At 35.6% G+C, this 144179-nt stretch overlaps 4 protein-coding genes and 1 long non-coding RNA gene across 5 annotated transcripts; 4 read left to right on the top strand and 1 right to left on the bottom strand.

Moving 5' to 3' along the window:
• Window positions 1-2436: 2436 nt before the first annotated feature.
• Window positions 2437-7379, top strand: LOC146735093 (uncharacterized). Its single transcript, XR_014931328.1, has 2 exons — window positions 2437-2492; window positions 7213-7379. It is a non-coding gene; the product is annotated as an uncharacterized LOC146735093 (long non-coding RNA).
• Window positions 7380-26521: 19142 nt separating this feature from the next.
• LOC102805473 (chymotrypsinogen B-like) lies at window positions 26522-27699 on the top strand. The gene is made up of 4 exons (XM_078010974.2): window positions 26522-26580; window positions 26696-26823; window positions 26998-27033; window positions 27298-27699. Exons 1-4 carry the CDS (start codon window positions 26544-26546, stop codon window positions 27505-27507), a joined length of 411 nt encoding a protein of 136 aa, XP_077867100.2. The 5' UTR covers window positions 26522-26543; the 3' UTR covers window positions 27508-27699.
• A 7178-nt stretch (window positions 27700-34877) lies between these two features.
• On the top strand, window positions 34878-44470 carry LOC100374383 (chymotrypsinogen A-like). The gene is made up of 8 exons (XM_002736801.3): window positions 34878-34928; window positions 37714-37800; window positions 38813-38884; window positions 41031-41064; window positions 41227-41392; window positions 42725-42984; window positions 43501-43634; window positions 44249-44470. The coding sequence occupies exons 1-8, from the start codon at window positions 34878-34880 to the stop codon at window positions 44468-44470; spliced, it is 1026 nt and encodes a 341-aa protein (XP_002736847.1).
• A 2462-nt stretch (window positions 44471-46932) lies between these two features.
• LOC100374536 (alkaline phosphatase-like) lies at window positions 46933-55921 on the bottom strand. Its single transcript, XM_002736802.3, has 9 exons — window positions 55838-55921; window positions 53610-53833; window positions 53180-53354; window positions 52515-52690; window positions 50847-51051; window positions 50299-50439; window positions 49824-50015; window positions 48745-48882; window positions 46933-47555 (listed from the first exon to the last, which is right to left on the bottom strand). Exons 1-9 carry the CDS (start codon window positions 55908-55910, stop codon window positions 47071-47073), a joined length of 1809 nt encoding a protein of 602 aa, XP_002736848.1. The 5' UTR covers window positions 55911-55921; the 3' UTR covers window positions 46933-47070.
• A 4831-nt stretch (window positions 55922-60752) lies between these two features.
• Window positions 60753-136232, top strand: LOC102805807 (serine/threonine-protein kinase ULK3-like). Its single transcript, XM_078010980.2, has 15 exons — window positions 60753-60885; window positions 61625-61765; window positions 62513-62633; window positions 63570-63674; window positions 65155-65292; window positions 74130-74212; window positions 74574-74729; window positions 77140-77245; window positions 79648-79688; window positions 80905-81166; window positions 81514-81581; window positions 87419-87494; window positions 93551-93639; window positions 95223-95286; window positions 134017-136232. The coding sequence occupies exons 1-15, from the start codon at window positions 60784-60786 to the stop codon at window positions 134031-134033; spliced, it is 1569 nt and encodes a 522-aa protein (XP_077867106.2). The 5' UTR covers window positions 60753-60783; the 3' UTR covers window positions 134034-136232.
• Window positions 136233-144179: the final 7947 nt, after the last annotated feature.

The raw sequence follows: 144179 nt of genomic DNA, 5'->3' as shown, positions 1-144179 counted from the left end.
GATCAGTGTTAATAAGGGATGTTGACAAATTATTATTATTATTTAGTAAGTGTGTGAAGTAATTTAACCAATCTTTTGGTTGGATATCGCTATTAGAATTAATAGTGTTATCATTGTTTAATTCCCTAAGAATATTCCAGAATTTAAATGAATTTGGTTAGAATGTTCTAACTCATTAAGCTGAGATAATTTACTTTGTTTTTTTTTTATACTTGATAAGATTTTTATTATATTTACATGTTTTAAAGTATTGGCCACGTATATAAGGATCTAAAGGACATTTCTCTAAACTTTTTGAAAGGCTGTGAAGTTCCTTTAGTGTAGACCGACAATCTTGGTTAAACAATTTTTTGCGTTTTTTTTAATTTTGGTGCTATTTTTCTGATGCTTTCATCAGCTATTTTTAATATAACTAAAATATTAGTGTTTATATTCGACTGTTTTTTCTCGCGTCGGTTTTTCTACTTCACTAGTCGGGATATGACGGTACGGTTTTAATTGACCATAAACTTATCTCTGTGTTCATGTTTTAACATGTGTATCGATTTTTCTACTAATTAATATTAGAACAAGTAGTAAGCATCATCGTAACATTATTTTCGTACCTTCTAGCCTGGCGATTGCGACAACATTGGTTATTTGGTCCCTACAAGAGTTACCTTATATTAGTCGTGTTTAATCAATATAGTAACTATAACACAACGATTGGCTTTATAAAAACAAATAATGTAGCAATTTACCAGGAAATGTACAACTTTCGAATGGCATTTGGAATTGCGAAGATTCGAGTAAAAGTAGGATGAAAATGGTTATTTTTAGTTTGTTGCTGGAAATTTATAACAATGAATAAACTTGAATAAGCTTAACGTTTGAAATATCACGGGTTGCATTGACTGTGTAATATATGCATGGGATATGCAATGTAATGTGATGTTTCGTAGATTCTCTATTTGAAGACGTCTGATACACCATTTACAATTAGTATTTATATCTCAATTCACATCCCGCATTGAGGGGCCGCATTTTGCATACAACTTATTTTTAGTTTCGTCTAACCCAGTATACTATCATGATTTATATTTCAGTCAGTTTGACAGTGGTTGCCATGACATATACTGATAAAGGTTAATGACAAGACCAGATGGCGAGCTGGTCGAAATCAACCAAAAACATCTTATGACTCTGCAGTTTTTAAGATACAAGACAGTAGCTGTAATTCTAAACCAATGTTGTGTGCGATTTTAAACTAAGGTAGTATCTTGGTGGAATGTTAGTGCGAGATTATTACCCCATCAATATTAGTTAGCGTTGACAATGTATAGAAATGTTTTCTCTAGACAGCTTGACGAGTAATTAATTGATTATGATGTGTAAAACTTTCATGTGATTGGTTGTTTGTTGGAAGGCAAGGCCTTGGAGTCTCTTATACTGATTGTAATTGGTTAAGGGGTGACAAGAAATAAAGATGGATTTAATGCTGTCTCGGGTGAAAACCAGGGACTTGGCAGAGAATCGTTTTGGGAACATGAACGAAGCTTGTGTGTGTCTTTTGTCAGCCTAGCGTGGAAACGACCGAATCCCGGTTACCTAAGTGAAAGGTTTTTAACCATCAGAAATACCTATCACACGTGGTGGATAACCCTTGGGCATTGTGTTCAACACAAAAATCATCCTGGGAACACTGTATGATTACAAGACAAAAGACATACATGATGGAAGGAATTCGTGAAGTTTTAACGGAACATCTTGGACAAATGACACAAGCCATTGCTGGAGACCAAAGAATGACACAACAAGCGGTAGAAGGAATTCAAGAAGTGGTGGAAGATCTTCAAAATCGTCCAACGCCTGTCAACATGGGAATCGGGCCAGCTCCGTTTAAAGGTAAACAATCAGAGAACGCAACATCCTGGTTACAGAGATTTAATGCGTACGCAGACTTTAACCAACTGCCGAATGATAGAAAAGCGGCAGGATTCAGAATGTTGATGACTGGCCCAGCCGAGATGTGGGTAAATGAATTGCCAGCCCAAGTAAGAGATGATTATGAAGCTTTAACGGCGGCCTTTATTGCATATTTTGAAAACGCCGATTTAGACTGGATACTAGAACAAGAACTGTCTGAGCGAAAGCAAGGGGCCGACGAATCCGTAGAAGATTACGCGGCAAATATCAAGTCGCGTTGTGCCCGACTTCGTAAAACACCCGAAGAACAATTACGTTATTTTCGCGCCGGGCTACGGAATGACATCAAGAGTCAGGTGATTGTCCATCAACCTCAAACCATTGATGAAGCGAGACGAAGAGCCAGACTGAGTGATATAGCTTGTCAGATGCAGGAAGGCGAGAAAAAAAAGAATGGCGCAGATCTATCAGCGATTGAATTCAGCATGGAAAGGTTAGCACAGAAAACTGAACAATTACATGTATTACAACAACATCGACCGCAGTACGTATACAGCCCGCAGCAGTTCCAGGGACCAGAGAGTCAGGTTGGTTCAAACCTAACTTACCAAGGTAGACAATTCAATACAATTCCGATATGTGGCATTTGTAATAAGAAGGGTCATTCAGCAGCCGGCTGTTACAGCCGTGGAAATTATTTCAGTGGAAATTGTTATAATTGTGGCAAAAGGGGTCATAGGGCAAGGGAGTGTCGAAGGGAAGCACAAAAAGGAAATTCGAAAGATATAATTTGTTATAGTTGTGGGGCGAAAGGCCATATTGCTAAAAATTGTGATAACGAAAAACAAGGGGGTAATTTAAACCCAAAAAGTCTATTTTAGTAAGGGCGGAGAATAGACTGACTAGCCATAAGAAAAGAATGGTAGACAGCCCTCTTTTGTGTTCAGCATCAACCGATATCTATAGAAATAATGTAATTAAAGTAAAATTAGATAATGATTATGTATGGGCATTGGTAGACATGGGAGCTGAGATTTCAGTTATTTCAAGAAGTTTCATACGAAACTTTCCAAACTTGAGAAATCGTAAAATATATCCCCCCCTTCGAAGTTCAGCACGTACTGTGAACGGTCAAATAGTTCCGCTCAGGGGTCGAATCTATGTCAGGGCAGAAATAGCGGGTCAAAAAGTGACTATTCCTTTCCACATTGTCGACTATACAAAAAGTAATGTGATAATTGGAGCAGACTTTCTAGCGGAACATCCCGAAAGTTTCATTTGAGACCGAAGTCGCCAATATGGACACAAAATAGTATTACAATTCCTCCCAAGACACAGCAAATTATGACTTGTAAAACTCGATATCATTATCCAAACGGAGTAATTGCAGAAAATAAGTGCGTGAATAATTTATCTAAGTACGGGTTATTGACTGCAAAAGGCATTTTTGAAATACATAAGAATAAAGTGCCAATTAGAGTAATGAATCCGTTAGACACAGAAATTCAAATTCCTCGAGGCATTAAAGTTGGAATGATACAATGTTTGACCCTGGATACTGGCATAATTAACGTCGGCTCAGAGGGGGAGCACTTAAGTTTGAATGAGTTCAAGTACGATGATCACCCTAGTGAAACAGTAAACCCTTTCAATATTGACATGGCGAGGGCAGATTTAAACTCTGAACAAAAAGAAAGGTTAAGGAAATTCCTAAATATGAATGGAGATATATTTGCCGAAATTGCAGGACACATGGGTCACACAAAATTAATCCAACATAGAATAAGATTAGTAGGCGACCCCGACCCAATTAGTTGTCGGCCATACAGGGTCACTCCTCAAAAAAGATCAGAGATTGAAAACCAAATTAATGATATGTTATCTGAAGATATAATTTCACCTTCTGTTTCGGAATGGAGTTTTCCGGTTGTCTTGGTTACGAAACCTGGGGGTGCTTATCGATTCTGTGTCGACTATAGGAAGTTGAATGCAATCACAAAATTAGAACCATATCCCTTACCCTTAATAGTGGATTGTTTTGACTCCTTGGGAATAGCCAAACCCAAATATTTTTCGACGCTTGACCTAAAAAGTGGATATTTCCAATTAGACCTACACCCAGATAGTCGTGAACTCACTACATTTACGACCCATGCTGGGAATTATCAATTTAACCGATGTCCGATGGGGGTCGCTGGGAGTGGACATTCATTTCAACGGCTCATGAATATTGTGCTTAGGGGATTGAATTGGAAAAGTTGTTTAGTTTATCTAGATGATATAATCGTATTTTCCGATACTTTTGAGAAACATTTGGGGGACCTGAATCAAATATTCCAAAGGTTAAGAAAGGCTAACTTAAAACTGAAGTTATCAAAATGTAATTTTGCGTGTAGAGAGGTTAATTATTTAGGTCACGTGATAAGTAAGGACGGTATCAGAGCAGATCCAGAAAAATGTGCAGCCATAAGGGATTTCCCCGTTCCACGTGATGTAAGAAGTTTGAGAGGATTCTTAGGTATTTGTAATTATTATAAAAAGTTAGTGTTCCAATATGCGAAAATAGCCAGGCCTTTGAATACAATGACTAGCAAAAATATTGCGTTTGAATGGACGGAAGAATGTCAACAGGCATTCGAACAGCTGAAAGAAGCGCTAACAAATCCGCCTATATTGGCATACCCCGATTTTGAGAAGCCATTTATATTAAGTTGCGACGCCTCTGGCCAAGCCATCGGTTTTATTTTATCGCAAATACAAGACGGACGTGAGAGAGTTATTGCGTATGGCGGGCGGGCGTTGACCCCGGCAGAGCGTAATTATCCTATAACACAATTAGAGGCTTTGGCCGTAGTGGTAGGAATTAAATACTTCGACCCGTATTTAAGGCACGCAAAGTTCAAGGTAATAACAGATCACTCAAGTTTAAAGTATATATTTGGGTTAGTAAGACCTAAGGGCCGAATCGGAAGGTGGGTCATTGCCCTACAACAGTATGATTTTGAAGTTCACCAAAACGCGGATGCATTGTCTAGACGTACCTATGAGGGGCCCCAAACGATCACAGAATTAGAGGACGATGATTTGATTGGAATAGTATCCTTAGTGACTGATAAAGTCCAACCGGAAATTAATAATGAAGGAACAGTAGACGTATATTGTGAAGAAAATGTAGTCGGTGGAACGCCTGCAGAAACAGGCTGGTGTAATGTTAGCGAAATGCAACGAGCCGACCCAGAGATAAGCCAAATAATAGATTATTTAATAAACGGGACCCTACCGCCTGAACCGCGCAAGGCGCGAATATTAGCATATACTAGAGACGAATATGTTATGGAGAATGGAAAATTATATCACCTCTGGTTCCCCAAGGGTAAATTTAGTAAAGAACAGGATTGCGTAAAACAGTTAGTCATTCCGCATAAATTAAGAAATCGCGTTTTAGAACAATTTCACAATGAAGTAACGGCAGGTCATTTTGGGTTTGCAAGAACTTATGCTTCAATCAGGCAGCGTTATTATTGGCCAAAAATGGCTTCTGAAATCCATAGTTGGGTGTCTACGTGTGTAGATTGCGCCACTAGGAAATCTCCTAAACTACGCTCCAAGGCCCCCTTGATACCGTTAAAAATAGAAGCCCCTTGGCATAGGGTCGGAGTTGATTTTATTGGGCCCATGCATAAAACTCGGGCGGGAAATCGGTATATTATTGTGTTTACTGATTATTTTACGAAATGGGCCGAGGCGTTCGCGACGGAAAACATGAATGCTCGAACAACAGCTAGGATTCTATTTGATGAAATTATATGCAGGTACGGAGCACCAAGATGTCTCTTGTCAGACAGGGGTCAAAATTTCTTGTCGGAAGTAATCAAAGCGACCTGCCAAATGTTTGGAATCAGAAAAGCAAACACGACGCCGTATAATCCACAATGTAACGCGAATACGGAACGTTTTAATCAAACATTAATTCAAATATTAAGTATGTTTTGCGACTCTAGACAGGAAGATTGGGATGTATTTATACCGGCCGCGTTATTTGCGTATAGAGTAACTAAACAGGAAACGATTCAAGAAACACCGTTTTACTTAACATATGGGAGACGGGCGACGTTGCCAATAGACACAGTGTTATTAGAACCAGAACAAGAGAATAAAGTACCCCGAGATTATGCGGAATTACTGAAGGAAAAATTAAAGGTTGCCCATGAGACTGCTTTAAAATGCATTGAGGCTAATCAAGAAAAAATGAAATATTATTTTGACAGGAGAGCGAAAGAAAGTACGTTCCAAGTTGGGGATATTGTTTATTTGTACACGCCTAAAGCAACATCGGGATTGAGTAAAAAACTAGAACATCGGTGGCACGGCCCATATCGCACGTTCGAAAAAGTATCTCCCGTGAACTTTCGATTGCAACGCGTATGCGATGGGAAAATATTTAAAAATATAGTTCATGTAAACAGACTGAAACGCGGAGCTTTACGCGAAGAACAAAATGAAGGAGATATATTTGAGGAAGCCCCTGAGTTTGAAATCGTGAATGCTGATGAGAGGGGTACGGAAATGCAAAGTGAACCCCCGTCCACTCAAACGGAAATTCCTGGAGAAAATGTTCCTAATTTAGATGATATACCCGAAGGAGAAAATGATTCGGTAGGGCCCAGAGACACAGAGATGAATAGTAAGAATAGCGGATATTTTGGTATCGAAAAGATTATTAAGGGTAGGCTAAGGAACGGTAGAAAAGAGTATCTTATTAAATGGGTGGGGTACCCAAAAGATCAAAATTCTTGGGAATGTTATGAGAATTTAAACGAACAGGCGAGATTATTTTTAGAAGACCATCCGATACCCCTTATGGGATCGACAAGAGCGAATAAAAGAAGGCGGGAAAAGTTGATTAATGGTTTAGAAGTATATTAAAAAGAGATTAGTGTGTGACAAGACGAGTGTTATTTAGACCCTGGGACGCACATCATCCATTACTAACGATAATACTTAACGAATTCATTCATACGAGATCATTTCTCAAGGAGCGTGGAAAGAATCCATGATAAAGCCTAAGTTTAAATTACATGGAAGTGTTATGTCCGCACTATAGCTACGTACGGGTTTGGTGTTGGGGGTCACACTTTCATGAAGACGCCGGGCGGTGACGCCATGGACAATTTGATGAGAACATAGGAAACGCTTTAGGTGGGTACTTAATTCTACCATTCGACCACGCAAATTGAGAATTGGCCACGAATTTTTCATTTATCATGTGTCATACCCCTTTCTTTTCATTTCATTACTAATTTATAGTGCGTCTCCCGAGAAATTGATGTCAAGATGAGAATAGCGTTGATATTTATTAGTGTATTACTGGTCGTACGATGGAAACCGTCTGTGCAGATGAGAGATTATGTTCTGCGCCCCAATTATGGAGTATTGTTTGAACGGGTAGCAAACATCGATAACAGCCTAACGTACTGGCATCATACGTTCGCAATACCTTATTTAGATATTCCTATGATGAGTGTGAATGAGTCATTATGTTCGAACGAAACAGTTCACCTCATTCCGAAGTTTTGTGAGGAATACGGGGAAACTTTGAAGTTAGTCGAACAACAGAATAAGTTCTATATGTATCATATTTCGAGAGATGAACGAGCAATTCGTGTGTTATTTCCAAAGATAGAGAAAAAGAATTTGGGGAATGAACGGCAGAAAAGGGGATTATTAGACTTTGTAGGGAAGGTATCGAAATCTTTATTTGGAACGGCCACGTCGAATGACGTAAATATTTTGAGACGGCATGTAGCGGCATTGGAAAGTTCCACCGAGGTTATGATAGATCAAATTGTTGCGTACGAAGATGATTTAAACTCATATGTTTTCACAACGAATAAAAGAATAGGGAATGCTCTGAATGGGATTAAGGAAAATCATGAGGCCATTTATTCGATCGTATCTGATTTATCGCAATGGAGAAAGCGCTTGAACAGAATGGAACTAAATCAAGAGGCGTTAGAAAAAGAATTAAATTATGAACGGCGATCCACACATTTAATGTTTCGATATGCTATTCAACGCCTACAAGCGTTACAGTTACTTGAAAGGGAGACACAACGTAGGGTGGGTTCGATTGACGTGTTATTACAAGAAAGGTTACCTTTGCAGTTGGTAGGACCGAGAGTGTTAGGGGATGCTTTAAGGGCAGTGCGAAAGAAGCTACGAAAGAAATATCCTAATTTTGATATAGCATACACGAATTTGAATTATTATTACCATAATGCGAGAGTGACATTTCGGCGTACAGACAATAATGTGTACATAAAGGTTGGAATCCCCATTACTATAAAAAACAACATATTCGAAGTGTATAAAGTGATAGTCATGCCTATGCCCCTCCCTTATAATTTAGGTGATAAACCTCAGCATTTCGACAATAATACAGCAAAGAACGGGCGCACGAAGGTAACGTCAGTTGCAGAGTATTTTGGGGTTAATGAAGATGAAACTTACTACATTGAAATGAGTGCAGACCAAATTTCGTCTTGTACTGGTCTGACAGTAAAAGATTGTCCCTCTGTGATTACCATGATAAATATGCGTAAGTCGTCGTGTACGAAGGCCTTGTTCTATGATAATAAAGAGGAAATTCATAACACATGTAAAATAGATTTAATACTCAACCCAGTATACGACCCTAAGATTCTCGAAATCGGACAGGGGAATATTTTGGTAAATAGCAATGATACTAAATGGTTAATAGCATGCGGGGATAAAAGCCCTGAGCCTATTGAAGGTTGTACAATGTGTATAATTAAATTGCCCTGTGGATGCGCTATAAATTCCGACAATCTCTATATATCGCCATTGTTAACCAGTTGCACAGAAGACGAGGCCCCCACGTTTCTGCATCCGGTAAATTTGCCATTTTTAATACCCTTTTATGACCCAGAAGATTTGACAGAAATTACGGGGAAATCGATGTATGAAAACCCGTGGCGAGTACAACTCCCTAACATCACCATTAACAGAGGGAATTTCGAGGAAATTGTACGTTCTGATGCACGTTTGGTGGTAGATTTAAACAGAACGGCAGATTTATTAAGGAAAAATAAACCAATTTATTATTCTAAAGTAGACAAATTATTTAGCAACATTACGGATGAAACCCCTGCCTTACCGTTTTTGGAAGTCAAAACTATTACTATAATTGAAACCATTCTAGCTATTATAAGCACAGGGTCACTGATTTTGTCAGTATATACAGTTTGTAAGGTGAGAACTTTGAGCATATTGATTGCAACCCTTCCCAGGGCCCGGGCTAAAACGTTATATTTGCCAGTAGACGAGTTAATTACGGACCACCCCTTGCGAGATTTGAAGAGTTCCATGATCCAACTTCGAAATGAAACGTTAATTCTGATTTTAATGTGTTCAGGATTCTTATTAATATTGGCGGTTATTCGATTGTGCAAGTGTTATCGTAATCGCTCTATAATGTATCGTGCACCTAAATTGCCCCGTACTAAGTTAATTTTAGAGATATCCAATGACAAGCTGTATGTCTTGGTAAATGTTATGACCCTGTACGTGTCTCCGAGCCATTTGGCCTTTGCAAAGCGACCCGTGATCGAGAATTTAACAGTTGAACGTGGTATAATTTCGTCCGTGTTGAATATCGAATGGGGTGATTTAAAATACAAATTTCATGGTTTAGAACGTGTAATTCCTTTGCCCAAAGCCGTTAAGATACCAAAGTGGAAAGATAGTAAGTGCGTGGCTGTGGAAGGGGTAGGGAATCATTATAGATTATTGGTAGGTCTATCTGAAGTATATACCGAGATTCCCAGTGATATTACTAGTATGCAGTAGATAGGGAACCCAATACTGAATAATTGGGATAGCAAGTGAAGTGCTGGCACCTCTCCTTGATAGAGTAGGATATTCGAAAATATAACCAATGTATTTAACCTCATAATCTTTTTATTTAAATATATATAACTATTGTATTTTAGAATCATAACAGTAGTGTTTAAATTTATAGCTTTTTATTTGAAATTATAATTACCATATGTAATCATTGTATTTACTCATTTGAAACTATGTATTTTGTTATATTAGAGTGTATTTTACTTGCTTAACGATTGTTGATGTATTTGACGTGTGAAATATAAATGTGATGACATCCTTAGTATTGGAACGGTATGTTCGGAGAACATGCAGAATGTAAAACAGGGGGTTGTATCATGATTTATATTTCAGTCAGTTTGACAGTGGTTGCCATGACATATACTGATAAAGGTTAATGACAAGACCAGATGGCGAGCTGGTCGAAATCAACCAAAAACATCTTATGACTCTGCAGTTTTTAAGATACAAGACAGTAGCTGTAATTCTAAACCAATGTTGTGTGCGATTTTAAACTAAGGTAGTATCTTGGTGGAATGTTAGTGCGAGATTATTACCCCATCAATATTAGTTAGCGTTGACAATGTATAGAAATGTTTTCTCTAGACAGCTTGACGAGTAATTAATTGATTATGATGTGTAAAACTTTCATGTGATTGGTTGTTTGTTGGAAGGCAAGGCCTTGGAGTCTCTTATACTGATTGTAATTGGTTAAGGGGTGACAAGAAATAAAGATGGATTTAATGCTGTCTCGGGTGAAAACCAGGGACTTGGCAGAGAATCGTTTTGGGAACATGAACGAAGCTTGTGTGTGTCTTTTGTCAGCCTAGCGTGGAAACGACCGAATCCCGGTTACCTAAGTGAAAGGTTTTTAACCATCAGAAATACCTATCACAATACACACAGTGCATCTGTAAAGCTGTATCATGATTTATAAACAAGGATAATTAATTCAATTGTCTCAACGCAACAGTGAGAAGTGCATGTATATACACGTGTACCTAATATTGTTACACTCATGTGTGTGAATATTCATTCTCATCAACTGAAATGGATAGACATTTCATTTGTCATATTTGATTGTCTAGTTACAGGGATATTGTAGAAAATTGGAAATTTGGCGATCATTTTGTTTATGCAAATTAGACCATTAAAAAATCAAAATATCGCTTGGGAACCGGGTTTTCAGCATGTCAAAAGTATGGTAAAATCACTACCATAGAAATTATGCTAAAAAGTTCACCCCTTGATGCCGCTACTATCAATATATCGTGCAAATGGCACAAGCCTACCTTCGGATCGACTGTCACACAACACATTAATTATTAAAGGCAAACAACATAATGCTCCCAGATGACTCTTTGGCTTCAATAGTCAAGTGTCGTATATAAAATATCTTCAGTTCATCACAGGATTGTGGTAACAACGTAACAGGCAAATCATATCAAATTAAATGTCTGGAATCTCTTGATTGTATATTACTAGAAATGTAATCTATGGAATTCAGTGTTTAATAATTCTCAACTAAGAAATCTTTTGAAACATTTGACATCACTACATATATACCAGGGAGTTCATATACATTTCTCTTTCTGATTTTCTTATTTAAATGTAGTGTACTTGTCAATTGTTTTTGTTTTGTTCTCGTGGACCGTTCGCCAATCGTTGTCAGTCATTTGTTTTGTATTCTTGGACTAGTGTGCTTTAATTATTAAAATATTGCTGGTAATACACGTGTGGATAACTATATTATCTGAACAGGTATCACGACTCGTTTCATTGAAGAAATATGTAACAAGATGTATTGTAAATAGACTATGACTTGGTCGCTTTAACATGTATTAGTAGCTTCTAGTGCACTTGTGCATGTTGTTGTTTAGCCCTGCGTACAGTGCTGTGAGTACGGGGACGCGTTCGGTTGATAGATGTCCCCACCACAGCCCACAGGCGCTCGGAACGTTTCTTGGCTAATAAAATATGACCTAAAGTGGGATCGGCATAGTCAGTCGCCGGTACATTCCCCTACTACTCATATAATAACTAGTATACTAGTTATTACTAGTATACGAGTAGTAGGGGAATTTACCGGCGACTGACTATAACTATGCCGATCCCACTTTAGGTTTTATTATCCAGGAAACGTTCCGAGCGCCTGTGCCACAGCCCTGCGTACCTCCATAGACAAAGTCTGGGAGCGCACCGTAAAAATAAGTAGTTTCCCGGTTGAAATCGGCTGAAATGACGATAGTTATATGTAACAACCATTACAAAGTTATCTGAAACTGAAATGTCTTTAAAAAACGACTAGTAAAGACGGACACGCGGAGGTACCGGAGAAATTATTCACCAAACGCCGCCATTTTTAATTTCATTCACGCGACAGAATGCGATAGTTTTTAGGGCAAAGTGGCCGATTTCAATCACAATTGGACTCCGAACTGGGAGTTCTGGATATATCTGGTAATCGGTCATCATTTTTGGTAGCTGGGCATGTTATTTCATTAAAGAAGTTACATTTTTCAAAGTCCCGGACTTTGTCTATGGAAGTTTGCAGGGCTGTGGTGGGGAACCGAACGCGTCCCCGTACACACAGCACAGTACGCAGGGCTAGTTGTTGTTAGTCGTCGAGTCAGCATGGTTTGAAAGTATACAGTAAACCTCAGACTAGTAAGTTATGAAGACTCTGACATGACATTTTTATTTAAATACAGAGAAAACAATGAAAAATGACAAATAGAAAATGTATGTTTGTTATACATTCTGGCCTATTTAATACATATTAAAATTAATACAATTTACTTCAATCATTCAAACCAAGGCTATTCACAAACTATTTGAACATTGAGAAATATTGGAAGATTTAAATGCGGGCCATTTAAATTAAGAGAAAAGTCTTTTACCGGTGTACAACCTTGGTACACCTAAAATTCCCTGATTTTAACATGCGTCTCCATCATGATCGTACAATACTATACTATATACTGGAAGAAAATCAAAGCGGAAATTCGAAGTAGGAAATTTGATAGAACACTTCTTATCTATGTGTCTGTTGTAGCATAGCATGTTCACCCGGTGTTCGTAACGGGGTTGTGATATGGTGTGAATAAACACAATCCATACTATACTGAAACTGTATTGTGTAAATGCCACCCGTTCTTATGTTAGTTCATTTCACACTACTAACATCAAAATGAACACACAGACAATAGACCATTTTCCGTACACTGCGAGAATCACGCGTTATGCGTGAAATCGAACGTAAAAACAGGACAAACAAAGGTCATAGCGTCGTAGTCGCGTCAAACATCGCGTGGGATTCGACAAACGCGAAAGTATTTCGGGGACATTTCCATGCTTAATAATGTGCTGTCCACATTTGATGATAGGCAATTTCGATTAAGTAAGGGTATTCGGAAGCAATATTCCTCTGTCGAAGATCGGTCGGTCAATGTAAGCTGCGAAATAAAGAAATTCTAGTTCAAAATCAAATCGTTCGATTTTTGCGGCAGACGTTCGACGCGCGTCTTTCATGCATCTCGCGAGATCTCGCAATTGTTCGGAAAATCACCTATTTAATTCGATCAGCATATGCTAAAAAACAGTTAAATATCATATACTTTTTTAATGAAATGTGATTTTGCATATATAAAAATATTATCGCACGAGGGTAGCCTAAGCATATTTATTCAGTATATATACACTCAAACCCTTAAAACTAACTAATTTTGAACCTAATTTCAAAGAAACGATAATTTATTCTCAGATAAGATGTACATATCATTGAGCACCAATAACTACCATTATTAACACACCTTTATGATAAAGTTGTGAGGTGAACTAGATTATATTTTTGAAAATTATGTTTTATGTTCGGAAATCCATGTATTGCAATTAGACATTAAACAATGTACAAAATGAAGTAAAAATAAATAATATAGCCATTCACACACACAATCCCCCAAAATGCAGATATGTAGTTTTTATGGTAACAAAGTTCAAGAAACAGTACCTGGATCTTTGATTGAATAGGATGCAGAACGAATATTCAGATGACCAGTTAAGTCTTGTTGACCTATATCAGCCATTAGTACAGAATGTGTAACAAGAATCAGTGATTGTAAATATAAACAACTACACCGATAGCAGGCATTGGTATATTACACACAAAATAATTCGGAGCACATTTGTGGCGGAATTCTGGTTCACAAAAAATCATGTACTGGCTGTAGCACATTACTCTAAGTAAGTATCAACATTTATTCGTTCATATTGTCTAATTTTCAGTCTTAGTGTGAGCATACGCCATGAACTGGTCATGTTGACCAAAAAAAAACACAGTTAGGATTGAAGTTGGAAAACGCAGTGTATACCACCAACTCTTATATATCCACGAGGGGCGTTCAATAAGTAATGGCCCTGACCCATTTCCCATAGCAGGAGATTAATGAAACTTGGCACAGTTATTAGTCTTTCTCTACATAGGAACCACCCAGAGTTATGCATTTCTCCCATCGTTTGATGCATCTCTGGACACCGTTTTTGTAGAACACCCCAGGTTGGTACTCCGACCACGTCGTAACTTCAGAAATAAAGGCTGTATCATATGGGAAACGCTTTCTTTCAAAAACAATTTCATGGCTGAGATGAAAGTCAGATGATGCAAGGTCAGGAGAGTAAGGGGAGGATTTCATAGCCACACGCCCGTGCTTCTGATCTGGCGACATGCAAGTTGTGGACCGGAGCGTTGTCCTGCAGGAGGAGGATACCTTTGCTGATCTTGCCCCGCTTCTTGATTTTAATGGCTTCTCTTAATTTCATCAAAAGTGAAGCGTAATAGGCTCCTGTAATTGTGGTACCATTTGCCAGGAAATCTGTCATCACTACTCCGTCCTGGTCCAAGAAGACTGTGAGCATGACCTTGCCAGCGAAGGGCTGAACCCTTGCCTTCTTTGGAGGTGGTGAGTTGAAGTGCTTCCAATGCATTGACTGGGCTCTGGTCTCTGGAACATAGTGATGGACCCAAGTTTCATCCTGTGTAATCAGTATTTTGAAAAAATGACTCATCTTCTTGGCACATCTCCAAATTTATCCTCGAGCCCTCGACGTGTTCTTACTTCTGGAAAGGTGTGAGCAACCTGGGAATCCATCTGGCAAACACGTTATGCATATGCAAATGGTCATGAATGGGGCTATTTGACGAACAGTAATGTGTCAATCTTCCAAAATGGCTGCCTCAGTTGACGGACAGATGCCTCATCGATGGCTGAAAGGGACGACTAGATCTGGGAGCTGTTTCCATGCCATGTTTGAATTCACAATGCCAGCGTTTTACAAGGTATGATGGGGCATTATGACCATAATTTTTTTCATTTCATCAAAAGTCTCCTTTGGGGTGCGTCCTTTTAAATACAAAAAACGGATCACTGCGCGACACTCAACTGGCTTCATTTCATACCTGACTCAGTTCAAACACTTGTAAATCAGAAACCACAATTAGTTCAGAGCTGTTTTTGCAAATAACCCATGGAGATCATTACACATGCAAAATTTCATTTAGATCAGACAACTAGAAGTGGGTCAGGCCCCTGTACAATTGACGTAGGCCAACAGAAAATAAAGATTGGAGAGGTGTGTCAAATCACAAGCTGGAGAACACAAGCAAGTTGTAGGTCTTCGAGACAGGCAATGGAACGGCTTTTTAACTCTTCTGTGATTTTTTTGGCTAGGCCAATTTCGTTCATACTTGGTAGGAAGATTATACCACCACTCTAGTTGGGTGGTAAAATCTTGAAAAAAATACTGGCCCACTGTTGCCATGGCATCGGCCAAAAAACTGACTTTTTAATACTTTCGCGCCAACTGTATCACCTCCTACCAATCTTGTAATAGTAGTGTTCAAATGATCACGCTTTTTATTTTGGCTAAGCTTCCGACCGGCGTCGACATTGTTACACTGTATCAACACAATTGCCAACGCAATATTGAACTTTGAATGAACTGTAAATGCTACGTTCAGTCAAAGAAACTAGAAAATACAATCAGACGTATTCAACCTTATTCCGACTCTTATTTTCTAGACTAAATTTCGTTACAGAAAATAAGATTTTGATTTTCGTTGAAATTACGCCAAAAACCAAAAAAAACTAACTTTTCCGGCTTTAGCCATATCAAATATGTCAACATTTACATAATTTTATCTTTTGCTTCCATAAAAGCACGTTTATTTTGTTATGCATTTTTAACTAAAGATTTACTGTCACAATCTTTTAATCTAATACAAATATATCATAAGATTTGAAAGAGATGAAAAACGGTAATTAGATGTCATTCATAAGTGCTAAATTATTATATAAACTCGAATACAATGATGGCATATCATATATATATATATATATATATATATATATATATATATATATATATATATATATATATATATATATATATATATATATATCATATCATATATGATTGGCTCATCAGAACAGAGAACATGTCAATCATTGGTTGTATTCTGTAACGACTATGATTGGCAGTTTACCAATAAATTATATACATAGCTTGTATTTATAATTTATTGATAAGCATGAATGTGTTCTTTGTCAGGCATGTGACAATCTTTTGGAAATATATAACATAGTAATACGTTTTGTTTGTATTCCTGTCAATCTTGGAATGCCGCTGTCAGTCACATAATGATATTATTTACACTATTCATTCGATATATAATAATAATTAAAATGCTTGTACTATTATTAACAGTCCTCAGTCTGTCCAATGTGTAATAAATGACCCAGATTCAGTGACAACCACCTGGGTTTCCACATCAGAATGTGATCTTGCTAGCAGCTGTGTCAGTAGGCAACTGAGTAGATCATAAACATTTTTCTTATTCAAATAACAGCACATCTGGTACATTCCAACTGACCTTCCAGAGCCCTGTCAATCACCTTTAAGACAGTTATTGCACATCAATGCATCCCTTTCTTCCTATGATTCCATGCACACTTCAATTTGCAGGGTTTGAGGTAATATGACAAAAACATAGAATAAAGGATGCTGACAACAGTCTAGACCACTCTAGTTGTATAACATAACACATCTCTCTCAACCACAACATTTAATTTTAGGTCAACTGCTTAGAAGTATACAGCAGGAAATTATGGCCAGCAACAAGATGGCTTATCGTTTTTTACTTAAGGAATTCACCAGCTAAGATGCTGTCGCTGATTCGATACTCGCACCGAAAACCATGTTTTCGTGTATAAATCTGTAAATAACATGCATTATGTTCCTTTTTTGTACATTCATAAATTGTTTCTAGTTTTAGGTGTAAGCTTCATCATTATTCATGGATACCTACAAAAGTATATCATAACGTGTTTTGTGGTCGAGTACATGTTTATGCATTGATATTAATACATCCAATGTTCAGATTGAATTTTGATAACAAAACATAATTGATTTAATTATTCCTTTTTGACAATGTGCGTATACCTGTCTATCATTAGGTATTGGCTATAAAGTCACTTTTGATCATTGAATCAACATACCCCACTGCTGATAATTGGTTCTTACGCTGTATCTCTTATGACTGTGACGGTAAGACATTTTTTTTATTTGAAGTGAGAGTACGCCAGGCGCGTTGCAGCAATAACAATTCGTACATGCTGTACCATAAACGTTATACTGAGGAAAAAAATTGACTGCTACAAAAAATAATCGCCAGAAGATCCACCTTTTCAGGCCTGGCAACATATGGAAGCTGGTAACATGATGAACATTGTATTGTCACATTTTGTATTGCTCCTTCCTATACTACCTTTATCGGATGGAAAACTGATATATGTGATAACCATATTGTCTATATAAAAAGTGTAGTAAGAACATTTAAGTCTTTGAGTACGTAAGTAGATATTACGAGTAACGCTTAAATGTTATAATGTGAACAATGTACGGGAGCTAGGGACATATACGCCGTATCCCGCCCCAAAATACTGTTAGATTCTCAGGATTACACATAATTTGTCTTCATTGAATTTCTTTCTAATAATTATCTTGTCTTTCGTATAGATTGGCATTATGTCATTGAATTTTGTTTTCATTTGGATTTTCGTCTCGGGAACTTTTGCTAACTCTCTGGGGGTAAGTCATACATTCATTTGTTAATTGAGGAGATCATTTTATTTATTGATCTAGGATAAACTACAACCATATATTGATTTTTACCTAATGACAATGGGACTATGTGTTGAATGTAATTTGTGAGAAATAATAGTACTCGATATTTTTAGTGGTGGATTCGAACTCTCACCTTTATCATACCGGACTATTTACTGAATGTCGTGGGTTTAAATTCATTGAGCATGACGTCAGAACTCGTGTGCTACTTTCTCCTGGGAATATTAGTAAATTGTAAGGAAGATACAAACGTTATATATTCAGATTAACATATCAAAAACAATTAACAGTAATGCATGCGTCCGACAGCCATAGCGTGTCATCGTTTACAAACAAGCGTCTACCCATGAGCCTTTGAGTGTTTAGCGTGTGTTGTTATCGTCGCTTGGGACTCAATTCCCGCGCGTGCGCAGGTGACGACCTTTAAGTGAATAATATAGTGGATACAATTTGTTGACACCTGTGTTTCTTGTTCTAATCCCGGAGTGTGTTTTAAATATGTGTTCTTCGTATGCCGACATCAGCAATCAAACTCCATACCAAAGTATCCTGTGTAGTCTATTTATTTCGAGTCATTTGCTAGTATTCCCGTTTACCTTCGAATCGGGTCGAAGGGTTAAAACAAGTTATGTTCTCGTTTTGTTTAAATTATGTGACACGGTGTTCTATTGTAACTGAACTATGACTTCGTCGCATGAATATTTATTAGTAGCTAATGTACATGTGCATGTTGCTGTTAGTCGTCGAGTTGAAAGTGTACAGACAAATAAACACAGTGAATGATATAAAGACTCGGACATGGCGTTCTTATTTAATCAGTGTACAGACAAAGCACTGAAACATGTAAAATAGAAATTGTATGTTGTGCAACCTGACCTGTGTTGAAGATACATTTCCCTCTGATATGGCCTATTTATAGTGAACTGTGATCTGAGTATATAAATTCATATTCTTCAATTCACCATGGTTCTTCACAATCCTGTCGTCTCATTATATCTGCAGAAATCCGAGAAATCTTCGCAGGTTTAAATGCAAAGAATTTCAATTAAAAGAGGTACCGTGACTGATTCATGAAACTGAAATCTAGCGCCCACATTTTTCAATTTTTGGTATTCTGTACTTGCAGCCCAGTAGGTTTTGGTACAGAATAAACACATACATAAATAACTACATTAAAGCAAGTGCACACTGGCAGAATACAAGAAACAAGACAAAAATTAATAGACTGTTGATTACATTAATACTGATATTATTTTACTAATTATTGTGTAGGAAGCAATTTAGTAAATTAACGTTTGGTTGAACTTTGACCTCTCTACTACATTGACATGTTACATATTCACGTTATGATTTGGTATAATGTAATTAAATGATTTATTTATTTATTTTCCATAGAATCGTGAAATACGAGAAATGGGCAAGTATATTGTTTTTAAATGCACGTTTTCTTATTTTATATTGAATAAACATTACACGTATGTAACACATTTAAACTCTTGGGTTATGGAAAACTGTTACATTGGTCATTTGGAATTTTTAAGCAATGATGTAGACCACTCGCAGATCAAATGTACATCGAAAATGCGATTTCATCATTTTCAAGCGTGTTTTGCTTTGCTAGTATAATAGGGTTAGTAACACAAATATGCATTACTTATGGTAAAAATACAAGAAACAATATATAGGTCTTCTTTGATTGAATAGGATCCGCAAAGCATATTAAATTGAGGAAGTCATTACCCACATATACCGCAATGCATAACGACATTATAGTTATTAAAACTATGTACGGAATATGTGACAACACACAGTGCCTTTATATATAAACAACTACACAGATGTCAAAAATATCAATATTTTGGCTTTTGTATTGTCTATAGAACCGTTATTGGAGAATATAACAAGTAATGTAAAAGGCGGAGTTGTTGAGTCGTGTTTGCACCCGTGGATGGCAATAGTAAATTACACGCAAGGTGATACGGAGCACATTTGTGGCGGAATTCTTGTTCACAAAAAATATGTACTGACTGCAGCACAATGTGCTATGTAAGTACATTACTGTCACTATGAATTTATTCATTTTTATTTCTTTGCATTCAGCCTTCCTTAGTGTGAGCATACGGTGAGCACCATGTTATTGTGATGATTTATGTGTCTAAGATCGGTCACTGATATGACTTGATAGCTGGTTTATATCATTCAACACATTCCTATAACCTGTCACCATTTAAGTTTATACAAGGTCCTGGACGGAACTTGAGTCAGCGAATGGAACCAATTACGATATAAACGTCGCTAACCCGACTACTAAATCTGACAGTTTGGTATGTGTAGTCTTTTAATATAGGGAGCATTAATCAACATGTTATGGCGTGTTAAGTACTTCGTGTGATTGGCTACATATGAGTAGAATGTTTGGAGGCTACGCCTTAAAGGGGAGCAGAGGTGTGGCTTTTGACACTCTGTACATGAAATTTGAGATCTATGAATGAATTATGTCGATAAAAACAACTTGTACGTGCTGCGAAATGCCCTAAATATCGGGTATAAAACGGGCTGTGAAGCAGACGACAAACGCCCGCTTTGCCTGGCGTCATTTCGCCTCTAGAGGACCAGTCAAATGACGTCATCAGTGAACACTGATAATTGAACCCATTCATGCTAGTACGTCAATCCCATAGAAATGCTACTATGAAATACCTTGTTAACTGACTACTTAAAAGTTGTAACGTGGCGAGGTTTTGTGGCGAGGTTTTGTGTTATGAATGCCATAACGATTCATGTTAAGTTTCTCGAAATCCCAAATAAAAAATCACGTTGTTGGTTGCGAGAAATCGGCAGAAGAACTAACCTGAAAATGAAGACACGTACAGCGCTCTAGCTATAGTAAACAGTGAGTAAATAAATATTGTTTGAGTTAAAAACTAAATTAGAAATACGCTAATATCACTTGAACTACAGTAATCATTTCGCCCAACTTCCCAATTTTAATCGACCGCTTATCGCTTAATTTCCGACCGCACTGTATTTTCCGACATGAAAACGACCGCATTATTATCGTAATTTTTCTCTCACCGACTCATTGAAAACACCGACCGGTCGCCTAAACACTGGTCACTGGCACAGGAGTGATCGAAATAGTGGTTTTGAGTGATACAGTTTGGAATACAACGGGTACTAACTATTATTAAATTCAAATCTATACCACATTGCATCGTTTGCGGACGAAACTTCACCTGTGTCCAATATTAAATAACTGACTTTGCGTAATTATTATGAAAGCGATATATTACAATGTTGAAATTTTTAGAGCCGGTACAACATTGTAAACAAATTTGATTAGAAAAGCAGCGCACTAAGTAAACGACCTCAAAATATACAAGTTTGCGTACAGCACCGTCAGAACTAATAACAATTTTACAAGATCGACGCGCGGAGCATGAAAGAAAAAGATTGCTAAGGTAACGCGCCTGTTCAGTGCGTGACTTGGGGTCAAACTTTGGTCAACACACACTAGATTTCAGCATCGCTGCGCAGTAAGTTATGCAATGAAGTACTTAAAGTTCAAGTGCGTCCATTAATGATGTCGTTGATCACTCAGTCTTTTGCAAAATATTATAACTACTAGTTTCCAAGCTTTTGATGCAGCCAATTTTATTTAACTTTGTGGCAATATAATCATTGTCTTGACAATAAGTGTGAATTGCTGTGCGAGCCTTTCGTTCCCGACCGCGGTCAGACGGCGTCATGAAATCTATGCATAAAAGGCGGGTGACCTGCGGCTGTTTGATTTCCTACTCTCTCCTAAGCTAGCGATTGGCGGAATGGTTATTAATATATTACCCGATGTACTTGTAAATCGGACAGTCATACCGCAATTGTGTTGAAACATTTTGGGGCAGTAAGTAACGTCATAATATTGTTTCAAATAAAATATTCCATCCCAATCAAATCTAGGTCAAAGGGTCAAATTGCGTGCATATAATTATAGATACTAGTAGTTAAAAACTAAATATATTTGAATTTTTGACGGCTATTCAACGTTTGTGCAAACCAGAATAAAAAAAGTAGTGTATACAATAGTGATATGACTGAGATATCATGGCATTTGTTTACAATATTGTACCGGCTCTAGTATTGGACACAGATGAAATTGTTCGCGAACGATACAGAGTGGTATAGATTTGAAGAGCCGTTCAGAATTTATAATAGTTAACACTCGTTGTATATCCCCAAACATTTTGACTACTCCTGTGCCGGTGACCAGTGTTTGGGCGAGCGGTCGGTGTTTTCAATGAGCGAGCGAGAGAAAACAAAAAACGGTAAAAATGTGGTCGTTTTCCGGCAAGGAAATACAGTGAGGTCGGAAATTAAGCGATCGTTTAAAAAGTGGGAAGTTGGGCAAAATGAGTACTGTGGTTCAAGTGATATTAGCATATTTCTCATTTAGTTTTAACTCGTACAATATTTATTCACTCACTGTTTACTATAGCCAGAACGCTGTAGTGTCTACACGTTCAGGTTAGTTCTTCTGCAGATTTCAACCAACAACGTGAATTTTTATTTGGGGTTTCGAGAAACATAACATGAATCGTTATGGCATTCATAACACAACACCTCGCCATGTTTCAACTTTTAAGTAGTCAGTTAACAAGGTATTTCTTTTCTATGGGATTGACGTACTAGCATGAATGGGTTCAATTATCACTGTTCAATGATGACATCATTTGACTGGCCCTCTAGAGGCGAAATGACGCCAGGCAAAGCGGGCGTTTGTCGTCTGCTTCACAGCCCGTTTTATACCCGATATTTAGGGCACTTCGCAGCACATATAAGTTGTTTTTATCAACAGAATTCATTCATAGATCTCAAATTTCATGTACAGAGTGTCAAAAGCCATACCTCTGCTCCCCTTTAAGCTTTTAAACTCCCCTGTAATTGGTTAAGGTTCGATAAGTGAATAAAGCTGGTCTTGGTCTGTCTTGGCGAGCTCACCACGAGGCAGGATTCAGTCTTGAGAAGAGTCTTGAGTGAGTCTTGGGGGACTTTTCCCCGAGGCATTCTGTCTGGAGAGTTCTCGACGGGCGACTAAGTCGAGAAGTTGACACGTATTCCAGATCTGTGTGTGTCTTTGTTCAGTCGAAAAGGTGGCGAACGTAAGATCCCTGGTACCTGGCGTGAGGTTTAATAACACGATAATTAACCCATCATATTATGTTGAACGAGGGAACATTACAAATTATACTACAAATCTGCCTACTTAGAAATATTAATAAATCATTTGTATGTGCTGTGCTTTTGTGCAAGATATCGTGGTATTATCAGGGGGGAATCTCTTTCTCTCGGGTTCTCCACACTTGTCAGGGGGGGAACCCGTCTCGCCTCTCTATCTCGTCCCCTTGAGGTACGGGATCGGGAAAGTCACTTATACTTTACAGTCAAATAAGACACACACAACGAAATACGTTTCAGCTCTCGTCTTAGTCGGTCAATCGAGCACTCTATAAGACACAGCGCCCTGGGGAAAAGTGTCCCCAAGACTCTCACAAGACTGAACCAAGACTCGCCCAAGACTGGACTGCGTCAAGGCTCGCCCCAAGACTCTCTTAGACTCTCGACTGCAGGACTGCCTCAAGGCTCGCCCCTGGACTGGACTGGACTCTCGACTGCCCAGGACTGCCCTCTCTCTCTACCGCGTCTATCGTGGAGTATTCGCCAAGACCAACTCAAACTCTCTTTATTCATTTTCAAAACTCTAACCAAATACAAAGCAGTAAAAAGACTCTAGGGCGTAACTTTCAATCATAAAGCCAATCACACTAAGTACTGAATACGTCATATCTTTTGATTAATCGTTCACTACATTAATAACTACGGATGTCAGAATAGCGACGGTATCTTGTAATTAGTTCCAAACCACTGAGCCAAGTTCCGTCCAAAACTTCAATTAAGCCTGAACGATGACAAACATAACACAGCAATTCAGCTAATAATCAACTAATTAAGTCGGTCAACAGATACGCAAAAACAAATTCATGACACATCCCTTCACCCAAACTGAGATATGCCTCTCGGCATTGCACGTTCACAAATCAAAGATACCGTCAGCCACTCATCGTCATACGGATTAAATACAATAATAATAAAAGGAATAAATCAAAAGAGTAAAACACACTAATTAAGTACAATGATTATAAAGTCTAAATACAATGGTTATAAAGTCTCAAATATCAATGGTTATAAATCAAAAACAAGGGAAAGGCTACCAATCGACTCACTTTTCTCAAACAGGTCGCCGAGGGAAACCCTTCGCTGCACTGTCTCCGTTACTAAGGTTACAAACTCTATATCAAAAGGTCAAAAAAACTAAGGCGTGGCGGTGTAACCATGCGATCAGCCAATCGCTGCAGTCGACAGCATGATCACGTGATTACCAGGGATGCGTCTCTCGGTTAAAGCATTGCAAAGCGGTAACTAATAAACAATGAATACAAAGCTATCAATCAAACTCCTGTCATATACGCTTATAAACTTCAACTGAACTTACAAGTCGTTAATCTAAACAAAAGTCATACGGCGTGGAAACAGAATGCAAAGACAAATGTCGCTTTCATAACACATTACTCCTCTGGCAAAAAGACGGGAAAAGACTAAAACGATAGAAACTACTATGTTACATATAAACCTGTCAATCATGAACAAAAGCTTGCGTTATCAAACAATACGTATATAAGCGCACCAAACTCTCATCCCAAAAAGACATTAAAAAAACGTTACAAAGGTGCTATCAACTCAAAAAAGCGTCAGAAGTATTCCGGAAAACAACACGTAAACAAAAACAACTCTTAAAACGTCGGTATCTCTGTACTCGACAAATCTCAAAACTCTTAAAAAAAACACGTGGGGGCATCACTCTCCCCATCATAATACGTACTCATAAACTCATTAAAACTCCATAAAACATCACACAACTCAAAACACTGTGTTGCAAATACTTGTCCACTGAAACGCGCTTAAATCATTATAAAGAACCTCGAACGTCACTAAATATCATTTCAAAACAAAGATCTGGGCGCTTACATACATACAATTCGACATCACAAAAAAACGGTAAGAAAAAAGATAGAAAAAGCAAACAATACATTACATTACTAAGCAATAGGGTTAGGGTTCTGAAAAAGAGAGTTCAACATCTTGAGTTACACAGTGTCAGTTTCAGTGTCCAACGAGCGGTTCTCTAAGCACTACAAAGATAGCTAAAGTTAAAGTCTATAAGCGTCTCTTCTCTTGTCGCGTTATTCTGGGTTGTTCTTTCATCTTCTTCTTGTCTTTAATGTCGCTCAATTCTTAATTATACAGTCCTATCCGGTACTCATCCTTCATAAGGGGTTCAGAGGTCTTCATCTCTTCAGCGTCGTTCATCGGTGCCATACTGTTAACGGTGTTAGTCGTCGAGCGCGGTTTCGTCTCTGCCATCGAGCCAGTTAGTTCGGTTCGCAAGAAAGACACACCTTCGCCATTTCACTTCTCTTCACAGGATGTCAATGTGTGTTAAACACCTGCCCGGATTCTCCACCACGTATCAGGGGGGAATCTCTTTCTCTCGGGTTCTCCACACTTGTCAGGGGGGGAACTCGTCTCGTCTCTCTATCTCGTCCCCTTGAGGTACGGGATCGGGAAAGTCACTTATACTTTACAGTCAAATAAGACACACACAACGAAATACGTTTCAGCTCTCGTCTTAGTCGGTCAATCGAGCACTCTATAAGACACAGCGCCCTGGGGAAAAGTGTCCCCAAGACTCTCACAAGACTGAACCAAGACTCGCCCAAGACTGGACTGCATCAAGGCTCGCCCCAAGACTCTCTTAGACTCTCGACTGCAGGACTGCCTCAAGGCTCGCCCCTGGACTGGACTCTCGACTGCCCAGGACTGCCCTCTCTCTCTACCGCGTCTATCGTGGAGTATTCGCCAAGACCAACTCAAACTCTCTTTATTCATTTTCAAAACTCTAACCAATTACAAAGCAGTAAAAAGACTCTAGGGCGTAACTTTCAATCATAAAGCCAATCACACTAAGTACTGAATACGTCATATCTTTTGATTAATCGTTCACTACATTAATAACTACGGATGTCAGAATAGCGACGGTATCTTGTAATTAGTTCCAAACCACTGAGCCAAGTTCCGTCCAAAACTTCAATTAAGCCTGAACGATGACAGACATAACACAGCAATTCAGCTAATAATCAACTAATTAAGTCGGTCAACAGATACGCAAAAACAAATTCATGACAGTATACTATGCTAACAAAATATTATATTTTAGGGCAGAACCAGCGGTCTACGAAGTGTACCTTGGTAAACATGATCGTTTCGATAATTCTGACGGAGTGTTGTATGCCGTGAGTACAATAACTGTTCGCTTCCTTGATGTCTCCGACTCATTGTTTAGTGATTATGCCGTACTGAAGTTAGCAAACGCAGCAGATACCAACAACCCTCGTATATTACCTATAGACTTAGGCAAGAGGACGATATGGAATGGAGAGATGTGTCAAATCATAGGCTGGGGAACACAAGCAGGTGGTAAGTTTTTGTCACGCTCAATGTTGTCCAGTAAAATTCATTATGAATTGAGTTTTCAATTAACAGTTTATTTTGTTACATATATTCTTACCCATATATTTCACTCTGATGTTAGATAACCTGCAATATCCCCAGATAGCAAATGTGGCCATTTTAAACAACACTCAGTGTGCTCAGGACCTGGAAGATGATATTACTGACAACATGATCTGTGCAGTCAACCAAATACCGGCAGTATGCCCAGTGAGTTTTACAATTAAAACTTTAGTAATCACTTATTTCTAAATATTCTTACCAAGGAGCCAGATTTACAAGATTTAGATACTGAAAATATCATCTAGTGTACCTGGCAATTTGAATGTTACTATGTTAAAATGCGATGTTCAATACTTCAAAACGTTTTGATTTATTTTCCAGGGTGATGCAGTCAACCAAATACCGGCAGTATGCACTGTAAGCTTTACAATTAAAACTTTAGTTATAAATTATTTCGAAATATTCTTACCAAGGAACCAGATTTACAAGATTTAGATACTGAAAATAACATATGGTGTACCTAGCAATTTGACTATTACTATGTTACTATTATTATTATTATTATTATTAATTATTATTATTATTTTGTTGTTGTTGTTGTTGTTGTTGTTGTTGTTGTTGTTGTTGTTGTTGTTAAAATAACTTGTTCAATACTTAAAAACGTTCTGATTTATTTTCCAGGGTGATATAGGAGGACCCTTGATTTGCCAGACTGATGGTAAGTGGGAAGTCCATGGTATTACTAGCTTGGCTGACTCTGCCTGTGCACAAGACGTTCCAGATGTTTACACTCGCATAAGCGCCAATTTTGATGCCCTTAATAGAATGATTCCTGGTAGTGAAAATGGCAACCATGGATTTGGGAATGGTAATGGAAATGGAAATAGTTAGGTCCTAGACATAATTTCTTGTGAATTGTCTATTGCTACAATTGAACCTATAATAGATAATTAAACTGCGTATATAACTTTATTGATACATATGCTTATTTATAAAGGTAGAAGTGACTATCTGATATCGAAAATCGATTGTCATATAAAGATTTCAACAATTTGAAAGTACAATGCACAGATGTTAAACCACTATTTTAGTGTTTCATTTGAGTAAATTCTTCTAATTTGTCATCACCTTAGGCATACTTTCCCTTCTTATTTGTTTTTCTATTCCACATTTAAAGTCGGGTTGGTTGGACCCATATCGCTCATAGTGTTCTTAATACTAGCAATTAATTTAACTGCTTCTTCTTCAGTCAGTTCTTCTCCAATAATAACCTCTGCCATCTCCGTAAAAGTCAAGCTCAGCAAAATCCACTGTCATAGTTTTACCATTTAACAGAATAACCTGGTAATTTTGGTAAATCCAGACTTACCATCACCATGAAGACACCTTGTTAAAGGGCGGCGGTCGTCGCGCAGCGCGTGTTCGAATTTTATGAAAATAAACAATGTACTATACATTGCGTTGTGTACGTCACTATGAGTCCCATATTGAGCAGGATGCGGCGCGACGACCACCGCCCGTTCATATATGATAGTATTTTGAAATGAGCATAGTGTGAGTAGCACTAATCTATAATAGTACTAGACCTATGGGTAAAATGGCTCTAGATCAAGCGATAAATGTACACAGTGCGAGTGACATTGTTATTGCATTGTCAACGACGTCGAGAAATGACGGGCGAGTATATCAAATAGTCTCGTAATTATTGTCTAAAAATACAAATTTACGTACAATTGTTGTATCATTTATTCATTGGTGATGTGGGAAAATTTAGAGTGTACCTAATTTTCATTGTCATTCACCTCCACGTTTTTCTTAATGGAATGAAAATAGATATTCGAAAATTAGATCAGCTAGATAATGCTGTAACTGACGAATGGCTTTGAATTAAATATAAAATTTGTATAGCTCAAATCCCTGGTCCCCGTAAAATGGATTGTGTGTGTACAGCATGATGCTCAGTACCGCCATGAACTAGACGCAGAAAATGAACCGTTGTCTGGTTGCCATGACGTTGATTTTTGAGGGCACAGATAACCAATGGTAGGTGTGGATTCACGAAACTCCACTGTTACACTACACCAAACATGATGGGCAGAGCATTTGACACAGCAATATATATACAACATCACTCTCGCGTGAACATTTCACCGGGTGAATTATTTGAGGAAGAACGTTGTGACAACGTTGTAATTCACAGCGTTCCGCAGAACCATGGTATTCATAGTTTTAATGGGGAAAACTAGTCAGAACATGGCGTGCAGTCCGCAAATAGCGATACGTGTCACCGGTAAACTGCACTGCAATCGTAATCATTACAAATATAAGAACCCGGGCATCATTTTAAAAATTCAAGCTGTATTTTCGGGCCACTCGTGTGGTGGTGTTGCCCAGTAGGTACATGGTCTAACCTATGAGCGCCGTGAAAAAATGGGGTCCAGTGTTGACCCAGCCTGATATTTCATATAACAAAAACTAGCCAAACAAAAACCTATTTTAATACACTCAACAGATGAACATGTCAATGTGGGAGATGGTGATTTGTTCGAGTTACGAACATCGAGTTACCAAAATGGTGGCCAGTGTTACAGAAACCACGCCCGCTTTTGCGAAACCAGGCCAAAATTGTTAATCGAACTCTTAATAACAGTTAAGCGTCCATATTTAGTAACTCGAACTTTAATTAACAGACGGGAGCCTTTTCTAAGCTGTCTTGATTTACATAGTTACAACTAATTTGCAACTTTTCACTTATTTGTATTGTTGAAAGGTGTGCTTAACTGATGTTGCCGAATCATTGTCTGTACAATCACGTCTCGGTTGTCAATCAATACATGTACCGCACATTATAGATGTATTTATCGTACTTGCATGTTTGTAATACTGCATTTTATAATACCTCAATGTTTTTAGCAACGTAATGTGATTAACACACCATGTCGCATGCCGGAAATAATGTTTACCTGTATAACCCTGTATTCATAGTGTTACTGGACTATTTAAACTTCAACTTGATTGATACAATTTATCAACAATTTCTAAATTAGGATTTGATGATTCGACTTTGTCCTCAAAGGTAAGCCATTTATTTGCACACACAAAAGTCGTGTTGTGGGCTTTATAAACATATCTCAGGACAACTTTAATGTACAGTAATTGTAAGCATTTCTGAGACTAAGGTATTTGTTGCACCGTCGTTCAAATATACTCACAATCATGGATATATAATATAAGTGGGCTTGGCTTGGTCATTGAGATGTGCCAGTGAATTACAACGGGTTGCAGTAAATCTGCCATTAAGCCACTCACTTTTAGAAAAGGCGGTGTCGAAGACTTTTTTGACTGATTGACATTCTATTGTATATTATCATAAAAAAACTGAGTCTTGAAAGGCTCAGCTTCAGCTGGTCGCCTACAGGTTCAATAACTGTCTCTATATGTTTATCATTGTATATAAATGTGACATTTACTATATGTGGTATGGGGCGCCATCATTGATACGACATGAAACTAAATAAATTGACAAGTTGTGAAACACGTTTTTCAGATTCCTACAAATCAGGAAAAAATACCACTTTTTCACAGCCAAACGATCCGTTGGGGTAATATTAACCCAACCAGTCAAATTCGTCGTTTTTGTGTGCATACGAACACCTGATTACACGAAAAACATAATAAAACACTTTCTTGGGGTACTTGAAATCAAAAATTTGCATTCCAACTCAGCAGCCAATCAGCGACGGCATTACAGTTAGATGACAAGTGAATGAAGACGATGGAATGTCTAAATATTTGTGCAAACAATGTTTTAGTAAACTGACAAAACTGTCGAAACTGATAACATATCAACTTGTCCGATCCTGCCTTCGTTGCAAAATAGAAATAGCAATCGTACCAATCCAATACCAAAATCATATGTCTAACGGGGGAAAGTACAAAACCATGGACAAAAAACACGGTCCCCAGAGGGAATGTGGTTGCAACAAACACATAATTTCCCCCAGATACAGCAAAAAGCGCCTTTTTTGAAGGTCAGTAAGCTTGTTCAGAGAGAAAGAGCTAGCAACACGCTCATTTCCATATTCCAGTTTAATTTTATCATGTACTATGTCGTTTATATCGTGAGTTCTGATTGGGTGATGCAATTGAGCCGAAGTGAATATTATAATCGTTTGAGGGGGTGTGATATATCGAGGTGAAATCTGTCAAGGGTTAATGTTGATGCTCCGGCCGAATAAATGGAACTTGGCTGGCGAAGATGCCAGATCATGGCATTTGAAGGATGTAGTAAACCAGAGTTGTTATTGTCATGCTACTGCGCGCATGCGTAATAAAGAACGAAGGTTGATCACATGGTCGCCATCTTGCATTCAGGTGTCTCACTGCCGTGGTTGGAGTGTAATACATTACAAAGGACTCCCAGACATTTTGTGCATGGGTATAGTTATGATAATTGGTGTTTTTGTCAGTGAGCTCGTGGGAGTCATAGCTTTTCAGGTTGTGGAAATGTCTTTGATTTGGGGGTTCAACTTCAGCTTAAGGTTGCAGAAATTGTGGGTGGCACCTCAGTATTTTCCAGTGATGTGACAAAGGTTTCGAACCAGGTCTCCATATGGACACATGGCAGACGGTGGCTGACCATACTGAAGTATTGAAAAAATATTGTCTGCAGTAGGTCCTTACAGGAGGCTTTGTGTAACCATCACAACGTACTACACTATAGAAGTAGCTACATGCCTTGTGCTGCTGTGTTTTTAGAGTGGGTCAAGCTTGGGCCCTGCAATCTTGGTTGCTTTATTTCAGTCCTAAAGGTCCCATATGCAATACATCAACGCTTGAGTTTTTCTAATTTAAGACGTATTTATTATCTGAATTGACACAAGTATGAAAAGCCTTAACTATTTGGGTAAAGTGAACATATTGCTTGAATGAACGACAAAGTTATTAAACAATCCTGAATACAATGTAACATATCCAGTTACTTGACTCTAAAATAACAAATGACAAAGTTGGCATCCATAAGTGCCATCAGACACACACTGTGTCAACCCCCACACCAACACTATGTAGGGAAATCTTCTGTAAAAGTGAAAAGTTACGTAAGGGCTGCCCATGCTGGCCAAACCATGACATATGGGAAAACAATTACTGCCCATGCCAATAGTTTGACTAAAATTGTGTACTGATGCAACTCTTATACAGAAACTATGATCTTTATAATATCGGGGGCTTAAGCCACAAAAATTTAGACCATCATAGAATTTTATTCACGTTTCATGGGCTGTTGATTTGGCATACTGAACAGGGAGCCAGGTTTTTGTACACTAATGGCAACAACATTGGAGACAGCAATCTGATTAAAATCTGATGTAGTGTACGGGCTTTAATTATTTTGGCTATAAACTTATTTTAATTTTATTTTTTATTACTTTTGTTATTAATGCCTTTTTATATAATTATTTTACTTTGATTTTGATTTTCTTTAATTCCGCCCTACATACATCTGATTTGACGCCTATGTAAGTCCCGTTCAAATCTCGCGCAAGTAACAGCCAATCACAGACCCCTTTTATACAGGCTGTCGGTTGCTTACTTTTCAGTGTAGCGATACTCTACGGGCAATCTTTCTGTACATTATATTTTGCCCACTTGAATAAACCATTAATAGAAAATTGCTAGTATATTTTTATTTACAAAAGAAATTCCACAGTATTTTACAATTGTTGTCATTACATTGAATATTTTGTTCACTTCCAACAAATGTGTACACTTCCAGATACATCTTCGCCAGCCAAAGTTCGTTTATTCAGTCATCGCTTCAATTTTACATCAAACAAAATTGCTAGTATATTTTTATTTACAAAAGAAATTCCACAGTATTTTACAATTGTTGTCATTACATTGAATATTTTGTTCACTTCCAACAAATGTGTACACTTCCAGATACATCTTTGCCAGCCAAAGTTCGTTTATTCAGTCATCGCTTCAATTTTACATCAAACACTGAGCATAATTATCTAGAATGGGAGCACAAAACTAGGTAAATCGTAATGATTAGAACACTGTAAACAGCTATATTAAACAATGCAAACTGATTTTAAATTGTATAACGGTCACTTGCCCACGGTATCGACGCAGAATATTGGAGCAAAAAAATATTTTCTGATCAATTGCGATGTGTTCCAAATAAAAAATATTATAATCCAGTCCAAATCAGGTCAATTACTTTAATAAAGAGTTATTGTATAATGTACAAAATGTTGATACAATTTGATGAATATTTATCGTCAACAGAACATCACCCGTCTTCAGGGCAAGCGACTGGAAAAAGACACCGGTGTTCGGTTGAACCGGTGGAAACGAAGTCGCCACTCCCAGAATAACTACGCAAAATAACGATCTAAACCCGAAACATTTGAGCCACAATATAAACATAGAAAAATGACTTTCGTTGCATTTGACAATGATAAACTTACCGAAAAGCCGTGTTTTTCTCGGTCGCTAACGTCGGTATAATCCGCCATTTTATTTGAGTGTGTTTGCCACCTGACTCTGCTCATGTGCGCTATAGAAGGAAGTCTGTGATTCGCTGACTAAAATCGTCGATAGTGGGTCTCGTTGAAATTTCGTTACATAGGCATCGGATCTAATGTATGTAGGGCGGAATTTAAAAAAATCACAAAATCAAAATCAAAGTAAAATAATAAAATAAAAAGGCATTAATAACAAAAGTAATAAAACATAAAATTAAAATAAGTTTATAGCCAAAATAATTAAAGCCCGTACACTACATCAGATTTTAATCAAATTGTGGAGACAGTAGCAATCGGGCAGTATGCGATCCGTTGTCATGATTGAATTTGATGAAGATTACTTTAAAAAAACTAGCTACATAATACCCCTGGTGCTAAATGACAATATATCGTGTAATTGCAAGATATGTGATACATTATCTTTGGTAGTACAATTTACTTCAGGATGCGGATACATGCATAGAACATGGACAGGAAGATGGTTATAGCCTGTAATGATCATTGGATCCGCAAGGACATTGGTAAACACTATAGTAGGCGTTTATTTACACATAGCAGTATTGTTTTGACAACTAAAAAATCTGTTGAATTTCCAGACTTCTGTAGCTTATGTAAATAACTAATTGCCGACTCAGTGGTGTTGATTATATTTGCTGAGAATCCGTGCATGTGCATGTCTGTTTAAAACATTTCTATAAAGGACTCGCTGGCTGGTAATGTTTAAATTATTGTGTAAGGCTTGAGGTAGAAACTTTGTAAGCCTGGCGCGCTCATTTGTAGGAATACCGTGTTGATTAGGTCAATGATAATGTCAGTAATACCGCCATATACCTCTAAACTGCTGTCATGTATCCTTTGACATTAGTTAGCCACTGATCATTGTGCCATCTGTTGAAATTTCTTGACCTGAAGTCGAGAAACATAATCTGCTAATAAACAAACCTATACCATCCTTCTAACAAGACCCATAATGTCTAAAATTGCCTGGTTTGACTGTCTTCTCGACTAATGGGACTTCCAATTCAATGCAAAAAAGATCATAATTTTGTTTTCGGTAATAAAATATGTAGAACTGCTTCTGCATGCTTTGACTGTCTATTCATTCATTTCAAAGCAGTGCTAAAAGCTTCAACAATTCTGCAAACATTTATCATAATAAGTTATTGCCACTTAACCCCCAGCAAATTATAATCAACTGGTGCCACTAGCAACCCTGGCCAAGTAGCAACCCTGATCAAACTGTATGATTCCCTGAACCGCATCATTCACCCGTGCATACTGGACTGTTTTAGCTCAGATTGAATGTCGTCATTAATTGACAAATGATAAATCAGTCTGAATTCACCGAGTACATCCAAAGATGACACAATGACAGTTATTATTTTTTTTTCAGAAATCTGAAACTTTCTGTCTACAACCCCCTGTTGCACAACAGTTGATCTAAAAATAGGTGAATCATACGTTATAGTATCTTCAAGAAATCCAATGGAAAAACACAGCTAAAGTAATTAATTAGATACTTAGCAAAGAATGGGATCATATCCAGATAACCTTAGTTGTAACTGTTCAATATTTATTTGGGTGGGAATAGACATATTGGGAAAATTCGGGTTGATTGACCTATACCAAAAGCCGCATTTTGCAAAACTGGGTGTAATCCAGAGCACCAGTAACATTTGTGAAGGTAGTTGCACACGGGACGTGGTTTTCCTGCTTGTTCATGGTAACATGAGGAGGAAGCATTGTAAACTGGACTGGAAACTGTTTGGGAAAGACATTGTGAGGACATTGTTTTGCTCTCAAATACAACTTATTAATATGCAACTGACCCCAAGTTAAAGCTACCAGTTGATGCAATTTGCGAATATTTGTGTCATAATACTTCTAATTACTTCTAATCCCATTTTGCAGTCGCTATTTCCCTGTTAGTATCCATGTATTTCATAAGACCGGGTGAAATTGAGTCAATGGGTATCTGTTTTTCAGTAGGAATCAGGCAGAAAAATGGCCTGTCATTCTGGGACTGTCATAACTGACAATGTATACTATTCCTACTGAAAAACAGATACCCATTGACTCAATTTCACAAAAAAACTACCCAAATAAACACCCTAATGTTACACTTGTAAAATGACTGTCCATCCTCCTGCCAGATCATGTACACCATAGTATGGAAAAGAACCTGTTATTGTATTAACTGTACCCAGAACCGCATTATCAACCACTGTTCTAGTTGATGAGTGATTGTACACGTTTTTGGTGTTGGTGTTGCAGTGTCCAGTGTCCAAAACGTTATCGTACAGTAGCTTGACCTTTGAAAATGACGCAGACTGTAGACTATTGAATAAGAGCAGCCGTTTCTGCAAATGTTTGTGATGTGCTTGATTAATTTACTGATACACTAGGAGAAGGCTATGCTGATGTATCCTGTGCTAGTGATGATGGCACACCGACATGAGTTATAACTAGTTAGTGAAATATAATTTTAAAGAAAGCAGAAACTCCCTGGATCACCTGATTGAATGTAAATGTTATTTTAAAGAATAAACAAATTAAAGCAGGAACTTCCCTTGTCACATAATGATGGGTCCACTGTCTGCAACATTATTATATAATTAAAAGTAGAAACTCATTACTCTCGTAAATGAGTTAGGATCACTCAATGGGATCAACACTATGCACATGGTAACTGGCGTTGATGGCCCTGAAACATAATAATGTTCTTGCAATACGTTATTTGCAATTGAAACCATAACTCGCTAATTAATTCAATAAAAAATGTGTCTCTTTCTCTACTTGTTGTTTTTAAATGTATGAATCAAACAGAGAAATACAAAGTATGGTCTGAATGTGACAAGCTTTTTGAAAACATGTTCAGGGCCAAAGATATCTATTGATTTTATTATTCAAAGAAATAGGTAACAATATTCTGAGACAACAATTATTAGTAATACCACGAACATTGCCAGACCCTGATTTATAAATTGGAACATTGTATTACCTAGCTCATTGCAAGGTAAATTGTTCACCAGTTATTATGATATTCATAAGTTTTTCAATAGTTGTAAGAGAACTTGTTTTCATCATTTTGTAAGAATCACCAAATGATTTAGCTGTTTTTATATATTATAATCTTATAATTTATATAATCTTATAATTTATATAATCTTATAATTTATATAATCTTATAATCTTATATATTATAATCAGAAGGAACTTCTGAGTCAAGTATATTGCTAAAATGTTTTAAATTTTGTTCTACTAATGACCTCGGATTCAATTTTTATTATAATTTTATTTCATTATAATTTTTAATGACCGATTTGAAAGATAATGATTTAAAATATTTACATAAAGAATAAATCCTAATACATATGATGGCACATAAGTACAGAAATGTATATAAATACATATAATTGACTCATCCGAACAAAGAATATGTCAATCGTGAGCTATATGTTTAACAAAGATAAATATATATATATGCATTGTCAAATGATGTGACAATCTTTTTAAAATATATGACATTTTAATATTTCCGGTGTTTTGTTTGTATTCCTGTAAATCTAGCAATACTGCTGTCATTCACATTATGAGATTATTTACAATATTCATTTGATATATAATAAATACAAATATATAATTAAAATACAAAATAAATAATGTATTTTTCATATGTATATACATAACCTAAGGAAAAAAACAAGGATTGTAAACAGTTGATGAGAATTATACAATAGAAAATGAGATTGGATTGCAATTACTATCGATGATTAATAAGTTCTGTAGAGTGTTAACAAAACCAAGCTGACTTTTTAGACAATTTGTGTTTTTTTAGATGATATGTGATTACAGGGATGTGGCTAAAACAATTGTCACACAATATACTGGTGTACTGTAAAACATGTTGAAATGTAATTTTAGCAAATCTGACTAAATGTATCAATTAAAATTTCAATTTAGGTAAATTTACAATAATCTCATTGTGAGAATATACTTTATTTTAAAAATTATCCACATTTTGAATTACCTAAATTAGCTAAAACGATGTACCTTACAGTAATTGCTCTGGAATTATTTCTAAATGTAGCTTATTTTACAATGATTGTCATTTACAACGATTGTAATGAGATGCACTTGTTCATGTTCATGTTCAGACTTGAGAAACTGTAACATACAAACAGATTGTATTTACATTCATATGTGATTGTATTTTATTTTATGAATCTGTCTATCATTCACCAACAGTCATCATAAGCAGCATGCTGTCAATAACGTATTGACAAATTACTATTCATAAAATATGCATTGGCGTAATCCTCACAGCAAAAATGTAGCAGTATATTTCCCAATCTAATTATGAACGTGAACAAGACTATATAATAGGGAATTTTGACGTCATATTCCACTAATAGCAGTGATCAATTGTTGTGAATAACATCTTGATCTTTATCATGGACTACATGTTTATACATCGTCATTAATAATCCAATGTTCAAACATACAAATACTTGATTTAATGATTCATGTTTCATAATAGAAATAAACCTGTCAATCATTATAGGTATTGGCTATAAAGTCACTTTCGTTTACGATCATTGAATCAACATATCCCACTGGTTCTTATGCTGTATCTCCAGTGACTGTGACGGTAAGACACTGAATATTATTCTATTTAACTACCATTATTGACCTGAAGTGGGAATAAGCCAGGCGCTTTGTAGCAAAAAAGATTCTGAACTCTCAAATTATGGCCTGTTGCAGAGTGTGTCTTTAGAAACGGTAAGGCGAATCCGAATAATTTGGTTTGAGAGAGACAAAAATGGTCAATTATCATCAGATGTTTCTCTCTATTTATGGTCACATTTTCTATTGCTCCATATTATACTACATTCAGTGGATAGAATAAGCAGGATATTTCGTCAAGGCTCTGAACAAATGACAGTTCCCACGCCCGTTTAATAAAGTTGATATTGTAGGGTCGATCATTGCATATTGTCTACATTAAAAACGTGTAGTAAGAACATTTAAGTTACGTCAGTCACATTTTATGTTACCTAATAAATTGTGCTTCCACTATCATGTGCCTGCAGTTATAAGGCCAGACTTTTATTATCCCTTGTTTCGCGAACCCGCCGAATGAAGAGGAGCCAAAAATGAAATAAAAATAAACTTTTATTTCAGCGTAATTTCTCGCGCCCGTCGACTTGTAAGTGCAAAAAATTATTTTTATCTTCATTTTTTTCCCCCGCCGCATAACAACCCAAGTTGCATTATCGTGGGAGTATCATGATTAAAGTACCGAAGTTTCGCGCAGATGAGCAACAAGGTTATACATGGAATAACATTTTATTTCATTTCTTCTCTTCGATCAATGATCTCACTTACAATTCTTTGAGAATCACACAAATCTAATGGAAAAAAAAGAAATAACTTTATTTTTTCGCCCTCCTCAAAAAAATTGCCTTATAAAAACTCGAGAAACAAGGAATAAAAAAAGCCTGGCCTAAATGAATTATAAATTCCGACATGTTTACAGTTCATTTATTTGTTATGATCTATATACGCCATATCTCAACGCGAAATACTGTTAGTTTTCGAGGATTACACATAATTTGTGTTCAATCAATTTCTTTCTAATAATTATCTTGTCTTTCCCATAGATTGACATTATGTCGTTGAGTTTGGTTTGCATTTGGATTTTCGTCTTGGGAATTTCTGCCAGCCCTCCAAGGGTAAGGCCTACATTGCTTTGTTAATTGGTGTTATCATACACATTATTAATCCAGGATAAGCTATAACCATATTGTTACTACGTACTAATGCACAACCGACGCAGATGTTGATGTTGCTGTTGCTGTTTTTATATTGCAAAATATTAGCTGAATTGCTCTTTTTCAGGAAAATTCAATTTCAAATATTTTTATCCAACTTTAAAAACACGTGCGGTAGCTATCGTAAATATGTACTGGGCCTAGATATTCATCCACGGTATTTTGAGACTGCTGCACGCCCATTATTTTTTGGGAACAGCGCATGCTCGGATCCCTGTTTCAAAATGGCCGCGGTGTGAATTTTGCTCTGGTGTTTCGATTTTCACAGGATTTCCCCTGTTTTATTCCGAATAAAGGTAATATAAGTCGATCGATAGTTTCTACCGATATCGTGCTTGAGTTGCTATGGCTTTCACACGAACGTGCCACACTTAGTATCTGTCATCTTTGCCAGCCAAGAAATGTTTGTTTCGGGTCATCCCTCCAAACTAACCCTTGGTAGATTGAACCACTAACAGTGAGTGTGTATTTAATAGGCGACCTTAACGACAAAGAGAGGAGATGCAACAAAAATAAACAGCCAATCAGCTATCTTGTATCAAAATACAGTAGAGCGGTTTTTTTTTTATCAGGCGACCCAAGCAGAACATATCACGCAGTTTTTCATGATATAAATCCTCACCGATCACCAAAACCATGCAATTGAGGCATTACTAGCTGGAAAAAATTAGTTTGTTGCAACGAGGACAGAGAGTCGCAAATCCGGAACTCTTCAGTGATTAGTCTTTCAAAGTTGACAGTTTCATTACTTTGTTAAAACTTAAATGCTTTATATAAAGAATATCCTAAACATCAAAACAGAGTTTCTTGCGTATTATCCATTCTGGCACGTTCGTCTATTTCAGATGGCTAAAGTTCCCTCAAAACCTTGAAAGCAAATCGGAAAGTAACAGTGGCCGGGGCAGCAGCAGTACAGCCAACGACAATTTTGTATGCGCAGTATCGTTGCGAAGTAGTTTCAGTGACGTCATCCATGTGATACACCGTGTAATATCCGCTTGGCGGGCAATATAATATGTAATATACATTTTTATTTAATGTCATGTGTCATGAAATTATCATTAACCTCTGGCACCATCAATATCATGGACATGACCGTCATCCCCTGGGCAGGCAACAAACCGTGATATTGCCCTCACAAACATTATTATTTAACTGTTTCGTCCCTGATATAACACGTGCTGAATTCAGCAGTTGTATATGTTAGTGGTAGTAATATCCTCAGATATGTCGTTATGGCACGGGAACGGGGCTATGCGATTGGCTTAATATGAAAAATGTTTGATGAAATGGAGGACAAGCAGAATCATTTTGAATGCATTGCAATCATTAGTGCAATAATTGTAGGGAATTCAACTCCATGTTGTAATGCGTTAGCTACTTATGCATTGACTGCTTTAATGAAATAAATACTATGTGAGCAACATAAATCCCCCATCAACAAATCGTCGTCAAATTTCCAGCACTCTTGACACTGACCATTCAGAAGCCATGACCATATCTTCTATAATTATTCATGCTTAACAATATTCTGACACTTTCAGACAAGCTGCTTAATAATTTGCAGCAAGGATAAACTGCTGGTTTGTCGTGCTTGTCATTTATTATGTACCTACGTAAATCTCAGACATTTGTTATACATACATACTTAATAAAAACCAAATATGCACATGCATTGTGCACATATTCAATTCCTATGCAATTGTGCACACAATGAAGTGATTTGGATAAACTTATCATTAATTAGTTACATATCTAAATTATTTAAGATGTATTATAGATACACATTTTATTTCAATTACGTGTTGTGTGCACATATTTGTAGTAGATTTGAATAAACTAATAGCTGGTCTTGTGACCTCTTTAAATTATATGCATATACCTAGAAATATATTGCAAATATATCTCTTTACTATTACTTTGAATTGAACTACTGTGTTATGAATTTAGGAATTATTTTATGAAATAAGAATTATGATTTTTCAGATTATTATTCTCGATGGATGCTGTTCACCGCATTAATTTGTTTAATTTTTTTTCTTTACAGATTGCGTATGTAAGAGACTTATTACGAGAATTTGGTAAGTAAATTCACTTATTTGTGTACATGAGCGATGTTTGATTACATACAGCAAAATTGTGCCTTCCCAAACACTAACTAATAGCATTAAGTTTATCCACAAAAGATTTGCTCATGAATGGAGCATTATTTCTATATTCTTTTTCAATTTTTTTTTTTACAGAACCGATATCGAATGGAACAACCAACATAGTAGGCGGAACTATTGTGGAGCCACATTCGAACCCTTGGCAGGTATTGTTATACTTTAAAGAAGGTAACGCATGGTATATTTGTGGCGGTATTCTCGTCGACCCGTTATTTGTACTGACTGCAGCACATTGTGGAGGGTATGTATAGGTTGTCTTTAATTATATAAGAACTTGAATGATCCAAGCATGTTGTACTTCACTACTCGATTTGGGTTCTCACTCTCCTGAAATAAATAATGATAGAAATGTATGTAGATTACAAACGAGCTCGCTTTGGTGTCGTATTTACAGACAATGTCAGAAAATGCATTGCAACGATGCACCAACATTGTATCAACTTTGCAAAACTAAAGTTTGGAACATTTGTAACAATCTTGTGTATGGTTGATAGCAACAGGTGCATTATGTATATAGTCTAGTGCCATTTCCACAATATGTTGATGGTAGGGGCATTTAGGGTAAAAATTGAGAACCATACTTTTTCGCATAATTTGGCATGCTGAATGCAATATTTTAATTTGGTCTAATTTCCTAGTAAATGTTGATGTTTATGAGAAACAGTTTGTTAATTCTTTGCATAGTTCATTTCGTAGTAATTTGATTCATGAAAGTTATTTTGGAAGTGTTTGGAGTACACTTAACCATCTAATGTGATATGCATAGATTTGACGACTATGAACGTAAACAAGTTCTGTTAGCATCGTTCACTGGTTCTATTATCTTCTGTAAATTATCCATTGGTAAAACTCCTAAGTCACTAATGTTTGGTCATAATATTTATTTGCTTGTTGACATACTGTTTGAAAGTAATGACGATTCAGATGAAGACAAGTCTGATTTAGTACTGAGGCAGAAATCAAGTTTGTGGAGTGCATATGCCTGAGCTTGCGAAAACTTAGAAGGTAGTACTCACGTAAAAAGATGCATTGTCTGCCGAAAATATGAACGATATGAAATGATTTGCCGGAAGAAGTATCTGTAACCAAATTTTGGAACCACGTTAACTAGATCGTGATGGCCAGAACAACTAATATACCACAAATAAATAAAAGTCAGATAAAATTGTGGCATTTATACCTGTTATTTCGTTAAGAATCTTTAGTGTATTCGCAATGGGATACATGGAAAAAAGTATTGAGTTTATTTTGAAGCGATCACAGTCTATGATAACAAGTTGCATCGTGGAAGTTAGAATGCAGCAGCATGTATTCGGAAGCAATATTCCTCTGTCGAAGATCGGCCGGTCAATGTAAGCTGCGAAATAAAGAAATTCTAGTTCAAAATCAAATCGTTCGATTTTTGCGGCAGACGTTCGACGCGCGTCTTTCATGCATCTCGCGAGATCTCGCAATTGTACGGAAAATCACCAATTACACCCGCTCTGTAACTTATACATACATTGCCGCAAATATCATTGCTTATACATATTGCTTATTAAATTATGTAAGTGAACGATATCCTACATTGCAGGGCAAAGCCAAGAAACTATGAAGTTTGGCTTGGTGAGCATGATCGTTCCAGTAGCGACGATGGAATCCTGTACTCGGTGGAGTCGGTAACAGTCAGTGAAAACTATAACAAGAACTCGCTTGATAGTGATTATGCTCTGCTCAAATTAAAAACTGCGGCAGACATCACCAATACCAAAATAGCCACAATACCCTTAGGCACAAGAAAAATACTGAGTGGAGAACAATGTGTAATTACAGGATGGGGGACAACATCATCCGGTACGTGTTATTCATTCACGTCGTGTTATTCCTTTAAAATAGAAGTGTCGCCATCTCACACATGCATCGCATATACAATGACATTGTTTTTTTCCAATGACAATTCGTCATCACTTTTCAGTATGTGTGACAGTCATGTCAGTGAACAGATATACTAGTAGTAAACATATTAAGAGGATGACTTGGGGTAGATTCAACAAAGCACAGACAATATACAATTCTACAACTCTACAGAGATGATTTCAGACACATTTGTAAATAACAATATGTAATTTGTTTGGTTATATGAACATTGATGGGTAAGGTGTAAATATGTCATTTTAGCTACAATCATAATAGTATGGTGAATATAACGAGTCCTAAGTAAGATGTTAAGAAAATTTAAACGATTTTTGCATAATATATTGCCGTGACAATTGATATAAAATGGTACATATGCTGTTAATTTTGTTGTGGAGTTGAGTTAAGTCAATTCACAATGACAATAATTGTTTAAATGTGTTTTTTTTTTCCCAGGAAGTACTTCTCGATATCTTCAAGGCACAGCTGTATCTGCATTAAATAATACAGAATGTAGTGCTAAATGGAGTGGTGTGACAGTGACAGATAATATGCTTTGTGCTGGTAATGGGCCACAAGGTGTATGCCCGGTACGTCATGACACTAAACAAATTATCCCCTCTGGCATCACGAAGTCAAATATCACGTGATTCGACAAATATGTCAGGACATAGTTGGCGCACTCACATCAACATTCGATTTGATAAACGCCAATACAACAGCCGGTACTACGCCAATCCCATCTCTTGGTTGGTTGGAACTGGACTGAATTTATATCTTTAAAACTAGTATCTTATTGTAATATACAACATACGGTTTGAATATGACGTTATGCACAATATTATCTAACTATCTTTTTTGCACTTTCATGTTAATTGGAAGTCTGGTTGGTCTGCCTATTGTTTTAACGGCACGTGGCACTATCATGAGAAAGAACAGAACCAATTCGTAATTAATAATACATAGATCTCTTCACTCTCTCTCTCCACGCTTACATGTCAGGTAGTTCCACGCGGTATCTCGTCAGTTGTCGTGGGAGCACTCAAATTCTAATTTAAGATATCCCATTTCCTGACACCGTAATAGATGAAGAAACAGACGTAGGAGATTCAGTGTTGCTATAGTTGTATTATACTATTTGCTTCCGTGTGCAAATTGGGTTTGTTAGATCGATATTAATATATATGCTGGTCTATTTTCTCAGGGCGATAGCGGTGGACCTTTGATTTGCCAGACGGATGGAGCATGGGAAGTCCATGGTATTACAAGCTGGGGACATAGAGATTGTGGAACATCTGGATTTCCAGATGTGTATACTCGCATAAGCATCAACTACGCTGACATCAGTGGCATAATCTCGGGTACCGGCACTGTCAGTGGTGATGGTACTGGTAATGTTGGCAGGGGCCGTGGCAACAAGCCCTAATGTCATTAGAAGTAAAAAAAAACATGTTCTGAATCAACAAGATTTAAATAAAAATAAAAACAGAAATATTTAAAATATAAATATTGTTGATGAGTAATAAATAAGTCGCTTGCCGTTGCATATTTAATTGCATTTACATGTACGTGTATTGGCGTCATACCCATTAAACTCAAGTTGTTGTTCTGAGTTTTTATTTTACAATATTATTGTGTGCACAAACGTTGACATTTCTCCTTGTCAGCTGTGACAATTTTATTGAAATCATTTTTTTTGATAAGGTCTATTGTTCAATTACTACCATGATGACAGATATCAGTAGTACAATATGAAACCTTCCTTTATTTTATTTTATTTTTTCGTAAAATTTTCTTTGAAACTAAAAATTTGCATTCCAGCTCAGCAGCCAATCAGCGACGGCCTAACGCTTAGATGACAATTTCGGTTTCAAATACCCCGGCTTAGTGTTCTATGTTCTTCGCGTAATTAGGTGTTCGTATGCAAGGGATTTTTCCACGCAAAAACGACGAATTAGGCCGAATTTTGTTATCGGTTGGCTTAATATAACCCCAACGGACCGTATTTTTGTGAAAGATTGGTATTTTTGACCTGATTTGTAGGAATCTGAAAAACGCGTTTCACAACTTGTCTCTTATTTAGTTTTCGCTGCATTCAAGATGGCGGCCCCCATATAGTAAATATCGTATTTATTTTATTATCACGTGTGCGCCAGCTGACTGTGATATAGGCATAGTTAGGGACGACGTCAAAAGATCGATGTCAGATAAAAAACTTATTTCCTTTAGTTTGGGGGTGGGGGGTTTTGACCTCAAAAAGTTTTCATCCTACAAAAACGATTTTATTTTTTTAATGAAGTCAAAAAATCTTGGAGTATTTGTAGTTCGTTTTTTTTCTATCCAATCATGGACAGAAATAACCGAAAAGGAAAAAAACACATCTAAGACGAGAAAATGGTTTTGTTCGAGTGTAAATCTGTGCGTCAAATGAGGTGCATTTGTAAAATCTGTTTACACCCACCCGACAACCAACTGTTCCGCAATACTACTGTCCGATTATCAATTTGTATTTAATAGTGAATGTAGTATGAAGCCATGACCAATATTTATCAATTAAGTTTCAGTGGGGGGTAGGGGGGTTTGGAAAAAAAACTAAAGGAATTAAGTTTTTTATCCGACATCGATCTTTTGACGTCATCCCTTACTATACGGTATACATAGATTGATGTTATATTGGAAACGTGTGTTATAGTGGGTCCCACACTACAATTAGAAACCCCATCGTACAGTAATATATGTAAATGCAATTTGCAAATCAACTTTTAAGCCTTTTCACGTTGTTTCTCGCGTACTACTATCAAACTGATGTCAATGAATCTTACATAGATGTATATTGTACATTCGTGTATATTAATGACCTAATTTACACATTATTTATCTAATTTTCGCTTTTTCTCAAGTATCATTCAACCGATTACAATGAAACTTGGTACATAGATGCTTTGGGATAATGCGCAAACCTTATTAGTTTTTAGTTTAAATTCGTGTATATTAATAACCTAATTTTCACATTATTTATCTGATTTTAAGTATTTTCGGTTTTTCGCAAGTACCATTCAACCGATTTCAATGAAACTTGGTACATAAATCCTTAGCCATAAGCCATATTATTGTTCTGTTTATAACCAGTATCTGACAATGTGATCTGATATGATATCAGATGATTATATATGGTCATGTGACCTCATTAATAAGCATAATTGTAATATCTTACTGTTGCAGATTTGGACATGCAACCGGTGCAATAATTTTGTTGTCTGACAAGATATATAATCAAAATATCAAGTCATCATATATGGTCATTATTCAAATTAAATATGTATAATATAATCACCCTAATTATTGCTTGCAGTTATATTTTTAAATGCTGTATTTGCTCTATTAGAAAGAACAAAGACAAGTCTATGGTCAAAATAAGACATATTTCAATAATTTTGCATGCAATAAACGCAATTGTTGCTTTATGTGTATTTACGATTGGCTTCTAATATAGTAAATACTGTAACAGTATCCCTTACTTCATGCATCCAATCCTCGGGGGCGGAGCTACGTCACGGACGTTCTACGTTGCTAAGACGCGCACCACTGTACCACGTATTTCTATGGGCTTTGTGCGCGCTGCTGTGGAACGCCGGTGGAGCCGGTGAAAACTCAAGAAAACAACACAAACTCAACTTTGAAGTAATCCCGAACAACCAAATTCATATATGTTACACACGTAGGGCTAATCTTGTTACACTGTTCAGGGGACTCTCAACAACCATCGCAAAGTACCGTTTTCTGCGAGTTTTTGGTCTTTGTTTTCACCGCGAGGGTTGCCAGGCGGTAGAAAATGCCCGGATGTCCGCCCCCGAGGATACCATCAGCACACAGGGGCTCTTTCAGAGCTTTCTTTGAGTTTTATGGTTTACTACAATAAACTCATGAAATGTTTAACTTGATGGTACATCATATTGCAAACCTACATATTAAATATTTCATTTCTCAGAATGAACATGTTCGTATCTACTTTCTCACACGAGAAAATCATACGAACAAATAATAGAAACTCGTTGTTAGGGTGACAATAATTATCGGAAATGATGCTAAGAGTAAAACTGACGATGAGGGCGTCATAATACAATGGATTTCAACTTTGGGTGGTAAATAAGTGACAGGTTTGTATGAGTGTCCATCGTCATCTTGTTCATCTAAATAGTCAACCACGGTAGAGTTCACATTCCTGGGCGACTGTGTAGATACAGGTTTGTATTTGCGATGATTTTCTGTGACACCAGTGGAAATTGTTGTTGTTTTCTCCACCGTAGTTGGCGCAGTTGTTTTGGCATTGCAACGATCCGCATATTCTCCAATGCATGCCGCGTATTTTATGGCATGGGCGATATAGTTTTGTTCCTGTGTGCCGTGAAAAAGATGAGCAAATGCACCTGTCGCATACACAGCAACGTCCTCTCCAGCATGGCTTTCGTCTTGCAATGGAACAGCTGCCTGCGGGCGGTAATCTTTCGCACCTACAAGTGAAATAAACGTATATTACTCGACATGATGAATGTGTGTGGAGTGCGCCCTCAGTCGTAACCATGGGCGGAATTGCGCAAATACTAGTACATGTATCTATTATTGGCAGTTCACATCCGTCGCGTAAATGGAAATCTAACTCAATATGGCTATTTTGAGAAAGATTTAATCACGGTGACAGTGGATTTAGCCTCGTCGAAATTGGCTTCAATTTTTTATCGATTTACTTATTTCTTGTATTTGTTCAATAAAAGAAAGCTCGTGGTTTAGAACCACGTTTCTACAACTAGCGTACCCCAAGTATTGAAAAAGTAGAATTGCAATTTCATGCCACAGGATATTTTTTATTATATCATGGAAATTCGACAATTGTTTATTTCCATATTTGAGACGTGGGGTTTACGTTGATTCTTCACTCATACCGCTAGCACACTGATTATAACTAATAGACAATAAATGAACAATGTACGAATCTGAAAGGCAAAGCCAGTGAGTCAAGTAGCCAACATTACAATACAAATTAAAGCGGGGGAGTCGTCACCTGCGCATGCGTCAGATGGCCATAGCGTGTCATTGTTTACAAACAAACGTCTATCCATGAGCCTTTGCGTTTTTTGGGTGTGTTGTTATCGTCGCTTGAGACTCAATTCTTGCGCGTGCGCAGGTGACGACCATCCCGCTTTAAAATGAATGATTTGTCTTCTACAATGTAGTTTGTAAAATCAATCAACAGCGCCATCACCGAAAGTCATAACAATTAAGCCGGGTGAACTACGCTGCTATTAAAAGGGTATATCCATCCGACTACTCACTACTCGTTCTAATGTATCAGTCCGCCCTTTCCCACTAAAATTCTATTCAAAAATCTAAGGCTTACTTAAATAGGCACTCCCAGTTAAGCCTAATCTCACAACAAATTTACTTTCTGGATTAAAATTACAGCGGATAACAAAAGATAGATTAACAAAATAAACAATAGTGTTCCATGATTATTTGATGCAATCCCTGGACTTGAAAGGTTCCCCTTTAAACTGATATCACAATACATAAACACTTTGAAACAATCATTTCATCCTTACAAAGGTAGTGAGAAAGAGGATTATATTATCATCGTGTGAAACCGGAAACAGTTTGTGTTCGTGACAGGAGTCCGTACTACATAGAGAAATGGTCGGCGATTACCTGTATCAATATGTTCAATATCGGGTCTTCGTCCGTGATTTAAATAACTTTGGCGAACTTCTTCACCGCCTGGACCGTTTGCATATAAAAAAGTTGTATACTGTAGACCATCTTTTGCCCTCTCCTTATCGTTTTTGCCTGATAGATAAATAAAAGCAAAATAAAAAAAATAAAAATACTGTCAGCCATATCGGACTTCACAAACAGATGAACGTTGCTTTCCCACACTGTATTCCAATACACAACACCTTCCAATGGTTATTGTGATTACCATAGTGAATTTAGTTGATATGGCAACAAATGGTAAAATATTAGAGCACTTACATAAACAGGGTCGTGGTGACTAATCACTAAATCGTTCTCAAATCTCATTTTGCATACGTGCGTTTTGATATTTTATTATTTCAGGAGGGTGTTCTGAAATCGATTTCAGGGTAAGATTTGTCATGAAATGTACACAACTCCAAACCCTTATACTGCTAGCAGGGGTTAGTCAGGGGTCAGGGGTCAGGGGTCGGTAAGAAGTTTACTGCAGTTCATAAAATATGCATTCTCGCCGCCAGAGTTTATTTTCGCTTCGAGACTCAACGTATAGGCTTGCCGTAAAAGAGGTTGAGACCGTGGCGTACGACGATGAAAATATGGGAAGGAAGCTTTAAGGTAGCGAGACTATTATTTGCATACTTGTTTTCATCTTCTAATTGTGACTAAATGACTACAAATAGACCCGGGAAAGTATATATTTTTAGAATCGCCAGACTTCAAGCTTTTCACAAGTGTATTTTGCATGCCAGTATCTGCATTCTACGACGCGTTACTCAATCAAAGGTGAAAAATTACTTTTTCTGTAAAAAAAATAATTACGCATTTACGCTGGCGATAAGAAGTATTTTTTTCACTTTTCCTAGTTGTTCAATAGTCTGGTAAATTGAATGTGTCTGGTCAGTAACGATATACACAATGTACATACTCTGAAAACATTTCACATACAAACCTAATTTAACTGAGGAAATCATACAGTGAAGATACTGTTGAAAATAGCGTAGTTCTACATGGAAACTATCAGTCGAAAGTGTTACCTAATATTGGATTTCCTCTGGTAGGATAGCCGCCTATACTATTGGTATGACTATGGTCGGCAGTGACTACTATTAACGTGTCTTCGTTGTTCGTCATCTCCTTAGCTTTGGCCACTGCTTCATCTAGCGCAAGGGTATCTGTCAAGGCTAAGTACGCTCTTGCCTTGTGGTGGGCATGATCGATTCTACCAGCTGTAACAGTTTATAAAGATCAAACAGTATCACGATAAAATGTCGATAACATTATTTGTATACGTTTACATTTTTCTTAAGTAATTGTTGTATTTCAAGGAAATTGCGCACGTGTCAATCAAATGCAATTCAGTCATTTAAAAGATGAAAGATATGATGTAATTAAATATACCATTTAATATGATGGATATTATTGTGTCGTGTAATCATGTCGTATTTCTCATCGTTCGTGGCGCTGTCATTAAATTTAATCGAAGAAGAGCGCCATCAAACAATGTCCCACCTTCTACGAATAAGACGAATCCATTTTCATTCTTCCGTAATACTTGGATAGATGTTTGCACCATTTCAGCTAGACTAGGATCTCCAGCTCCTACTGTATCTCTTTCAGCGTGGTACAGCATATGGCTTGGTTCAAATAAGCCTGATGATCGTAAACGCCAAGTTAGTAAAAAAAAAAGACGTTTCTGTTTTTTGCCATGTATTCATTGTTAGTGGTTAATAAAGCGCTGTAGTCGTCGCGCTGCGCATGTTCGACATTTGTGTTGATAAACATTGATTTTTCCACAATACAATGCGCTCTTCAAATGGAAATCACAAGTATGAGGTTTGACTTGGGCGCGACTTGCACTGATTACCACCGGTAACTCCTTCGATACCTTCCAATCACATGAATTACCTAATTCAAGCTTGGATACGTGTCAGTTCGTACTCGTTGATCTGCGCAACGGTATATCTCGCACATGCGTAGCGCGACGACTACCGCGCTTTAAACGTAGAAAAAGCTAACGTTTGTGGATAAAGAGTTATATTTAAATTTATGAAAATTACCTAATAAATAATCTGTTTTGTTAACGTCCACGTCAAGCAGCTGTTCTCTGTTCACTACATACATGTTATCAGTTCCGTCTGGCAGCGAGTGAAACCATTCGTTGATGAGATCACGCCCATCCTCACGACTACCTCTCCTGTAACTGTATTCGGGATCTCCGTGAGCCGTTGGCATGAGTTCTTGCCTTCCACCGCCCATTACCACCTGATATGTTTGTGTAAATATGGACTTATTATTGTTCACTATATATACTAGTATTTTAAAAGCGTTTCAATAAGGGAACACCATAGTGTATCAAACATGTCTGAAACATGAAGTGTGGGTCATAACCGATAATTTCTATGTCTAATTGACCATAGTTATTAAAGCGGGAGGGTTGTAACCTGCGCACGCGCGGGAATTGAGTCCCAAGCGACGATAACAACACACGCTAAAAACGCAAGGGCCCATAGGTAGACCTTGTTTGTAAACAATGACACGCTATGGCCATCTGACGCATGCGCAGGTGACGACTCCCCGGCTTTAATACTGCAGTTGGTGTTGATCATGGTCACGTATATGTGACGGATGCAAGGAGGGCACGTGCACAAGCAAGGTATAATGTTCCATGGAAGTGCTTCTACTGGAAGTTCGTGAAGAGAGGAAATCGCGCCAGCCGATGCGTTACATTGCGCATGCCCACTTCTAATATTTAAATATATCGTTTCACTTCTTGTATTGTATAAGGTCAGCAAAACTTGCTCGCTGTGTTGAAAGTGTAAATAGTTGTCTGTCTCATGTGCCGTGTCTAAATTCGCGTTGTTTCTTGAATTTATAAAATATGGTTGTATAAGGTGGTTATCGCTATTTTCTATTACCTAATAATGTATGCATAGCGAGGATGTGATTGTTCCTAACAATACTGTGTAATTAAATGTACATCCAAGTAAAAATGTATACTTAGTATATATATTGATTATATAGGTGCGTGCAATATGAATGCACATGTACGCCACAATATTCACTATATGTCTAGTAGTGAATTATAGACCATTATTAATAATAACAAAATAGTATTTAAAATCGCACACAACTATAACGACAATCATGCCATAATAATAATTATTATTATCTGTCAACGTGACGCCATAAGTTACACGGTGTCGTAATTTTGCGGTGTTGTACTGAGTATTTGCATACTACTATATTAGGGAATGCGAATTCCAAATAGGGAACAATTACGTGCGTAAGCGTCCTCTAAAAACAAACACGACAGCCCCCAGGGTTTGATCGGACCCCACACAAAAAAGGTCTGTTCGAAACACATTTGGATTTCGGCATTCCCATGGTGTATAATAATACGTTTATCACGATGATACCTCAAAGTGTGCACTCAGACAGTACGCGGTCGCATCGGCCTGCGCTGCGCGTCGGCCGACACAGAGTCATTAAAATAACACAAAGTTTCTTGTATTACATGTCATGTGTTTTACCAATCTCTATAACAGTTTATGTTATCAAAGACTCACCAATTAAAGCGCGGTGGTCGTCGCGCAGCGCGTGATCGAATTTCATGTAAACAAACAATGTATTTTACACGTTTTGTGTACGTCGCTGAGTCGCATATCAACGACAACCGCCCTTTAACATACACCTCAATACAGACCATCATCTCAGAAATCACGAACCTGAAATTTGCGGGCCTTTTGTACGAGTTGAGAGGCGATATCGGTACAACCCGCGGCTCTTTCATTTCCAGGTACCTGTGCATCTCTTTCCCATGACCGTTCTGGCACATGCGCGTAGGCTGCGGCTGGTGTCGCATGGGTTATGCGGGCGCTGGTTACAATCCCGGCGGATCTTCCTGTAATACAGTTTGATTATTGTTTTAAGTAAATCAAATTAACAATTAAATCAGAAGTTTGGCCAGTTTCTGTGTTTTATTTTCATCTCATAACCCTTTGCAAAATAAAATATGGTGGAAACACATTTCTACCCTAAAGCGCTGTGTGTGTCAATGGATACTAAAAAAGTAAATTAAAGAGCGGTGGTCGTCGCGCTGCGCATGTGCGACATTTGTGTTGATAAACATTGATTTTCCCACAATCAAATGCGCTCTTGTAATGAAACCTTGACACGACTTGCACTTATTACCACCGGTGACTCATTCGATACTTTCCAATCAACTAAAAAGTACATAATTAAAGCTTTATATGAGACCCATATATCTCGCGCATGCGTGGCGCGACGACTACCGCCCTTTAATCTTGGTTTGTTGCGGCCACTGACATCCGGTTGTAATTACCGCAAGAGGGCGCAGCTCTCAACTAGAACACTGTATAATATGTTATACCTTCATCGGCGGCAATTTCCACAAATGATTTGACTTTAGCGTGCTTTATTGATTGACAATTCCCCTTTTGCACCCTGTCATCCACGCCGATCGTTCCGGCTTTACTTTTCACGCCACACATATATGCTGTGGCCGTTCCTGCCGAATCAGCTACTTGCTGGTCAGTGTTGTACGTCTGAAATAAGGTTAATTTAAAAAAATAAAATCACATTTCCTGGTCTTTGTAATAGAGTTTGTTCTGTGAAATTCCAATAAAAAAGTCAACTACAAATGAAATAGCGACAGTTGCGGATACTGCTGTTTATATATGACGAACACCGGGAACGAACTTGAACACAATCAACCGCATTCATTTTCAGTTTTGAACCTTGGCCTTGTTCAATAACAGTAGCCCAACATATCTTTCTATCGTCACTAAAGGCAGTCTTACCTTGGCCAGTGCCACGTGGGGAAACTTATCAAACGACAGTTGTGTTTCTTCGCCGGGATGACCTTCATTCTGACCTTTCAGGATTCTAGCACTTGTTATAGTAGATATGCCCATGCCATCCCCCAAAAAGAATATAACGTTTTTGGCAATGTTTGTGTTGAGATTTTGCAATTCTATAGAATTTAGGATAGCGTCTCTTGCCTGTTTATTCCATTCCTCTGCAGCTGCAATGTCACCAAGAAACGTGAATGAATCAACATTATTATTACAGTAATTTAGTCACGGTTTTAAAAATAAATAATGCGAATGAAAACAATAAGTCTTGTCACCAGATTTTAGCCCATGGGGCCATCAGGCTCAATTCACCAGTTGTGATTGTTTTTATTTTTTTATTCATATCGTATAATATAACTCAGATGAGGTGTTATACTGTTTTATACTATACCCAGATTTAGTTCCAGTCATAAAAGTAATCAAGAATAAAGTGTTGGCGAAGTTAACAACAACAACGACGACGACGACGACAAATATGGACATGTTTTATCTCATATGTCTATCTCCAAATCTACGATATGAGGATTATAATAATTATGTAATTGCGTTTAAATCACTAGTCCGTGAAAATAGAAAAATAGAGTTGGAAATAGCCCTGTATAAAGGAAAGGAACAATATCACTATCGTAAATGGGAGCTCTTAAATAATTGGTTGGCTTAATACAAGTAAATTAATCTTGTTTTTGTTTTTGTCTCACCACCGTATACCAGACAGCGTTTGTCATATACATTTACTTCCAGGGGGGATTTTGTCATCTGCTCTGTATCTTTTTCTTTATTGCGGAATAAAAAAAATTGTTATTAAAAAAAAAAACAAAAAAAACATCAGGATGTCCGTCATCAATCGAAACAAAGATATTGACAATATGGTACAATCACAGACAACAGATGGCACAACAAATATGCCAACTAATATAGCACATCACATTGGCGCATGCGCATTTTCACAAAATAACACAATTTCAATCGTTAGAATTCGTTAGGGTTATGCTGAAAAAAATATCTGCCCAGTCAATGTAGTCCTTGGGCGATGGAAATGTCAGATTTTGTAAATATATATATATTTAACAGACAAATTTAAAAAATAGGCCGTGTAACATCGAATTTGTACATCTTCAAACTATCAAACTTCATTCAAATCTCTGATTCATAATTTTATGAGCATGTTTTACAAGTGAATTGTCGGCAACAGTTGTTCTGAACGTACTGTGAAGTACGCTGAGAGAACAGTTTACTGAAGATATACACTGATTTTGAGACATCCATGCTAAATCCCTGCCCTCCACTCTCCCCATTCCTTCTCCTCGCGACCACATTTCTCGTGGCCAGTCACCGAGTCCTATAGTTTGTGGTGGCTATGACGTTCTCCATCCGTGACTCCTACGTATACAGTGTAATTCGATAGATTTCAACACTCCCAAGAACAAACCAAGGTCACCGTGGATTATTCACAACTTACCGTGTGAAATAAGAAAACCACTGACTCCGAAAACTTCCCGCAGATGAGTCGGTTTTTGTAAGAAAAAATCAAAATCAAGACAGCGATGAAAATTAACAAGCAGAAACTCGCTTCATGACAAATATCCTGTTATACACTATATAGAATTGTTTCATTCTATCTCTACCGTTTAGTATACCACGAGGTATCCTTTCGTGTGGGTTTGCACGTTTCACATTATATCATCATTGGAGATATACACGTAATAAGTTCTCAAGCAGGTCCTCGACGTGTACTCCACGATTTTCAATTTCATTTCACGAATTATTATGTGTTGAACTTCTGAATACTCAGTCGATGGTTTTAATCAAACTCGAGATTTCGATTACAAGAGGTATACAATTATAATCCCGAGTCTAGATGTACGAGACCCACGACGCTCGGTAAAGTACTAATTGGTTCGTGTGCATGTTCCGAATCTCATTCAGTCAAAAAGTTCAGGCGTCAGGCACAGATGTGACATTCTGTGTTCACGGTATAGGCATATGAATTGCACGTAATATGAACAGTCGTCGTCGCAATGTCGTCTCTTCACATTTAATTATATTGTCACACCCTTGACGGCGGTACAAAGTACGTTCATATCAATAAAGTTTACCGGTAATAGGCATATCTCATACTAACAATAATAAACAAATGCTGGTTGTTATAAGTACACACATTTTCCAATACTCACGTTGTTGCGCGGAAAACTTCATCCAGAAAAAGAGCAGGAACAGAGATGAGCAGGTGAATAACTTCAGTGCCATCGTAATGCTGTGTGCTGTAAACGTACGTATAAGTATATGAATGAGTCAATGGCGTCGAATTCAGTGAACTAATACTTTGCGTCTGATGACGTAGCCAGGTTTAGTTGACAGCTTCCGTATTTTCAGAACACTGACAGCTATTGGACGGATGCAGAAATAGGGGTGGCAATTGAGTTGGTGTTGAGAAATTCTTTGCGTGTTTCAAAATAAGAAAAATCATCATTAATATAAATCTAATTAAAGGTAGAGCTGACCTAATTCAGTTTGGCGCTATATACATCTCAGTGACCCGTCACCGAGGGAGGTTAAATTTAAATCCATGATAAATTGAAACCAGGTATTGAAAACAGTGGTTACTCATTAAATTAAACCTGTTGTTCCAGTATAGTAAGGCCTTTACTATACCCCCAACTTTGAAATACAATTAGGAGTTCCGAAATATGAAACTTCGCATCACCGGGATTGGCATAGCATACTCCTCCCATCAGCTACGCTCATCGTCGAAGTGAAGAAATTCTGGCCTAATCTGAATAAACCATGCTTATATCAGTATATCCTGGCTTACATGGTACGTTTCATTCACCTTGTGCGTATTACGACTCGGTTATAATTTGACGAAAGACGATATAGAGAAACAACAAACGGCGTCTATACCTACATCATATTGTTGCAAAGTGAATGGATGTGCATGATAAATCTACTACTACTACTATTATTATTATTATTATTATTATTATTATTATTATTATTATTATTATTATTATTATTATTATTATTATTATTATTAATTTTAAATTGAACCACCAATAAGATTACAAACCAGCCGACAATAACTACAGCGATGTCAACAATCTGCAGTGTTAACGACAACTCCTGTGTTCCCACGGGCGTTTATGTGCAAAACTTTCGCTGAATTGGTTCCCATCCCGATCACTGATTCAATGTTTAGCGGAATATGACGAATGTCAATCAGGTTCACGGTTCCAACACAAAGGGGCATATTTACCTAATTCAATTGGAATGTCATTGTAATTCAATGAATGATAACATTTTCAGTTTACACAAGATTATTGGGACAAAGGTCCTCTGAGTTTATTATTCTGCGTGAACATGTTACATTTTTTGAATTGTGTCGTATAGCCACCTCACCTCAACCATGCCCCAACGTAGTGTTAGAACTAGTAGTTATCTGGTACATGCTCACGAGGCCTCTCAAAAAAAGAGGATGATCTGCCGCCCGAGCTTGAACCATCGACTCTGTTCTGAGGGAAAAGTTGGTCTGAAAAATTACAAGACAAAATTTGGTCCAAAAGGCCTACTTTTTTAGTTTTTTTTTTAAAAAAAAACTAGCCCAGATTTAGGAATCTCCCGAAAAAGTTGACTCATATTTATGGAATTTTCAGAGAAAAGTAACCCATCTGGGCGGAACATTACGTATACCTATGTGAGTTCACCCGTGCTATGTGCATAAAGACACAATTAGACAACACCACAAACACACATATAAAATAAAATAATCACTGTACAAAGAAAATAACATTGGAACGGGATATCGGATAATATTCTTCAAATCATCTACAGAACATTCAGTTACCCAATTACACTTAATAGTCGTCTAACCTCGAGAATCACTGTGGATGTCGAACATGCAACCGTAATTTGAAAAATGAAACAGGGTGACACCGAAGGGATAATACATCATTGTACACAAAAAAATCACTATATGAAGTTTAACAATATTTTGACAACGATTAATTAATTGATGAGAAATATTAGTGAAAAAATGAATAAATTAAAGGTAATATTAACATAACGCAACAATAACTTAATTTGTAGATGTATTTTGTATTTCTTTTTTCAGTTATTTTGTTGTACTGTGATGTGACTTGTATAATTTAATTTATTCATATATCCATTATAATTCCTCCTAATCACAAGTAATTACCCCCGAGTAGTTTTATTCAATATTACATCAAATGAGACGTCATTGGGGTGTTAGTCTAGAAGAGTTTTCACCATGTAACTGTGCGTGTACAATATATAGTATTCGAATGTTTACCATAGTTTTTTTTTTTTTTTTTCGTTTATGTCGTCCATTTTAAATTCGCTCAAATAAAACTTCCAGACACAACCGCAGTGATAAGAGATAATATACGACGCTCTAAATCACAAAACAGTGTCAGTGTTAAATAAATATATGAAATAGCAGTAGGCAAAACTTGACTGTGAAAGATGTTGCCTCATGGCGAAATACACAGCTGAATTAGCGAATATATCTTTCATTGGTTGCTATGTTACAATATCAATACACTTCACCCTGACTTCAACGATGTTTTCAATTACATCTCAGTTTGGAAGGTCAGCCACTCGACAAACAACGTACGTGTGAAAGTCTACGTGTGATATTGTAATGGAACGCCGTGGGACCTCTGTGACCGAGGTTACCGGCACTTCTCAGCTGCCAAGAATCGAAATGTAGTGAAATGATCACTGAATAAGATTGTATAACTTGATACTAATACAGATTAGATCTAGTTGCCAAACTGGATTTATAATTTAAATTACATTCAGATGGGGTCGAAAGGTTCGATAATTGTTCTCAGAAACTGGTTTTGTTGGAAATTACTTTAAAAGGCGATGGTCGTCGCGCCGCGTCCTGTTCGATATGGGGCTCATAGCGACGTACACAACGCTTGTAAAATACATTGTTGATTTACATTAAATTCGAACACGCGCTGCGCGACGACCACCGCCCTTAAACTTATTTGATGCAGTCGATAACAATACGCCATATGACAACTTTTTCATGCTCAGTGGGAAATGTGCAGTTGCATTTGTTGCATTCTGGAGGAATGATTAAACAAGTAACATAGCTCCATTAGGAAGATATTTTGAGCCAACCACAAGCTAAAATCAATCATACAAAATGTGTTCAAATGAATAAAACAACATACATTATAGCGTTAATGTTGCGCATCGAGTGATAAAGCAGTCCCGAGCGGTGACGCACTTGGACATCAATAGAAGATAAGAATAGGTAACAAGTTGATGAGAGCTAGGTGCGTCTCAATCTGATTGAATAAGATCCTAGTTATGTTTTGTTTTTCATTTTTTGTTTGTATATTTATTTTATTTTATTTTAATCTAGTATTTATTTTTCGAAGTTTTGGTAATTGCGAAAGCCAACAAGGATCTGACGTATATAGGGCGGAATTTAAAATCAAATCTCAAAATCTAAGTAAAATAATAAAATAAAAAGGTATTAATGACAAAAGTAATAAAAATAAAATAAAAATACGTTTATAGCCAAAACAATTAAAGCCCGTACGCAACATCAGATTTTAATCAGATTGGGTGCGTCTTCGCGCCACTATGCTATACTATGTATTCAAATGAGAATATCATAGTCAATGAACCTCACAAGTTGAAAGTTTGGATTCGGCTCGATGAAATTGGTGAACATAAATTCATTCAATTGAAATTAAAAATAATACATACTGAATGTTACAGTATATAAATTTTGTACAATGACAGTAAATATTGCAAGCCACAAAATAAGTTCTGCGCTTATATCTCTTATGTTTTGAAATGCCCTAAAGTATACTAGATCCCAGTGACAGGGACGATATTATATTGGTCCAGCCGTGTCAATTCTGTTATTTTATGATAAATTATTTCTGGACAATCGGTGTACAAAATGAAGCGAAAAAAACATATGTTGTTAGTTAGAGGGCATTTTACAAATGTTTTATTATGATAAGCATATATCTCAATGTCTCAAAATTTTTGGTATGTGGCACATTATGAAAAAGGTATATATAATATCATATAATGTATTTGCTCATATATTAAATTGTTGTTGTTTTTATCGGGATTTCAATGACGGAATGTGTTTTTATTGGTGTGTATGGAAACCGCTGTCAATTTATCAGTTTATACAACAGATTTTCAATAATTAAAAAATTCACATACACCCTGTCGCTAAAACGATTCAATGTGACAAAATATGCTACGAAATAATGTCACTGCTAAAATGCGCAAAAATATAAGCAGATGTCAAAAATGCATGAACAGCATTCCATTTAAAGCGCGGTGGTCGTCGCACAGCGCGTGTTCGAATTTCATGTAATTAAACAATGTATTTTACACGCGTTGTATACGTCGCTATGAGTTCCATATCGAGCAGGACGCGGCGCGACGACCACTTCCCTTTAGGCTGAATTTGTAAAATATCTGGTCCTGGCGCGAAATTTCTCGTCCGGTATAATTAAAAACAAAAAAGTAATTATAATATCGAACGATAGAATTGCCTCGGCTGATATGACTAAGAACATGCTTCGATGCCATACTCATTGAAAGGGTCCATACAATGACATTAGTATTGCCTGGGACTATAGAGGTCTTTCACGTGACGTCATCAACCCAGAAGTCGGCCATTTTGGAGGTCCTACAATTGCGTCGTCTGCGTCGTCTGCGATCATAACGACAGTGTTTCGAGTTTATTAACTACAGAAAATAACACACACACAAAAGACAAAACACACGTTTCTCTTAAACAAAACAACTGATGTTCAATATCACTGTTGAATATACTGAGTAAAAACCAACAAAACCGTCAGAGTCGCTAATTAAAAATAAAATCGCAAAATGTACCTGCATCAACCAAAACTTAAGATAAAAATAGAAAAAATGATATACACCACATATTTAATAAAAACTGTGTGTCTTACTTTATATTATTTTTTTTAGTATTTATTTTATTTTAACTAGTCTGAAACTATGAATGAAGATTAGGTTTATTCGTAAACGAAAGCAATCGTAATCTGTGCCAATGATGGCGTTTGACGCGGAAGTAAAGATCGAGAGAACCAAAATGGCAGCGTCAAGCTGTCTTCTGCCGAAGCTTGATGGATTCGTATTTACTGAGAAACTGGGCAGTGGAACGTATGCGACAGTGTACAAAGCTTACAGAAAGGTAACGGTGCGATATCATTAGTATCAACACAGAATATTTTGTTTTTAGATGACCAGGTCAGTTGTTGTTTATTTGTAAATGATTTGTAAACACATGAAACGGCGTCAGAATCACGTGTAGGCGTGCCACAATTAAATAATACAGAACTACGGTTTCCAGACTACGGGGCTAATATGCAGAGTTTGCCGGATGTCAGTGTTACGTAATGTCTGCTGAGAGTCCTACTGAACTCACAGGAACTGCATTCAGCACAGTCCCCTATCCCTACAAGAGGAACTGTGCATTCAGTAATGATAAAAAGACAAAACAGTTGCTGAATATTTAACATACAATTAAAGACTGCCATATTTCTACCTTCACAGAAAAATGACTTGATGCAATTGCTAGAAACAAGAAAATCATACTAGAGTAGTATTTAACTAGTCACAGCTCTCCAGAAATTCAACAATCGTGTATTTCTGCAAGAATGTCACCCTGAAACTTGGAGTAATAATATTATTGCTCCAATCCACAAAAAAAGATGATGCCTTTAATCCACTGAACTATAGCATTTGAAAAATTTGCGTCATAATTTTAAATTGAAAAAATAAATCATGATTTGATGAAGCTCACACAAATAACATTTTGTGATAATGGCAACAGGATCCAGTATTAGGAACCCAGTGACAGTGAAATTTTCATGACAAAAACGTGTTATCCTCAAATTGCTGGGAAATGGTATGTTTTTGTGTTTTTGAAGGGAAACCAGCGTGAAGTAGTGGCGATCAAGTGTGTCCTCAAGAATTCTTTGAACAAAGCTACAACTGAAAATTTACTTACAGAAATTGAGATATTGAAGAAAATTAAACATGACTATATTGTCAGACTCAAGGACTTCCAGGTAATTATGTTGATGTGTGTAATATCAGAAAATGGTAATTTTAGCATTTTTAAATTTTGTATACATTATTTCTTGGACACAATGTCTGAAACCTTGTGAAAATACATATGCTGTATTCACTGAATAAGAATCACAGAAGGAGGTTTGCAATTATGAATTAATGTCATTATGATACTGAAAATAAAAACAAACAAAATTGGCGTCACAAGACAATTTTTCAGGAAACAAGAGTCCCATATACATGAAAAAATGGTAAAACTTTACATTTTTGCACTGGTTTCAATTATTATCTCAAAAGTTTGCTTGGTGACATAAGATGAAACAGACATATAAATTCGTAAAATTTCTTGGAAGGGATTAAAATTGGTTACATAACAGTTGAATTAAGGGCAATAAAGCAAATACAAAATGAACTATTTTCAAGAGATAGACGCTAAACTAAAATGACTAATATGCCAAAACACCAAGACAAGAATCACAGAGTAAAATTCAATCACACGAGACGACAAGATATCTACTGAAAAAAACATATACAGCTATATTAATAGGGGAAAAAAAATCCAATAAACAAAATAAATGCCAATAAACTAGAAAATGACAAGAGAATTCAAATTGTAAATTATTGTTGTCTTAATATTTTTATAGAAACTAGCTAGTGTTCTTATTTTTCATTTTAATTATAAATTTTGATTGATTGTTTAGATTAGTTATAAAGTATTAGTGAAATGTTGTCTTATTTTTCATCAGTGGGACAGTGAATGCATCTATCTTATTATGGAGTATTGTAGTGGAGGAGATCTTTCCAATTTCATCCGATGTAAGAGAGCTCTGCCCGAGAAAATAGTGAAAAGGTTTTTACAGCAGTTAGGTAAGACACACAAATAGTTTTTTGTGAAATTTTTTTATAGAATGAAGCAGAAAGTTGTTTCACCTTTCACAAAATAAAGATGCATTATTTTTCTTGTATTTTTTTCTATAATTTTGTTCAGTGTCTATAGGCAATGATAAATTTTGTCTGAAATATAAGTAAACACTTCTAAATGCTCAAAATGCTGAATTTGTCAGGAAAACTTACTGCTTTCATATACTGTAGAATAATTTATTTTAGCTGGAATTAATTTTCGCTGAAAAGACTATTTAGTTGTTTTGTATGGAATTTATTTTCACTCATTTTTGACTAGTTGAATGTGCTCAAAAATCTTTGAAATCCAACAAAAGGTTTATGCTGTATTGTTGAAAATTCGGTAATAAAAATATATGGTCACTTCATTTTCCACAGAACAATTTTGAAAATTAATTAAAAGATGTGTTTTTTGAATAGTTTACAATTTGTTACTATGGCAGAAACATACCATTGTATTTAAAAATTTTGTTTGATGGTGACCAATGCTTAAAAATGATATGAGTGCTACATTTGACTGTCACGAAAAATGGGAGAATTAAGCATATTTATATATGTTATCCATCGAATAATTTGTTTACATGAAATCTTATGGAAAATGTTCCAAAATGGCCGCTTTTTAGATTATTTTGCATATGTTGTCTTGGAAACACATCCTTCTTTCTCTGTAAAAGTTTTAAATATGAATGACATGCATGTATGTGAATCATCACATAAATTTTTTTTTTTTTTTTTTTTTTTTTGATAAATATTTTTTATTACCCATAAAAAAAAAATTACAGGACTTTAATAAATACAGTAAATACATAAATAAATTTTCATGTTTCACTGGTAGCGACTATCATAATAAAGAAAACTTTTTTGATGGTTATCATATATTGCACTGTCTGTTTTTAATTGCAGCATGTGCACTCAAATTTCTACATACTAAGAAGATATCGCATATGGATCTTAAGCCACAGAATGTACTCCTGTCCAGCACCCATGATCCTGTCTTAAAACTTGCAGGTATAATATAATAAACTTTGGACTTTAATAGAAATGATCGGAATTGTGATGAAGCTGGTGTTCCTCATACACGACCAAATTTAATAATTTAATACCATGCAATGTTGAGCTGTTATTTTCTGATACTTACTGCAAAATTTCCGATTGGTATTGTGCAACTAACAATGAAATGCTAGTATTGTGATTTTTACCAAAATCATGTTTATTTCAGACAAACACATTTATAAAGAATTTAAACAAATGTCTGTGTTCAAATTTGTAGACTTTAAAGACTTTAGGAAAATTAAACCACATATGTATCACCCGCAGGTTTAATTGTGCTTTTCTGTTTAACCATTTTCTACAGAAACACCCCAATGATTTCCATGGTTGAGAACAGGACTTGTTATCATCCCTTTATAAAGATCAATCACAGTGTGGACTGTATTTTCATCCATATTTCACCAAGTTTATTAAATTCTCAAATCCTTGATTCTAAATGAATCAGAGCTAAAAAATTTCTTCTGATCTAACATGTGTCTTGTGTTTACTTTTGCAATAATGTTTTAAGCTTATAAACAACTGGGATAGATAAGAAAATGTCCACGAAGTCACGCGAAAACGTTTTAACAGTAAGTGACGTGAAAGGTCAGACTGAAGTTCCATATTTTCCTTACGTTAGTGATTCTCACCGGCCTACAGACATTTATAAATAAAACAGAAAGTATAAAATTCAGTTGCAGGTCAAACTAAATAGCAGTGCAAATAAGTTGAAGTAGGTAAAAATAAGCATTCTCTCGACGCGATGTTGCTACACACAAGTACAAAATCAAAACTATTTCGAGACTGTTATATTAAGTTTGCCGTGATTTAGTTGACTGGTAAACTTCTTGTCCTGATGTATCATATTTTCAAAGGCTTTCTAATACATGATCGGCAAAATTCAATAACATAAGACTAGCTTTGTTGTAAAAATGGCGACGTGAACTATGCTAGAAAGATTGAGTCACTAACGAAAAATATTTCTTAAAATATGGTCAATTTTGGCTTAGAAATAAATTATTCGGCAACTCAAAGTGAAACTCTCTCATTTCCGGTTGATCTGAACTGAATACAGAGAATGACTAAAATGCACACAAGGCTGACGATTCCCGATGTGTGTACTCACCATTCGGCAAAATTCGGCAAAGCATGGGCCACCAGCGTAGCCGAGACACATTTTTCGCAGGGGATTAGGCCAATTGACACCTCTAAACAATAGCGTTGCCAGTCTGTTTATTAGTTGTCTGAGATATAATGTAGTGTGTACTAGTGTCCCCCAGTCTTATTTTCACAAAATTGTCAGATTCAAGGTATTTTTTTTTTAAATCAACGTTATAACTGAATCCTCTAACTTATGCACTGAGGTGAAATAAGGCAGAATTGTATATTATGTGGCCTGCTTTTATATATCTAAGTAACTTATTTTTGTGATATCTGTTTCTAATTTTATTATTTACAGATTTTGGTTTTGCTATGCATATGAGGAATAGCATGCACAGTATTCGAGGATCTCCACTCTATATGGCACCCGAAATGATTTGTGAACAAGCTTACGATGCATCAGTCGATCTATGGTCTGTGGGAGTTATTTTATATGGTATGTTTAGAGTCACCTTTCTTTGTCAAAAATTGTTACTCTTGATATGTGGGTGAAGATTTATAAAAAAAAAGTTTCTGTTTTCATGAGGTTTTCCACTTCATGTTGCATGCCTACCACATGTAATCACAAGCTTGTCCCCCTCAACGGCTTCAACGTCATTCAACATGAAAATGATGAACGACTTCTATTTATGTACATCAAACATATCTGAACAGATTTTCCATTGGTTTCCTACTGCATATTTTGAAATAAGCAGGTAGTAAATAGGAATATTTTGTGGCAGGTGAAAAATTAATGCTGGTGAAAAAGTGAAGCATGCCTACTGTTCATTGCATATCCATTTTTCATTGCATAACCACTGTTCATTGCATAGCCACTGTTCACTGCACAGCCACTGTTCATTGGATAGCCACTGTTCATTGCACAGCCACTGTTTATTGCATAACCATTGTTCATTGCATAGCCACTGTTCAATGCATAACCACTGTTCATGCACAGCCACTGTTTATTGCATAGCCATTGTTTATTGCACAGCCACTGTTCATTGCATAGCCACTGTTTATTGCATAGCCACTGTTCATTGCACAGCCACTGTTCACTGTTCACTGCACAGCCACTGTTCACTGCACAGCCACTGTTCACTGCACAGCCACTGTTCATTGCATAGCCACTGTTCACTGCACAGCCACTGTTCATTGGATAGCCACTGTTCATTGCATAGCCACTGTTCATTGCACAGCCACTGTTCATTGCATAGCCACTGTTTATTGCATAGCCACTGTTTATTGCATAGCCACTGTTCATTGCATAGCCACTGTTTATTGCATAGCCACTGTTCATTGCACAGCCACTGTTCACTGCACAGCCACTGTTCATTGCATAGCCACTGTTCATTGCATAGCCACTGTTTATTGCACAGCCACTGTTCATTGCATAGCCACTGTTCATTGCATAGCCACTGTTCATTGCATAGCCACTGTTTATTGCATAGCCACTGTTCATTGCATAGCCACTGTTCATTGCATAGCCACTGTTCATTGCATAGCCACTGTTCATTGCATAGCCACTGTTAATTGCATAGCCACTGTTTATTGCATAGCCACTGTTTATTGCATAGCCACTGTTTATTGCATAGCCACTGTTCACTGCACAGCCACTGTTCATTGCATAACTACTGTTCATTGCATAACTACTGTTCATTGCACAGCCACTAGTAGTAGTAGTCCAGAGTTTTAAATCCGGTTTGGTCCCCGAAGACCAGGGTGGCCGGATTCACCTTAAACTAGTGGCAATCGCTCTTACCCCCTCCCTCCACTTTGCACTATTTAAAGCATCCCTCATCCTCATCCCAACCTTCCCACTCTCCTCCTCCACTTGCATCTTCCACGTCTTCTTTGGCCTTCCCCTTTTCCTTGGACCACTCACCTCTAAATCAAGGGCCCTTCTTAATACATGCCCATCCTCCCTCCTCAGCACATGCCCATACCAACGTGCCCCATTTGCCTTCGCCAACCGATCTACCGCTTCATTCAAACCCAACATCTGCATCAAGTCCTCAGTTAACTTTCTGTCCATCAACTTCACCCCACACATCACTCTCACCATCGCTCTCTCTGTCCTCCTTAAAATACCCAACTCATTTTCACTCAAACACCATGTCTCGCTCCCATACAGCAATGCTGATCTCACACAACTCTTATAAACTATTCCTTTCATCTCCAAGGGAAATCTCTTCCCATATAGTAGCTCTCCACATTCCCTAAACGTCACCCAAGCAAACCTTGCTCTAGCTGTCACAGCCGCCTCACACCCACCACCCACACTTACCTTGTCCCCCAGGTATGTAAACTCCTTCACTGACTCAACCTCATCACACAACTTTTCTTCCTGTTCCACCACCCTTCCAACTCCATTCTTACATCTTCCACATGCAAAATCCCTTGCCAATCTTTGGGTCACCCTCTTTATCTTTGCACATCTCCCATGTATCCACTTCCCACATTTCACACACCGCACTGAATTTGCCTTTACCCTCTTTCCACACATGCCACATGGGTCAACCTTACTCACCAAGGCTTTCTCCTCCGTCCCACTCACCATCACTTTTGTCTTTTCCAGATTTACCTTCAAACCCTTACTCTCAAATGCTTTTTTCCATTTCACAAACTCTCCCTCAATCCCTCCATTGTGTCATCCATCAAGACCAAGTCATCAGCATACAACATCTCTCTCATCAGCCCTTCTCTTGCGCTCTCTGTAACTACATCAATGACAACTACAAATATCAATGGTGATAGTACAGAGCCTTGATGCACACCCACCTTCACCTCAAACTCCTCTGACAACTCCGATCCTACTCTAACTCTTGTCTTTGCTCCTTCATACAAACTCATCACTGCTCTTACCATTGCCTCTGGTATACCTCTCTTCCGCATTGCCCACTCCATCACCTTCCTCGGGACTCTATCAAAGGCCTTCTCCAAATCTACAAAACACATATACAGTTTCTTCCCTTTTGCACGATATTCCTCTTGCATCCTCCTCAGAATAAACACTGCTTCAATTGTTCCTTTCCCTGGCATAAAACCAAACTGCATCTCATCCACTTCCACTAATTTCCAGATTCTATTCACTATCACCCTCTCCACAATTTTCATTGCATGCTCTAATAGTTTCATACCCCTATACGCACCACAACTCTTTGCATCCCCTTTTCCTTTAAAAATTGGTACTACCACACTCACCTCCCACTCCTCAGGCATTCCTCTTCCATCTAACACTCTCTGGCATAACTCCATTATCACACCAATCCCTATGTCTCCACTTGCAAAAATCATCTCCGCACTCACTTCCGAGGGTCCAGCAGCCTTTCCAGTTTTCATGTCTCTGATTGCCTTCACTACTTCTTCTCAACTCACTTTTTCAACTGGCCCTTCCACCAGATCAGCCTCCACATCCTGATCCCACTCATTCTCCTCATTCATGATTTTTTCCATATGTTCTTTCCAGACTTTACTTCTATCTCTCTCGCTGAAATTCAACTTGCCATCGCTTCCTCTCATACATCTTCCCCCTGTAACATCTCTTCCATCCCCTTTCATTGCCTTCACTATCTTATACACCTTGTTTGGATTCTCCTTAAGCTCACTCAGCACCTTCTCATTTTCCTCCCTCATGGCCTTTGCCACCACTTTCTTTGCTTGTTTCTTCAATCTCTTATACCTAACCTTATTCTCTTCAGTACCACTTTTTCTCATTTTCTTGTACGCATCTTTCTTTCTTGCTATTGCTTCCTTCACCTCTTCATTCCACCAACCTGTGTCTCCTCTGCCACTGTTTATTGCATAGCCACTGTTCATTGCATAGCCACTGTTTATTGCATAGCCACTGTTCATTGCACAGCCACTATTCATTGCATAGCCACTGTTTATTGCATAGCCACTGTTCATTGCACAGCCACTATTCATTGCATAGCCACTGTTTATTGCATAGCCACTGTTTATTGCATAGCCACTGTTCATTGCACAGCCACTGTTCACTTCATAACCACTGTTCATTGCATAGCTACTATTCATTGCATAGCCACTGTTTATTGCATAGCCACTGTTCATTGCACAGCCACTATTCATTGCATAGCCACTGTTTATTGCATAGCCACTGTTTATTGCATAGCCACTGTTCATTGCACAGCCACTGTTCACTTCATAACCACTGTTCATTGCACAGCCACTGTTCATTGCATAGCCACTGTTCATTGCATAGCCACTGTTCATTGCATAGCTACTGTTCATTGCATACCCACTGTTTATTGCATACCCACTGTTTATTGCATACCCACTGTTTATTGCATAGCCACTGTTTATTGCATACCCACTGTTTATTGCATACCCACTGTTCATTGCACAGCCACTATTCATTGCATAGCCACTGTTTATTGCATAGCCACTGTTTATTGCATAGCCACTGTTCATTGCATAGCCACTGTTCATTGCACAGCCACTATTCATTGCATAGCCACTGTTTATTGCATAGCCACTGTTCATTGCATACCCACTGTTTATTGCATACCCACTGTTTATTGCATAGCCACTGTTCACTGCATCGCCACTATTCATTGCGTAGCCACTGTTCATTGCATAGCTACTGTTCATTGCATACCCACTGTTCATTGCGCATACCCACTGTTCATTGCATACCCACTGTTCATTGCATAGCCACTGTTTATTGCATAGCCACTGTTTATTGCATAGCCACTGTTCATTGCATAGCCACTGTTCATTGCATAGCCACTGTTCATTGGATAGCCACTGTTCATTGCATAGCCACCATTTATTGCGTAGCCACTGTTTATTGCGTAGCCACTGTTTATTGCATAGCCACTGTTTATTGCATAGCCACTGTTCATTGGATAGCCACTGTTCATTGGATAGCCACCGTTTATTGCGTAGCCACTGTGCATTGCATAGCCACCATTTATTGCGTAGCCACTGTTCATTGCGTAGCCACTGTTCATTGCATAGCCATTGTTCATTGCACAGCCACTGTTTATTGCACAGCCACTGTTCATTGCATAGCCACCATTTATTGCGTAGCCACTGTTCATTGCGTAGCCACTGTTCATTGCGTAGCCACTGTGCATTGCATAGCCACCATTTATTGCATAGCCACTGTTCACTGTACAGCCACTGTTCACTGCACAGCCACTGTTCATTGCATAGCCACTGTTCATTGCATAGCCACTGTTCATTGCATACCCACTGTTCATTGCACAGCCACTGTTCATTGCATAGCCACCATTCACTGCATAGCCATTGTTCATTGCATACCCACTGTTCATTGCATACCCACTGTTTATTGCATACCCATTGTTCATTGCATACCCACTGTTTATTGCATACCCACTGTTCATTGCACAGCCACTGTTCATTGCATACCCACTGTTTATTGCATACCCACTGTTCATTGCATAGCCACTGTTCATTGCACAGCCACTGTTCATTGCATACCCACTGTTCATTGCATACCCACTGTTCATTGCATACCCACTGTTCATTGCATACCCACTGTTCATTGCATACCCACTGTTCATTGCATACCCACTGTTCATTGCATACCCACTGTTCATTGGACCACCAGATTTTTATTCAGACAATCATTATTACTTTTGTATAGCAATTCAATCATCTGCCAGGAAATAACCATATTCTTATACTTATGGAATAAAATTTATCTGTTAAGCATATGCATTAATGCATGAATCTTCACTACCTAGATGAATTACGTCACTAGGAATTGCATTTTGTGTCCTATTGTTCGTATTTTCCTCTGACTCTTCTTTTCTCATTTTCCAATTTTTCTTTCACGAGCTTGTTTGAGCGAGAACTGCTGACCAAAATATTGTCAAATTTTCTTTGTTGACAAAGGGTTAAAGCACGGTGATCGTCGCACAGTGCATGTTCAATTTCATGTAAATAAACAATGTATTTTACACACGTTGTATACGTCGCTATGAGTCCCATATCGAACTGGATGCGGCGTGACGACTGCCGCCCTTTAATGTGGACTGGTGCACCTGACTTTCCAAATTTGGATTGGTCACATGGTTTGGCAGACATATTGGTTCAAAGCAATCCCTGAAATGTCCTCTATATTACATACATTCATTCTCAGTAATCTGTAATTTGTGTTGTAACATCATTGGCATGTGTGCTACCAATATCACAAATAAAAATACACATCACATCATCTTACTTTTTGTACTCAGAAAAATGGCATAAAACATTCTGAAACCATTCATCCAATTGATCTGAAATTAAGTATGCATTATCTAAAAAATATGTATTATTTAATTTGATTGAATTGTATCAATTGGTCACAAGGTTCAACCGCTATCATGGAAATACTCTGTTTCCCATATTTCAGGGCTCTCAGAGATTTGAAATTGTTGTTAGGTAATACAAATATCATGAATAAAAGTTACATCATGTCATGTGACTTTTTGTCATATAATGATTTTTTTTAAAGTGGCATGATTTATTAACTTTTGACTTTTTAGCTCTGCTGTCGACTTTGTCAAGCAGAGCTTATCATATGAGTGATTGTCTGTCGTCTTCCATCTCAGATTTGTTCATTTTGTGATGATGTCTTCAATTCTCTAATTTTGATGAATATTTTTGTCATTTTTTGGTAAAAAGTGATATTTTAAATTCTTGTTAAAAACCGCAAGTCTGATCGCTTTAATACAATACATATAGATACCTCAGGTAGACCTCTCTCAGATTTGTTCATATTGTAATGATATTTTCAATTATCTAATTTGGATTAATAATTTTGTCATTTTTTGGAAAAAAGTGATATTTTCAAATTCTTGTTGAAAACAGCAAGTCTGATTGCTTTGATATTAGACACATTTTGTTCATTTTCTAATGAATATCTTCAGTTCTTTATTTGAAATGTGCATTGCTAACAGCGGAGCTATCTCAGCCGACAGACTGCTTGTTTGAATTTGTCATAGAAAAATATATCTCTTCTGTCAAAAAAAAATTATTCAAATCAGTCACATGGTTTGATACATTCATATGCAAATGACTAATCTGTGAAATAAACAGGGGCGGAGACAAACCACTCAAATGTTTGGAAACACTCATTGTGTGTCAGATAGCTACTGATAACACATCCTAACATTGCTTTGTCTTGAGTTTATCTTTGAAACTTATAGGCACACAGATTAAACCTGTGTTGTTGATTTTGGAAAACACTACTGAGGCTGCCTTGCTTCCCTTCAGAAAATCTACATTTTAACCAACTTACATGACATTCTATGTTACGTTGACTTTATCAGATGAAAGTTTATAGTGCATTTCATCAATTAATAAATAAATGTGAAAATCGTAATTTTCAACACAAATAATAGTCTCGCTATCTTAAAAATCAATTTTCCTGGAAACTACTTGCTCAATTAATCTGAAATTTAGTTGTATCATCTAGGTTTTACAAAATGTCAACTTCCCAGAATTCACCATAATTGATCACATATTTTGGCAAACATCTTGAATTTAGGAAACCAAAGAGTACTATATGTACTAAAGTATTGAATTTGTGTTGCTATTTGGCGATTGTACTATCTACACGTTTTGATTCAGTATGGCTCATTGACACCACCGTGAGTGTTAGAATTAGGACAATCAAAGTTTGACTCTTCGTTCACATCCAAATTTTTTAAGAAAATGCTTTGTCTCAGAATAATAGTCTGTTAAAGGTACCAAGTATGAAAGAATTAGGGGACAAAAAAACAAACATCAATGATTTAGTTTGTTTTACAAGGTTCGTCATTATTGTGGTAATTAAACAACGTAAATAACGACTGTCCAGTTTGTCAGAACTTGTTCCTCTATACTTATGCTTTTGAATCATATGGTATATGCTAAATTACGGTTCTGAATTAGACAACACACAGATGTTTTATTCAAAAACGTCATAAAACCCTTCTTGCTGTCTTAATTCACTGTTGCATTTGCCAGATTGAATTGGAATATACTTTTAAATTATCTTTTCCACATATAAGAAAGTATATCAAATTTGATTTCTTTTTCTTTATCACAAAACGCCACTTTTTACACCACATCAGAGTTATGAAATCAAACATCATATTCAAATCAGTCACATGGTCTGTCCACAATATTGGATTAATAAAACATGGTTTTAAAATGCTTAAAAATCAATTTTCCTGGAAACTACTTGCTCAATTAATCTGAAATTTAGGTTGTTACTTATGAAATCAAACATCATATGCAAATTGGTCTCATTGTCTGATATAATAGCCATATCATTGTAATTTAAGAAAACAGAAGTATTGACTTCACTAACCTGTATTCTTCTTTTTTTATCTTCAAGACAAATAACTAAATAATTAAAAAAATTATAATTAATTAAGAGTGTAAATAATAAATATTGCAAATGATATAAATGTTGAGTTCTGGAGATGATCAAGACGATACGTGTTTGATTGATGAGTTGATAGTAAAATTCAATGCATATACAGACTGTGTCTTGACTATCTCTACGATGTACAGTAAATGCGACTGTTACCATGGCAATTTTCTTTCATTGAAAGTATTTTTAGAGTGTTAATTTGACTAGGCACCATTTTCATGTGTATTTGGTCTTTATATACAGTACGTGATAGGAATTATAAATCTGTTTATGTGTAGTTACCATGGTAATGGCATGTGGCACGTTTTACAAGATGTAATGTTGTCTAGCGCGGTGAATCAGATCAGATTCAGACATCTTTCACGGGCATTTTATTCAACCCCAAATGCACTTATACATTGGCTCCTGAACATAGCTTTTGCAAAATTATTATAAAAATAAAAAAATGTATCTGTCGATATTTAAGTTTCTATTTACATTACAAAATCAGGGGTTTTTCTAGAAGAAATGAACAAGAGGGAGCACACACAGGCGCGGGAGTGACACCATATCGGAGTGTTTCTGCACCGTTTTAACGGTGTATCTATTGCCATTGAAATATTTTTTGAGTAATTTTAGTGTATTTGGTGTCCAGACACATTGTCAGCTGGTGTTGCTGGGAAGTTCTCACGGGGAAAAATATATTTGAGAAAGATTTCATGTTGTACGGCAGCACAGAAGTGCCCGTCTCAAGAAATATGTTTATGACTTGAAAGTTCAATCGGCAATTCGGTGAGAGGACACAGTTGATATTATCAGGGCGCTACGCACCGTGTTCCCCGGTTTAGAAAAAAACCTGTATTATGTTACGTTACATTATATTAATGTTTTTTGTAAACTATATAATTGTCTCCTACTTCTAGAGTGTTTGTTTGGTGAAGCACCATTTGCTTCAAGAACATTTGCAGAACTTGCAGAAAAAATCAGGGATCCGAGTCCAATTTGTGTAAGTGTACCAATTTTTGTTCAATGGTGTTTATTTGTCATCATTTGCAAATTTTTGAAACAGATTTTTTTTCTCAGATCTTGTCAAACTTAATTAATATAACAATAACACATTTTTTTTTATAAAATTGGTTTTCATGGCTTTCATTTTATCTGTAAATAAAAAAAATAAATACCCATAATCATGCAATACCATTGATTGAGCCGAATTAAAAGGGCTATTTTTGTCCAAATCTTCTGAAGGAAAGTGCAGACTAGAACTAGACTATTTTGTGAATTTGTGATGAAAAGAGGTAAAAAGAGCGACCTTTATTCATTATTATTTTGACAAGTGTTATTTTCATAATTAATCTCTTCTACAGTTGCCAGCAGGTTTCAATGTATCTGACCAGTGTCGCGATCTTTTACTACGACTTCTGCAAAGAGACCCAAAACAAAGGATATCATTTGAAGACTTCTTCAATCACCCTTTTATAGACTTAGAACACATGCCGTCCGCAAAAAGCCTGGAGAAAGGGGTAAGTGGGTTACCATGTGACTGTCTGACCCCCTAACCCCCTAAAAGATTGTATTACATGTAGGCTATCATGTGACTTCCCCAAGAGGTCATACGTTCTGGTCTTACAAGTGTGAAATGTGTGTTTAAATATTGCATGGCTAAATTTTTTCTCATGTCACTTTATTTTAATTTTTAATTTTAATTTAAAAATTTAAAAGGTTTCAAATTCTAACTACTTTTTAAAATGATTCACAATACTAAATCTATTTTCTAGATATTATGCAGCAAGTATGGCAAGCAGTTTCATATTTCATATTAAGCTGAAAATTATTATAATGTAGTTTGTGTTGGGGTGAAGCAGAAGTCATTGACTTTTGAATTGTGTATTGGCTCTGATTTCCAAGATTTGATGTTGTAACTTGTGCGGAAATCCTGCGATTCATAGATAAAAACAATTCATCATCGAACGTGACAGGATTTCTTGTCACATTGAATATGACCATCAGTTGTCAATCTATCTCAAAGAGGATCTTAAAAAAATAATACCACCGTATAATGTTGTTTTTTTCATCAGAATTTGTAAAACACTGATGAGTAAACTTCAACTGTCTTGTTCAGAATAATTAATTGATTTTCTAGATCTTAACGAGACTTGAATTTACTAATCATCACATTGATGAATATTTCAGTTACTTTTAGATGTAAAGGAGATTGTTTTTTCTCAGTTTGCATTGAATTAATTTTTATACTGATAGGTCACGCTATTCATTTTAGTGCAAAACATTTGATAACATCAGCTGATAATTTGTGATATTCAGGAAAAAGTTAGGAACAAATTGCAAAAAAACAAACACAGGAAATGTTATATTGTAGATAAGTTATTGGCATTGAGCAGAAGTCTCCTACCAGTTTTTTTCACAACAAAGCAGGAAACTGTATATTCTATTCATATGTATTTGGTGCTTCCTTACATTCAACTGTAGTCCCTTCTACAAAAACTTGACAAGTTCATCCAAATGTGATCCACCACGTATACATTTAAGAAAAACAGCGCCCTCTATGTGCATGTTGAGCCTGAATGAGTGTATTTGTATAAAGTTTATTAATACAGAACAAATGTAAAATCTCTCTAATTTGCGTCCTTTACTCTCAAAAATTATGTAATAGTCTATACAACAACTTATGAGTACTAAAATTACTGATAATAAAGAAAGATAAATTGTTTAATATTAATTTATTGTGTATATTTAGCATGAAGATAAAGGAGAAGGATATATATAATTAAAACTTGAAATTGCTGGTGTTTTTCTAATGTTCATGTTAATCTTATATCTCAAACATGGATCAAAATATATTACTAAAAAAGTTCTATGATAAATAATGATTTTTATTTTTAGTGCCAATAAAAATTCTATTCCTTTCAGAAGCTCTCAGATAATTAGAATGATTCGTATTGTTGACTAAAGTGAACTATTATTAGTTCCTGTTCAGACGCAGTCCGAAAACAGGGCCTTATTAATTGACCTATGTGCATTTGTGTGTCCGTGTATATGTGTGTCTGTGTGTCTGTGCGTCTGGACCTATATCTTAGACATGCCTGGACAGACTAAGTTTGTACTGAAAAATCATTGAAATCAAGCAATTCTGGAATTCCAGAATTTGATCTCAGTTGTTTATTAATGGATTTCGTTCAAATTTGGTACATACATTAGACATGATTGGTCCTTGATGCACGTCATTTTGTTTTTCAGATCGGATTCAAAATGGGTGACTGGTGGCAATTTTGTTTTAATGAATGCAGTTCTAGAACTATATATATATATATATATAGAACTATATGTATATTTCTGATATGCTTTGACTGATTATTTTATATATATTTATATACCGGTATTCAAAATGGCCGACCAGTGGCCATATTATTTAAATTAATGCTGTTCCAGAGCAATATCTCTCATTATGGACAAGTATTCAGATACAAGATGACTGAATATCAATCATTTTAATGTTAACAAAATCATCATAATCAAGCATCAGCTCTAACATGTTTATGTTAATACTATATTACTATAAACAAAACTATATATCGTAAGTTTTATAGCTAATGGGAACTGTGCCATGCATGGCTTGTTATTAGTAAACTGATATGGTCATTTATTTTCTGCTCAAACTGTGACTCATTTTAACATCTAGCTCAGCTTAAATATCAATAATTGGTAATGACGAAATGAATGGAAAATAATCTGCTTATGAAAATCTATTTGTTAGGATTTGATTTGAATTTGCTTTTATCCCTCTTGTATGTTGCATTATCAGTCTTAAGGACATCAAACATTCCAATACCTAATATAAAAATACCAAATATACCATTAATTCTTTGGACACTTTGTAACAAAATGTAATTTATTGTAAGCTTTCTTATTTTTCAGAAATCCCTTGTATCACAAGCTGTTATAAAGGACAGAGAAAATGATGCAAGAAGTGCAATTAAATATTACTGTAAAGCACTGGAATACTTAGTACCAGCATTGCAATGTAAGTTACACACTTCTGTAAAGCACTGGAATACTTAGTACCAGCATTACAATGTAAGTTACATACTTCTGTAAAGCACTGGAATACTTAGTACCAGCATTACAATGTAAGTTACATATTATTGTAAAACATTGGAATACTTAGTACCAGCATTGCAATGTAAGTTACATATTATTGTAAAACATTGGAATACTTAGTACCAGCATTACAATGTATGTTACATATTATTGTAAAACATTGGAATACTTAGTACCAGCATTGCAATGTAAGTTATATATTATTGTAAAACATTGGAATACTTATCGGTAGTACCAATATTACAATGTAAGTTACATATTATTGTAAAACATTGGAATACTTAGTACCAGCATTACAATATAAGTTACATATTACTGTAAAACATTGGAATACTTAGTACCAGTATTACAATGTAAGTTACATAATACTGTAAAACATTGGAATACTTAGTACCAGCATTGCAATGTAAGTTACATATTATTGTAAAACATTGGAATACTTAGTACCAGCATTACAATGTATGTTACATATTGCTGTAAAGCACTGGAGTACTTAGTACCAGCATTGCAATGTAAGTTACATATTACTGTAAAACATTGGAATACTTGGTACCAGCATTGCAATGTAAGTTATATATTACTGTAAAGCACTGAAATACCAGCATTACAATATAAGTTACATGCTTCTATAAAATTGGAATACTTAGTACCAGCATTACAATGTAAGTTACATATTGCTGTAAAGCACTGGAGTACTTAGTACCGGCATTACAATGTAAGTTACATATTTCTGTAAAACATTGGAATATTTAGTACCAGCATTACAATGTAAGTTACATTCTTCTATAAAGCACTGGAGTACTTAGTACCAGCATTACAATGTAAGTTACATACTTCTGTAAAGCACTGGAGTACTTAGTACCAGCATTACAATGTAAGTTACATATTTCTGTAAAACATTGGAATACTTAGTACCAGCATTACAATGTAAGTTACATATTACTGTAAAACATTGGAATACTTAGTACCAGCATTACAATGTAATTTACATATTACTGTAAAACATTGGAATATTTAGTACCAGCATTACAATGTAAGTTATATATTACTGTAAAACATTGGAATACTTAGTACCAGCATTACAATGTAAGTTACATATTGCTGTAAAGTACTGGAGTACTTAGTACCAGCATTACAATGTTAGTTACATATTACTGTAAAACATTGGAATACTTAGTACCAGCATTACAATGTAAGTTACACATTTCTGTAGAACATTGAAATATTTAGTCCCAGCATTACAATGTAAGTTACATATTGCTGTAAAGCACTGGAGTACTTAGTATCTGTAATACAATGTAACTTACATGTACATATTACAGTTTAGGCACTGGATTACTTAGTACCTGTATTACAATATAATTTACATAAAACTGTTAAACACTGAAATACTCTGTACCTGTATTACAATGTAACTTACACATTTCCATTAAGCACTGAAATACTTAGTACCTGTATTACAATGTAACTCACATATACCATTAAGCACAGAATACTTAGTACCTGTATTACAATGTAACTCACATATTATACCATTAAGCACAGAATACTTAGTACCTGTATTACAATGTAACTCACATATTATACCGTTAAGCACAGAATACTTAGTACCTGTATTGCAATGTAACTCACATATTATGCCGTTAAGCACAGAATACTTAGTACCTGTATTACAATGTAACTTACATATTACACCGTTGAGCACAAAATACTTAGTACCTGTATTACAATGTAACTCACATATTACACCGTTAAGCACAGAATACTTAATACCTGTATTACAATGTAACTTACATATTACACCGTTAAGCACTGGAATACATAGTTACAATCTAAGGTACATATTACTTCAGGTCTCTAAAATACTTTATTCTAAGTGAAAAGTGGTTAAGAATAACAAATTAGGAAATCTCACTGTATCCATACTGGCTATTTAACAAAGCTTAAAGCGGGGGAGTCGTCACCTGCGCATGCATCAGATGGCCATAGCCTGTCATTTACAAACATGCGTCTACCCATGAGTCTTTGCGTTTTTAGCGTGTGTTGTTGTCATAGCTTGGGACTCAATTCCCATGCGTGCTCAAGTGACAACCCTCCCGCTTTAAGAAGTGAGCACTTCTTTTCTTTGCTTGTTTAAGCAATGAGGGCGCTATATTTAATGGCTGATATTTTGATTTCAACTTAAATAAAAAAAATTATGTGTCTTTCCATCATTATGCCCTATAATTGGATATCTACATTAGGCATACTGTTTAACTACATATACATTGTTGTATATTGACCAATAGCATTTAAGTATTTGGTTTATTTATTTTATTCTTTTAGTTGTGCAAGACAGAGAGAGCAGAGAAGCTCTCAGGGGAAAGGTAAGTTTGCCAGCCAAAATTGAAAACGCTTTAAGGGTTGAACATTAGAAATTCTGGATGGTAGAAATGTTGTCCAAATATTTTAAGTTTTAAGCTACATATTTTTTTTTCATTATTATGATGTTTTGGGCTTTTCTTCTATCAAATTCCTTTTTTAGCTCCGCTGTCGACTTTGTCGAGCGAAGCTTATCATATGAGTGATTGTCCGTCGTCTGTCGTCCGGCGTCCGTGTCAATGTTTTACTTTTTTGACTTCTTCTTGAAAACTACAAACCTGATTGTTTTGATACTTGGTGTATATGTACCTTGGGTAGACCTCTCTCAGATTTGTTCATTTCATGATCATATCTTCAATTCTCTAATTTTGGTGAATATTTTTGTCATTTTTGGTAAAATGTGATATTTTCGACTTCTTGTTAAAAACCACAAGTCCAATTGCTTTGATATTACATATATGTAGTAGTACATGTGGATCACTCTCAAATTTGTTCATTTCATGATGATATCTTCAATTCTCTAATTTTGATGAATATTTTTGGTAAAAAGTGATATTTTCGACTTCTTGTTAAAAACCACAATCATTTATGGTGAAAAATGATATTTTTGAACTCTTGTTGAAAACAGCAAGTCCCATAGCATTGATAATATGCATATTGTTCATTATTTAATGATATCTTCTGTTCATTAATTGAAATATGCATTGCTAACAGCGGAGCTATCTCAGCCGAGACGCTGCTTGTTAATATATATTTTTTCTCCCATAAAGTTTGTTCTTGTTTCTTCAAAATTTCACATCTGTGTTGATTTGTTTTTTCCATATCTACCAATCCAGCATGGACTGGTAATTGTTTTTCGTTTGTTTTTATCTGTCATACTTGAATATCCAGGATGATAATAGTACTACATTAGGCCTCACCAAAAAGTTGGTCAAATTATACTCTCAAAATTATTGTGGATCATTTTTTTGATAAAATATTTCATGGCACACACATTTTGCTAATTTATTCAAATCATCAATACAGGGCGGTTTGCAGTAATTAAATGTATTTTTTTATGTGTTTTATACAATTGAAAGTCGTCTCTCACAAGGCATTGCAAATATATGCAGTAACATAATCACTAGTGATCAATTTAAATCCAACTATCTGAACTTCCTGATTCACCTCCCCCCTCCCCACTTTCCTAGTTTCAATTGTTTAACTATTGTTCCCACTCAGGTGTGTGAATACATGCTAAGAGCAGAGGAATTAAAGAAGTCATTCAAACCAAAACACAGGGATGTGAGAAAAGTTCAAAGACATGAGGAATCTAGTAATCTTACAGAGCAGAATAAAGATAGAGAAAATAAAATGCCATTTGACAACGATGAAACGAATGTTGGTGTTACAAAAGCTGAAGATATTCGACCCGTTACACCGATGGAACAGTCGGCTGATGTTGCCGAAGCGACAAGCTGTAGTGACACAATCTACTTATTAGGTACACCAATGATAAATTAAAGAGTGATGGTAGTCACGTAGCCTGACAAGTTGGCGTAGGTGGCGCCCTTGGTGGGGATCGCAGCAGTCCAGGGCGCCACCTACGCCAACTTGTCAGGCTAGTAGTTACGCAGCACGTGTTCAAATTTCATTAAAACAAACAATGCATTTTACATATACATGTATTGTGTACGTCGCTGTGAGTCCCATATCAAACAGGACGTATATACACCACTACAATATACCTCAGTCCTTTAATATTGGTCAAAATATCAATATTGAATTTCAAATATATTCATTGTGCTAATCATTTATTGAGGTAAAAACGTTTTAATTTTTTTTTTCTAGAGCGGTTATCTCTCAACAACCATGTTCTTTTAGAAGGAATACAACAAGCAAAGATTGGTGGATTGAGGGTGAGTTTACACAGCTTAAGGATTATCCAGATATTTTCTATATGATGATAGTGCATTGGTTGGTTTAAAATGGACATGCAGGAGTTTTCTCATGAGAACTTGCATATTCTACCATCCATGTATCAGCATATATTTACAGATATTTATTTTTAAATAATTTTAAAATTGTTCATAATTGAACGTAATAATTGATTAATCTTATTAATTGGTAATGTAAATATAACTGCTTCCAATTAACATTTGATTTGCTGTATTTAGTTTGGTGACTATTGTAACTTATAACTTCATACATGCTTCTTTTTACTTTATTTGTTATCAGTTGTGAAGTACGCCCTCTATGTTATGTTAACAATCCTGCTCCACTAGTTTGCTTACAGTAACCATGTGTATTGAGCAAACGTATATATCATGTAACCAGTTTCAAAAAGTCTTAGTTCTGCCACTGAGGGCACACTTTTATAAACCAGTGCCATAAAAAATAGACATCCATCCCAAACTGACATGAAGGGATTATCACAGAACATTTCCACATATACTATTTGTTTTATTCTTCTCTATTCCTTTCACTGCCATAATACTGTGGAATACTTTATTTTCGCGGGAATTAATTTTCGCTGAAAAGGCTTTTTGGGCGTTTTGCTTAGAATTTATTTTCACTGATTTTTGATGAGTTTAATGTGAAATATAGGAAAAAAAGTATATTCGCTGGATTTTATTTTCAAGGAATCATCCCTTCAGCGAAATTAGCGAAAATAAATTCCAAGCAAAAATAAAGTATTCTACAGTAGTTCAGAGACCAACACAGCTAGATTGCCAGCTAAGTCACTGTAGCACGTCTTGAGATCATAAAATAATTAGAACTCATGTTGTTTTTTGGGGGGTAATGTTAATTTATGAATCACAAATCACAGTTCAGGAAATGAAATGTGGATTACAAAAGAATATTAAACAATAATTAATAATAATAACTTAAGGCATTTGCAATAGTCTTACCACAGGAATGTCATTTTTAATTACATATATAAGTGTAATAAATTAGGATTAGACAATACTTGGGGATTAGGTTTAGGGCTGAAGGTAGGTGAAGGGTCTGTATAGTGTAAGTCTTGTCATGAGCTTTGACGCATTGTTAAATGAAAAATGAAGGCTTTATCCCTGTTCTACACGATAGTAATGCTTCAAAAATACTCATTGCAGTATTGATGAATTAGTTGAACTGTTGTTGATTCTTAATTCATCGATTCAGATTTCATTCGTTGATTTATGAATTACCATAACCTGTTTTTCAGGTAATTTGTAGGCCATTGTCACAGTTACTTTCCTTGAGTACTAGCTATAGTTATTGTGTTCTCTGTTAGTATTGTCACAAAAATAACCTTGTGTAAACCAGCATTTAAGTTATAATGGTGGTGGTGTATATATTGTAGTGGTATATATTGTAGTGATGTATATATTGGTAGTTGTGTATATATTGTAGTGGTATATATATTGTAGTTGTGTATATATTGTAGTGATGTATATATTGGTAGTGGTGTATATATTGTAGTGGTGTATATATTGTAGTAATGTATATATTGTAGTGGTGTATATATTGTAGTGATGTATATATTGTAGTGATGTATATATTGGTAGTGGTGTATATATTGTAGTGATGTATGTATTGGTAGTGGTGTATATATTGTAGTGATGTATATAATGGTAGTGGTGTATATATTGTGATGTATATATTGTAGTGGTGTATATATTGTAGTGATGTATATATTGTAGTGATGTATATATTGTAGTGGTGTATATATTGTAGTGGTGTATATATTGTAGTGGTGTATATATTGTAGTGGTGTATATATTGTAGTGATGTATATATTGTAGTGGTGTATATATTGGTAGTGGTGTATATATTGTAGTGATGTATATATTGTAGTGATGTATGTATTGGTAGTGATGTATATATTGCAGTGATGTATATATTGTAGTGGTGTATATATTGCAGTGGTGTATATATTGTAGTGGTGTATATATTGTAGTGATGTATGTATTGGTAGTGGTGTATATATTGTAGTGATGTATGTATTGGTAGTGGTGTATATATTGTAGTGATTTATGTTTTGGTATTGATGTATATATTGGTAGTGGTGTATATATTGTAGTGATATATATATATTGGTAGTGATGTATATATTGGTAGTGGTGTATATATTGTAGTGATGTATATATTGTAGTGGTGTATATATTGGTAGTGGTGTTTATATTGTAGTGGTGTGTATATTGTAGTGGTGTGTATATTGTAGTTGTGTATATATTGTAGTGGTGTATATATTGTAGTGATGTATATATTGGTAGTGGTGTATATATTGTAGTGGTGTATATATTGGTAGTGGTGTATATATTGGGCATGGTGTATATATTGAACATAGTGTATATAGTGGACGTGGTGTATATAGTGAACGTGGTGTATATATTGAACACAGTGTATTTATTGGACTTGGTGTATATATTATGCTTGAGTGGTGTATATATTGGTAGCGGTGTATATATTGGTAGCGGTGTATATATTGGTAGTGGTGTATATATTGGTATGGTGTATACAGTGAACTTGGTGTATATAGTGGACTTGGTGTAGTGGTATATATTGTAGTGATGTATATATTGTAGTGATGTATATATTGGTAGTGGTGTATATATTGTACTGATGTATATATTGTAGTGATGTATAGATTGGTAGTGGTGTATATATTGTAGTGGTGTATATGTTGGTAGTGGTGTATATATTGTAGTGGTATATATATTGGTAGTGGTATATATATTGGTAGTGGTGTATATATTGTAGTGGTGTATATATTGATAGTGGTGTATTCATTGGTAGTGGTATATATATTGGGCATGGTGTATATATTGGACATGGTGTATATAGTGGACTTGGTGTATATATTGAACATGGTGTATTTATTGGACTTGGTGTATATATTATACTTGAATGGTGTATATATTGGTAGCGGTGTATATATTGGTAGTGGTGTATATATTGGCATGGTGTATACAGTGAACTTGGTGTATATAGTGGACTTGGTGTATATATTGAACATGGTGTATTTATTGGACCTGGTGTATATATTATACTTGAGTGGTGTATATATTGTAGTGATGTATAGATTGGGCATGGTGTATATATTGTAGTGGTGTATATATTGTAGTGATGTATAGATTGGTAGTGGTGTATATATTGTAGTGGTGTATATGTTGGTAGTGGTGTATATATTGTAGTGGTATATATATTGGTAGTGGTATATATATTGGTAGTGGTGTATATATTGTAGTGGTGTATATATTGATAGTGGTGTATTTATTGGTAGTGGTGTATATATTGTAGTGGTGTATATATTGTAGTGATGTATAGATTGGTAGTGGTGTATATATTGTAGTGGTGTATATGTTGGTAGTGATGTATATATTGTAGTGGTATATATATTGGTAGTGGTATATATATTGGTAGTGGTGTATATATTGTAGTGGTGTATATATTGATAGTGGTGTATTTATTGGTAGTGGTATATATATTGGGCATGGTGTATATATTGGACATGGTGTATATAGTGGACTTGGTGTATATATTGAACATGGTGTATTTATTGGACTTGGTGTATATATTATACTTGAATGGTGTATATATTGGTAGCGGTGTATATATTGGTAGTGGTGTATATATTGGCATGGTGTATACAGTGAACTTGGTGTATATAGTGGACTTGGTGTATATATTGAACATGGTGTATTTATTGGACCCGGTGTATATATTATACTTGAGTGGTGTATATATTGTAGTGATGTATAGATTGGGCATGGTGTATATATTGTAGTGGTGTATATATTGTAGTGATGTATAGATTGGTAGTGGTGTATATATTGTAGTGGTGTATATGTTGGTAGTGGTGTATATATTGTAGTGGTATATATATTGGTAGTGGTATATATATTGGTAGTGGTGTATATATTGATAGTGGTGTATTTATTGGTAGTGGTGTATATTGGACATGGTGTATATAGTGGACTTGGTGTATATATTGAACATGGTGTATTTATTGGACTTGGTGTATATATTGGTAGCGGTGTATATATTGGTAGTGGTGTATATATTGGGCATGGTGTATATAGTGAACTTGGTGTATATAGTGGACTTGGTGTATATACTGAACATGGTGTATTTATTGGACTTGGTGTATATATTATACTTGAATGGTGTATATATTGGTAGCGGTGTATATATTGGTAGTGGTGTATATATTGGCATGGTGTATACAGTGAACTTGGTGTATATAGTGGACTTGGTGTATATATTGAACATGGTGTATTTATTGGACCTGGTGTATATATTATACTTGAGTGGTGTATATATTGTAGTGATGTATAGATTGGGCATGGTGTATATATTGTAGTGGTGTATATATTGTAGTGATGTATAGATTGGTAGTGGTGTATATATTGTAGTGGTGTATATGTTGGTAGTGGTGTATATATTGTAGTGGTATATATATTGGTAGTGGTATATATATTGGTAGTGGTGTATATATTGTAGTGGTGTATATATTGATAGTGGTGTATTTATTGGTAGTGGTGTATATATTGTAGTGGTGTATATATTGTAGTGATGTATAGATTGGTAGTGGTGTATATATTGTAGTGGTGTATATGTTGGTAGTGATGTATATATTGTAGTGGTATATATATTGGTAGTGGTATATATATTGGTAGTGGTGTATATATTGTAGTGGTGTATATATTGATAGTGGTGTATTTATTGGTAGTGGTATATATATTGGGCATGGTGTATATATTGGACATGGTGTATATAGTGGACTTGGTGTATATATTGAACATGGTGTATTTATTGGACTTGGTGTATATATTATACTTGAATGGTGTATATATTGGTAGCGGTGTATATATTGGTAGTGGTGTATATATTGGCATGGTGTATACAGTGAACTTGGTGTATATAGTGGACTTGGTGTATATATTGAACATGGTGTATTTATTGGACCCGGTGTATATATTATACTTGAGTGGTGTATATATTGTAGTGATGTATAGATTGGGCATGGTGTATATATTGTAGTGGTGTATATATTGTAGTGATGTATAGATTGGTAGTGGTGTATATATTGTAGTGGTGTATATGTTGGTAGTGGTGTATATATTGTAGTGGTATATATATTGGTAGTGGTATATATATTGGTAGTGGTGTATATATTGATAGTGGTGTATTTATTGGTAGTGGTGTATATTGGACATGGTGTATATAGTGGACTTGGTGTATATATTGAACATGGTGTATTTATTGGACTTGGTGTATATATTGGTAGCGGTGTATATATTGGTAGTGGTGTATATATTGGGCATGGTGTATATAGTGAACTTGGTGTATATAGTGGACTTGGTGTATATACTGAACATGGTGTATTTATTGGACTTGGTGTATATATTATACTTGAGTGGTGTATATATTGTAGTGGTGTATATATTGTAGTGATGTATATATTGGACATGGTGTATATATTATACTTGAGTATATATTGTTCATGGTCTATATATTGACCGTGATGTATATATTGTTTGTGGTATATATCAAACATGGTGTATATATTGGTCAGAGAATAATACCTCACAGATTTGCAATGTGAAAGCAACATTAAGTCTAAAGAGAAACACAACTGTGTTTTTATATATTTTCATATAGGCACAACCCAAAAGCGAGAGCCGTATGGTGATAATTTATACATTGCGCATAGACACACTTTCAAGTTGTATTGTAACAAATGAATTTATCATGTTTTCTTTCACAGGAAGATGAAGAAGAGTTTGAGGGCGCTCTTCATATGTACCAAGAGGCATTGGAGATTTTACTTCCTGTTTTAGCATGTAAGTGATGTTCCTGTATGTTAAGTGAATTAATCTCTCATTTGCTTCTGTCGATGTTAAGATACTCATCTTTATGCCCTCTTTTGTAATTAATGGACCAGATGAGGTTTGTAGCCGGAAGTCGTGAAGTATCGTCTCATTAAATTGGGACAATAAATTGACAAAGGGATCACCCCATATAATCTGGTCATTAATGTACTTTATATATTGATGTCTTATGATTTCCCTTGTTTCAATTAAAGAGCGACGCTGTGATCCATAACTTTTTTCTCGTCAGTGTTTCCTGTAAGCCTAATTTACATGCAACTTGTTCATTAACCTACATGTAGCTAAATTGCACAGTTGTTTTGATTATATAGCTTGATTCTCTTCGAGACATTTACAAATGCTTTGAAATGTTTTTCGTAGGTGTATATACTAAAATGCAAAATTAATACCATACATGAGTGACAATTCAGAGTCACATGTACATGCATGTTTGATGTACCATTTGCATATTTGTGTCTTGTTTTGTTTACAAACCATCACATCTTTCACACTGTATTTGGCTCAGTTCATGGCAAAGAACATAGGGAAGTGTTCACATTAGAACAGTACTACACAGGTTTGACCTAAAAAAGTTTTTTTGTATTACGTGTTACAATGAGCATGTGCAAATGACATTAGATAACTGCAACTCGATCGCCTGAGTCAAACTATTGCCGCCATACTGTCACGTGGTGTACACTGTTCAACCAATCACTAACTTTGCAAAGGCTGGTTGTACAAAAGCAAAACAACAACAAACACTTTGGTGAAATTTTGCAAGTTGGTGTTTGGAATCAATATAATCGATGAGGAAGTTGAGAAAGAAAGTGAAATTTTTTTGTGTTTGTTCTTCACTACAAAAGAAAATCTTAAAAAGAATTAAGTTCAAGTGTAGGGGTTAGTTCACTCATGTAGGCTTGCTGTGAGGTGAGTTTCATGCAGTGAGGCTGACAATAATATGCACAGTCTAATTCAGCTGACAATAAAATCTTTATTATAAAATTGTTATATCTTTAATGAGATGCAACATTGTCTTCTTAGGCTGGCAATGAGATGAAACATTGTCTCCTTAGGCTGGCAATGAGATGAAACATTGTCTCCTTAGGTTGGCAATGAGATGCAACATTGTCTCCTTAGGCTGGCAATGAGATGAAACATTGTCTTCTTAGGCTGGCAATGATATGCAACATTGTCTCCTTAGGCTGGCAATGATATGCAACATTGTCTTCTTAGGTTGGCAATGATATGCAACATTGTCTCCTTAGGTTGGCAATGAGATGAAACATTGTCTCCTTAGGCTGGCAATGAGATGAAACATTGTCTTCTTAGGCTGGCAATGAGATGAAACATTGTCTTAGGCTGGCAATGAGATGAAACATTGTCTCCTTAGGCTGGCAATGAGATGAAACATTGTCTTCTTAGGTTGGCAATGAGATGAAACATTGTCTTCTTAGGCTGGCAATGAGATGAAACATTGTCTTCTTAGGCTGGCAATGAGATGAAACATTGTCTTCTTAGGCTGGCAATGAGATGAAACATTGTCTCCTTAGGCTGGCAATGAGATGAAACATTGTCTTCTTAGGCTGGCAATGAGATGAAACATTGTCTCCTTAGGCTGGCAATGAGATGAAACATTGTCTTCTTAGGCTGGCAATGAGATGAAACATTGTCTTCTTAGGCTGGCAATGATATGCAACATTGTCTCCTTAGGCTGGCAATGATATGCAACATTGTCTCCTTAGGCTGGCAATGATATGCAACATTGTCTTCTTAGGTTGGCAATGATATGCAACATTGTCTCCTTAGGCTGGCAATGAGATGCAACATTGTCTCCTTAGGCTGGCAATGAGAAGCAACATTGTCTCAGGTTGGCAATGACATGCAACATTGTCTCTTTAGGCTGGCAATGAGATGCAACATTGTCTCCTTAGGCTGGCAATGAGATGAAACATTGTCTCCTTAGGCTGGCAATGAGATGAAACATTGTCTCCTTAGGCTGGCAATGAGATGAAACATTGTCTTCTTAGGCTGGCAATGATATGCAACATTGTCTCCTTAGGCTGGCAATGATATGCAACATTGTCTTCTTAGGTTGGCAATGATATGCAACATTGTCTCCTTAGGCTGGCAATGAGATGCAACATTGTCTCCTTAGGCTGGCAATGAGAAGCAACATTGTCTCAGGTTGGCAATGACATGCAACATTGTCTCTTTAGGCTGGCAATGAGATGCAACATTGTCTCCTTAGGCTGGCAATGAGATGCAAGGTTGTCTCCTTAGGTTGGCAATGAGATGCAACATTGTCTCCTTAGGCTGGTATGAGATGAAACATTGTCGTCTTAGGCTGGCAATGAGATGCAACATTGTCTTCTTAGGCTGGCAATGAGATGCAACATTGTCTCCTTAGGCTGGCAATGAGATGCAAGATTGTCTCCTTAGGTTGGCAATGAGATGCAACATTGTCTCAGGTTGGCAATGAGATGCAACATTGTCTCCTTAGGCTGGTATGAGATGAAACATTGTCTTTTTAGGCTGGTAATGAGATGCAACATTGTCTTCTTAGGCTGGCAATGAGATGCAACATTGTCTCCTTAGGCTGGCAATGAGAAGCAACATTGTCTCAGGTGGGCAATGACATACAACATTGTCTCCTTAGGCTGGCAATGAGATGCAACATTGTCTCCTTAGGTTGGCAATGAGATGCAACATTATCTCCTTAGGCTGGCAGTGAGATGCAACATTGTCTCCTTAGGCTGGCAATGAGATGCAAGATTGTCTCCTTAGGCTGGTATGAGATGCAACATTGTCTCCTTAGGCTGGCAATGAGATGCAACATTGTCTCCTTAGGTTGGCAATGAGATGCAACATTATTTCCTTAGGCTGGCAGTGAAATGCAACATTGTCTCCTTAGGTTGGCAATGAGATGCAACATTGTCTCCTTAGGCTGGCAATGAGATGCAACATTATATTCTTAGGTTGGCAATGAGATGCAATATTGTCTCCTTAGTTTGGCAATGAGATGCAACAATGTTTTCTTCTTTTAGCAGTGACATGCAACATTGTCTCTTTAGGCTGGCAATGAGAAGCAACATTGTCTCAGTTTGGCAATGACATGCAACATTGTCTCTTTAGGCTGGCAATGAGATGCAACATTGTCTCCTTAGGCTGGCAATGAGATGCAAGGTTGTCTCCTTAGGTTGGCAATGAGATGCAACATTGTCTCCTTAGGCTGGTATGAGATGAAACATTGTCGTCTTAGGCTGGCAATGAGATGCAACATTGTCTTCTTAGGCTGGCAATGAGATGCAACATTGTCTCCTTAGGCTGGCAATGAGATGCAAGATTGTCTCCTTAGGTTGGCAATGAGATGCAACATTGTCTCAGGTTGGCAATGAGATGCAACATTGTCTCCTTAGGCTGGTATGAGATGAAACATTGTCTTTTTAGGCTGGTAATGAGATGCAACATTGTCTTCTTAGGCTGGCAATGAGATGCAACATTGTCTCCTTAGGCTGGCAATGAGAAGCAACATTGTCTCAGGTGGGCAATGACATACAACATTGTCTCCTTAGGCTGGCAATGAGATGCAACATTGTCTCCTTAGGTTGGCAATGAGATGCAACATTATCTCCTTAGGCTGGCAGTGAGATGCAACATTGTCTCCTTAGGCTGGCAATGAGATGCAAGATTGTCTCCTTAGGCTGGTATGAGATGCAACATTGTCTCCTTAGGCTGGCAATGAGATGCAACATTGTCTCCTTAGGTTGGCAATGAGATGCAACATTATTTCCTTAGGCTGGCAGTGAAATGCAACATTGTCTCCTTAGGTTGGCAATGAGATGCAACATTGTCTCCTTAGGCTGGCAATGAGATGCAACATTATATTCTTAGGTTGGCAATGAGATGCAATATTGTCTCCTTAGTTTGGCAATGAGATGCAACAATGTTTTCTTCTTTTAGCAGTGACATGCAACATTGTCTCTTTAGGCTGGCAATGAGATGCAACATTATATTCTTAGGTTGGCAATGAGATGCAACATTGTCTCCTTCGGTTGGCAATGAGATGCAACATTGTCTCCTTAGGCTGGCAATGAGATGCAACATTATCTCCTTAGGCTGGCAATGAGATGCAAGGTTGTCTCCTTAGGTTGGCAATGAGATGCAACATTGTCTCCTTCGGTTGGCAATGAGATGCAACATTGTCTCCTTAGGCTGGCAATGAGATGCAACATTATCTCCTTAGGCTGGCAATGAGATGCAAGGTTGTCTCCTTAGGTTGGCAATGAGATGCAACATTGTCTCCTTAGGCTGGTATGAGATGAAACATTGTCTCCTTAGGCTGGTATGAGATGAAACATTGTCTTCTTAGGCTGGCAATGAGATGCAACATTGTCTTCTTAGGCTGGCAATGAGATGCAACATTGTCTCCTTAGGCTGGCAATGAGATGCAAGATTGTCTCCTTAGGTTGGCAATGAGATGCAACATTGTCTCAGGTTGGCAATGAGATGCAACATTGTCTCCTTAGGCTGGTATGAGATGAAACATTGTCTTTTTAGGCTGGCAATGAGATGCAACATTGTCTTCTTAGGCTGGCAATGAGATGCAACATTGTCTCCTTAGGCTGGCAATGAGAAGCAACATTGTCTCAGGTGGGCAATGACATACAACATTGTCTCTGTAGGCTGGCAATGAGATGCAACATTGTCTCCTTAGGCTGGCAATGAGATGCAAGATTGTCTCCTTAGGCTGGTATGAGATGCAACATTGTCTCCTTAGGCTGGCAATGAGATGCAACATTGTCTCCTTAGGCTGGCAATGAGATGCAACATTGTCTCCTTAGGTTGGCAATGAGATGCAACATTATCTCCTTAGGCTGGCAGTGAGATGCAACATTGTCTCCTTAGGCTGGCAATGAGATGCAAGATTGTCTCCTTAGGCTGGTATGAGATGCAACATTGTCTCCTTAGGCTGGCAATGAGATGCAACATTGTCTCCTTAGGTTGGCAATGAGATGCAACATTATCTCCTTAGGCTGGCAGTGAGATGCAACATTGTCTCCTTAGGTTGGCAATGAGATGCAACATTGTCTCCTTAGGCTGGCAATGAGATGCAACATTATATTCTTAGGTTGGCAATGAGATGCAATATTGTCTCCTTAGTTTGGCAATGAGATGCAACAATGTTTTCTTCTTTTAGCAGTGACATGCAACATTGTCTCCTTAGGCTGGCAATGAGATGCAACATTGTCTCCTTAGGCTTGCAATGAGATGCAACATTATCTCCTTAGGCTGGCAATGAGATGCAACATTATCTCCTTAGGCTGGCAATGAGATGCAACATTGTCTCCTTAGGCTGGCAATGAGATGCAACATTGTCTCCTTAGGTTAGCAATGACATGCAACATTGTCTCCTTAGGTTAGCAATGAGATGCAACATTATCTCCTTAGACTGGCAATGAGATGCAACATTATCTCCTTAGGCTGGCAATGAGATGCAACATTGTCTCCTTAGGCTGGCAATGAGATGCAACATTGTCTTCTTAGATTGGCAATGAGATGCAGCATTGTCTCCTTATGTTAGCAATGAGATGGAATATTATGTTAGCAATGACATGCAACATTGTCTTCTTAGACTGGCAATGAGATGCAACATTGTCTTCTTAGACTTGCAATGACATACAACATTGTCTCCTTAGGCTGGCAACAAGATACAACATTGTCTCCTTAGATTGGCAACAAGATACAACATTGTCTCCTTAGGTTGGCAATGAGATGCAACATTGTCTCCTTATGTTAGCAAGGAGATGGAACATTATGTTAGCAATGACATGCAACATTGTCTTCTTAGGCTGGCAATGAGATGCAAAATTGTCTTCTTAGGCTTGCAATGAGATGCAACATTGTCTTTTGCAGTGAGGTTCGTCTAGACCGCCTAGGCTTGTAATAACATGTATCATATGTCTCCCTAGGCATGTAGGGAGATGGTGTTAGCCTAATAATTTGTAACATATATTGCTCACATTTGTTAGTGGAACCTAAAGGTAAACGAAGAGATCTACTACACACTGAAATACAGAGAATTATGGCAAGAGCTGAAAATATAAAGGACTATCTAAGGGTAACTTTACTTTATTTGTCTATCTATCGAAAAATACCCATTACTTTATTATTTATGTTCTACTTTTCAAAACAGCTTTCATGAACCAATGATTTATAAAATCTTAATTTCTTTATGATATTATTTACTTTATTGCATTCTTAGAAATAAGTTTAAAGCAATGACATGACATAATAGATGAAACAAAAATTAGCATGTGATCACTTGATATAAAGGGAACTGAGTAAAATATAAGTATTGATATGTAAATTTTATGTTATGCAGTGGTCTTCTAAAAAAGATATTTGTAGTTATTAGTGTGTGTGGATTATTACTACAGACGTAATTACATTATTACATTATGTTCCTCTGACCATGCATGAAATTAAACCTTTATTTCATGATAAATATGTAAATTAGTTTAATCAAAATAGTTCTTAGTCTTGATATGTTCGTATTGCTTCTTTGATGTGATGAAACGATATTTCTGAATTTGCATACATCCATTTGCTCATGCAAACGATCATGTACAGTAATACTGCTGAAATAATATTTGTTTGTATTGAAACGGCTTGTCTAAAATAAATATCTTTCTATTTATAACGTGGATTCAGATAATAACACTGCAGCTGATCAACGTGCAGGAAGTATTGCATCATAAAAGTGTCTAGAGATTGTTAATAGGACATTTTTGAGAAATAAAATCTCTGAAACTCTGCCTGCCATGACTGACTTACAAATTTTGAATCCCGAGACAAATACTTGAGCCTGGATCTTTAAATTCAAAATGGCTATCTGTTGGGGTATCTATTGTATGAAAAAAAACAATATATCAAACTACCCATACAGTTACAAACTGGTCAACATTATATTCATGATCAAAAAATTGTTTTTTATTTTTCTTCGGAGTTTCAAATAATTATTGTGTTTATAACACCCATCCTTAATAACATTGTTTACTTTTTCTTTGGATTAGCCAGAAACACTAAATGATATATTCTGTGATATTGCATTTATATGGCAAAAAAAATACTTAAAGTGAGGGGGTCGTCACCTGCGCACGCACGGGAATTAAGTCCTAAGCGACTAAAACAACACATGCTAAAAACGCAAAGGCTCATGGGTAGATGCTTGTTTGTAAACAATGACACGCTATGGCCATATGGCACATGCGCAGGTGACGACTCCCCCGCTTCAAATTGGTAAATTGTGTTTCGGTATATTTTCTATTAGTGGCACATACCATTATGCAAATTACAGGTGTTTTATGCTCAGAAAAAGTAATTTTTTAATGATCCACTAATACAACAAATGGGATTTTTTTTTTTTGTATGTGTCTCTATGGAGATGTGCTTCTAATTGATAAAATATTGATTTACTTAGAGATAAAAATAAGACCCTTTGAGTAAAGTCAAGTTTTGTCACTATTCACAAAATTTACGTGCTTCATTATTTTTTTTCACATTTTATCAAGATGTGTTGCCAATAGGGAATTATGTCAGTTTTCTCCAAACACAAAATAGCCATCAAAATTATGAAAAATAATTTCAACAGTAGCTTTTCAATGGATGGTGGTAAATATTTTTTTTCTGTTATCATTACAGATTGGATCATTCAAGATTCGGCAGATATCAATGGAAGACTCCATCAGACCAGACACACCCTCAAGTAAGTTTTTTTTTTTATTGCTGCAAAATTATTTATTTATTAATATTTAAATTAATATCAGTAAACTATAATGTGTGTTTGATTGACATCAAAAATATTGTCACTACATATGTGCATGTAATTGAAAAAATTGAAAACGCTTCTGCTGAAACCAAGCTTTTTTGTACGGTTACATTTTTGTAGATCTAGTTATGTACAAAGTCTGAGAGAATGTAACATTATCAAAAAAGACAAAAGTCTTTGTTTTATTAAGAAAATGAAACTGATTTTATTTGATATCTGTTAAGTAGGCGTCTGAGATGCTCATTTCATGCCAAAGACCGCTGAACAATTTCAGCCTAAAGCTTTTTCTGAACGTCTAATGAAAATTGCTTGTGTATTTCGTGGTTCGAGCCTGGAAGGGTTAATTCAGTGAACTTCCAATTTTTTTATTTCATCTTCAAAACGGCAAGCTAATCACGTTCGTCTGCTACTTGTTATGCAGGGCATTCTGTCTCAGACTCTAATCTGATGTTATTTGACCTCTCCAAAACTATAGGCCTTAGGCTCAGTTCTTTAACCTTTTCACCACCAGACTTTCTCGCCCCAAATTTGTCTGCATTTTTTCTTATATTCTTCAATATTTCTGGAAATGAACCCCAATTTTAGAGCCAATAGATAAAATTTGAGTTAATTTTCAGTTTTTACTCAAAAAATTTGTCTACTTTTTTCCCAATCTTCTGAAGAAAAGTGCAGCTTATAAACCGAACTATTTTGTGAATTTGTGCTGGAAAGATTGATATTTGAAGGTATCCCTCTACGATGCAGATCAGTTCTTTTCACAAGAATGGTGAACAGTGTTGTTCAGTTTTCAAGAATATCGAACATGTCATAACTGCGGCACTTTATTTTCCTATGACCCATATCGAACATGGCATAATGTCAGGACTAAAACACTTTAATTTTGTACCTTATTCATCACTTGAGTGTTCTTTCATATAAGGCTATTTTGCATTATTGAAATGCGATACGTACAACATTGTTGGTTTCTCTGCTGTTTACTGCACATCTGTAATGAATTAGATTGCATGTGTAAGTAACCTTTATGCGTGACTTAACAAATTCAACATCTGCCGATCAAATCTCCACTCGAAGACTTCTCCCAGTTATAAGTAAATTATCACCGATCAACTGTTTCAATCAACAAATTATTAAATAACACAAAAGGTGGTATATTGAGCTTCAAGTCAAGCAGAATTCCCTATTAAATTTCTTTTATTCAAAACCAGTACCACGACAAGGAGGAGAATAGAAAAACGTAATTACATTGCTCCTCCGATATCGATTCAGTAAATGTTTAAATTTTGTTGGTTTATCTTGATTAAATAAATTATGGTTTTTCTTAACATCAAGTATTTTCATCAGTTATCATACTATGTGGATTGTGATACTGTGTAGAATCTAGGGCATTTTATTTTCTTACTGTAAATGTTGATGAAAAGAATGGTATATGAAGAATTATCTGCAAGCGTCGTGATTGTCTTCCACTCTCTAAATTTCAATCAGTTACATGTAGTTTCAAACATTGATAGGGGTATTCTCAAATTGTCAGTGGTCGCCACAAAAAAAAGAAAAAAATTCTGTAAACTCAATCTTAAAATGTTTAATTGTAACTTGCCTCAATATTTCTTCTTTTATAGAAAAATGATTGCAAAAATCAAAGTTATCTTTTGTTTTTAGTCAAATTTCAAATAATTGAGACAAGTTCAATGTGACTAAATTCAATGATTGAAGATATCAGATATGCCAACTAAGTTTTAAATCTTATTAATAAGGTATTTGTGTCTTGCAGTCATGACAACCAATGTTCAATCATGAAATATAAAATTTATTTGAGGGTCACTTATTGCCTTTTTTGTTATTTTTTGGAAAGTGAAAAGCTAGCTGAAATCCTGTGGACAGCTAGCTGAAAGCATGTGGATAGCTAGCTGAAAGCATGTGGACAGCTAGCTGAAAGCATGTGGATAGCTAGCTGAAAGCATGTGGACAGCTAGCTGAAAGCATGTGGACAGCTAGCTGAAAGCATGTGGACAGCTAGCTGAAAGCATGTGGACAGCTAGCTGAAAGCATGTGGACAGCTAGCTGAAAGCACGTGGACAGCTAGCTGAAAGCACGTGGATAGCTAGCTGAAAGCATGTCGACAGCTAGCTGAAAACATGTGGACAGCTAGCTGAAAGCATGTGGACAGCTAGCTGAAATCCTGTGGACAGCTAGCTGAAAGCATGTGGATAGCTAGCTGAAAGCATGTGGACAGCTAGCTGAAAGCATGTGGATAGCTAGCTGAAAGCCTGTGGACAGCTAGCTGAAAGCCTGTGGACAGCTAGCTGAAAGCATGTGAATAGCTAGCTGAAAGCATGTGGATAGCTAGCTGAAAGCATGTGGACAGCTAACTGAAAGCATGTGGACAGCTAGCTGAAAGCCTGTGGACAGCCAGCTGAAAGCATGTGGACAGCCAGCTGAAAGCATGTGGACAGCCAGCTGAAAGCATGTGGACAGCTAGCTGAACCCATGTGGACAGCTAGCTGAAAGCATGTGGACAGCTAGCTGAAAGCATGTGGACAGCTGAAAGCTAGTGGAATTGAGAGAATTGGTAATGGTTTAAAACATAACAAATTTATTCTGAGTGCAGTAATTTGAAACAAAATAGAATACCTTTTCCAACAAATCACACAAATTCAGACCACCAAATCTTTGACATTATAGCCCCAAGACCCCAATAAAGCTCTTTGAATGATCTCAAAGTGCAACTACATGTATAATAAATCAAGGGTATAGGACTCCTATAGGAAAAATTCCTGTAGGATTCCACAGATATTTCTATAGGATTTCTATAGCACAAAAGTATAGGATTTTATAATTGATTCATGTCACATAAGATTTCATGAAAAGTCTTTTAAGAAACTTTTGTAAGGGATGACTGAGGTATAACTTTATAACATGGGAAAACTTTATTATAATGTAAAATGGAAATCATGGCCTGGTTACCTGAAATAATTGCCAAGCAGTTAAATAATTGTGTGTAAAAATTGATTTAAATTTTACGATATGATATTACAGAAAGTGATGTTATGTGGTGACTTTCTCTATTAATCTTCTGATATATCATAACAACAACCCGATTGTTACGTCAAAATCTGATGAAATAAAAGATTCAATCCAGGGTACTATTGGGGTTTGTTGTAATGCAATATCTACTGACTTTAAGTCCTGAAACATGATATGTGGGGTTCGATGAATTCTAAGCGCTCGCAGGATCTTGAATTATTGAATTCTTTACAAAAATAATCTGCACTTGTCTGGACTCAAAATGTGAACATCTACATTAAAAATTAATTTATGCATACACTTGCGATATTTTGTTACTTTAGAAGCTGCTGCAACTAGATGTGCTTTCATTTTATAAAACGAAAGTAAAACTGATCTTTAAAGATTCTAATCACATGAAATGCAACAGTGATGATGTAGAACAGTTTTTTTCCAGTGTTCTGCATCACAGGCCAAACAATTTAGCACTGTTTATGCGCTTGACACAAAATCTGAAATTAATATGAGTAGCTTTAACCTCATGTTAATATGGGAAGTAGAGAGTACAATGATTTTGTACACACTAGATTATCATCCTTTATTGCTTAATAAATATCAGGTGGAACCAGAGTTTATTTTTTTCTAGTTCTCATCTTAAAAAAAAAAAAAAAAATAAAGCTGAAAAAAAGACATAAATCAGAAAAAATATTTAGATTGGTGAATCTATTATGTAAGATATGGGTTTGTGCAATTAGTACTTATTATATGCATTGTCAACATTTTAGAAACTTCTGATTATTCAAACACAACATCAACCAAAATAATGCTCAATAAATCTAATTTTTGGCTTGAATTTAGCAGGTATTAAATAAAAAGTATGGATACTTTGAATCGTGGGAACTATGTTTATTTGATAACATTACCTGCGTACTTGATGTTTGTGAGCGATTATGACATTTTACATTTTTTCGTTTCAATTTATTTGAGGAACTTATTTGCATATTTGGATTATTTTAAGTTTTTTTTGAATAAAATGTGAACAGACTTAATTATGGAAACATTTTACTCAAGACTTAATTATAAAAGATTCATGTACTGCTCATTATTGATTTTCAACATGTTTTTAATTTAAATCTCATTTGCATATTCAATTAATATTTGTGAACTATAAATGAGTTAATAGTGTCTACGAAATTAATCTGCTTATTTGCATAAAATCAATATTTGTGAATAAAGATTGAATGAATTTTAAGGGAAATGATCCTATATTTGATATAACTGTCTGAGTTTGTTATAAATTACCTTATTGTGATCTTGAGACTACTATATAATGGAACAATTTAATGGCATGAATTGGAGAAACTACTTTTTCTCAATAATTCTGTGTGAATTCATATATATCACAACGCTATTCTAAAATGTTACCAAGAAAATTTTGAAAAAAAACACACATTCAATCATGATTAAATGGAAGACCAAAAATATTCAATCCATCAAATACTTCACGTAATAGACCGCAAGAACCTATAGATATATGAAATCATATTCATTTTTGGTTCAACATTTCTCTTTGTTTTGTTTTACCTGAGCTCTTGGTAGTCAGATCCAGGCATAAGGCCATTACATCAATCTATTGATGTAAGTGCGCCCTCTATCATGCCAATCTGACCATGCTCTACTATGTACTTGTGTGTATATGACATACTTTCATATACAAATGGTCATCTAAAAAAGTTGAGCAGTATCTGTTGTATTTACAATTATTAAAGTCGCACTATATTTTGATTTTAATTTAAAAGTAACAATATGGTATATTGAGGCTTTTTTTAAACGTAGAGTCAAAATTGGCAGTTGTGCAGTGATTCTGTATGCAGGAAATAATTTAGATTTTATGATTAATCAAATCATGAAAATTGATTTACTTGAAATTTAAAGGGTGGTGGTTTTCACGCCGTGTCTTGTTCGATATGGGACTCATAGTGACGTATACAACACGTTTATATGAAATTTGAACACGAGCTGCATGATGACCACCACCTTTTAACAGTATGAGAGGCATGAGTAGTTTGGTAAATGCATCAACATGTATAGTAATATGAAAGTGCAGTAAATAAGGAATCATGAAAACTTGAAATACTTGAAATTTAAAGGGTGGTGGTTTTCATGCCGTGTCTTGTTCGATATGGGACTCATAGTGACGTATACAACACGTTTATATGAAATTCGAACACAAGCTGCATGATGACCACCACCTTTTAACAGTATAAGAGGCATGAGTAGTTTGGTAAATGCATCAACATGTATAGTAAAATGAAAGTGCAGTAAATAAGGAATCATGAAAACTTGAAATACTTGAAATTTAAAGGGTGGTGGTTTTCATGCCGTGTCTTGTTCGATATGGGACTCATAGTGACGTACACAACACGTTTATGTGAAATTCGAACACGAGCTGCATGATGACCACCACCTTTTAACAGTATGAGAGGCATGAGTAGTTTGATAAATGCATCAACATGTATAGTAAAATGAAAGTGCAGTAAACAAGGAATCATGAAAACTTGAAATACTTGACGTGTACTTCAAATTACTCGTTCATATCAGTTGATCCTATTAGAGCATTTGCGCTGTACGCTAATATATCAACCACATATTGCCATGCCAAAGCCAAACTTGTTATTTTAAGACAAATTATACTCTATTAGTCCTACTAAGATTAAACACAAACAGAGTTATTTAAACAAGCACTAAGACATGGAGAGATTATTCGTGATTGCAATACTGCAGATAACAAGAAGCAGCGTGGATATTTTTTCAAGTACGTACTGCTTCAAAGTTTCGCTCCATGTGCTGTTGATATTCTTTGACTCAAGGTAAAAAACTAACACAGATATCCTATAGTGTGGATTAAATATTGCAAAATATTTCTGCATCAAAAACAATAGGACACCACGAATGTGACAGTATATGTATTTACCGCACTTATTTTCGATAAGCACCCACCCCTAAAAAATCCTGATTTTCTGAGTTGAGGCCCCTGGGCGCTGACGCGGTCGAGTACGGTATATGATAATAACAGTTGTCCACATTGCCATGTTATGCATTTCCCCAGTACGACCAAGTAAAAAAAAAACATGTACACATTTTTATTTCATGAGCAGTTGTAATCATTATGATTGATAATTACATGTAAATGGGAAAAATGAAAATGAAGGAATTGCTATAATTCATATTCATAATTCAGTCAGTTCAATTTAGATTAATGTATAAATACACAGTGGGAATGAGAATTAGTGATTAGTTAAAAAAAGTAATTAAAATTGAAATTTTATACTGTAAAAGGTTTGTGTCTTTCGTGTGAATTAACTTGAATTACAGGAAGCAAGAGGCAATGATCTCATTGTTTAGATGTATTATTTTTGTTGAATTAATTGCAAAGACTGCAAAGCGAATATCCACTTTTGTCACCTTTCAAAAAATGAAGCTGCTTATTCATCCAAAAAATTGTAGGTAATAGGAAAATATTGTCACTGATGTTCAAAATTATCAAAGAAATTGTAGAAGAAAAAACATAAAAATTCACAAAATTTTGCAACAAAAAGTTTGCCTTCAAAGGGTGACATTTTTTTCAAATAAGATGCTCAGCTAAAGAGACCAGTCTAATAGTCACACATGATTGCACTGTAGTTAAAAAATCTGCAAGTAAAAATTTCCAGAATTTCTTGTTCAGAAATCATCCCAAATATTATCACAGAATTTGTAGAAAAAATAATTTGCATAAAAAGTTCTATGAAATGAACTTATTAGTTTAAAAATTGAGTTAGAGTAGAGAATGCTAAGTTGGTAACCTAGGCGATAGAAAGGTTAGATTGGAATCGCATACTTAACTATTCCAATGAACAATGTTCAGTGTTTTATTTTTCCATTTGTTTTGCAAATACAGTCAGTAATTGGTTGTTATGTGATACTGCCATCAATACTGTCCAATCTCCCTCTGCTAACACTACACTGTTTGTCCTGATCACTTAGTAAAGCTGTCTGCTGGGAGAGTGCAGCTAAAATGGAGTCTGATGATGATGTCTTAATGTTTTTTGCGTCTCCTTTACATTGCATTTCGCATCAATCATCTTGTCAAGGTGCTGGGTATGCTGCAAAGAATCATAATTTTGTAACGTGAATATCACATTATATATGGTATTATTAATATTAATAAATGGAAATAATTATAATTCTGGGATTTGTTTCATCTATATGCAGTATTCCTATTACCATGGTATGAATAACAAGCTGAAAAATTGTTTGTCACCCCAAGGACGCTTCAATTTTTGCCACCAAAATTTTGAATTTTTTCTGTATTTTTCTGTAATTCTTTGGTAATTTTGAACCAAATACACGTCATTTTTTTTTGCCAGTAGTCTCAATGATTTGATTTTTTTTTGAAAAAAAAAATATAGAAAAAAATTATGCTGTGTGAAAGATGGCAGAACTTGACTTCAGCATGCAGCGGGTTAAGATTTTTTATGTATTCAAGTAAAAAACATTTTTCTTGTAATTACAGCCTCAAACTAAGTATAATTTTAGTTTCGTCGATTGGTGTTTGCGGAAATTCAGTTGTTATACATTCAAACACTTTTGTAATACTTCCACTGTTTGATTGTTTTTCGTTGACCCGATACTCTTCAGTAATTCCTAGATGTACTCTGTCATCGGACTTCAGGTCACTTGGTTATTTCTAACAATGAGAACATAAATCAATTAAAGAGTGGCAAGGGAAAATGCATAAATAATTTACTTGTAATTAAGACAGTTTTATCAGTTACTATATTTACTCTGAGCCATAACATTTTTGGTACCAGGAATGTTTTAAAATTTTGTAATTTAAGTGCAATTCGTGAGGGAAGACCAAATTTTAAGAATACCGCTGTGACTCTGTCCGTCATATGCACTCCACTAAAAATGTCATTGCTAACAATTTTGTGTTTTTTTCTGACTCAAAAAAATTTGCAGAAAATTTTACAATTGTGTAATTAAGAATTAAGTTCTAGACTTATTGAATCAAAGACCAAAGCTTTGAGTTATTTTTTTGTTAATTTGCATTAAAGTTGTATCCTGAGGTAATTCTTGAAGCTTTATTGGGACAATTATGTGTAATCGCTTGTGGTTTGAATTTGCAGAAAATATGAAGTAAATATTAAATTTTCTATGATTTTCGGTGATTTCAACTTCTGAATTGATTATGTGTTCAAATTTCATTTGCGTTTATATTTGAGTTTAATTTTCTGACTCAGGTAGACTCACAAAGATCCTTTCTGAAACTTGGTAGTATAGGACACAATACTTAAGAAATATTTCACATAAATGTCCAAATAAAGTCGTAGGTATGACGTCAGAGTGCAACTCTAGTAATTCGTTTGACATCATGGATTAGTATTTTCAAGAAATCTCTCTTTTTTTTCTTTTTAATTCCATATTCCAAGAAAGTCTGAAACTGAGAAACTTAAATGTGTCACCATGTAATCATGCATTTATCCATCTGCATCTATATTTCAACATTCTGGGTCCAATCAATTTTTCCATGTCATGTATACATCAAATGGAGTAGAATCGTGACCAAAAAAAAATACTTCAAATGTATTCACCATGTGAGTGGCACATAGGACATTAAAATTACAATATTTGCTGAAAAGTATTCTTATTCTGCTGGTTGTCTAAATTTTGACTCTGGTTTTCACACCGTTCAACAAATAATTTCACAAGAAATTGCAGCGAAACCAATAAACAAGATTGGTTATGTGCTATATAAATATAATTTTAATGCCCACACTTGGTTGAGCCTAGTCAACCCCCTATTTATGAAATGGTTTAACCCAACAAAATTTAATGGGTAATACACTGATCATTAATTTAATCATTGAACATTAACAGCGTTATATATCATGACACCTTTGTGCTATTATACTGGTAATATTTTTAATTAGATTATTTAGTTTAATGTCACTTTCACATTCAATTATGGAACCAAATTCTCAGAAAGCATTAAATTACTCACCAATTTTTGTCACTGTATTTATTTGATGAATTTTATAAACTAAATTTCCACTTTGTTTGGAGAGCTGCAAACACTATATTCAAAGAAGTAGGATGTGCCTAGCGAAATGTACTGAATTATTCTGTACTTAGGGGGTTGTTTAGCCATCCCACACACATAAAAGTATGAAATAGAAGCCTGCATATATATCATATATATTTCATTGGCCACACATTATTCATCACCTTTTCTATAGACCTGTGGGCACATTAAAGATCATATGTTGACTATCAGTCATGTTAGCTCTTATTCTCTAAAGTATTGTTTTATCATTGGCTTTTTTTTTTAATGTATGTAGAGTAATATTTCTGGATTAATTAAAAAAAATCAATGTTTCTAGTTCCCATGTTTGATATATGGATTCTCACTGTACTGAGTGCGCTATTAAAAAAAGATTTTTTTTCTACAAATTTTCTCAAATGTAAATTTACATTGCATTAAATATGTATTTCTAAAACTGATAATTTCATAAATCATCATGTGACAAAACAAGTTCATCAATTTTTGTGCCCAAAAAAAAACAAAAACCTCATTTTGGTGGGAACACTCAGAAACAATGAAGCACCATTAATAAAAGTTTTCTGACATAACAACAACTCAATCTAACTGTATAGCGAAAACGTGCGTGGCTATCATCGTCTACTTTAAATTCAAGAAATGTAGCTAACGGTTTCCATCAGTAAAGTAGCTAATAAATTTATATGATACCTGAAATAAACACCTCATGAATGCCAAATAAAAACGACCTCGCTGCCACGTAGACTTACTATAGGGCTGAGATTTGTGAGCAAATGAATTGAACTCCATAAATAGAACTGTTTGATTACTGGTAATAGAACAATAGACACTGACCAAATGAAGATAGACTCAGTTCAATATCGGATAATATTAAAGGCAGGACGTATGGATGATGAACAACCCTAAAAATAGGAATTTATAAAAAAAAAAAAAAAAATTTATAAAATATATTTCTTTCAATATATCATATTTTCTCTATTTATTACTCATATACTTTATAAGTGATAAGGTGTTTCTATGGTTACTGTAAAATTAAAAGTTAGCGAATATACTTTTTTTCTTATATTTTACATTCAACTCATCAAATATGAGTGAAAATAAATTTCATACAAAACACCCAAAAAGCCTTTTCAGTGAAAATTAATTCCAGCTAAAATAAAGTATTTTACAGTAACTAAAAAAATATGTCATTTTGGATTAGCTTTTGTAGCTATCTATTTGCTAAATTTTATTTTTTCTAAATCATGCTAGTTTTATTTTTGTTTTTTTGATACAATTACCGGTACTAGTTTTGTTTCGGCATTCATAAACTTCTTCTTTTTGCATTTATCAGCTTTCTTTTTGCATTTTATAGTTCATTAGCATTCTTTCAAGCATTATATTTTTCCAAACTAAAAATGAAGGGGTAAAATATATTAGCAAAATGTTTGTAATTGTCAACATCTTCATTACTTTTTCTTGTGATTACAACAAATTGTTATCTTCAAACTTTATAAATATTATAATCAACCATGAAATCTGTGTCAAGTTTGATTTGTGATTGTCATCAAATATGGCCAGGTGGCAGCCATTTTAAATATGGCTACCCGGTAAATAGCAGCCATTTTTAATATGGCCAAGTAACAGCCATTTTTGATATGGCCAAGTAGCAGCCATTATTAATATGGCCAAATGGCAGCTATTTTAAATATGGCCAAGTGGCAGCCATGTTTTAATATGGCCAAGTAGCAGCAATTTTCAATATGACCAAATAGCAGCTATTTTAAATATGGCCAAGTGGCAGCCATTTTAAATATGGCTAAATAGCAGCCATTTTTAATATGGCCAAGTAGCAGCCATTTTAATATGGCCAAATAGCAGCTATTTTTAATATGGCCAAGTAGCAGCCATTTTTAATATGTCCAAATAGCAGCTATTTTAAATATGGCCAGGTGGCAGCCATTTTCAATATGGCTAAGTAGCAGCCATTTTTAATATGGCCAAGTAGCAGTCATTTTTAATATGGCCAAATAGCAGCCATTTTTAATATGGCCAAATAGCAGCTATTTTTAATATGGCCAGGTGGCAGCCATATTAAATATGACCAGGTGGCAGCCATTTTTAATATGGCCAAATTGCAGCTATTTTAAATATGGCCAAGTGGCAGCCATTTTAACATTCAACATGAATAAATTCTAATACTTGTATGTCTTCACAGTGATGTCTGATCTGATTTCATTAGTATTTATCGGTAATGATAATAAACGCAGGTGCACATTATTTTGTTCATAATCCAATATAGCTGTCTGGCAGCCATTGTTTGCCATTTATTATATCCAAGTCCTTAATTATTGGCAATCAATTTTACTTACAACAGTGTTCACATATTGCTTGAACCTTAAACTCAATGTTGTGCGTAGTATGAATGCGTGTTACATCATTTTCAGTGACTTGTTTTATTGAAACTCTAAATTTGGTTATCAGTTATCATTGCATTTTAATATTCTTTGATATCTGTTCTTGACAATAATGATTTAACTTCAACTGTGCTTCGATGAATATGATTTCCTTCAACAAACTTTCATTGAATATAAGGGAACCTATCATTTTTGCGATTATTTGCTTATAAATTCTTTCCTCAAATTATGTTTTAATCCTATTGGTCGAAAATTAAGAAATGTGAATTTTTAAAATTATGACGTAAACAAATTACGCTACAAAGTGCAGATATCTAATACTAATATATTAACACTAATTTAATACATAAATATATCTTGTTTCTTAAATTTGTGAAAAAACAAAAACAAAAAAAACGCTTGAGTATAGAAACTTCATTAGATTATTCAGTAATCCATGCAGGGCTTAAAAAACAATAAATCTACGTTATTAGGTATCTGTTACTATGCAAAATCAATTTAAAATCCAGACTAGCAAAAACCTTGTCAAGTCAGAGTAATGAAAATTTACAGTGTTTTCGCTCGGCAGTCGTATTTTTGTCTAGGCTGATTTGAGAGATTAGGTATGAACTACCCTGATGTCATGCTTGCCTGCATATTGAGAAAAATAACGCTGTTAGCTCGTAGATAGGCACGCAGATTTTTTACCTATATATATATTAATAATCATCTGGTCGTAATTGAGTCACATAATACATTTCTGTTGTCTAGCTGATCACAATCACTTGCTTATTTTGTACGCAGTTAAAAACTATGCACTATGCACATAGGACATGAGTCATTGTGTAATCTGAAGTCGAGTACTGGATTTTTACCGCCATTCAAAAAATGTGTGTCTACCAAACGGGTCCTTATCTTGAGCCAAAGTGTCTGGACTCTCAGTATTCATTTTTGATATATTTGTTATTGCGTAGTTTATTATTCTCAAAAATCAATTAAGAGCGCCATTCAACTGATTAGTAGTCATAACATAACAAATCATTAGTTATAGCAAGAAAATACAGTCGAATCGAAGCATACATACAAGGCAGAATTTGATATGTCAAACAAAACATACAAGCTGCTCTCTGATTGGTTCGACTGGTGTTTTGGGTTGGATAGCCAATCAGGCAAAAATCTTTATTATTATGTATCTGTTACCATAACGCCATAAGTTACAGCGTAATTTTGTGGTATTTTACAGGGTATTTCATCCTACCATATTAGGAAATGCGAATTCCAAATATGGAACGATTATGCACGTAAGCGTCCTCTAATAATAAAAACAAACATGGCTGCCACCAGGGTTTGACCAGACTCCACACAAAGAAGTTCGCTGATTCTGTTCTAAACTTTTTTTTGGATTTCGGCATTCCCATGATGTATCCTTTGAAGGAAAAGATATATAATAATAAGGTTATTACGAGGATACCTCAAAGTATGCACTCAAACAATACGCCGCGTATCGACCTCCGCTGCACCTCGATCACTACTCCTACTGTACTGTCTTTGTGCATATTTTGAGGTATCCTCGTAATAACCTCGTATTATCCAAATGTATTAATAACAATAAACTAATGTTTAACAAAAAATAAATAAGTAGTAGATCATAAATGAAGTTAGAAAGGAGGAATTGGTGATGCTTAACGATTTTGAGAGTAAAACTTTGCATTGACTTTGAAAATGGCTCATATCATACTACCATGTGAAAAAAGAACTCTTTAGTCTGAGAAGCAGTATACATTTTTTGCAAACTAACGGGTAACAATTTTCTTTTGCATTTTGGTGTCTGCCAACCCCTATAATTAGTCCCAGTTCGAACGCAGTGTGTGTCCGTGTGTACGTCCAGACCTGTATCTTAGACAAGCCTAGACCAATTACATTCAAACTTAACATATACATCATAAATAATGTTATACATATGCACAGAAATTTGTTCCAAGATCTAATTCATGATGGCTGAAAAAATCATCAAAATTTCTGGTGTTCCGGAACTGGATCTTGGCTGTTTACAGATGTATTTTGTTCAAAAATTGGTACATACATTAGACATTATTGATCGGATACAAAATGGCTGACTGGCGGCCATTTTGTTTGAATGAATGCGATTCTAGAGCCATACATGTATCTCTGACATGCTTTGACTGATTATGTTCAAAATTTATATATTCATTATACATCATGTCAGATATTAAGATGTATTGGTTTGACGATTCAAATATGAAAAGGCCAATCGGTGGCCATTTTATTTTGTTTTAATTATGCTGCTCCAGAGCGTAACTCTCAAAATGAACATGTACTCGTTCAGATACAAGATGACTGAATGTCAAGTATTGTTATGTTAAAAAATCTCCATAATCAAGCATCAGCTTCTGGATCCAGATCTCTGACATGTTTATGTTCCAACTATATTACCGGATTCTGACGTAAATTCGCCCATTCGAAAAAAGCGCCCTGGGCGGTTTAACGGCTGGTGGGCCCTTATTTGGTGGGTTCAAAATTTCAAAAAATGATCATCAAATATTTTTTGGGGATTTATATTTTCATTGAAAAATCCACCTCCTTTCAACGCGGCAGTTGGACCACCCAAAACGAAAAAAAGTTATTGCAAAAACAAATCTAAAATTGTTTACATTACCGGTACATACATTACAATATAAGCGCATCTTTCTCAAAAAAAAAAAATCACATTAACAAACCTTGTGCACCAAATACAATTATTTTTTAATTTTATTAGTGACGAAAGTACATTCCGAAAAAGAAGTTTCAAATAAAAACGAACACAACTGCATTGCTTAGTAGCAAATGATCGCGGTAGCACAATTTAGTCATGCTGCATTTTACAATTGTTGATTATTACCTACAGTAAAACCTGTCAAAACCGACCATGACTGGGACTGGGATCTATGGTCGGTTTTCAGAGGGAGACGGTTTATTCAGGGTGGGCGTGACTTCGATTGAAACAACAATTACATGTGCTGTAAACATGGGACAAATGAAAGACACCGGAGTTTGCCTCCGGTGATTAAACATGTATTTACATTTATTGTATTGTTTCAATAAAATAATTTACCAAATAAGACAAGAATATTATGGTATGTACATGAAATCAATAAACATTAAAATAACTGTTAGAACAGACCGGGTAAGTATTGCGTATCGTAACTGAAGGCGTCTATTTTGAATGACATCACAACGTAAGTTCACGTGAGCTACAAGTAATTATCATAATTTATGCAGACAGTCGATTTTGCTGTTAATGAATCAAATTACGATGTAAAAAAATCATCAAGTTTTGACTGCTTTAAAGAACATCTTTTTTCAACAATTTTGTTTTCCGTTTGAATTATGAAATTTTGGATATCTGTCAAGTAATTGAAGTTTTGTAATCTCGTCAACATGTCTAGCACATCGCCACGCGTCAATTCACTGCTGTTGTGGGGGTTGATAATTTGACTGTTGTTGCAATTTATGTCATCGTTGTCTGTAGATTCATGGTTTTCTTTGTCTGCAATAACATTCTTAACAATCTGTTGCTCCCACTCGCCGTCATACATTGCTTCAGTCGGTATACGTTCATCAAAGTGGAGGTATTCATCAACGCTACACTGTGTTTGCGGGTCTGCAACATGCTAAATAAGGTTTCCGAATTCTTTGTCATCGTCTGCTTCTTCGTCATCATAAATTTCAATCTTGAAGCCCCCTTTACGGAAACATTCGAAAGCACAAAACTCAATGTCTTGATCGTTGAAGAAGTGATAATGCAGTGTGCTTCACCGCAATTGAAGTTGATGACCCCGATCATTTGTTTATATCCGGGGTCATTATACTGTCCAGACACCACGCGATGCGTGGGCGTGTGGTGTGAAAAACTTAATCTGTTGCTATTGTTTTACACGGGACGTTATGTGTAGTGTGAGATTTGATATTGTTTCTGTGACGTTCACGGTAAATTCAACACAATGCACACTTTTTAGGTCGAGCAGACCGGATTACTAGATAGCGGATGTGGTGCAACTGGTCGGATGGTCGATGTATTCAGTGTGAATATTGGACTTGGGACCGATCAATGCGGTCGGTATTCGGAGTAGACAGTGGTCGGATTTCACAGGTTGTTTTAACATAGGCGTCTATGGAGAAATTTCGGGACTACTTAAATCGGTCGGTTCTGACAGTAGGTCGGTTTATCCAGAGGTCGGTTTTGACAGGTTTTACTGTAGTAATGATTATAATAATGTGCAAAACATAAATTCAATGAATTGTTACGAAATGCAAATAAATTTCAACTTATTTCACTGTAAGCGAATGATTCTGGTCGCATTTTAAACGCTCAATGATGTAGAAATGAATATCCGCCATGTTTGACCAGGGACGGTGTTCTTTGACCTGACAGGTCAAATTGCTAATTAACCAATGATGCCAACGTGTTCAAATTACTATAACTCATTTAAATATGTTAATGTTATTGAATGCAACATGAACAAGACTTGTAGTACGATCTTTTTGCTTGGATTTTGATGGAAAAACGGCATGATTTTTTTTTAATAAAATAATTAGTTGTTTTCAAAAGATAAACAGAACATTTAAAAAATAATTTAACATTGTTTACAGTGATAACAAATCATTGTCGAAATGAAACTTACACATTCACGGTAGTCGCAATAAACATCAATACTCTTGAATAGGCGTCAATGACTACGGTGAAATTTTAGGCATCAGGAAAGAATAAAATAACACCTTTAAAAACAGCCGAAAAATCGCCCGATTGTTTGGTCCCATTTTTAGTCGCCATTCGGACGCAGTCCGAAAACGGGGACTTATGTTTTGGTGTGTGTGCGTGTGTGTGTGCGTGCGTGTGTCTGTGCGTGCATCCGGACCTGTATCTTAGAAATGCCTGGACCAATCACAATCAAACTTCACACATACATCATACATGATATTATACATATGCACGTCAATTTGTTTCAGGATCTGATTCAAGATGGCCGAATAGCGGCCATTTTTGTGCTAAAAATCATCAAAATCAAGCATTTCTCGGCTGTTTACAGATGGATTTTGTTCAAACTTGGTATATACATTAGACATTATGGGACCTCGATGCAAATAATTTTGTTTTTCAGATAAGATTCAAAATGTCCGACTGGCGGCCATTTTGTTTTAATGAATGGGCTTCTAGACCCATATCTCCGACTTGTTTTGACTGATAATATTTTCAAATTTTAAATATTCATTATACATCATGTCACAGATAAACAGATATATTGGTTTGACGATCCTATTCCAAATGTTGGTCATTTTTGTGCTAAAAAATCATTAAATATCAAGCATTTATGGGTGGATTTCGTTCAAACTTGGTACATACATTAGACATTATGGGTTCCTGATGCTCGTCATTATATTTTTCAGATTGGATTCAAAATGGCTGACTGGCAGCCATTTTGTTTTAATGATTGGGCTTCTAGAGCCATATCTCTTAAATGCTTTGACTTATTATATTTAAATTTTATATATTCATTATACATCGTTATATATATTACATGTATTCAAAATGGCTGATTTTGAATGCTGTTCCAGAGCAATATCTCTCAATATGGTCAAGTACTTGTTTGACAATCAGATACAAATGATACATTTTAATGTTAAAAAATCATATTCCTGACATGGTTATATTCCAGCTATATTACTATAAACAAAACTATATATCATAAATGTAATAACTAACGGGGACTGTGCCATGCATGGCTTGTATTTTTTAAACCCAAACTGCCCTTCAACAGCCCAGGACCAATTTATGGCAGAATCCAGTACTATAAACAAAACTGTATATCTTAAATTTGATAACTAATGGGGACTGTGCCATGCATGGCTTATTTTTCAAGGATCTATTCTGGATCTATTAATTAATTTCATAAGAAATCTTAACATTATAATAGTGATTCAGTAATTGAAAGAATTTGCTGGGACTACATGCGACTCACTGTTGAACGAACCCAATTATATTTTTATTTTTACAAAACTGGCCAATTTTTCCTTTTATTAGTCCCCGTTCGGACGCAGTCCGAAAACGGGGACTTATGTTTTGCCCTGTGTGCGTCCGTCCGTCCGTGCGTCCGTGCGTCCGTGCGTCCGTGATCACCTGTATCTTGAACATGCATGGACCGATTAAGTTCAAACTTCACTCATACATCACACCTTATATGGGACATATGCACATGCATTTTTTTCATGATCCGATTAACGATAGCCGAATAGCGGCCATTTTAAGGCCGAAAATGCATCAAAATCGCACATTTTCACCATTCCGGACCCGGATCTCAGTTATGCATGGACGGATTTTGTTCAAATTTGGTACATACATTAAACATAATAGGACCTTGATGCACGTCATTTTTTTTTTGGATCGGGTTCGAAATGGCCGACTGGCGGCCATTTTGTTTTAAAGAATTCAGTTCTGGATCCGTATCCGAGACATGTCTGGATTGATCAAGTTCAAACTTCACACACACAAGGTACATCATGTCACAAATATGTATGTGCATTTGTTTCATGATCTCATTAACGATAGCCGAATAGCGGCCATTTTAAGGCCGAAAATGCATCAAAATCGCACATTTTCACCATTCCGGACCCGGATCTCAGTTATGCATGGACGGATTTTGTTCAAATTTGGTACATACATTAAACATAATAGGACCTTGATGCACGTCATTTTTTTTTTTGGATCGGGTTCGAAATGGCCGACTGGCGGCCATTTTGTTTTAAAGAATTCAGTTCTGGATTCGTATCTGAGACATGCTTGGATTGATCGAGTTCAAACTTCACACACACAAGGTACATCATGTCACAAATATGTATGTGCATTTGTTTCATGATCTCATTAACGATAGCCAAATGGCGGTCGCTTTAAGGCCGAAAATGCATTGAAATCGCACATTTTCACCATTCCGGACCCGGATCTCAGTTATGCATGGACGGATTTCATTCAAATTTGGTACATACATTAAACATAATAGGACCTTGATGCACGTCATTTTTTTTTCGGATCAAGTTCGAAATAGCCGACTGGCGGCCATTTTGTTTTAAAGAATTCAGTTCTGGATCCGTATCCGAGACATGTCTGGATTGATCAAGTTCAAACTTCACACACACAAGGTACATCATGTCACAAATATGTATGTGCATTTGTTTCATGATCTCATTAACGATAGCCAAATGGGGGCCGCTTTAAGGCCGAAAATGCATCAAAATCACATATTTTCACAATTCCAGAACCGGATCTCAGTCATGCATGGATGGATTTTGTTCAGATTTAGCACAATGTGTTGTACATATGCAGGTGCATTTCGGTCATGATCTGCTTTGAATGTATATGTCACTCAAATATGAATGGAACGGGGACGTGTCATTGACAATGACTTGTTATATTAATATTCTTAATTGAATGTATATTTGAAATTGGGGGAAAACATTACATAAAACTCAACATTCTTTTAATAGAACTAATTAAATGTGGATTTCATAGTACGCCTTAGGTGTAGTATGTACAGGAAACATTGATATATTGAAGCTGCAGTTACAGGAGAAATATTTCATTTTGGGGAATTATAAATCTAAATGACTATATGAATAGCACTAATGTGTGTTTTATCAAAAACAGTTACAATCAGTATCTTGGAGAAACTTGAGAGAGATTGTTTTTGATATCCTTACGTAAACACTACGTACAGTGTCACACAATGAACAGTAATGGCAGCCATTGTCCAGTCCAATTGACGAATTTTCACGCATACATACATCAAAAATGCAATTTACAATCATTACAACTCGGGTCTAAACATTAATTGTTTGTTCATGGTTGGCAAATCCAAGTTCAACACATTTTTTATGAGTACTGGTACTGTAAAATCTGTATTAAAAGCTGCAGCTTCTATTAAAATGATACAATACAACAGAGGGGATGCGGCTTCTATTAGAGCATCTACACATATGAGAAATGATGAATTTTTGGTTCTCAATTGCTCAAAACGAATGGGTGGGACTTCTATTAGGGATGCAGCTTCTAATACAGATTTTACGGTAATTCAGTATTTCACAAGTCATAATTACAGCCATTAAACAGGAGTTTGTTCGTGTCATGTAATCTGATGTACGCCTCATCTACCCTGCTTTCGTTTTGCTATGTGACATCACAACTGGGGAGTCTCGATAGTTTTTGTTGCCCCTGGTAAACCAGCAGTGCTAGATGGCTAGTGATGGATTAACGAAAAGTTTTTATGTAATTCAGGTAAAAATAAACATAAAATGCAACAGGGCGTATTTTAAAAATAAATGTAATGTTTTATGCCTGCATCTCTTGTAATCCAATCACTCAATACTCCTGTATTTTAGCGGATTATGTTCACATGCACACATAGAACATGTAATGTGAAAAATAAAATATTTAGAAATATCAGTCTCAAAATGTATTACATTCAAAGCAGCAAAAACTGTGATTTTGGAATATTTTTTTTCAATAAAACCACATAAGATGATGAAATACCAAAATATTGTTTAAGGATAAAGTCGCATAAAATGTGATGTGATAACTAAGATTGGAGTATTTATTTTTTTAAATCAGTCACACGAAGGTAACCATCAAGAAATCATAATGTACGCACTAGCTATTATGGGAAATGACACATAAAATTATCAGAAAGAGGCTTATCCTCTCAAGATGGCAACATATTAGACATTTCTTCCCTCAAACTTACAGTGTCATCTTGTTGGGTAATTTCCTGAGGATACTTTCACAAAACTGGATTTCAATAGATGGCGCCCTCTATAGACCTAAACGCAAACCAAACGCCATATTTTTTCACTTGCAAGTGATTTAATGTACAACGTAACGTTGGTATATAGCGTATTTGCTATGCTTTCAGTGGCCACAATGGCTGTTACAAATTTACAATAATGACACAGGGAATGTTTTATTGAAAATAAAAATCAGATAAAATAGACCAATAGTTGCAGCTATAGCTTCCTTAATAAATTTATTTAGTAACCATGTATTTAATGAAAAATAACACGACTATCATCAGACATTGTTTTCCCAGTATGCAACACACAGTGGAACAATCCACTGCAGTATCATATGGATATAGGTAGATATACATTATTCCATGTTATCACGACTACAATACACATGTCACTTGGAAAATTGCCAAACTTTGCTTTGAGTATAAAAAATGTAACATTCATACAAATTCCTGGTAAACTTTGTCCAAGTATGTCGTACTATGAGAATTATTGTAATTTTTATAGTAGTCCTCTTAAAAATTGATCGAGTAACAAAACCAAATGTCAGTGGATTTACAGATTTTCTGGTTTGTCCCTCCGAAAACAAGCTATGCCACCTGTGACTAAAATCCTAAAACTACTGCTACTGAAAAATATACTACTATGGCAGAATAAAGCTGTATGAATGCTCTCTGAGAGCAACTTTATTATTTCTTTCAGAATTAAAAACTGTGATAGATGAATGAAGAATGTTTTTCAACACAATGAACAACCGCAGGATTCATCTGTATCACATATTCCTGTAGATTGTTCTCCATACCACATTCCCGTGCTTCATGCATTGTATATATTGCAACAACACAGCAATTCTGTATTAACGCAGCTGTAATTTTACAAAAGTCAAAAATTCCAAAAGTAGGGCAAAATGGCAAAATTTTGTACGGGTGAAAAATTCACAAGGGTTCATTTCTTTCTTTCAGTCACATGACGTTCGTGCAATGTTTACTATTCTGTTCGCTAATATGCCTTAAATTGTGATTAATTCAAGCATCGAACATTTAACAGCCTATTTTACAATCTATCACTTCTCTCTGCATTTTAAAAGACCAAGGTGGATAATTAAATTTCTAGTTACTGCTAATATACCAATTTAATGTTTTACTAAGAGTGTGTGTCAGTAAATATTTGCTGCACCCTATACAGGCTTACCAAACCTAGGTGCCTCGGCATCATGTTGATGCATTCTGGGTAATTTCAAAGGATAACTCCATTTATTATTTTCATTGCGTTTTGATTCTACATCAGTAGTGACACTCGTGTGCCTTGAAAATTGATTACACGCACTGAACACGCTTGTGACACAATAGACTGAATAATGGCGTAAGGGGTAATTATTGTGTCTCTTTTCTGTAATAGAACATCAAGGTGGAATGCTTAAACCTAATGCCATAAAGAAGCTATAATGTGTATCACAATCCCTAGACATCTAAATCGTCGTGCAGGGTTTTTTAAAAATTGTGCATCGGCTGTAAAATACAAGACGGGGGTTGCATGAGTACGTTCAAGAGGAGCTGCCTGCACTCGGAGCCCTTCTTACATCTTGTGCAGTCACAGTCGATTACTCATCCGTCTGAGAAAATGGGGTTATTTCGAAGGTTGCAAAAATGTTTTTGTTTCTGTCTTGTTAGTATATACGACCCTCTAAGGAATCGGTTCTAAAAAACAATGATAAATTATTAATATTTCATCAATCAGTGTAGAAATCATGCGTAACCACACCGCTTACCTTCAGCTATTATGATAGATAAAAACCGATATTCAATCACTTTACAGTATGTCCTTGAGGGGTATAATCAGTGGTTTGATTTAATGTCTAGTTTGAAACACTAAGGTCTTGTAGTTCACTAAGCCCCGCTACGACTGCATGCCTGGCCCACTTATCAGTCAATTTGCGTTGTGTAATGGTTAAACCATGTGACTGAAATATTGTGCGAAGGTGAAAGTTAATATTGTTATCCTAGTGGAAATGATGGAATACTGAAGTACATTTTAGTACTAAGTGGAAATTTAACAACGCTACGAATTTTTTATAAAGCTTAGGACAAGCTGTAAGAGTAACAAAATCCAAATCAAAAAAAAAAATGGCTACTTGTTTCCATGGAAACAAAAGATATTGTGAAGAACTCAATTAACCTTACTATATTTGTGTTGCTCTTTTAAAATCTACGTTGCTATATGTAGATGTACATGCATTTTCTCTAATACTATTTGTACCATATTTTCTCTATTAGATGTGCATCTCTAATAGAAGTATGTAGACCATATTTTCTCTATTAGACGCACATCTAAGAATAGAAGTATGTGTAGCATATTTTTGCTATTAGACACACATCTCTAATAGAAGTATGTGTATCATATTTTCTCTATGAGAAGCACATCTCCAATAGAATTACATGAATTGCATTTTCCCACTTCTATCTCATCATACATCTTGGGATACATATACGTGTCCATTCTTTTCATGATCAAATTCAAGATAGCCAAATAGCGGCCATTTTAAAATGAAACTTTATAGGTACATCATACATCATGTTGAACATATGTGCATGTAATTGTTTGATGATCAAATACAGGATGGCCAAATGGCAGCCCTTTTAATGTTAAAATTCAAAATCAAGCATTTCTAACATTACGTACGAACCCAGATCTTGGTTATACGTGAACAGATCAAATTCAAAATTGCCTAAATGCCAGTGAAGTTCTAGCGCAATGTCTCTGACATATCTTGACTGATCGCAATCAAACTTCTCCATGACATGAGAAGAAAACAGAAAATATAAACTTGTATCCCTTCAAAATATACTTACTCTTACTTCCTTTCTCTCATGTAATTTGTTTCATATTCTGATTCAAAATAGCAGACTTATTTCAGTTTTGTTTACTGTTCATAACTAACAGATACTCATTTGTTAATATGTGTATCTAGTATATTTAAGGTCTTATGGATTAAATCACGTTCACAGAGTGTGTTTGTAGTCTCAGCTTCTGGAATTTTATTACTCTTCTTCATAAATTTGTGTAATTTTATCAAAATAAATTCAGAGCATTAGTTAATTATTAACGATGTTATTTTATTTTTCTGTCGTTATATTTAAATGAAGTACATATAAAGTTTAGTTACAACTTGTGCCATACATATAGTGACAAGATGGTCTAATGGTGTTTCATTCCCGCAAATACAGTTTGTTCATACGTATTATTTGCATGTTAGTAGACTCATGCGTCTTGGGGAACCTGTTCTCAGTTTCCATGGAAACACACACACAAAATGGTGGCCACTTGAAAAGTGATAAGTTTGAAACCTTCAGTGAAGTCTTACCATATGGTACTCCCAAGTTAATTGAACATTAGAATGATATCCATTTCTGCTTCAGTGCTGTTACAAGACTTGTCCCGTTTACACACAACACTTTGGACTCGTTCTTCCTCTGGGGTAAACATGTTGTTATAATGTCAATATTTGAAATATAACAATTTTGTTCCTTTTGTGTTAAAAAATAATTTAGATCAAGACATATACCTAACCATTGTCAAATTCTGTTTCTTCAGTTCAATGTTAACTAAATGGGAATTACAGGTACCGATAATAAAATATATTTTTCTCAATGTTGGTATTATTCAAATTAAAAATAAACTGTAGTCTTTAAATCCGTTGATTCCGTGGCTTCATTTTGGAGTGTTCCTTAATCTTACAGCCATTGGTCAATCTGCAGAAAAATATTGAAAAAGTTAATCACATGATTTAGTCACATGATTTAGTCACATGATTACATATATAGTCAGCATCTTTGTAAACGTCATGATACCAATGTCTGAGTGACATTTACAAAATGGTGACCATGAGTGTGATTTTTGATGAAAATTCCACATGAGTTCTATGCATGAATTCTTGGTAAGGTTTGATTGTCTGGCACAAAAAAAGGCAATAAATATAAGGTATTTCACAAAGACACTAATCATCAATATTCCTATAAAAGGAACATCTCAAATAATAGTCCTAAAACAGTATCCTACGAGAATAATGATGAATTGAGCAAACAGCATGTAAAATATCCAAATAAAGACAGTAATTCCTACTGTTTTATCAAATTACCTACTTTCCTAATCTCCACTTTTTCTTATTATGCTTTATTTTGTTTTAAAGTGTAACTGAATTGGGACAATTGACTTTTTTTGTGTGCAAAATTTATTTATAAACAACATTATGAAAAAAAATAAAGTGAAAAGGGTATATAAATTGGGTAAACAGTCAATGATATTCCGAAATCGCGCCACGCCCCCCTCTCCCATCACCTTCGAGTTTTTTCGGCATTACAAGTGTAACCGAAATGGCGCCACCAACGGGAGCATAAAGCATGAGCTAGCTAGCAGACAGGATTGTTTATCATTTTCCATACGCACGCGTTTCGTAAACATATACAACGAGTTACCAAGATCGAGAACTCTTACGAGTTACCATCATATACAACGAGTTACCACGATCGTTTTCATGGGGAAACGCTGTGTTGTTGGCGGGTGTAGTAACACACACGGCGATCGCATAAGTCTTTATGGGTTCCCAAAAGATTCGAATTTATGATATCAGTGGACCAAAGCCGTCAAGAACACCAGGAAACATTGGGATGGACCTTCTCCATATACCGTTATTTGCAGTGTCCATTTTACGCCCGAATCATTTGTTGATCCACCATCTGGATTCGTTATGAATTATTTGGGTTTCGGGAATAACTGTGTAAATAACCAGAAGAATAATATTTTCCAAGTAGAATATGAATATTAATTTGCTTGAAAAGTTTAGAATGTATTCATGTTATTATGCCAGAGTCGAAATAACTAGATCGATCGTGGAACAACAACAACAAAACACAAAATGGCGATTGGAAAATGTAAGCACTGGACGCATTCACCGTTCACGTACTTTGTGTCTTTACATGATTTCTTCAGAAGATCAAGAAACTGAAAATTGCACACTGATATGTGTTTAGAATTTGGATGAACAAAAGACAGAAACTGGAAACCAAGCCGGTCACGATGTTCAAACTCTGTGTCACGGTCATTTTGGGAAGGTACACGATCACCCACATCGCGTACTTTTCTTGCAGGTTCAAACCTGTATGGGCCAATTTGTCCCTGGCACTCTAAAACAAAATCGTGACATCTCTCATTGTCATCATACTCTTCGATTTCATAACTCTCGTCAGACGATAACATAGATTCCGTGTCGCTTTCCGAGCACTGCATACGTATAGCGGCCATTGTGAGACGATGACAAGTTCCCCCCGTGACGTCACAAAGTACCCTTGTATGCTAATTAGGTACTCTAGTTGGAGCCTCGCTCTGAGTCGACCAAGAAAACTGAACGTGGGCGTGTCCTTATCCAGAACATTATTATTGATCGTTTACTTAATTTATGTACATTTTTCACTTGATTTTTTTTCATAATGTTTTTATAAATAAATTTTGCACACAAAAAAAGTCAATTGTCCCAATTCAGTTACACTTTAAGGTAGCGGGACTATTATTTGCATACTTGTTTTCATCTTCTAATTGGGACCAAACATCTACAAATAGACCCAGAAAAGTATATATTTTTGGAATCGCCAGACTTCAAGCTTTTCAAAGGTGTGTTTGCCATGCCCATATCTGCATTCTATGTTGCGTTACTCAATCAAAAGTGAAAAATTACTTTTTTTGTAAAAAAAATAATTACGCATTTATGCTGGTGATAAATAAGTGATAAGAAGTTTTCCTAGTTGTTCAATAGTCTGGTAAATTGAATGTGTCTGGGCAGTTTTATTCAAGCAACGCGTTTTGAAAAGTAGTGTCCTGAATTTTAATTTCTGTTTTAGTCGCATTGACCCCAACTCAAACCACAACACATTGGTAAATAATCCATGAAATAGTTTGTCTGGACACATTCAACTTCCTCTCATTGTTACCTTAAAGGCCCAATTCACTTGCCCTGGGCAAGTGTGAATTGGAGGTGTGACTATGCTAATGAGTGTTGTTAATCACTTGCATAGCCTATGGCGCACCCTGTTTCAGCGGTCCAACATCACGTGACTTTGATTGACAGTAGTTAATTATTCAAGATTAGTAGTGTGTCCCTTTCCCCGGTTCGAGTTTTTGACTTTTATTCGCCAAAATCTCAGCTCGTACACTATTTATTGTCATAAATACTACACACAGTCACTGCTGTGATATTCATAGTCACATGCATCCACTTTGGCTTGACATAATCAACCTGTAAGTTCGAGAAAACGCGTTTTTACCGGGGCTTGGCTGGAGCTGTTTACTACAGCGTGACAAGCAAGGAAATAATCCATGTTGTTTAGGACCGTATTTATAGTATACCTGGGCCTTTAAAGCTGTGAAAATTTGGTGTTAATCCGACGACAATAAATATACGTTATTTTTTGTTAAAGACCTTGTATTTTGAAAAACATAAACTCCTAGAAAACGTCGATGAAGTCACAGCAAAGATTTTCAAGCTTGTTTATCTGCACAAGCGATTTGTTTTCCGATCAAGGTCTGTTTTAACATGTGTAGGGGCATCCAAATGTGTAAGGCTATTGGAAACCAAAAAAATAAAGGAATGGGATAGCTATAGTTCGATAAAATCGGCAAATGAAAACACTAAAATCAATGATTTTTTTTAGTGGCTGTGTGACCTTGTGTCTGACACATACATATGCAAATGACTAATCTGTGAAATAAACAGGGGCGGAGACAAACCACTCAAATGTTTGGAAACACTCATTGTGTGTCAGATAGCTACTAATAACACATCCTAACATTGCTTTGTCTTGAGTTAATCTTTGAAACTTATATATACAAATTAAACCTGTGTTGTTGATTTTAGAAAACACTACTGAAGCTGCCTTGCTTCCCTTCAGAAAATCTACATTTTAACCAACTTACATGGCATTCTAAGTTACGTTGACTTTGTCAGATGAAAGTTTATAGTGCATTTCATCAATTAATAAATAAATGTGGAAATCGTAATTTTCAACACAAATAATAGTCTCGCTACCTCAAAGTTTTACCTTATTTCTATTCAGATTGCATCAAAAATGTTCTCTGCTTGCTGTGACTGTTGAACTACTTCAAAGTACATCAGCGAATGACATGCGCTTGTCGCTTAGGTAAATTTCTAAACGAAAAAGACCAGGATTTCCTAACCTCACATTGTATGTCATTGTCATTACACCATGCAAATAACTGCTGTTAAACGATGTGTAGATGAGAAGAAAGTCATCAGAATTGTTCTCCTATATATAGTATACTATTCTGTGCATCTTTCGTTACATGGTCGTAGTTATGCTTGAAGGCATTTTGGATGCACTTCATTCCTTTTTTAACACTCAGCTCTTTTGAAACTGCTTGAGTCTTCCAGAAGACCAATCTACAAGAGTATGAACAATTAACATGCAAACTAGTTTTATGCCGACAAAATGTCTTGAAATAATTCAATTAGATACGGAATGAGATTTCATTGTAGATTGATTGCCCCAGGTTAAATCTAATGTGTTTATGGACATAGCTATTTAGATACGCTAGATGTTATTACACTGTAGCTATTTTTTCTTGTAATCAGATACGGCACAGTGTTGATAGTGAATGTACCTGCTTATCTCTCAGTGTTTTGTTGTTTTTATGGTATTTTCACCTTTTCTCTATTTTTTGTGTGTCATTTTTTTCAACCAAACCAATACACAATTGTGCCTATAATCAAAATATTACCTAAAATAATAGTGTTTTGTGAAAGTGATAAAGGTTAGATATAGAATGTGATGGTGTTGTAAAGGTTAAACCGAAAAATGTTGACGAGAAAGTCTGGTGGTGAAAAGGGTTAAGGCAAGAAACATGGCATGAAACATGGGTTTGAACTTCGAAGGGCAGCCATTTCAGTTTGAAGACCAAATACGATCAAATTAACTTGCAATAGTGAAATAACATATATGGAATATCTGATTTGTCTGATTTTCAGACTCTGTTAGAGGTGTAAAAAGCGACAGAGACAGTGGTGTACAAATGAATAAGAAAGATAAAATGAAAGAGTCAGGAATGTTTGAGATTGACATGTAATTACTTCACGGAATATTTTACTCAATTAATTATATCCATTACTAGTAAATGGAGTTTTAACGAATACACAGAGGAAATTGTTTTTCAAAACCTTGATTTCAGTTTCCTGCTACAAGAATAGCTTTTAGTCTTGATAGCTGATAACCTCTTTTGTGTTTCCTGTATTTAAATCATAATATTTATTGAAGATGGTCTCCTTCTTTCAGGTTTTTGACATTTATGTGAGGAGATGTTGCATATAGTGACTCATAACACTACACTATTACTACATTGTATCAATATACTACACTTGTAATGTGACTTAATACACTATACTGGAAATGTTACTACATTGTATCAATATATTACACTTGTAATGTGATTCAATACACTATGCTGGAAATGCTATACATTATATCAATATACTACACTTGTAATGTGACTCAATACACTATACTGGAAATGCTATACATTATATCAATATACTACACGTGTAATGTGACTCAATACACTATACTGGAAATGTTACTACATTGTATCAATATACTACACTTGTAATGTGACTCAATACACTATACTGGAAATGCTATACATTATATCAATATACTACACTTGTAATGTGACTCAATACACTATACTGGAAATGTTACTACATTGTATCAATGTACTACACTTGTAATGTGACTTAATACACTATACTGGAAATGTTACTACATTGTATCAATATACTACACTTGTAATGTGACTCAATACACTATACTGGAAATGTTACCACATTGTATCAATATACTACACTTGTAATGTGACTCAATACACTATACTGGAAATGCTATACATTATATCAATATACTACACTTGTAATGTGACTCAATACACTATACTGGAAATGTTACTACATTGTATCAATATACTACACTTATAATGTGACTCAATACATTATACTGGAAATGCTATACATTATATAAATATACTACACTTGTAATGTGACTCAATACACTATACTGGAAATGTTACTACATTGTATCAATATACTACACTTGTAATGTGACTCAATACACTATACTGGAAATGCTATACATTATATCAATATACTACACTTGTAATGTGACTCAATACACTATACTGGAAATGTTACTACATTGTATCAATGTACTACACTTGTAATGTGACTTAATACACTATACTGGAAATGTTACTACATTGTATCAATATACTACACTTGTAATGTGACTCAATACACTATACTGGAAATGTTACTACATTGTATCAATATACTACACTTGTAATGTGACTCAATACACTATACAGGAAATGCTATACATTATATCAATATACTACACTTGTAATGTGACTCAATACACTATACTGGAAATGCTATACATTATATCAATATACTACACTTGTAATGTGACTCAATACACTATACTGGAAATGTTATTACATTGTATCAATATACTACACTTGTAATGTGACTCAATACACTATACTGGAAATGCTATACATTATATCAATATACTACACTTGTAATGTGACTCAATACACTATACTGGAAATGTTATTACATTGTATCAATATACTACACTTGTAATGTGACTCAATACACTATACTGGAAATGCTATACATTATATCAATATACTACACTTGTAATGTGACTAAATACACTATACTGGAAATGTTACTACATTGTATCAATATACTACACTTGTAATGTGATTTAATACACTATACTAGAAATGTTACTACATTGTATCAATATACTACACTTGTAATGTGACTCAATACACTATACTGGAAATGTTACTACATTGTATCAATATACTACACTTGTAATGTGACTTAATACACTATACTGGAAATGTTATTACATTGTATCAATATACTACACTTGTAATGTGACTCAATACACTATACTGGAAATGTTACTACATTATATCAATGTACTACACTTGTAATGTGACTTATTACACTATACTGGAAATGTTACTACATTATATCAATATACTACACTTGTAATGTGACTCAATACACTATACTGGAAATGTTACTACATTGTATCAATATACTACACTTGTAATGTGACTCAATATACTATACTGGAAATGTTACTACATTGTATCAATATACTACACTTGTAATGTGACTTAATACACTATACTGGAAATGTTATTACATTGTATCAATATACTACACTTGTAATGTGACTCAATACACTATACTGGAAATGTTACTACATTGTATCAATATACTACACTTGTAATGTGACTCAATACACTATACTGGAAATGTTACTAGATTGTATCAATATACTACACTTGTAATGTGACTCAATACACTATACTGGAAATGCTATACATTATATCAATATACTACACTTGTAATGTGACTCAATACACTATACTGGAAATGTTACTACATTGTATCAATATACTACACTTGTAATGTGACTCAATGCACTATACTGGAAATGTTACTACATTGTATCAATATTCTACACTTGTAATGTGACTTAATACACTATACTGGAAATGTTATACATTGTATCAATATACTACACTTGTAATATGACTCAATACAATATACTGGAAATGTTACTACATTATATCAATATACTACACTTGTAATGTGACTCAATGCACTATACAGGAGATGTTATACATTCTATCAATATTCTACACTTGTAATGTGACTCAATACACTATACTGAAAATGTTACTACATTGTATCAATATACTACACTTGTAATGTGACTCAATGCACTATACTGGAAATGTTACTACATTGTATCAATATACTACACTTGTAATGTGACTCAATGCACTACTGGAAATGTTACTACATTGTATCAATATACTACACTTGTAATGTGACTCAATACACCATACTGGAAATGTTACTAGATTGTATTAATCTAGACCTAAATTACATTGTCATTTATGTTAATTAGATTGTGTTCAAGCGCAGTCTAAAGCATTAACTTATGAATTGACCTCCATGCATCCATGCAATCCATCCATCCATCCAGCTGAATTTCGCACAAGCTTGGGCCAATCAAGTTAAAACATCACGTGTACATATAGACATGCATTTGTTTCATGGTCTGATTCAAGATGGCCGAATGGCAGCCATTAAAAGACCAAAAATGTATCAAAATCACACGTTTTTACTATTCCTGAACTAGGTCTAGAATTATGTTCTAACTTGGTAAATACATTGAACATAATGGCACCTTGACTCGCGTCACTTATTTTTCTTGGATCAGGTTTAATATGGTTGACTGGTGGCCATTTTGTTTTTAAAAAGTGCGGTTTTGGATCATTAGTATTTTACAAGCCTGAATGAATCAAAATCAAACTTCACACAGACATGCATGCTTGAAAAATTAGTTTGTAATGCACCATGCAACAATGAACTTGGTCTGTGTGAAAATGTATGAATATCATTACTATACTTTATTTTCTTAATGCTTTCACGTGTTGTAATGAGTCTTACACAATGTATTGAAACTGTCAACTTCTATACCTCTCACATAAACATCTAATGTCCTTATAATCTGCTCTTGTAGTTGAGTACAGGAAAGACAGGATTACGCTGTTCAAAACCACTGACATAGTTATATATTAGTTTAATCCCAATATTATTTACAAGTCATTACACTTTCCTGTTGTATGTGTCATTTAACTTTAAGGAATAATCTCTGGTACATCTGAATGGCAATGACTGAATTAACATTAACACTCCATATTCAGTAATCCACAGTTGCTTAGTTCTTAGTAAGCAGTCTGAATGAATTAACTCGTTGCTTTCTGATGATGTTTTGTCCATTTATTTTGTCTATCCATTCAGCAGATGATGTGTTAAACCAAGGCTCCTCAATCTCCTGGATTGCACTATGGAATTATGGGATACTATATCTGTTTCAAGAACTAAAATCTTACTATTATTTTCTATATTGTTTTTTTTTTTAATCCAGTGAGATCATAAACTGAAAATTAATTTTACTAACAACCCCACGTTTTAAATCTGATAATCCACAAGTACAAAACAACTGCAACACACATGGTGTGTGGGGGAAAAACATATAATGGTGTGGTTCCATGTTTGATGCTGATTTGATGCCAGTGGTTATGGTGATGTGGTGCCAGTTGTTATAATGGTTGTAATGACTTGTGTTTTTGTGGTGTGGTGCCAGTTGTTGTTGGTGTGGTGCCAGATGTTATGGTGGTGTGGTGCCAGATGTTATGGTTGTGTGGTACCAGTTGTTATGGTGGTGTGGTACCAGTTGTTATGGTAATGTGGTACCAGTTGTTATGGTAATGTGGTGCCAGTTGTTATGGTGGTGTAGTGCCAGTTGTTATGGTTGTGTAGTGCCAGTTGTTATGGTAATGTAGTGCCAGATGTTATGGTGGTGTGGTGGCAGTTATGGTGGTGTTGTACCAGTTGTTATGGTTGTGTGGTACCAGTTGTTATGGTTGTGTGGTACCAGTTGTTATGGTAATGTGGTACCAGTTGTTATGGTGGTGTGGTGCCAGATGTTATAGTGGTGCAGTACTAGTTGTCGTGGTAATGTGGTGCCAGTTTTTATGGTGGTGTGGTGCCAGATGTTATGGTTGTGTGGTACCAGTTGTTATGGTGGTGTGGTACCAGTTGTTATGGTGGTGTGGTGCCAGATGTTATGGTAGTGTGGTGCCAGATGTTATGGTGGTGTGGTACCAGTTGTTATGGTGGTGTGGTATCAGTTGTTATGGTAATGTGGTGTCAGATGTTATGGTGGTGTGGTGCCAGATGTTATGCTAATGTGGTGCCAGTTGTTATGGTGGTGTGGTGCCAGATGTTATGGTGGTGCAGTACCAGTTGTTATAGTGGTGTGGTGCCAGATGTTATGGTGGTGTGGTGCCACATGTTATGGTGGTGTGGTGGCAGTTGTTATGGCGGTGTGGTGGCAGTTGTTATGGTGGTGTGTTGGCAGTTGTTATGGTAATGTGGTGCCAGTTGTTATGGTTGTGTAGTGCCAGTTGTTATGGTAATGTGGTGTCAGTTGTTATGGTTGTGTAGTGCCAGATGTTATGGTGGTGTGGTGGCAGTTATAGTGGTGTGGTACCAGTTGTTATGGTTGTGTGGTACCAGTTGTTATGGTAATGTGGTACCAGTTGTTATGGTGGTGTGGTGCCAGATGTTATGGTAATGTGGTGCCAGTTGTTATGGTGGTGCAGTACCAGTTGTTATGGTGGTGTGGTGCCAGATGTTATGGTGGTGCAGTACCAGTTGTTATGGTGGTGTGGTGTCAGATGTTATGGTGGTGTGGTGCCAGATGTTATAGTGGTGTGGTACCAGTTATGGTGGTGTGGTGGCAGTTGTTATGGCGGTGTGTGGCAGTTGTTATGGTGGTGTGGTGCCAGATGTTATGGTAGTTTTGTGTCTAGTGTTATGGTGCCAGTTGTTATGGTGATGTAATCCCAGTTGTTATGGTGGTGTGGTGGCAGTTGTTATGGTGATTTGGTGCCAGTTGTTATGGTGATTTGGTACCTTATGCTATGTTGCTATGGAGCTAGGTTTTTAGATTATACACTTCCTGCTTCATTGTGGCACCCACCATATATTAGGGGATGCATGCTGCAGTTGTTATGGTGATTTGGTGCCAGTTGTTATGGTGATTTGGTGCCTTATGCTATGTTGCTATGGAGCTAGGTTTTTAGATTATACACTTCCTGCTTCATTGTGGCACCCACCATATATTAGGGGATGCATGCTGCAGTTGTTATGGTGATTTGGTGCCAGTTGTTATGGTGATTTGGTGCCTTATGCTATGTTGCTATGGAGCTAGGTTTTTAGATTAAACACTTTCTGCTTCATTGTGGCACCCACCATATATTAGGGATGCATGCTGCAGTTGTTTTACTATATAGTATGGTATAGTATATTTTATTTGACTCAAATTAATGAATTGGAAATACATTAACTCGGACAATAATCATACACAAAAAACACAATAACACGAAATACAAATATACAAAATAAAATGTTAAAACGGATAACACTAACAACTTTAAAGGAATTACATTAGAACTATAAAATTATGTTTCTTTTCTAGACTGTTGGCAATGAATCTTTTATTCCCATAATCTACATAAACATATCTTCTTTTGGTAATTTTAAAATATTATCATTGTATAATGATAGAGTACTGTAGAATACTTTATTTTCGCTTGGAATTAATTTTCGCTATTTTCGCTGAAGGGATGATTCAGTGAAAATAAAATCCAGCGAATATACTTTTTTTCTTTTGTTTTACATTCAACTCGTCAAAAATCAGTGAAAATAAATTCCATACAAAACACTTGAAAAGTGTTTTCAGCGAAAAATTAATTCCAGCTAAAATAAAGTATTCTACAGTATTCCAAAAGTAGCTACGTGCCTTTACAATTCCATCCAGTTTGCAGTCAAAAATAGCATGAATTTCCTCAGCAACAGATATGTGTAGGTGGTTGTACCCCAAAAATAAGTCAAAGGAAAAATTATAAAATCTATATCTAGATTATAAATAAGACAATTCACATCCATGACTTGTTTCGATCTAAAATGGCGGGCAAGCTAATTAAACAAACAGTATGCCCTAATCATGTTTCTGTAGTTCAGACACGCACTTATCCTCATTCAAAACTGTAGCTGCCATACCTAGCATTACCCACAATGCACCATTATTGGATTCATTAATCAACCTTTTTTCCAGACCTAAATTTTGCATATGCGTAGTAGGTGACATTCTCCACCTAGTTACGGGTCCTCAGCTAGATTGAACTAAAACTGGCTGAGTGAGAACCAAAACAAAATTTCAAAACAAGATGTTTGCTAAAGCAAGAGACTGATTACCCTTTTGAAAGTTGTTTGCACCAGTTACAATATGTTTCTAGTGTTAGTCATTTTCCTAATCAAGTTGATGGAAAAGTTGAGGAAGAAACAAAGAAAGTAGAAAAAACAAACAATAATGACAGCACCCTTCAGGCCTCTAAATATTTAATTAGCCATAGATATGTCCAGATCACAAATTATTAGTATACATACATCTTCATAAACAATATGCATGTGCAAAAGTGCCAATCCATTTGTGAAATCTGTTAACATACAACACAGTATGCAATATTGATGGGACCAAATATGTTGATTTAAACCAAGAATATATAGAAAAGTACTTAAAAACTGACAAACTGTTGCACTAAAAATGTTAAGGCCTGTTAACAACAGTTATGACATGATAACGTGCCCAACTATATTTCTCAAATCACAGAGTGTAATTAATGGCTGTGGATAGCCAACACTTTGTTTACTCAGTTTGCCAATGTCTCTTGTTGATATATTTGCTAGTCAGAGGCATTTTATTTGTTTATTTACTGATAGACAAATTAAACGCGCTATTATCAAAGAGATGGCCGATTTCTGTGTCCGTCTCATAGCTTGTTAAATAGAGAAAATAGGCGTTAAGTATTAGCACAATATCCTTATAAAAACAAATTTCGACTTCTACGTTATCTTGTTTTGACTATACGTAAATACCAAACATACAAGGAATCAGGCGAACTGGTAATCGGGCGAAATGGCAATCGGGCGAAATGGTAATCAAGCGAACAGGTAATCGGGCGAAACCGTTCTGGCGAAGTGGTAATTGGGCGAAATTCAAACGATATGGCGACAGGGATATTTGTATTACTTCGTCTCAGCCACGGTTATTTTACATTTTGCCAGTAATATAAAATGCATTCTGTATATACACAGCTGAGTAATCTTTGCAGACAACAGATTGGCGAGGTTTGTTGAAATACTCTCTTTTGTATGGTCTTCTAAACCTACTCGTATATGTGGAAAAAAAACAGAAAATGAAAAAAAAAACAGCTTGCAGGGTGAGGTCTTGAGTGCATGCAAATTAGAAGTATCATTAACACCTTCAAATAAAAACTGTCAATCAAACGAGTGAACTGAACGATATATGTATGCTAGCACCGGGTAAATGGGAGTGTGTTCGGCAAATGGGTTATGTGTGTATAGAAAAGTAACTTGTCTCAAGTAAATACAGATGAGGGAATTGCGATACAATGCACTAAGCGACAGTCAATAAATAATTGTATTGCACTCCGATATTGTGTTTGTACACTAGGTTTGTACTTTATTGATTTTGGTGGTTTGCCCCTGGCAGTTGAAATAATGAAAGCCGCGATGTGTGTATGTCATTGTTAATTTAAGTGAAGATGTTTACAGCTGCCTGCTGCATAGTAAACTTCATTGACAGCTCTATATTACATGGAATCCTACTAATTCCTTTACGCTAGCCCCAATCTGCAGGTATTATTCAATATTATAAAATAATTTTTATGCATAACACTACCTCATGTAAAGCATGTACAGAAGTGTTTCATATTTAGCTCTTGTGTGGTGATGCACAAACAAGTCTGATCATGCCATAGGGCTGTCTGTGTGTGTTTCATAATTCTGCAAAGTACCTTACCATTTAGAGTAGCGCATTAACAGCTCCATTTTTTTTTTTTTTTTTTTTTTTTTTTTTATTTATTTATTTTTTTTTTTATTATTTTTTTTTTATTATTATTATTTTACTTATTTATTTCTGAAGATTTGGTTTTTGTTTGTATGTGTACCGGGTATGTATGTATTTATGTATGTATGTGTGTGTACGTATATATACATATACCGGTATATATATATATAGCCTGCATAGAAATGTATATTGGTTAGGATTGGGCCACAGACTAGATTAGTTCCGATGAACTACCTCTGGTCCACACCAAGAAATTATTATTATTATTATTTATTATTACTTTATTATTATTATTTATTATTAATATAAGATTACTAGAATTGTTATTCTTATTGGTGAAATCATAATGTAATATAATGTGATCTTATTTTATTTGAAGTAAATGAATAAATGTAAAAAAAAAAAATTTTACGTTTTTACAGGAAAAAAAATGAAAGTTCCATTTACAGTAAAAGTAGGTTTTTACACTTTACAGATAAAGCAAATTCCTCATTACATTTTTATAATATTTTTGATAATTTGTGTTTAAGAATCAAAATTGGAAATTGCACACGAATTACTACATTTAATTCAGAAAATGCTTTATACGCTTACAAAAAATAATATCCTTGTTCAAATAACGAACGAATAAAAAAAAAATAGCTGATTTAAATAAAATTTAGGACAGTAATAATGCAAGATTTCATTTTTTCAGAATATGTGCATATGTAATTGCTTCATTTGCATATTTGTAATAGAGTATCTAGAGCTAAAGAATGAAATATACAACCGGGTACACATGTTCTATGAAATAAATGTAGTACTTGATACTGAATTGATATGCTGCGATGAATACTAACTCATACCATACCATTGTTTTCAATCAAAATAAGTTATGATATTCATGAATTTGTTATTACAGTGACCCCTCGCTAAGTCGTGCCTCAGTAAGTCATGGTTTTGTCTAAGTCACAGGTAGTTGGATGGCTCCCAAAAAATTCTTGATAGGTTTTAGTAACAAATGTTTTTTTTTAGCATTCCCAAATCTAAAATGCAGAATATTTTCTTGTAGTTTCTGTGACATTTCTGTAAATTTTCAAAATTCATCGATCGTGAATAACCATACAATCTTGTTAACATTTGAAGTAGATATGCTGGGTTTGTAATATTAATGAGCTGCACAACTTGACATCTTTTAATAGTCGCTATGGGCATATGAGACATATATAACACCATATTACATTGAGTGTTGGCAGTATATATATTTTATTATGATGTAATAGTTAAAATCAATTAGATTAGATCAAAATCAACTCAATCAATTCAATGACATCTTTTTAAGAAATACATCCATAATGTTTTCAACTTACTGAAAATAATCTGAAAGCATCTAACAATTGATGTAGCAAATTTCACTGAATGATTGTTTTTTATGAATAAATGTTGCATAAATGTTAGATATCCAATTCTGGATTTTAACAAAAGAAATAAAGTAAGTGTAAATTTTAAAATTAAATGGCGCGTTAAAGATAAAATTTCTGCTTATATGATACAAAAACATTGTGTTAAACACATTAATTCACTTTCCTTTCAGAGATAGATGAAACACATTATGCATAAATGGGCCATTCAGCTTTTAATTGCCTTGGTTATTGTAGCTATTCACTGCCCTTGATAAGTGAGCATTTATACTTGTGCTGATGCTATTTTCTTTCTTTCTTTACAGAATGCCTGATCCAGTAATTTTCAATAATATTGTAAAATTGGCTCCTTCAACTTCGGATGTTTTCATGCGGATCATCATATGTGCATGTTGAATGGTTGAGTGATTTGAAGATGATACGCTTACTGCACCTTCGTAGTTCAATTACTCTGCATGATACAGTCTTACTATATGTATAGGTTTTACCTTGGTGTATTTAGGGATGTATTGTACAAACCACAGCAGTGTGATTTATTGTTGCATTGCTTTGCCAATGGGAATCCTATTCACTTTTATTTGATTGATTCCACGTTTCTGTGTAATTGTCACTGTACTGTTTTAAACTAAATCTCAATCATGCAATTTGTTCAAACACATTATTGCTCATTCGGTTTTTTGCATCTCTAAAAACTGTTTACTACATGTGTGTACACATCTGTGTTTGGATGAGTCTCACTGCATGCATGTACGCAGTTGCAAATTTTTGCTTTAATATATTCTTTGATATGCAAAACACGCATTTCTTAAAGGCTGGTGGTCTTCACGTATGTAATATAATTGTTTGTCTACATGAAATTTTAACACTCTGCTCCACGACAACCACCGCCCTTTAAAATATAACACCAGTATGTTGCTAATTGGCATAAGACATGAATAAGACAATAATAAAATCAAAATGAATATGTTTACTTCAATTATGTTTTTGAATGATATTATTCAAGTGTAATGCATTATTTTATATGTTGACTGAATATACTTATCTTTTAAAATGCTTTCTGCCACGAAATGATCCAAAATATTATTTCATTTTTGTCAGCTTTGTAATCAAAATGTACATGCCCTCCATATAAATATATAAACTGACTGTTTGATTTGAAAATGGTGACCATCGTTAAGTGTGATAGATGTTCTGTTTAGTCACGCCATGACAGCTATATTTGGTGTGATGCCATGTTCACAATAAAACAGCAATTATAGTGTCAGTCTTGTCAATGTCTGAATACCAATGATTACATATGTGGTGCAAAATAGCTGCAGATAAATATGGTTCTTCCGCTGTATTATCACACTTTATTGTAGCACATCTATTTCACTAAGTGTCTATTTTCAACAGATCCAATATGCTCATGTACCAAAGTGATACAGACTGTTGGATATGTTACTGACATCTTTTTATTCAGAGGAATCACAACAATTTCCAGGCGCATTTGATTGTTTGTTGCTATGGTGATCACTACAAAATAATATGTGACAAGCAATTTGAGTACTTTACTGAGTATGTGTTATTTTACCCTGAAGCTGCTCACTTGTTCACATTGACTAGGTTACCTGTCTATCTACACCTGTTAAATGTTTACAACTACAATGTTATGTGTTTACACATTGCAATACTGTAGATTACTTTATTTTAGCTGGAATTAATTTTCACTGAAAAGACTTTTTGGGTGTTTTGTATGGAATTTATTTTCAACTGATTTTTGACAAGTTGAATGTAAAATATAGGGAAAAAAATATATTCGCTGAATTTTATTTTCACTGAAATATTCCTTCAGCGAAAATAGCGAAAATTAATTTCAAGTGAAAATAAAGTATTTTACAGTATTCTGAATTGTTCTATATTTGTATAGGTGTTCTGTGCACACAAAGGTGTACAAGAACTCTTATTCATGCAAGCTCTGTGCGTAACTAGCCTTGTAAATGAATACTTTGTTAAATTGTTGTTATTTTTTGGAATATGATTATGACAATGCAGCATTATTATCACATTTATCAATATTTTCATTGTTTTACAATGTTTGTCTTTATTTACACAAGCAATATAAATTTCCTTACGTGTCCCCAAATTTGCATTTTCATACTTTCAATCCTATGCTACACTCTTATTTGTATTCAAGTCAAAGAGCTGGGTTTGTTACTTTATTTAGACCATGTTGTTTTCTTCGATGATTGCAAATCTTTGCGTTATAGAATCTTTTATCATTCCTAGTTGACTGGAATATTGAATAATACCAGAAGCTCAGAGCCCCAGATTTGCAATATCAGAGGTCTGTTACGTGTTATTGCATATTAACGTATGCATATTAAGTAGCATCATAGTGGATTTCATTTTGAAAAATACTGTCTTCATGCTGGTGTCTCGAAAAAAGCATTTGTTAAATAAGCATTTACATGTGTAAATATATATATAGATTAAGTGACTTAAATCGTTTAATAAATATGTGTAGCTGTGTGAAAATTAATTAGACTCGTGTGTTATGTATTGTATGTTTACAAGTTTATATTTCTTGATAATATTATTTTTCAAATCATGGTTGAGGAAATCTGAAAATGGGAAAATTCAATTAAGATTACTGGTATACTATATGCCAATGCTGTCTGAAGTAACATTTGTGTTGCCGACAATGTGGTAAGGAAACTGATGCAGAATCCTACATTGTTTTGCTAGATCTGTTCCTTGAATTAGACTCGAATTGCAAAGGAATGTCTAATACATTTGTATGACAACTCTGATTTACCATTATCAAATTGTCCAAACTTCACCATCACTCCGCCCATTACGTTTAGCAATATACATGTACGACATGGGATGAAGTACTTAAACGAGTTTTGCTCCTGTACAAATTACGAATTGAGACGTTGATAATGTTATCTGTACTTCCCAAGATTCAATGTTTTTTAACTTATGCAAGCAATAGCATGTATTTTTTTTAAGAATATTCAAAACACGGAGGCATCCTATCTTGTTCTTACATGTATTTTCTCTTTACAGTAGTGATTAAAACCTGGCAATTCAGAAACTCTGGAAATAGTATCACAGGAATTCACAAGCATCCTCCCAAAATCAGGCACATGCTCATCGGTATTGAGCTTGATTCAATATATGTGTCCATACAGTTGGTAATTAGTAGTTTTATTTTAAAACATTTTTTATTAATTTCCAATTTGCAAAAAAATAACTTGGAACAAAAAACATCAACATTACGCTAGTATGTCCACAAACAGTTACCAAGGTTCACAAAAAAATTTTGAAATTGTGACAATCAAATTCACACCATGTTGATGATTTGATGCCGCAGTGTAATTAAAGGGCGGTAGTCGTCGCACCGCGCATGTGCGAGATATATGGGTCTTATATAAACAAAAATGGCGACTTTGACTGTTACGCAGATCAATGAATTCAAACTGAGACGTTACCAAGCTTTAATGGGGTATTTTTAGGTGATTGGAAAGTATCGATCGAGAGTCAACGGCGGTAATTAGTGCATGTAGCGCCCATACTTGTGATTTCCATTAGAACATCGCATTGGATTGTGGGAAAATCAATGTTTATCAACACAAATGGCACACATATACGCAGCGCGATGACCACCGTCCTTTAATCAAGAAGTTTATCACTCTCAAATCAGCACTATAACATGTTCTAGTAATATATGCATATGTCTTACTCGTGGACTTACGATATTGTGAGTAAAGAAAATAACTTCTTCTACTATTCGACCATTTTGGAACCTAGAAATTCTTAGCGGAGTTCGTATTGGTCCGATTAATTAAAGGGCGGCAGTCGTCGCGCCGCGTCCCCTTCGATATGGGACTCATACTAGTATACAACGCGTGTAAAAATACATTGTTTATTTACATGAAATTCGAACACGCGCTGCGCGACGATCACCGCGCTTTAATAGTCATTATACAGGTATCGTAGTCGTGGCACAAAAATGTGTGTACCTAGAATGTCCCAAACGATAAGGCACAAATTCTGTGACATTTAAAAAGCATCCCTTTTCGCGGTTTTAGCCAAAGTATAATTTCACAAGGTCGGATGTTCGTTGCACGGCTTAGGTTTTGTATTTTTGTCTCCCCCCGCCGCCAACCACCACCCCCCCCCCACACACACACACATACACGTACCTTATGTTAATCCCATTTTTAACATAACACATTTTTGATCATTATGATCGGGTCACTTGACCAGCACTCTCAATTTCCTGTACGGGAAACATACGTCTCATGTAACCATTAGTGCGTGAATAGTTAATAGATCATCATTTATCTCGCTAGCTGTCAATCGTCTTAAATAAACGGCGTGTTTACACTACTATCAATAATTCTTTCCATGACTTTTCACATGAAATCATGTTTTTTCAGTTAAAATATAATCTTTAACTGTCCCATACATGTGTGAAGCACACAATCTTTGCGGTTACTCTGTCTGTCTGTCTGTCTGTCTGTATCATTGCATTTCAATGAAACTTGGTACGTAAGTGTGCAGAAACAAAACACAGACTGTATTAGTTTGGGATTGAAATTTGTGCATACTAATTACCTATTTTGCATAATAATTATTCAACATGGTACATATGTGCTTTAGAGCAATGCAAAAGACTTGATTAGTTTTGGATTCTAATTTGTACATTCTATTTTGCATAATTAGCCAACTTCGAGGTTTCTCGTGAACCAATCATCGTCTTTCAATGAAACATGGTACATTGAGGACAATTCGAAAGACTTGATTGGTTTTGTTTTGAAATCTTGCTTACTAAGTACTCTAATTTGCATGATCAGTCAATTTCCTACTGATACCTTGTAAGAACCAATCATCATATATTAATGAAACTGACAATATAACTAGGAGGCCCTACAGGAATTTTGAATAGGTTTGTTTGAAATATTTGTATAATAATTGTCTAATTTGCCTATTTTTAGATTTTCCATAGATAACTCATCAATCTATAGAAGTAATAGTAGTTTATAAATAAATAAACGCTGCTCGGACTGATAAGTATGATATATTGAAGATAATATTTGGTAATCGTAGTCCTAAATAACTATTAAAACTATTAACTATTTATTTTTAATAGTTATTTAGGACTACGATTACCAAATATTATCTTCAATATATCAATCTATAGAAGTGTTTAGTTAAGGGTTGAAACCATGCATATTCAGCTAGTTACCTAATTTAAATAAATGAACAATAATGTAGTTTCTCAGATCATAGAACCATTGGACTAATTTGATCCACAGGGGTAATCCACAGAAGTGGGTAGTTTAGAATTGATAAAATATTTAAATTGTCAAAAAATCAAATCATATATGTACAATCGAATGTATACTTTTTGTTTTATTTTTTTTTAATTTAACTTTCTACGCTTATTATGAACTTCACTTTTTTGGATCATATCATTTTACATCTCAAATAGCAGATTTATTGGTCGAGGCTTCGGAAATGTTTAGTTAATTTTGAATATTCCCTATTCTTACTTATGTTTTTAAGCTGTCTTTGACTGTATGTTTTAATTTTTAAAGAATTTAGGATCCCGTTAGGCACGACATCATAGAATTTGTTCACTTTACAATTTGTGGTATGTCATTATATCTCCGCCATATGATGTGTTCCAATACTGACAAGGTGGCCGCCAATTAATAAATACAACCATCATTTTCTTGAGGACATGGCTGACTTTTTAAAGTCAATACCTTCATCTTGATCGGCGTTACAACTTATATACTGCAAAGGAGATGAAGTGTGGATGTTTTCATTCATGGGTAGGATTCTACTGTAGGATCCTTGCAGTAGGATCCCTTCGTACGTAGGCTGTGTGTTGGGGGTGGTAGGATTCTACTGTAGGATCCTTGCAGTAGGATCCCTTCGTACGTAGGCTGTGTGTTGGGGGTGGTAGGATTCTACTGTAGGATCCTTGCAGTAGGATCCCTTCGTACGTAGGCTGTGTGTTGGGGGTGGTAGGATTATTCGGACTGATGACCCCTGACATAGCATAGTGTATCGGGATTATAACAGGATAATAGAGACAACGTTTAGTTCGTTCCGGTCAACACAGCACCATATGACTAACCTTACCACCACGAGTACTTGCGAACGCGTGTTGTTTTTATAATTTCAAAGAAACCATTGTCGGCCGTACGCCAGTCTTCGAGCGAATCAGTGACGCGATTCGGTACTTCAATGACCACGTGTAGTGCACGTCATCTCCGAAGAAAGTGTGAAAAAATTTGATTATCGCGATTACTGATTACGTCAGTTGTTTGAATGATATGTTACTTTGAAACCCACAAAAATATGTCTATTCCAGGTGAATGGAATATCCAAATTAGCGACATTATTTGGATATGACGTCAAATATTTTGACCAACAACAGTTTCCAGCGACCACAATTGAAACAAAACTGCTATCATATAAAAACATCTGTTTGATATCAAGAAGTTCAGACAGCGTAAGATAATATATTTCTTTATTTACAAATATAAGCAAACAACATACATTTGTAATGTGGTATATACAAATATAATAAAATTATAATTCCAAAAGTTTGTCAAATTAAAGTTTGGAGAATGAATAGAAAGTATTGTATGCAATGTGTAACTCAGCGGAACATTGAGATAACGGGTGTACACACAATTTCGCCGAAATTGTGGTTGGTGATTTCATTTAATTTGTAACATTTTGTATATGAATTAGCTAATTGGCTTATTAATTAACTGGTTTTAGTATATTCATTGTGTAACAGTTGTTGAACTTGATGTCTACGTAATGTTGCGTAGTTGAATCTATCATCATCATAGTAGTATTGATTTAATCCATGCATATGAATTGGCTAATTTGCATACAAATTCACAAGTTTATTAGAAGAATTGAAACTTGGCGCGGATATGTATACTGTTTATAGTTGAATGTACATGTATTATAATCGGTGCATATTAAATAGCTAATTTGCGTTGCAAATTTAAAGATTACTCATTCTATAATCGTTAACGGTATGTCACTATTATAAACGTGTGTAAACATCTGCGTATCTTAGTTCTCATGAAATTACAATTTCCGTTATAAAAACCCCGGGGAATCCTAATCGCGACTTGATTTGTTCATATTAGCTAGATTCAAAAACAAATTTAATTCAGCGAAATTGTGACACATGGGCGTATGTACCTAAATCAGATAAACAGTGGCGGCGGTCTTTGCCCCTCAAAATGAGAGTGTATAGTTTTTATATCCCCCCCCCATGCAAAATGTCGAGCCGCCTCCTCTGATAAAGCATAATGTCGTACAAACACATACAAGACGTTGGAAGTTGTAAATAGTGTATATTCTCCAAATATGTCGAACCCAAATAAACGGTTTCAATCGGTAATAACAGAAGTGTACACTAAATGAACGGTTGACAGACGAACAGCACAAATGTCACAACTAGGAATGCATATGCATTGTATGAATTCAATGAGACGTCGTTTTTTTATGACGGGAAAACTTAAATGGAGTGATAGTGTGTAGAAAGTACATTAATCTTGCTGCTTGCCCGTATCTACACACTCCATCGCAATCTTGAATCGTGACCAGCATACGAGACAGTTGTTATCTACGTGCATCGCACAGTTTAGCCCCTACAGCTGAATTGCGGGCACGCAATAGATAGCACGTTGATTGCTTTCTATTCGGAACCTGCGATACTCCGGCTGATCGGCTACGGCGAATCAAATCAGGGCGGCGCTGGGGCAACATGTCTGATTGGTAAATTTATTGTATTAAGCCTGACCGCCTTGCAGTCTATCGAGTCGCAATTACTCAATTGATGGTGGGTCTAGATAGCGTACGCTGAGGCGATTGTTAACAAATTACCCAGGCTGCTAAAAGCGTCATATTTCACTGTGTATTGATGGGTCAAGTGTTAATTATACATTTTTATTTATTTGTCTTTTTCGTAGATTAACTATGCCCTTGCCCTCATCTAATACGCCCACTTAAATATGTATTAACAATATAATAAATTCAGTGTATAGCCTTGTATCACATGTTTAAGAAAATTGTTTATTTCTTTCGTCATTAAGAACTTCCTCACTAGGGAATTGGGTTCAAATTCTGCCATAAATGATTATGTTAGAAGCTTTAACCTTCTAATTTATCACTCTGTTAGCAGAAATAACTTTCTAATTCTACCACTCTCTTAGAGATTATAACCTTTTAATTTTCATACAGAAATACTCCTGAAATTTGTATTTTACCACTCTATTTGGAGATATAGCCTCCTAATTTGTTTACTTTGCTAGCAAATACAAACTTCTAATTTTTTTTGTTAAAGGGAATACCTTCTAATTCTACTACTCTTGTTAGAGGAAATACCTTCCTATGCTAATTCTATCACTTTTGTTAAAGGAAATACCTTTCTAATTCTACCACGTTTGTTAAAGGAAATACCTCTCTAATTCTACTACTTTTTTTAAAGGAAATACCTTCCTAATTCTACTAGTTTTGTTAAAGGAAATATCTTTCTAATTCTACCACTTATTTGAAGGTATAGCCTCAAATGTTATCACTCTGTCTCCTATTTCAACTATTCTATAATTAGACAGATTCGACAGCAGAAATATGTTTTTTTTCCATGGATGTGATCGGGGATGAGTGGATGTAAGGGCTTGTGAGGTATGGTAAGGTATGCGATACGTCGAAAATGTCAATGAAATCCTACGTTGGTATCATACATTTTTGGGTTAAAAATACAAAATGGCGGATAATTTATTTGGGCTGTACATTTGCTGGGTTGAAAGTTTAGAAATTTGTGTATGATTCCCCCCTCAAATCATTTAACAACGGTACATAGAATGGAAATGCGACGACAATTGAGGTTTTGCCTTCTGAGCCGAACATTGCTCTGTTATCCATATTTTTGACGACGATAAGAGCAACTTGGCAATATGGGTAGAATAAGAGCAAGTTGTTGTAGCAATACTCAGGCAATTATTCAAACAAGGTCATGTAATTGTGTGTGATTTAGAAAACATCGCATACAATTTCTAATATCCCCCGGTGAATAGTATTATGACCTCAAATATCACATCACCATAGTATCAATCAACTCCCCAAATCACATAGAAAAAGTAGTTTATTAAGGCTTAAAGATTAAACTACTCGTGCTTTTTTGACGTATGCGTAGATTATATAGGTCAAAATTGAATATTTAACAGCCGTTCTAATGTAAGTCGATGTTTTAATACCTTTTGACATCGACAGTAAGTAATTTTGAGATAATGTGATACATTTTAGTCGTAAGAATTAAAGGTAGAAGCGATGAATTCTGACATAACTATTGCACATACATTCCCTCGAAGTTGTGCGGCATGACACCGAATTTGTATTTAAAGGGCCGTGGTCGCGTTCGCATTCCGTATAAATAACGCACGATGAAGGTCGCATAGAAAACGTATCGCCCATTAATTTTGTTCACATCCTTCGAAGGTTGAGCAATTCAGTCTCTCAGACGTGGATGGGTTCAAAATTCGATACGTAAGAGTTCTGACACACACTACGTACAGATAAGCCACTTTTTTAGTTTAAAAATATAATATATATCAATTAAAAAAAAAATAACTGACCGGGCCGTGTTTTACCTTTTCCCTATATAGTTCCATGCATTATCTTCTCATAAGGTACTATCACGCTTATTATAAAATAGAAAAATGTACGACAATAAGCAATCTATTCACAAAGTATCCACAATTTCCAAAGACCTTGATGAAACCTGCGTGTGTGGGTTCACATATGTGATAGTGTGCCAGCTTCAAGAGATCTCTTCTGGTACTTTCGGAAGATATGTTGACCACGAGATTTTGTCAATTATTTTTGGCAAAAAAAGGCAAGAAAATATCATTGCTCTTCAAAAAATGTTCATCATGGCAACACTAATATTTGAGATATAAAACTAAACATTAATGTTGTTTTAGAATCCCTACCCTTTAAGTGGCAGAACATGAGACCTTTGTGGGCCGTGTAAAACCCTATTAAAGATTCTTGCCAGAAATGATTGATTATCCGGGATAAAATCGCTGTAGATCATAATTTGGAATCTACGTTACACTTGACTGACTTAATGTGACCATCCGGAATGGGCCTTAGACGCAAATCGCCACGATGATAGGAGAGAGTGGAACGCTATTTAAGAGAATAAAAAAAAAGTCTCGTGTTACTCTCGCACTCAACGAGACCTCGGCGTCCATTTGCATCTAAGGTATATTAACATATTAACGTAGTCGCTGAATGTTATCGCTATCACTAGTATCAAGCTTCCATTTGTGAAAGAGCAGAGACTTTCGTCGAACAGTAAGAGATTCTTGACAACAACTAACAACTTGCCCCCAAGATACCCCTTCTGGTATGTTGCATGTAACATAGAACGTAT

The sequence above is a fragment of the Saccoglossus kowalevskii genome, chromosome 13 (genome assembly GCF_978046115.1).
Source record: "Saccoglossus kowalevskii chromosome 13, keSacKowa6.1, whole genome shotgun sequence".
NCBI classification, from domain to species: Eukaryota; Metazoa; Hemichordata; class Enteropneusta; family Harrimaniidae; genus Saccoglossus; species Saccoglossus kowalevskii.
This window is presented reverse-complemented; position numbering and strand designations above follow the sequence as displayed.

Excerpts from the sequence above, each read along its gene's own strand:
- LOC100374383 (XM_002736801.3), top strand. The coding sequence starts at position 34,878 with ATGAGGAGGAAGCATTGTAAACTGGACTGGAAACTGTTTGGGAAAGAC. Across the intron at positions 34,929-37,713 it reads AACTGTTTGGGAAAGACATT|GTATTGGCTATAAAGTCACT; the intron begins GTGAGGACATTG and ends CAATCATTATAG. Across the intron at positions 43,635-44,248 it reads GGCCACAAGGTGTATGCCCG|GGCGATAGCGGTGGACCTTT; the intron begins GTACGTCATGAC and ends CTATTTTCTCAG.
- LOC102805807 (XM_078010980.2), top strand. The coding sequence starts at position 60,784 with ATGGCAGCGTCAAGCTGTCTTCTGCCGAAGCTTGATGGATTCGTATTT. Across the intron at positions 61,766-62,512 it reads TCAGACTCAAGGACTTCCAG|TGGGACAGTGAATGCATCTA; the intron begins GTAATTATGTTG and ends ATTTTTCATCAG. Across the intron at positions 62,634-63,569 it reads AAGGTTTTTACAGCAGTTAG|CATGTGCACTCAAATTTCTA; the intron begins GTAAGACACACA and ends TTTTAATTGCAG.
- LOC100374536 (XM_002736802.3), bottom strand. The coding sequence starts at position 55,910 with ATGGCACTGAAGTTATTCACCTGCTCATCTCTGTTCCTGCTCTTTTTC. Across the intron at positions 53,834-55,837 it reads GAAGTTTTCCGCGCAACAAC|CTGCAGAGGAATGGAATAAA; the intron begins GTGAGTATTGGA and ends GTGACATTGCAG. Across the intron at positions 50,440-50,846 it reads CAAAACAGATTATTTATTAG|GCTTATTTGAACCAAGCCAT; the intron begins GTAATTTTCATA and ends TACGATCATCAG.
- LOC102805473 (XM_078010974.2), top strand. The coding sequence starts at position 26,544 with ATGTGTCAAATCATAGGCTGGGGAACACAAGCAGGTG. Across the intron at positions 26,824-26,997 it reads AAATACCGGCAGTATGCCCA|GGTGATGCAGTCAACCAAAT; the intron begins GTGAGTTTTACA and ends TTTATTTTCCAG. Across the intron at positions 27,034-27,297 it reads AAATACCGGCAGTATGCACT|GGTGATATAGGAGGACCCTT; the intron begins GTAAGCTTTACA and ends TTTATTTTCCAG.